The sequence below is a fragment of the Anser brachyrhynchus genome (genome assembly GCF_964034855.1).
Source record: "Anser brachyrhynchus genome assembly, chromosome: 5".
Lineage (NCBI taxonomy): Eukaryota > Metazoa > Chordata > Aves > Anseriformes > Anatidae > Anser > Anser brachyrhynchus.
This window is the reverse complement of record NC_137699.1, coordinates 17,529,488-17,644,223: the sequence shown is the minus strand read 5'-3', so window position 1 is coordinate 17,644,223 and position 114,736 is coordinate 17,529,488. Positions and strand designations below refer to the sequence as shown.

The window sequence follows — 114,736 nt, the reverse complement described above, 5'->3', positions numbered from 1 at the left end:
AAGTAATAACTGTGAAGTTCAGAAAAACCTTGCAAAATTTTAAAGCACACAGGAGACAGCTTCTTGAACAGACAGGTATTGAACCCTGAAACCAGTAGGGTTCTGAGAAGAGGAACTTCATATAAAGACACTCTATATCTCTAGTACCATAGCAGCCTGAAAAATACTCTTATTAGTATTTAAGAGCACCCTTACTCTTAAGAATTGTACTCAAACACAATGTTTCACACACCAAGACCTCTTTTATGCTATTACTTATTAAAGAAATGGAGCAGGAAAAAGAATTAGGCCACTTCAACAAAGTTAGAAAGCACAGAAAGGACAGCCTAGAAGTGAATAATAACTGATATACCTATGCTGCACAGCTGCCCAAGGCCAAAAATCTGATTACAAAAGGTGCTGTACAAAGACAAAACCAAAAACTGGCTCCTGCTCAAGAGAACTTTTGACCTAAGAAAAGGGACGATAGTACAGAAAGGGTGGGTGGCAAAAGGCAGGTCAACCTTTGATGGGAAATTGGCTGAGCTCCTAGTTCTTGTTGGGATTCAGAGGCATCAGGGCCTTATAAAGTTTTATAGAAGCGCCTAGAGGGACTGAAGTTGAAAATGTTTACAGGGAGTTGTTCCACAGAAATAAAAAGCAAAAGCATGCTTAATTTGAAACAGAAGCTGGTCAGAAATATAAAACTACAATTTGATAGGGGAAAAAGAACAAAGATCAGAGTAAAGCGATGAAGGGCCTTTAATATGAAGACATTAATTTCCTTGTGAAGGAAGAAGGTAATATAGTCAAGGTCACAGTGTAGGAAAACAATGTTTTAGGGAACATATTTTGAACAGATATGGCTACATTTGTAAAGGTCAAATAAAGGGATGTGGCATTAGCCAAAACATATGTTGGGACCAGAATAAGAATTTTACTTTGCAAAAGCACTGAAAAAAAATTATACCTTCATAAAACAAAAAGATATATCATCCACAGCTGAACATGGCTCATTGCTGAAGTTGAAGAAGCCTCTTCACCTGAACCATCCAAACATAACTGAGGATTCTCCTTTGGAACCCCCCTGCCCCTTACCTTGCTCTTCCCACCAGACAGCTTTGGGCAGCAGGAACAGGAGCACACAATGAAGAACTGGTTACAGCCTCACAACTAGAAAAACTGGGGAAGAATAGTCATTAGTGTTTCTGTTTCCAGACACTATTTCCAAGACAGCCACAAACTCTTCCAAATGCAAAACACTTCCTTTGCACCATATCAGCTTGCATATAGTGAGGAAATGGCATGCTCTTGGCCTGTATGGAGCTAGCTGCTGAGTTTCCTTACCTTGAGAGTCTATAACAATGACTTACTTTCTGATCTGAAGACAGAAGTATTTTAAAGATTGAAACTAAATTCAGTTAGATAATATTGATACACTTACCTTGAAACTATATAGTCACATAAATTCATTTAGCAATTTTTTTCCCATTCTTTAGAAAAATGTGAACACATCACAATTGTCAACGCAATGAAGCAGATCACTCTCAGCCATACGATGTGGTATTAAAAGCCCTTGATTTGTTTTCTTGTGTTTCGTGGAAGATAATGCTCTACCTCTGGAGCATCTGATTTGCAGGTTGATATTACTTGCAGGAACAACAGAATTTATTAAAAATACAAATAACTGTTACCTAAAAGTTTTGTTGTAGAAGATCTTTCTTCTTTCTCCATCAAGCTCATCTGTTCTTAAAGATAGCATTTAAAACGCTTGGACTACCTTTGCCCATGAGGTCTACTTAATATGATATTGCAAAGTCACGACTTGTCACAAACCTCAGGATACATAAGTTCAGGTGGGGAGGAGGCTATTTTCTGAGTCCCAGCTGCTAGAGTTGAGACAAATTTGGTTTGCTTGTTTTTTAAGAAGATATTTATTGCCTATATGGCTGTAGGAAAGTCTGAACATTAAAGACTCTTAAAACCACTGATTTAAAAGACCAAATTTCAAAGCCAGTTTCAGGAACCAGGTAAGTTCTGAATGTTTGGCACTGGTGACTATGTTGATATAACAGCAACTAAGATCCACAGAAACTCTTTCAAATTTAGGATATTTATCATCAGCCAAACTAGTTTTTCACACGAGATCACAGAGTGAGGTATGCATAGGTACGACTGAGCATAACAGCACCCCTGGGGGTTTAAAGGTAATCTTAAAGTGAAATGCTAGCCAAGAAGTAGTTGGCAACAGTAGGTGAGCATTTGGAGCAAACTGTGAACTATTTTCTTGGCTAAGGGTATTCCCTGCTCTCAGTAGGGCCACTTCAGTATTCTGTACAACTGCGTGTAGAAAAGCAGGATTTGCATGGTGGCTAAGGCAATTTCCTCTCAGAGAAGCAGAGGTTTGCCAAATCACACAAACAACTTAATAATTTTACTTATTTTTATCTGTATTTGCTCTTAGCACATAATTAATTCTATTTTCAAAATGCATTTTAATTTTGAATAATATTCCACATGCAGATTGTTAGGGTGGTATTCAAAGCATAATCAGGCTCTTCCACACTGAGAAAGAAGTCAGCTGCAGGATGAGAATTCATACTGGAACCATTGAGAGCTCACGTCTCAGCCCCAGCTGTGCCAGGAGCTACAGATGCCATCCAAGGACTGAAGAGAATTTTGTTTTGGAGAGTAAGAGAAGGAGACCTGTGGAAGGCAAGGAAGAAGAAAAGCCCAAAGAACCCTTCCAGTTGTATGCAAATGCCATGTTTACCTCCTTTGCTACTTAGTCTCTAAAAAATACATTTTTTAAAAAATATCCACACACACACACGTTACAGAGATACTACCTGGGCAGCCTATAGATTGAGAAGAGTTCCAAGTATCTGACATGCAAAGAACTTGCCCTTGTAACAAAACTTACAAATTCACAGGTAATTTTGGTTTTATACAAATGATGGTCACAGGACTACGTGGACTTTCAACACTACATGGAAAGGACAGGGAAGGTATAACAGCAGATGAGGACAAGGAGATCCAATGATTAGGAGAGCTGGGCTTCTCTTTTCCTTGCCTTTGTCCTTCTTCTAGAGATGTACTCTGGGACATGAGGTGATGTCATCGTTGCTTTATGCAAAGTCCCCGGCTGTTTGGAATGGCTTATTCTGAGCTACAGCAACATATTCTGGGATAGCATAACAGTTCGCTTACCTGGGTAAGAATTTAGCACTGACTTCACATTGCCTCACTTCAGCTGTTAACCTTCTCTTATGCAACAGTTGGATAAAAATAAAAATAAAAAAAAGTATCAGAGAGTTTTGATTAATTTCTTGCTATTTTTGAGTTGATTTCACCTTCAGATTCTAGATTAGACTAACATTAAAATCAGGTTATAACTACAGTAAAGAAATGCATAAAATTGATTTTGCTGTAATATTAGAAAAAGGAAATAATTCAGTTGGGTTTAATCTAATAACATGTACTTATAAGACAAAAATTTGGCCTATGCTACTTAGAAATCCCTTTTTCATTTTGTTAATGTTTCATTTCATCAGACACTTTTATAAAACTTCAATTTTTTTTGCTGTGAGGCCTGTACTGCATTGCGTTCTTTTTCCTTTGCTTTCACATACATCAAGAAACGTAGAAGAAAGTAACGCAATTTCATGTTGTGGGCTTATTTGTTTTTTGTTTGTTTTTAACATGTTTTGTTGTAAAACCACAATAATCCACAAAAATAAACCACAATATTTGACTACACTGTTACTATGGGGCTCTTGGAACATGTTCTGTAGAAAAGAGGTGATGAAACTGCCTAACCTAGTAGCTCTTAGGGCACTGATCGATGAATTGTGAGTAGATACTGAAAAGGGACATTAAGAAATGTAAACTGAAAATCTAAAGAAGATCCTTCATTTTTAATATTGAAACCAGGCCAAGTAGATTATAAGAAAACTGAATGGATTTTTGTTTTGATGTTACAGAGGACTGCAAAAGTAACTGAATTCCAGAGATCTGCGTACTTAAGTTTATGCTGTTGAACATCACACCTACAAAAGGTCTAGATGAAAATGCAAGTTATGTTGGTTAGACAGGTGACAGTCAACAGTGCTGATCCCATACATAGTTGATTTATTATCAACTTAAGTGGCAATCTTATGAGCTTAGACCAAGATAATAAACGTGGAAGTAGTACTCGTTTCAGAGGCTGACATTTGCAGTGATTTACAGTTGCTTGAGAGCACGTGGATACTGGCAATTTGAACTGCCTGCTGTTCAAAAGTAAGAAAGAACCAACCTCTTACCCTGCACCATGCTAGATACAGCAAACCTTTGAAGAATCTTTCCCTTCCAGGTCTTCCAGCTTTTAGCATTAAGAGCTCATTTAGATGAAGAAATGAGATTATCTGCAGCTGGAATTAACAGTAATTAGGTGCATTTTCAAAAGGCAGTGGATGTTTCACCTGTGATACAAAGCTGATGTGCTGCATTTCACTCATCTGTGAAGAACCCCACTAAACGACACGCAAGTCAGGCAGTGCCTTTGCAGAGCAGCACCGATGAACCCTTCCCTGCCTGGGAAACGTGTGCACATATCAGTTGCACATTGGCAAAGCACAACTGAAACAAAGGCAAAATGTCATCCAGTGTTTTGATGAAGAAAGAAGAATTACAAGTTTACAGTGCAACTCTGGAATGAAGGCAACCTTCACTTTGCATTCCTCCCCTTCCCATGCAGGAGTCTGTCCTGCAGAAACCTCTACACCAGAACACAACACAACAAGAGCAGGTTGTGCACCAGTCTAATGTTCCCTCTGATGCTGAGCAGGCAGCTAACTGGCCGTGTCAGAGCACTTGCCGAAGAGCAGATGGATACTGCTCACCAGAAAATTCGAGACTAGCTGTTCATTTACTGCCCTTAGCCACAGCACTTAGGCACTGTCCATTATGCTGTCTCCAAGGATAACAGAAACTATTTACAGCACACTAGGATTCCTCAACGCTTTTGGAATGCAGTGACTTTTTTTTAAAAAAAAGCATTGCATCAAAAGGAAATTAAATTTATTTCTGTGAAAGCTGACCATTTTTTGAAACATACACTTGAAAAATACACTTTTTCTGACAGTTTAGCCCAAGCAAACACACTACAAGTCTGTAAATCCAGTTCTTATTTTTTCCCCATCTTTGGAAAGAGAGGGAAATTGTCTTTACTTGCCACGTATCACAGCTTTAGGAGGCACAGATATAAAATACAGTGAAATCAGAGAAAGACGAGGGGAAGGAGGGAGGGAGGATGTGCACACATTGTCCAGCTGATGGAACAGTTGTCTGGGAGTCAGGAATTCTGTATTTGGTTCTACTCCCAGCCCCCAACACATTATAGTGTTTAATGCAAGTCACTACATCCTGAAACCTTGCTATTATTCATTTAGTAAAAGACAAACAAACAAAACAAAAAACATATACTGCTATTTCACGGTGCAAGTGCATCAAACTTAACAGGCTTGAGTTAAATCATGAAACACACATCAAACCTTACATCACTATCAATTCAAATTCCAAGGCATCCAGAATCACAAAGAACTTACTTGCCTGATATCTGAAGCAGTAAAATGTGATCTTTATAGCTGGCTTTAATACAGAACATTATGAAAATTTGTCATCCAGGAAGATATACATTTTTATGGAAACTGTGAAACAATTCTGTTTTCATTTAAAAATTGTTTATCTAGAAAACTCAGAGGGAATGAAACAATTTTCATAATAAAATTAAATTAGAACTTAGTAATTATTATTTTATCTTTAACAGATAAACTAGTCACTATGAAAATAATGTAAGCCACATCAGTCTTACATGGGTAATTACACTTTTATTGATCCATTAAACCCAGAAAATTTTAATAACATATTTAAAAGGTTATTATTTACTCAGAAATCATTAGCTTAGCATAGCACAGCAAAAGTAAAAAGAAATATCATTTCACTGCTTAGGAAGAGATGAAGAAAATAACATGCAAAGTAAATTAATCCGTTACATGTAAGTGCAATAGTCACTGTAACTTGCTGAAACTCATTACTGTTGGGGAGTGGTGGTCACAGGGAAAGAAAAGACTCCTGCCAAACATTTCCAGCATACAAAGGAAAGACATCCATACGAGCCCCACTGAAAGAGAATGTGCACGCTAGCACCCACATAAATCCACTCTATCTTCTGTAAAATAACCCTCCCCCCCCCCCCCGAAAACTTCTATCTACTACTTAGCTGCATAAAATAAGCCATATGTGGTACCTAAACCTTGCATTATGTCTGAGTTTGAAAGAATTACTTTCTATGTGGGTACCTCAGACTCACCACCAATTAGCAGAGATTAACATACAGATGTATTGTTTCTGCCTCCTGAATGGATGGCAGTTCAGTGCTTCCAAATTGAGAAGGGGAGGAAGTCTACAAAACCGTGTACTATAATTGTTATTTATCTTGAAAAACACCCATCACTGAAACATTAGCCTCATTTTCGCATTAAAAAATCAGAAGTAATATACTAATTTGTATGACACCCCTATAATGTGCTTTATTACAGGTAGAAAAAAGCCAAACCGTGTAATTCCCTCAGAGTAAATGAGAGCAGGTGACGTGAGAAACAGCAGTACTTATCACTGACAGTACATGATGGAAGTATTCAAAAGCACTTGCGATGGACAATAGAGGGGCCAGCTTCCTCATATTCATCTTTACTGATCCACATTTGCTGAAAAGTGGACAGCGATGCCAATATTGAACCCCCAATCCAGACAGAGTATTTACGTTCTGGTGGTGCAATCATCTAAAAGAGAAGTGCAATCTGTTGTAAATAAAGTGACAGGCAGGTAACACAGTAACATCTCTTTGGATGAAGTAACTAGGTAAAAGTGTTATCATCATACCAGTGCAATTCTAATGAAATAAAGCACCTAGGAGATAGAAAGCTTGCCACGTTCTCTGCCTTCCACCTCAAGTCAATAGAGATGTTGTTACGATGAGCAAATAAATAATTTCAGCCCATAAAATATGAGATGTCCTATAAAATATCTTCCAAAAATTTACAAACTTAAGAAAGAATTTAAAACTTTAAAAGATTAACCTAATTTGATTGCTAATAAAAACTGCACAATATGATCAAAGGATTTTATTTTATTTTTAAGGATAAAGTAGTCCTTTAAATGAAATAAACAACCCTCCATACAGACTGGCCTTGTATACCTAGCTAAGTACTAGACATAGGGCTAGAAGACCTGCTGCCTCTTCCCCCCTTTGCCACTGACTTCTTAAAATACATTAAGCATGCCACTGCTTCTGCATGTTCCTGTTTCCATCCCTGCCACTTGGAGTCATGCCCATTCAGCATGCAGCCTGTTGCAAGATAAAAACGGGCTCTAGATTTCACACAGATTTCACTTTGGGCACTAACATAGCATAAAGCCATAATACTGCTCAAAGTCTCAGGTGGCTATTTCAGCAGCGTCCACAGAGAAGTCTTCCCTCCAAGTCAGCCAGCACGGACCTGACTTGGTCCTGCTGCCCGTGCTCAGACCTGACAGGTCCAAAGTGCCACCAGCTGTGGAGTTGTTAACACCAGTTAACTATTTAACACAAGTACGTGTGCAGCTTGGTACAGAATGAGATGACTTTTATATAATGTTGGAAATCCAATCTTGTTAAGACCTTTCAATATCCTCTCTATTTTGCCCATTTTGAAGTAAGTCCATCAATGAAAATACACTACAAATCTAGCTATAATGAAAAATTTTGAGGCCACCAGCTGAATCACATTTTTGTGTACTCCATTCTGCCATACCTGCAATGGCCTCCATTGTACAGAGAGGTGATGATAAAGGACCGCTGAACTCTCATTTTCTCAATTTGCCATAACCTCTGTTTATTAATGAAGCAAAGCAATTGTGCAGTTGGAAAACAGCAGTATACACAGAGACTGCTTATAGCCTAACGTACAAGAGCACTATAACACTATACGTTGTCTTGAGTCAGGGCTGAGAGAGTCCTTTCAAATAGCTAACAAGCTGTATACTTTGCACACTGCTTATATTTTGAAATTATTAGTGAAGAGCCTGTAAATGAAATTTATTTCACTCTTTTCACTAATGGCTTTCACTGTTAGCCAAGCCTTGAAGTCTATAATATTCCCAGTAGCTTCTCACGTTGTTAATTCCCCCATTGGTATTCACAGCTCCATTTTCTCTAGGCTCATCCACACCTCTCTCAAAACCCTCTTTCAGTCCTTCTTTGGCTGGTAGAAGAAAAAGAGATGTAAGGCCACCTGTCCAAGACCCAGTTCTCTTAATGGGACTCCTGATGCAGGACCTGGATATTCTCTTAAGGACATTTCAGATTTCTTTATTTTTTCAACAAAAAACGGGTAAGAGTAAGTGTTAAAAATTACCTTAATCTTCATGGTACTTGGAGCCAAAGCTGTAATCTCTTTCTGCATACGATCACCAATACCAGGATACATTGTGGTTCCTCCAGAGAGTACGTTGTTGGCATACAGATCCTTACGGATGTCAATATCACATTTCATAATACTGTTGTATGTAGTTTCATGGATACCTGCAGACTCCATCCCTGGGTGGAAAGAAGTTTTCACCATGTTACTTCTCTTTGTCCCCTTCTTTTTATAGTTGTTGAAATGAAAGGATATCTCACTAGTCCAAGATCGTATCCCTCGCCTGTCTTCCTGAGGAAAACTCCAGAAAAAAAAAGCTAAGTGGTACTTACGAGACAAAGGAGAAAGGCAGTACACACTCCTCACATTCTTTGTCATCTCAGCATAGGGCCAGACTAATATACTAGCAGAATAGACACAAGGAAGAAAGATCCCTACTACAATTTCATATTGGATTTTTTACTTCCTCAAGTGAAATAATAAATAATAATAATAATATAGCAGTATTTCAGAAAAAGAGAGGTATTACTGCAATACTTTTCCATATTGATAACCTTTTACCATGCTGTTAGCAAGAAATAGAAGCCCACTTGGCTGATTTCACTGGACTACTTTGATTTTGAGGTGTCAGTTAAATTAAAATGCCACTACAGTAAAGTTAACTTATGGTAGCATTTCTTTTGCTAAAGAAGAGAAACAGGCATGATAAAGTACTGCAAGTAGAGCCTGAACTGTAAGTACTATACTTTTTTAACTAATAAACACATTTTGACAGAGATCGGTGATCTGGGAAATCCTAAGTTCCATAGCCGCATTTCCAATACTAACCATTGTTTAGCACCAACCTTGATCCCTGGAAATTTTAACACTACAGATAAAAACTACTGGAAAATTATATTTTATCTGATTTTTAATAAGATTAAATTACAGATTAATATAATAAAACAATAAACAGAAGCAGAATCTAGATTAAATAAAACACATGAGCAGCACTGTGCAGTTATACATCAGTCAAGATAAAAAAGCAGTGATCTTCTCACAGTTCTCTAAACATCATCTTAAAATCTCTATTGCATTTATAAAAGGTTGAAACTGTCTTAAAATTCTATTATATCCAAACTGACAAGTACCTTTTCGAAGCAGCTTCTAAAGAATTGATTAAGCAAATAGAAGCTGCATTTTTTTTTTACGGACATTTGAGAATAAATATCTAAGATCCTACAACTGCAGGTTTCCTATACTCTCTAAGAAATACTTCTTTTCACACACTGTTAAATCCCTAGAAAGAAAAGTCGTGTCTCACCTATGAAGGATGGCTGGAAGAGAGTTTCGGGGCATCGGAATCGTTCATTTCCAATGGTGATGACTTGCCCATCAGGAAGTTCATAGCTCTTTTCAAGAGAGGAGGAGGAAGCAGCAGTTGCCATTTCATTTTCAAAATCCAGAGCTACGTAACAAAGCTTCTCCTTTACATCTCTCACAATCTCCCGTTCCGCTGCAGAGAGCCAACAAGTTTTTCATCAATATACAGTATGACAGCTAGGACGCAGATATTCTTGTGCACATTTCCGTGGGTTCATGGTGATCATCAGTCCATTGGATTCAGATCTCTCTGCTATCTCAGCTATGTTACTTTCCATTTCCAGTACCAAAAGTCTCTCATCCACAGATAAAAGACATGTTGTACTACAGTATAAAATAAAGACTAATGTTAACATTTTATATCTCAAAACGTTGATCAAATCTTTAGAGGTTCATCCACTACCAACTAATAACTTCGTTCCTTTGTCTGTGGAACAGGTAAGATCAAATCCAGCAACCAGTTAAATTTGTCAGTGACACAGCATTTCCTAACAAGGTGGCTTCCTCATCCTTGAGCTCAATACATGTGCTGAAAGGCAAAGCCAGGAGAATCCCGTTAGCTAACCTAGAGATAAGGATTTTGATGCATCTTGCCAGGTACACGATTCCAGCATAATAAGACGACAACTACCAGAGCAAATGCATGCAAAGTGCACACAAAACACAGCTTATTACCAGTGGTGACAAAAGAGTAGCCTCTCTCTGTAAGGATCTTCATGAGATAGTCAGTCAGGTCTCTGCCTGCAAGATCCAGTCTCATAATGGCATGAGGCAAGGCATAGCCCTCATAGATAGGCACATTGTGTGTGACACCATCCCCAGAATCCAAAACTATCCCTGAAAAAAGAAAGAAAAGGAAAAGCTGGTTATTTTTCACTGAAACAGTCTCTACATTCTCCATATTCTAAATTGAAACGTGCAACAAGAAGATGCTCACATGATGATTGCTTCTTTTATTCTTATAAATCAAATGCTGTTCACGTGAGGTGAAGTTGTTAGCACAAACTAAGTAACTGTGTCTGGGAAAAGACTTGTAACATTCAGCAGTTTGACTGTATTGTTCTTACTGAACAGATGCTACCAATAACAATCATATACAGAGTCTTCCATTTCAGAAGACCCCTAGCACTTCACAGACATTAAATAATGTGTAAACTGTATACAAAAATCTGTCTGCCATTAAAATAAATCACTCCATAAGGGAAAAAATAAAACAATGGTTTATCTGTGCACAGACATCACTTACATTCTTGAATAGAAAATGAAGTATATGTTTTCCGCTTAAAATGAGTACAGCATTTCTGTTATCAAAGACACATATAAACAGTTGAGTTTTAAACCTAAAGCAAGTATTTTTGACAGGTCATAATTCCTGTAGGCTGGTGATCTTTTTATACAGAATTATACTGTGGCATCAGGCTACAAAGACAGACGGTATTTTAATTCTTTTTTTCAAAGTATATCAAGACTGAAGGGTTGCTAAGAAGTAATTTATCATCTTAATGCCTGATCAGATTCTAAATGGCAGTAAGAATAGATCTCTGTGCTAATTCTAATGATCACTTAACAGCGGATATCAAGTTAGGTTATTGAAATTCAACACTCAAATGAAATATTTTCATTAAACTAATGAACAGTATTTTTCTTCTACTGGGAATGGAGCTTAACAATAGAGAGGTTTGAAGTGAGTAAGAAGGAACTGCAGATTTGGAACAATCTGGTTAAGATACAGCCTCTTCTCTATGCTGTGTAATTAAGGGCAGTATCAAACTGTATCCTCTTTCATCTGCTCATGTCATTGAATTGACTTGATCTTTTGAAGCAGAAAGACTTAAGATCCACACCTGTACATTCAGTTTCCATACAGCTATTGACCTTTCTTAATACACAGCTGACATACCACAATCAAGATATCTGTGTACCTGCACATGCGTACGCAAGGGAAGGACAGGTGGACAATACAACTCCCAGAGAGACTCACCAGTAGTTCGTCCAGATGCATACAGAGACAGCACTGCCTGAATTGCTACATACATGGCTGGCACATTGAATGTCTCAAACATAATCTGTAATTAAGAATTTGCAAACCTTTAGGATCTGCACTAAGAGTATCTGAAGAGACAATAATATATTTTTTTTCCTTACATGAATACTGCCAGTTACTACTACCAAGTTGCCTCCTGACCCATGGCTCTTCTGTGAACAGCACACTACATTTTCTTTAGGATTTCATAAAGATCACTGAAGTCAGTGGATATATTTCCATTAACCTCAGGCCAGGTCATTTTGTTACTGGTAATTTTCACTGAAAGTGATGCTTTTTCACCTTGATGGCAAGAATGCAACAACACAGCAATCTGATATATGTGTATATATATATATATATATTTTTATATATATGTAAGATTTGTAGGAGACACAGCTGGAAGAAACCACAAGGAATAACCTGTCTATTCCCATCTCAAGGAAGAGTCAACCATTCCTGACATAGCTTTTGTTCTGTCTCTGAAATTCTGCTGCTGGAACATTCAGATTCCTCTGGCAAACAAATCTAGTGACACACTATCCCTAATATTGTAAGGCCTTTCTTGGCGTCTAGCTAAAACCTCACTTGGTCTGGTTTAAACCCATGACATCTCACTCTTCCCCCTGCAAACACAACAGTTTGTTTTCTCCTTATGGTGACCTTAACCATGGTCTCTCATCTTGTCCCCCATCTTCTCTACTCTAGAAAGCTTCAGTGCTTTCCACGTTCCATGTCAGATATACTGACATTTTATCTGACCAGAAGCAATATCATTCATTCCCAGCTGGCCTTCCACTGGAACTCTGCTAAGGAAAGCCATTAAGGGAGGACAGGGAGTGGCTTTATTCTTTCTAAAACCAATGCCACGTACCCTAGGCACTGTCACCCCATTGCTAGTGGCACTGCTACAACCACATCTCACCATCCTGTCTGTCAAAAGTGCAGTGCCTCTGGAATCGGGATTACATTTAGACTTTGCATTTCATAAACTAATACCTTTGCCAGTAAATCTATTTTAATGAAAAGTATGCTGTCAATTAAAGAGTACATCAATTACAATATTTCATAGTTAATTGATGTAATGAATTTAATGCAATAAGTAATAAAAAGTAAGCCTTTAAACAATCTTGAAAATAGGATTTATCATTACAGCATAATGACAAAGAAACAGTCCTAGACATGTCTACTGTAAAAACCACACGTCCTGGTTGCTATAAACCATTTTTTTTCTTATGTTTTGTTGTTATTTATTATCTCCCAGTTGTATTATCTCCCAGTAACGTGTGCTGTCATGCTCACTACTTAATTAGTTTATTTACACTGTTGCTAAATTAGTGCATAATCTTCCTATTCAATATACGCCAGAAATGTGCACAAAGGGAAGCTCAAGGCCATATTTGATTTTCCCAGATGACTTTACACCTATATCTGTATTTAAATAACATTTACCTCTGGTTACACTACTGGTTAAATCTACAACATGGACTTTTGGTCAGAAGGCTGCTCTAAAATACACAGGCTTCAGAGGTCTACATTTGGTTCTGAGATGAGTTTGCTAAATCAGACTGGGCATGTCTGACTGCAGAAATGCTTAGCAAAACATCCTTTCAGACTGAATGCTTCTAGATAATCTATTTTCCCAAGCCAGAACAAAGACTACTTTTTGTACACTTTTTCCCTGTCCCTGAAGATGTGTTTGTTAGGAGATCCACAAATCTATGTGCACGTGGCCTTTAAAACATCTTCAAGAAAACACAATTCTGATATGATGATAATGAGCACTATGAGGTAAAAGTGTTGAGAAAGTGACATTCTTCAGTGTAGGAAAGCAATAGTTTCTACAGCTTGAGCTGAGGTGTTGGGCTATTACAAACTCAGCAGTCTCTGTGGCCAGAGGTAGACATATAAGAAGTGTGACTGATCCAAAGCTCACACACAAGTGTGATGAGTGTACAAAGTGTACGTGATGAGCATACAGAACTCGCAAACCTCTGCATTGAAAGTCACTTAATGGAAGAGGAGCTGCTTTGGCCTCCTGTCCACACCTTCCCCACATACCAAGCCACACACACACAGCCTTGTAAACAAAGAAAATCACTTACAGCTTCTAAGGGGCTGGTTGTACATACAACACTACTACATGTAAGAACAAAACATTTTAGGGACATTCAGAGAACTGATATGGCATGAGTAGCAGCAACTTTTGCTCTCTCATCATGGTTCAACCAGTGTGCTCAGATACTAACCCTAAGGTCTGTATCTCCCAAATTAAGAAAGCTGAACATCCAGGACTACTTATACCATGGCTGCTTCTCTGCGGAAATGATCCGCAGAGCAGCATTCCCACCTGATATCTGATCATTACCTGAGTCATTTTTTCACGGTTCGCCTTCGGGTTCAAGGGGGCTTCAGTGAGCAGCACAGGGTGTTCTTCTGGTGCAATGCGGAGCTCGTTATAGAAAGAATGATGCCAAATCTAAAATGAAAATTGCTCAGAAAAATGGTCTGGAAACTATTTCTTCTGTCCATATAACAGAACTACATAAAAAGCTTTTCAGACACAGTCCATGTGATTTTTTTACAGACATATTAAAACAGAGAAAAAGCATGCAAGATTGAATGTGCTAAATTCCATTCTATTTTATTTCAGAACCAAAACCCCTGAGATTTTACCATATGTAACAGCAGAGCCTACACAAGGGAGTCCTGCCAGGTAGGATTCCCCACGCAGATGATAGATCACCCCACTAAAGAGGAGCACTGGTGAATTCCCAGCCCCAGTGCTCTGGCACTGGAGCACAGCCAAGCACTGAACTGCCAGATCTGGAGAGACGTCTCCACTTCAAGATGCTTGAAGGCGGAGATCCAGTTGCAAGTCATTGCCAATATGGTCTTTAGAAATCTAATTATTTCCACAAAAATCAAAAGCCCTTTTTGCCACAGATATTTCATCCAGTAAGCCCTGAATCAAACTGTCATTTATTATAGAGTAACCACATTTCTTATTTTCTGTAAAGCACCTTAGTATTTTTCATGTTGGAAGGCATTACCTGATCAAACAATAATGGCTTTGATTGTTCTTCTGATACATCAAGGCCTTTATTGTCTGAAGACTGGGGCTATGAGAAACTCAAGGGATTTCTTTTTCTTGATGCCAGCTCAAAGAGAGATCATTCAGTAACATGATGAAATATTTTTATCTTCTCGTTTAATTCTTTCCTGTACTTATTTTTTCCTCTTTTTAATCATATTCCAGCTTTGTTTGACCCAAGGAACTTATTTCTGAGAACAATACATCAGCTTTATGGGTAAGTTTACTTGATTAATATCCTAGAAACAAGTATTATCAGGCTCCAAAACGAATTTAAGCAGAAAAAAGATCTTATCTAAATGTGAAGCGTCTACAAAGTCAGCAGCTGTCCAGAGCTGGAATTACTCATTAAGAAAATTAAGAGCCCTAAGAAAAAATTCCATTCCCTCTCAGTTCCCTTAAAAAACAACCACAAAACAAAACAAAAAGATGTTTCCAGAACTGGGGCTTGGGGTGGGGAGGTAGGCCATCTTCCACTTGCAGGTTTAGAAAACAAAGACGGGTGGGGGGGGGGGGGGTTGAATAAAACAAAGTAATCATGTAAAAGGTATAAAAAGGACAATATGTGTCAGATATAAGGAGAAGAAAAAGCCTGCAATTCCAGACAGGAGAGACATAACTGAGAAAAGGGAAGGAAACCTCAGTCCATACATAATTAACAGAGTACTGAAGATTTCAACAGTGAGGAAGAAACCTGTATGAATAAACTAGGACCCTGACGAAATCTCTGGCATGTTGCAAGTTTCTGCTTAAAACCAGGCAGGATTAGACACTGTACAAATCATTAGATTTGATCTATTGATAGTCATAACTGTAATGGATAATGATATTCCATGAGAAACAAGAATAGCCCAGTGTTGATTTTAATAGGTCACAAGAATTAAATTTAAGCAGCAGGCACAACAGCAAAGAGAAATTACCAAGGAAGGATTATTCTAACACTTAAACATTTATGTAGTCGTCAGAGCCAGAAATCGCTCCATTCTAATGCTTCTCCTCCCATACATTGTCAGCTCAGTAGCTGTGAACAAATTAACAGCGATGTACAATGCCCTGTATTATTATCCAGTGGAAAACGGAGCAGTCCCAATTTAAATATTGTGAATTGAAGCACATGAGAAGAAGAATGCTTCATTTCATTGCCTACACGTTCTGCCCTTGATTCACACGAGTGTCTGTGCATCCTGCAGCATCCTCACTCTCTCCTTCTCTCACATGCATGCACACACACTCATGCTTACTCACTCGCTCAGCCTAATCTTTTGGTGACCCCCCTCTTTTTGTCATGTGTGGATGGCTAGGCACTGCACTGTTATGCCTTTGTCCCATTTTTTTTGGCATGTTCCCCAGTAATTTTCTTGTTTATTCTACAGTGTGATGTTTTTCAGTACTTCTATTGCCAAGTATGCAAAAGAAATTCAAGATTTGGATCAAAATCCTGCAACTGGTTTAAAAAACATGGGGATAAAATATATCCATACACAAAAGATATTCCTTCAGCATCAAAACTTTGGGAATTGCATTTCAGAACTTCTCTCGGCCAGAAAAGCATGCGCACGTGTGTTTTACTGAGCTTCAGTGGAAGCTGAGATTTCAATGGGATCATACGGCTGACTGAATCAAGAAGGACCATAAGGAAAAATATAAAATATATACATAATATACATATAATATATATAAAATGTTATATATTTTTTACATATGTATATTTCTTTATTTGCAACAATCACAAAAGTTAGCAACACTGTTCTCATCTCTCACTGCCTTTATCTCATGCTTCCTTCTTTTTCTATTTGTTGCTCATTTATTTGAAAACTGCCTTCACTTTCTGTCCCACTCCTAGTCTCAGAACAACTCAGTTTGGGGGCATCTTTCCCAGCTACTGCATTTTGCAAGCTGTATGTCTGAAGAAAATTTGAGCTAGGAATTCACTTTCACAATTAATTCCTTCACCCATTTATATGACAAAGAAAGAGAGGAAGAAAAAAATGTTCAAACCACAGGAACCCATGCAGTATCCTGCCATTACTCAAATTACAGCACTGTCTGAAGCCTCCACCACTGAACACCCTTGCAGGCCCTTCCCCTAAGAAGGGGGAGGTCTGGGCAATAGGCTACACTGCAGCACTGTACTACACTACAGTAAATAAAGCACATGCCACATTTTTACCTCCTTTAGTACCCTTTCCTGACTACATTTTAGATAGCCTACTCTAGTATCCAGCATTACCCAGAAAGGGAACAAATACCAGTATGCATAACACACAGGAGAAGTTTTAGATGCAGAGACCAAACATTGAGAGAAGAACATAAAAGAGTGACCTCCAATTTTATTTAGACATAAACTTTCCTACTTGATGCAGGAAGCAGAAAAAATATTAGGAAGAATGATGTAATGGGAATTACATTCCCATTCCTATATATCCTACTCTGCAGAAACAAGCAAGGTGTCCTCCCTCCCAGGAAGCAGTGCAATAATGAAATGCAAATACTATGCTTCCATCTAGAGGAATAGGTGGGCAATTTATCTCCAAATACGAACTCAGAAACTCCCATTGCTTCTGTGTCAACTTTGGTCTGTTCATCTGGAACACTCTGCACTTAGCAATTTGGATTTATGACCACAACCCAATGGTTGAATTATACGATGTTAGATATATATCTACACCTCATCTCAGCAAATGCAAGCACAGGGTACTACAGGCCCTGTGTCTTCCTTTCAGTGGTGTTTTCCACAGGAAGTCATGACTAGAAGCATTGGCTTGTGTTGTTTTCTTCTCAGAGCATTCCAGCTGGAGATGGCACAGGACTGAGTTGCAATCCTGCCCCTACAGCAGACGTACAGTATTTCCACAAACAGAGAGATGCTTCCTGCAAAGACCAGGACACCTGGGACCTGAGAGAGACGTTGCACAGTAAGAGTGCCTTCTCCGGTGCTTGTCATGAGCACACCTCACTGCCCATGCCAGGTCTGAGGCATCCTTAGATAGGCATTTCACAAAAAGCCATTATGCAGGCTGAATGCCAAGAAAGCTGTGCTTAACAGGGAATACAGCAGCCTTATCACCACACAGATGTTAAAAGCTAACTGGAATCAGCAACAGGAAAACATGCTTCAGAAACAAAAGCCCTCTACTCAGATAATTAGTATAGGGATAGGAAGCCCAAATCTGTACTCTCCTCTTTAACTGGCAGCAAGAACATCCTACACAACACAACATGTGGACATCACCCATGATCTTGTTCTTGTAGGAAAAAAATGAGGAGGAAAAATCATCCCTCTGCCTCAGTTTTGATGCCAAGCGAAGGACTATATCTTTAATGTTTCTCTGATTCACATCTGGTGAATTGCAACCTGTATGGTTTTTACTTTAGGTACTTCCTATCATTGTCATGTCAAGTTCTGCCTCAGTATGAACTTCAGGACTGAAAATGGTACGCATAAAGCATAAAATACTTTTATAACATACTGCCAAATCTGATGAATAATAAATGTTTACTTTTTAAAACAGTAACAATTCTAGAAGTGCTAAGACCTGATCAACAACTGGACTCCTGGACTAGCATATTGCACTAGACTGAGATTACAAATTCTTCACGGACTTTTCCTCTGATTTGCAAGAAGGATAATGGCAATTTTTTTTTGTCTTAACATGATAACATGATGCTTCATCAAAATGATATTAAAAATTAACACCCACCTTTTCCATGTCATCCCAGTTAGTGATGATTCCATGCTCAATGGGATACTTCAGTGTCAGGATCCCTCTTTTACTTTGTGCTTCATCCCCTACGTAGCTGTCCTTTTGACCCATTCCAACCATAACACCCTGCAAAGTATATTGTTCTAATATTAGCGCAGTATATCATGCACAGTAGAGAGAATATAATTTTTAAGTTAAAACTCCATGTGAAATACTTTACCTGCTACTGCTACCAATGCTCCAGCATGTACCTCCACAAAGCCAAAAATGGGCAGGAAACTAATTCACTAAAAATGTGAATTTATCGGTAAACACCTACTCCATATTAACCCCCTCAATAAACCCACCAGAAAGCACAAGGCAGCTTCAGAAATGAAGTCAGGTATCTCACACTGGGCACAATTAGTACCCGTGCAGGAGCCCACTCTAGACAGGTATCAGTAAATTCATGGTTTCTCTAGAAGAGGTGGATATTTCACAATTTCACAAAGAAATACATGAAAGGAACTATAGGTGAAAAAGGGAGAATTTTATTTTTTTTTTTGGCTCCCCAGATTGCCTTTACATATTTGCTTGCACTTTGTGCCTAGGCAGTTCCACTACTGCCTTTAAGCAGTGAGATTCTTCCTTGCTGGGGGACTGGTTTAGAACACAGGTAAAATGAAAAACACTTGGTTTTGAAAAATTTTGAAGATTAATGTTCTTTTGTAAAATGTTTAACATAGGCATTTTCTGAAAGAAAACTTATTAAACAATAGTTTTAGCAAGTTCATCATGTTTGCATTAGGAATTCTGCCATACTTGCCCCAAATAACACAACAACATACTATGTACAATGTTATTCAGCAACTAGCATAAAAATATTTAATTTTCTCCTGGATATGTTTTAATTCCATGTATTTAATAATGCAGTCACTGAACTGCTTCACTGTGCAAAATTACCTGCCAGCTCTAATCACTAATAAAAGCCAGTGAGCAATTCTAGAGGTTAAAGAATGGACATGTTTTCAACAACTGACATTTAAACTTTAATAAGTCATAGAGTTGATCAAAATGTGTTCCTTAAAATGCTAAACATTTTACACCCATCAAATCAAGCTTATTTAACTCAGCAAAAGAACACAGAGAACTTCAAGGGAAGGGTTTTTACACCTCAGAAATTTAAAATCTGACTCAGTTAAGAATAAAATGAATGAAAACCTGTAGCTTCTTTTTCTAAAGTAACTGTTAGAAAACTAATTAACCAGCAAGACCTTTTTCAAGTTCAAGAAAAGCTACATTTATCCATTCTAGTCCTGTTTGAGTTGATTAAGTGATGTGCAAGAGATCTTTTTTGGAAGTTTAATGGGCCCTGCCGTTGTTTAATGGAACAATAAAAGGAACTCCCCCCCTATTATTCATTTGGTTCCTCATGTTAGCATCGTTCTGCTTTTTTTCTTTGTATTGATACAGCAAGTATTAATTAATCCAGCAAGTCTTGTGTTCATTTTTTCCCCAAAAAGATACCTCCAAATCATTAAAACACTCATATTCTCCTATAGTCAACATTTTATAGTTGAAGAACACCTTTTCCAATGGACTGAGAAGTTCACCTCACAGTATTAAAGACATGCAGCTCAACCCACTGGTTCTTAACAAGCTAAATTCCCACAAATGTGGATGGGAGGTTTGTCTGAATAAAACTGATCTTTTGTCACTGCCACAAGCCTCAAAAACAAGAGCAGACAGCGCTTCCATTTTGGTACCAACAGACCTGATGTCGAGGACGTCCAACGATGGATGGAAATACAGCTCTTGGGGCATCGTCTCCTGCAAACCCAGCTTTGCAAAGCCCAGAACCATTGTCACAGACAAGGGCAGTGGTTTCATCATCATCACACATGGTGCCTCACAGCTGTGGCTGCAAAACAGTAATTTGAGAGAGGAGAGGGGAGGGAGTAGATGGAATGGAATAGGACAGAAGCAACTCTCCACATTTTAGACAGCAAATTGCTGAAAAAAAAAATAATCATAAAATCATAGAATATCCCGAGTTGGAAGGGACCCATAAGGACCATAAGTCCAACTCCTGGCACCACACAGGTCTACCAAAAGTTTAGACCATGTGACTAAGCGCACAGTCCAATCGCTTCTTAACTTCAGACAGGCTTGGTGCAGTGACTGCTTCCCTGGGGAGCCTGTTCCAGTGTGCAGCCTCCCTCTCGGTGAAGAACCTCTTCCTGATGTCCAGCCTAAACTTCCCCTGCCTCAGCTTAACACCATTCCCACGAGTCCTACCACTGGTGATAACAGAGAATAGGTCACCTGCCTCTCCACTCCCCCTTGTGGGGAAGTTGTAGACTGTGATGAGGTCCCCCCTCAGCCTCCTCTTCTCCAGGCTGAACAGGCCCAGTGACCTCAGACGCTCCTCATACGTCTTCCCCTCTAGGCCCTTCACCATCTTTGTCGCCCTCCTCTGGACACTCTCCAACAGTTTAATGTCCTTTTTGTAGTGTGGTGCCCAGAACTGCACACAGTACTCGAGGTGAGGCCGCACCAGCGCAGAGTAGAGCGGGACAATCACTTCCCTCGACCGACTGGCAATGCCGTGCTTGATGCACCCCAGGATACGGTTGGCCCTCCTGGCTGCCAGGGCACACTGCTGGCTCACGTTCAACTTGCTGTCAACCACAACCCCCAGATCCCTCTCTGCAGGGCTGCTCTCCAGCATCTCGTCGCCCAGTCTGTACGTATAGCCAGGGTTGCCCCGTCCCAGGTGCAGGACCCGGCACTTGCTTTTGTTAAACTTCATGTGGTTGGTGATTGCCCAGCTCTCCAATCTGACCAGATCTCTCTGCAAGGCCTTTCCACCCTCATCCGAGTCCACAACTCCTCCAAGTTTGGTGCCATCAGCAAATTTGCTCAAAACACCTTCTAGTCCTACATCCAAATCACTTATAAAAACATTGAGGAGGACTGGCCCTAAAATGGAGCCTTGAGGGACCCCACTAGAGACCATCCGCCAGCCAGATGTGGCCCCATTTACCACAACCCTTTGAGCCCTGTCTGTCAGCCAATTGCTCACCCATCGTATGATGTTTTTGTTAAAAGGAAAAAGAATGAACCTAAACAGCAAAGTCTATACAGCCTCAATATTACAAAGCATGTTAAGTATCCATATAAGTTTCTACTTGAATAGATTTACTGAACCAAATGAATGAGGACATTCAGTCTTGATTTCCAAAAAGAGAAATCTCCTCCAGTGTAGCTTCAGAGTCCTGTGATATTCTGTTCTTTGACTTGGTGATCATGGGGTAAGTTCAGCGAAAGGATGCACATTCAGCTCTTACATGGACTTCAGCAGGTATAACTCCCTGTCTTCTGGGGCTGAATTACCTTCTAGAAATTCCATTTGTTAAAAACAAATTAATCACATGCGCCTACCAGTTACAATGTCAGTACGCAAACAGTAAATGAGCTCCTGAACATTCATTCCTTCAAATGCTACATTTATTCCCTAGTGGCATTTTTAAATTTGCCTTTTTCTTAGAGGGCCATCATCAATCTGAAACAAGCAACTAAAAATAACCCCTACAAAAAGTTTCATGAAAGTGTTTGCCGTGTTTTTAAATGACAGCTACTCTGTAATGTTAAGTGCTCACTAAAGGATCCATTCCATATTTGTAAATGGTAAATACCTTATCAAAGTGGCTATTCTGGGAAACAGAACAAGACGTGGCTGGCACAACTGACCCAAACCAATGAAACTTTAGGGTTGGACAACATATCAGGTGAAGTCCTGAACTCATTGAAATCCATGGCAAAACTCCCACTAAGGGAGGGCCTGAATTTCACCAAGACTTCTGTTTCAGATTCCTTGTTTATTTTTAGGGCTGTAGGATTGCCTCTTTAGGCAGTCAAGAAGAGGGAAGTACTTTATTTTTCCTTCTCCAGCTACTTCACTCAGTAAGGAAGAGGTACGTTAGGAATGAGAAAGGAATGAACAGAAAAACAGAACTTACCCATAAAAGTCCTCTCCCTAACAATGCAAACAAGTATGTGACTTCTGATGGCATTTCAGTTCCACCTAAACAAGTGCCATGCACAGGGGCAGGCCATTAGCACTGGCAGAGCAGCCAGTAATATTCAGGTTTTTCCCTGGAACCAACTCATGCTGCCCCATTTGTGGGGTTTAAAATAGCCTCATGATCTTCAGAGGATCCCTGCAATAATACTGAAGTCCCTGGACATTCAAAACCCAGCTTTTGTCACAACAGACAATGACTGCACAGTGACAGTATGCTGTCCCCTTCTGCATCAAAGGAAGTTTGAGCTGCAGGAAGTTCCTGGTGTTCAATCCTTTCCCATGGGTTTTATGGAGCAAGGCCATAACATATAATTGATCAAAACATCGTTAGATGAAATAGAAGCATAATTTAAAAATATGACATTATTTTAAAATAACAAACACTTTAATTGTCGTTGATCTGCCTATGAGTAGAAGATTCCTTCTCTTTAAAAAAAAAAAAAAAAAGTATTTTTATCACATAAATTTGCTAACAGATTTGATTTAGGAACATCAGTTCCAGTAGCTGGTATTTCTGAACATTCATTCCTGTTGCCATGAACCTACTTTCTTCCAAAACCCTAAGGAAAAGGTTTTTAGAATGCAGTGAACTAACCATTTACCAGCTTTATCCAGCTTTACAGAACTGTATCCAGACTCTGATTTCATCAGTGTGAGTCTGAACTGAAGGAAATTCACTTCTTAAACACAGGAATTGCATCAGATGAGACACTACAATTTCAAAGCAGAGATATTAAAAGTAGAGAAATTCTACATAGCTCTGAGAGTTGAGCATTGTTCCTTGGTTCTAAAGACTGGATATGACAAAGATATTTAGCCCTCCATGGTGAGAAATAATAATCCTTCATTCATGAAAACAGCATTTTATATGTAACTGTGCATGTAAAACTAAGGTCAGTACAGCCATACTCAGGGAAATAAAATGCAGGGGTAAACCCCAGTTCATCCTTACAAGCTACATTTCGGGGTGCTAGCAGTAATGCAGTTTACACCCTTTATTCAGTATTGATTTGATTCCAGAGAAGACACTGAAACTTATTAATAAAATCAACAGCTGAATCTGTTCATTTCCTGCTTAAAAAAAAATAGCAACAACATTGCTTTGCTTGTTATTACTTGGTCGTAAGGTAAATGATAAAGAGCACTACTGAAATATAAAAACCTTCATTGTCATTATTGCTTTGCAGCTGCTCAATTTATAGGTTTAATAATCACTTCCACAAAGCAGTCATTTGGAAGTCTTTTCACTAGATGAAGTTCAAAAATGCAAAGACTTCCCTAAATTTGACTGATTTTTAATTTCAATTTCTTCTAATTCCTAGCCCAAAATTGAATAAAATTAACAGAAAGCTTTCCCTTGGTTTCTACTGGTTTCTGCATAATATCCAGAGAAAACTATTAAGACTTTTAAATTGTTTAGCTCATTCTGCATTTTGTATGCATATTTAGTGCTCACCAAATAAAACTCCTTATTGTCTATGCTGAAGACAGATACCTGAAGTATCTATTCAATCAAAACCTCAAGCCTCCATGCCTCACATAAGCCTGCCCCGCAACACTTGCCCATCCCTCCTTGGTCCCCAGTGAGTTCGGGCAACTGTAGATAGAATCGAAATTAATACAGAATTAATTAATTCTCAAGGCAGCACACATTTTACAATGTGTGTAGTCTTCCAGTACAAAAAGAGTAAACTAAATGTGACGGAACACATTCGCCTTGTGCTTCAACATGGTTTCTATCGTTGCTGCTCATAGTTAGCTGTTCAGTTTGCACTTAGTGGTTTTTCTAGCCTTCAGATAGACTAAGAAGGTTCCACTGTACACCACTTATCTTTCCAGTGTTGAGAGACATCTACATTTCCCTGCAATCATACAGTAAAATCTGAATTACCTTACACTAGGAGCCCCTCTGGAATTCCTTCAACGGCTGAAGCAAGCTGTATCCAAGTCCACAGTTTGGAAAGATGAAAGTGTACATATCCCCAAAAGTAAAGAGAAGCATTAAAATCATCAACTGTAACACCAAAAACTCTCAGGGCAGTACTTACCCAGGAAATGGTGATGATTTGTAAAAGCGTCTTTGTAAATGAAGTGATCTCACCTTCCATTACATTTATATCAGCTTCAGGAATGGTGTTCACAGAATATCTACATGTGTCAAGCCATTTTTGGAAACTTTTTTTTCCAGTTTGTGCTTATCACAGGGACAGCATAAAGGTCTGGATAAATTAGGGCAGAATTTCCACTATCTCTGGATCCTTTCCCACATGCTAACTTGCAGTGCCTCATGACATAGGGTTTTTTTGTCAGTTTTTTTTAATTTTTCAATCTCCCTTGAAGACAAAAATAAGATGAGCAAGTCTGGAAGGGTTTGTGATCCATTGTTGTTGTTGGAAAGGATTCTACTTCATTATAACACAAATAGCTAAGAATAGTTCATTATCATCCTGTTAGCAGCCATCTTCAAGCTGGAAAAGGAAAAGTCTTACCACGTACAGTACTCATGTTTCAACTGTACTTGCTGTTTGTTTGTGTGGTGCAAAGCCTGAAAATAGCTGACTTATCTCAGTATTTGGGTGACACTATGGCTGAAAACAGGGACTGAATCAGCAATAAGTCATTCAAAAGAGATGACCAGTAACTATTCGACAAAAAAATACATCAATTACATACGAATATATCTGACTTATATAGGAATCCAGACCATTAACAGACTAAGAAATGTTAAAGGATCATCAAGAGAAGTTTCCAGGCTTTACCTAGAATGGTAATTAAGGCCAGCAATATTTCCCATTCCACGTGATGAAAACAAATGATGCAGAACATTAGATACAATTTGGTAAATGTTAACTCTGCAAACATCTAGTGCCAACCAATCCTTTCTCACTTGTAACTGTGCAGGAGACCTCACATACAAGAATCTTTGCACCATAAGCAAATGTTTCACTTCATTAACATCTAAGTCAATCTTGTATCTGCCCATCAGTAAAACTGGTGGAATCCTTCCATTTTCATACTCACTAAATTTTTCTTTTCCCACAATACTTTCAGGATTTCAGTCTAGCAAATAGGAAATCAATCCTTTTTATGACTTAATGTCTGCTTCTTTAGATTTGGCTTGTTTTGAATGCATCTCCATTTTAAACAGACATGAACAAAAACACAAAACAAACACCAAATACCAGGAGAAAAACCAACATTCTAGCTTCAAGTGATCACAGTCTTCATAAATAAACTGGTTTGGGAATTGGAGAAATAGTTGTGTAGAGATTATAATAAAATACAGATGTATCGATATACAAGCCATATTACTCCTTTAGGCATCTACAGAAACTGAATCCAAATCCTCTGCTTCTTATAGCCTCTCATCAGTTGAAAATGTAACCTCTCTTCATTTGTATTATGAAATATATAAAATACATCAGGTTGTAGATTTATAAGCCTGAAGTTCATGTGTGGAGCAGCCGAATAACATTTTGCCACAAAGACACAGTAACTAAACCCACGAAGAATAGAAATAAACTAAAAAAAAAAAAGTTACAGAAATTGAACCTTTAAACAAAAATAAAGAATATAAGAAGTTTAAGACATTTCTTATACCAATTCTGAATCTTGACCGATGCTTATACTTTGGCTTATCATATTACCACATACATATCTGTGCTCCTTGACAACAGCCAATACAAACTATAAGGACTTAATAAAGAACACTGACTTAAGCCTTTTATTTTCATTCAAAAAAAAACACATCAAAAATCCAGTTCTTCTTCCTTTATTGCACTCTATAAAGCTTCTTGTTATAATCAAGAAGCCAATAAACAGTAATAGCTGAATATTCCTTTAAAATGTACAGTTTAACTCTTAAAATAAAATTTATTTAGAAAAGATATCATTTACAACCCATTCAGTAGTAATCAATCATTATGTACTCACAAACAATATTAAATAACTTGTATGCAGCAGTTTCTTTATAGGGCAAATGAGGGGAATATTTTCTCCTTAGCAAATATAATATCCCACTGTTAAAGAGCAATTCAAATCAACTTTGGAGCAACTGTGATATACACAAATTTCTTACAAGAAGCTCAAGATTCATGTAGTGTAACAAGAATATATACAACTGTGTCCAGTGCATAGCTTAACAGCAGCATGTGAAAAGTCTATTATCTTCAATTGGCACACCATTACCTATAGGAAAATAATTTACCCAGAAAATACAGTGCATTCAGAGAACACCAGTGAGGCACAGTAAAACAACAAGATGTAGTGTAACTAGATATGTAAGGAATAAATAGCGGGATTTTGCTCTGGACGTCAGCAGCTTAGAACAGTAAAGACTTCGTCCTCGAAGCCATCTTCTAAAGGAAAGGGCTCCTCCTTTCACCTGGTTAGGAAATAAAAAACTTCAGGTAAGGGTTCATGCATACAGATGAGAAGAATCTCCACTGTAACCTAGTTTTCCAAGGCACTCTAAGCCCTCAAACTCTGATATGCAGCAATGGATGCCACATCACAGGCCATAAGCATACATTATTTAAAGGTAAAAGAAAACAGCATTAATAAAGGGAGGAAGAATGGAATATATAAGGTATTTGTGCATTATGTAATTACATATACATTCTAGAGATGAAAATGTATGATTATATACACGCACATTTTATTTAATGGCCACATGTGTAACAGAATTACACTCAGACTATTTATTTTTTAATTTGAACATATGTAATGGGTTATGTGGCATAGTTTACACAGCTGCCTATATTTGACTCATCATCCACAATCCAAACACAAATAAATATTTTCATTATCTACTTTGCTATGTTGAATGGGCCTCGCCATAACCAACACATCCCCATGATATGTAGTACAGTAAAAAGAGTACTTCACAGTAGCTTTTCAGAGTCAAGGCAGATTAGACAAGTAGCTGCTTGACACTAGTGTTTACATACAAAGAAGACAACCCAAAATCAGTGATTCCCAGTGACTCAGAACGGAAATCTGCACTTCAAAAATTAATGAGTTGAAAGAGACAGAGGCATAGCAGAAGGAAGAGGAGAGAAACGAAATAGTACCATGGGAGGAAATAATGACCTGTGCTGCCTTCTGTCCTATCTGCAATTAGCAGTATACAATTAGCACACTATGTATGTAGATTGGAATTCGGGGTTTTTAAAAGGTTTTCATTCACTTACCTTTCGTACAATAACATGTTCACTAGGATTGATGATTAAGGCTTCCCTTTCCTCCTCAGTTTCCATCTGAACAGTGTATTCTCTAGGTACAGACCTGTAACTACTTACTTCAAATCTAGAGAAAAAGTAAAGGGAGACAAAGAAATACTGAATTATCTTTCATAATTCCAAATTGACATAAGAAATATTATTTAATATACTTACATTACTGGGGGAAGCTCCCCACAAAAAGCAGTAAAACTTGGTTTCTGTTGCCAAGTCATCTTCAGTCTCCATTTGCAATCTACTCTCAAGGTGTTTCATCTATTCAGAATAACCCTCACCATTGCTAGCTGATTAGTGGTTTTCAGATGTTGATAATGATGGAGACTTTATGCAGGCAGATGGATAATATTTTAAATCTAAACTGTGACTGTACTAAAGCTGTTATCTGTATATTTATTCTGACTTGTCAGAAAAAGAAATGCCATCAGAAGCAAAAGGCTAAAGAAAAGAAAAAAAAAATCAGAGGCCCTTAACACTTTCTTGATCCATTGAGTTAGAACCAGCTTTTTAACACAGTCACACATGAATTTTCATTGCTTCAGGTACCATAGACTTGTAGACTTACAAACTGATTCTATTCTATTATCAGAAACCTAATATGCACAGGTAAATTTATCACCAATCTCACTAACAATAAAGGGCAAACAAAGGAATCTGACACAGTTTTCCAGTTCTGTTGTACACTTTGCATTTATTCCAGACCTACTGTAAATGAAGACCTCTATATCAATTCATCCAAAGGGAAGTGGAACGAAAAGAGGAACCAGAGGGGGAAGATGGCTTAAGTTTTCTGAACATGCAGGTTATTTCATACTCACGTAAGCATAAACACTTACGTGATACAGCATTCTGTTGTATACCTTTAAAATTGAAAAATAATGTTTTACAGGATTATTTACCTGTTACTTAGCTCTTCTGAGAGTCCAAGAGCTTCTTCTGCAGCTTCTCTCCTTCTCTTCTCTTCTGACAGTGTTTCTGTCAGCTGTGAGAGAGCCTGCTGCACTGAATCATATTGTTGCTCAGTCTCTGCAAGCCTATAACAAAATGAAATATGAAATCAATATTTTATCTACTAAGAGAGTTCTTTTTTTTGTTGTTCTTTTTTTTATTAATGAACGTTCTGTTTGTGGTGAAGACTTAATTAGAATGAGACACTTTAGATTAGATATTTAAATAAAGTCACCAATAAGTATGTACCTTTACAAAACCAAACCACAAATACTACCAAATAATAATTCAAGAATAAGACTGATTCCTTTAATCCGCTGTAAATCCACATCTTTCTCTTTTCCCCCAAAATATTTTAGAGAGAGAAAAAGCATTACTTTTGCACTTACAACACAGCTGTCAGGAAACCAATATTGCTAATACACGCCCTCAGTCCTCACCTTTTTCTGAGTTCATTTAGCTCCATATTGTCTATTTCAACAATAACTGCAGATCTTTCCTGTGGTGCTCCAGGGGGAACTTCGGCCCTAGTTTCATCCTAGAAAATATTAAAGGGGAAAAAAAGCTACTCACCATTTTTCTACTTGTAAAAACCTTTATATCAATTAAAGAAGCTATAACCACCACAAAGCAGTGGAACAAAACACTGCCGTGTCATTTGATCATTTAATTTCCGCAGCTGCAATTTTCCAAACCTGTTTTCTAACAGAAAGTTGAAGACTATGACTGTCTGTGTGTACTGCCAGACTTGGAAGATACATGTATGCTGCATAACACAGCAATTCGAGCTGTGTTTGAAGTGCAATAAATACATCTCCAAATCCACATAGTAACATAGCACTGACCACAGTTTCATAAAGAATGCAGCTATTACACTAACAGAATCTGAAACAAAAGATCTGTGTGGTATCTCATCATGCCATGTAGACATGCCAGTTCGTGCTGAAGTAGCAGAAATATTCTGCAGCGTATTGAATTATTTTTCTCACATCTGTGAACTCCCCTCCAGGAACAGAAATCCCCCATTAATATAGTCACAGAATCATAGAATACCCTGAGTTGGAACGGACCCACAAGGATTACTGAGTCCAACTCCTGGCTCCACACAAAAACCAGACCATATGTCTGAGACCATTGTCCAAACACTTCTTGTACTTGGTAGGCTCAGTGCCATGACCACTGCCCTTGGCAGCCTGCCCCAGTGCCTGACCACCCTCTGGGTGCAGAACCTTTCCCTAACACCCAGCCTGACCCTCCCCTGTCCCAGCTCCACGCCATTCCCTCAGGTCCTGTCGCTGTCCCCAGAGAGCAGAGCTCAGCGCCTGCCCCTCCGCTCCCCTCATGAGGGAGCTGCAGGCCACCATGAGGCCTCCCCTCAGCCTGCTCTGCTCTGGGCTGAACAAACCAAGGGACCTCAGCCACTCTTCATACATCTTGCCCTCTACACCCTTCACCATCTTCACAGCCTTCCTTTAGATGCTCTCTAATATTTTGTCTTTCTTATATTATAGCACCCAAAACTGCACATAGTACTCTTTATGATATCCTCTGACTATCCTGACTAGTTACCGCAGCACTACCCTGCCCAGTTTGCTGCTATATGGTATAAAACAAATAGCACAACAGAAATACTCGGACATGCAGTGGGACTAGGACAAGTCATGAGCAAGCTGGGATTACCAGTTGGAGTGGCACTGATTAACTGCCTAGAAGTAGATGGCTATATCTATGTGAAGAACGGGTGGTACTATGAGTCTGAATAAGGTAAATCTCCCTTTTGTTCTCTCTCAGATAATCTATGCCTAACATAAAGCTTACAGCATCCTTATTAGTAATGTTTAAATTCAGAGCTAGTGAGCTTTATGCAGTGTGGAAGCACTCAGAACTGTGCTGAAGCAGCCTATTGCTTTGCAATCAACATGTGAAGGAAGTAGAATCTGAATGGTCCAGGAGATAACAAGTGGGGATTCATTTATTTTACAGTTGACAGTTCTCCCTGGATTATTTCCGTTTCTGGAAGAACAGGGATTGTTTTATATATAGATCAACATAATATTGTAAGGTCTTTCGTTAACCACTCATTATTGAACAAACAAGGCAGTATAGGAAAACATTTCAAAAATGTAGAGATCATAAAGGAATAAACTTGCATATGTATATGATGGTTTACAAAGGGTACTGAAATGCTGAACTGTTTACACAGATCTCACTTCTCAAAATATTACTCAAAGACCTTGCAAAATGATTCATGACTGCTGTGAAAGTATCACCAAACTTTGCTAATCCAACGATTAGTGATCATTCAATTACCTCTGCCAGTTGTAGACCAATTCAAAAAAGACAATGCCTCAAAATGAAAAGTGTCAGTACAGATCTTCCTTAAATTAAAAGTCAAATAAAAATAGCTTTATAGCAATAAAGACAGTTATCTTCAGCGCATCATAGACTAGCAGAAGTATTGAATCAGTAGAACAGGAAGCATTTACTGTATTTTTAATTTATTATTTATTAATAAAAGATTTTGTTTTTTTGTTTGTTTAGCACAAAAAACAGCAAAAGCACGAGCATAAAAGAAAGAACCCTAAAAACTTTTCCATATGTTCATTTACCTGAACAGTGCCTCGGAAAGACGTCACTTGCATTGTCTGATATTCTCTCTCCAGCCTTAAATAACGATTCTGCAAATCAGTGTAACGAAGCTGGTTATCCCTTAGAGTCTGAGACAGAGTCTTCAACTGGGCAGACAAGACAGCATTCTCTTCTGCTGACTGCACAACCTGAAAGAAATTAACATTTTAATTAAGAAAGAAAAAAAAATGAATTATCTCCTCCAGGAAATTACTACAGATTTGAGACCTGTTGTTGAATATAATTGTGTATTGTTTTCAAAATTCCATCAATTTTTGGCAAGGTCACTTTGGTAAGATTTAACTATCTATTTTACGAGCAGCAGAAATAATAAAACCTGCATATTGGTTTTCTCTGTAATCAATATGCCAAAAGAGTAACTCCAGCTTTTCCCCAATGCTTTCCTCCCCATGTTTGCTATGACATCCCTATGTGGCCAAGTACAGTATACATGGCTATATTCATTGTCCTGAAGTAGGAGCTAAGTAAATTGAATAGTATACACATGTTCATCAGGCAATCAAGGAATGTATAGCTGTTGAGTTTTCATCTTTTGAAAAACTGAACAGTAATTTGCGTCTCCACCCTTTACCCACATACTCATCTTGTGGGAGCTTGAGATTACTATGCCTGTTTCAAAATTTCGTTGAAATTGTTATTAGATTCATAAAATGTTTGGGTGAAGCAGTGAAAACAGACACAATCACAGATGAAAGGTAACATAAACCTAATTTGCTCTGCATACCAGACTACACGAAGCAAGATAACTGTTTAGGGAATTTCCAAGAACATTTACAAACTTCTGCTAACAAAACTGAACACACATGCACACACATGCACCCCCCACATCTTAACAGCCACATAAGGGTTCATAAAGACACTGTGACGAAACATTTTTGAGGTTTTTAACATTTGGTATGAGATAGCTAAAATCTTGTTCCAGCTAAGACAGACATCTGTTTCTGTCTAATGAAAAATACTTTACTTTGAGTTCAAGTTCAGCAATGTCTCTTTAAAATGCAGATTCAAATAAACATATCTCACACAAATAAGTAGTCAGGAAGGCCACAGCATAAATATAACACTGAGCTTAAGTTTGCAATTTGTAGTCTGAGCCAACTGGGATGTTATGACGAATCTAAGTTTTAAAGCACTCCAAGTTTCAATTACACGAGATACCACCAGTTTAGCAATATTTCTATGTTGGTAACGGCTCAAGTTCACATTAACTCTATAGGATGACAGTTGTTGTTTTAAGTTACCTTTGAATTAATCTGATGAAAATGCAGATCCTTCTGGTGCATCTCCTGAAGACAGCGCTGCAGCTCATTTTGAAGTTGATTCTTCTCAGCCAAGACATGTTTGATTTCCTCAGGGATGTCTGCACTTCCAGCAAGGGAGGCAGTTTCTAAAACCTTAAAAAGTATCAGCATATTCAAGGGTAAATAGCATAGGATTTTTTATAAATAGTATACAATTTCAACACTAAATACATATGGACTACACAATGATATCTTTTTCACAAGATTATTTCATTCTCACAAGTTAATCTTGCATTTGCAAGAGGCTTTATTGATATAAATATGTACTACTAAATATTTTCAACTTAACTTCAATACAAAAAAAAAATTACCTTGAAGAAACATGCCAACTAAATTGTAAATTTGCAAATAGCATGAAGCACAGAAGTGGAAAAAAAAGTAAAGCCAGATGAACAAAATACACCTTTTAAAATCTATTTTCTAATTAATAATGTAGGGTGTTCATAACAAGGTAAAAGACAGCTATCTTCTAAATATGAATTTAAAGTTCTAAGTCCATTTTGCAAAAATAATTCAACTCTATCACTAATTAAGAAGGACAAAGTTGTAAGTATCTAGCCGGCCAACATTATGATGTTGATCTGATATAATGAAGGAAAGCAGTCTGCCTCCAATGGTTTCTGGAATTTATTTTCTCATAAAATCATGAAATAAAGACTTATACCACATAAAATATTCCATAACCCAACAAACGTTATGGTTCAACAGCTTTTATATATTGTTTTAACCATTAAAAATGAACAGCATATGATAGGCATAATTTGACCAGCTAAAATGTTATTTCTAATAAAATACAAGGAAGATAGCTCATCTCTACTTCCTTTGGCACAGAAAACGCAAATAAAAATATTACTCTGATATAACACTTTCCTCAAATCTTTAATGGTAATCTGCAAAAGCAGACAGGAGACAGCTGATTAACAACATGCAAAGACTCAGTGGCCAATAAATACATTGTTGGCACCCTACAAATAATAGTACAACATCCTACTCTCTTTCAAACACCTGCCATAGGAACAACTAGTGACACTGTTGGTTTTTTTTTGCAAACAGCAAATGACACCCAATTGGCGAAAGAAAACAGAATCATAGACCCAGAATTTCCAGAGTTATATTCTCACATATGGGCATAACATATTTAACGTCAGCTACTACATAAGTAATCTTCTGTGAGCTGTCTGAAAGTTCCCTGCTCTCTTCTTGATTTTATAGAATTAACTGAGAAAGCTGTAAATTGCATTAGTTCTTTTTCTTTCCATTATCTATCTCTGTATTTATCAACACCAGGTCTACTGCTGAACCATATTCCTCCTCATTCATCTAGTTGGAACTTCTTCATATCGTATTCTGGATTTAACTAACCTAAAATAGTCACTTAGAAGATTACTTAAGTAATCTACTAACAGTAGCAACTCAGTAAGGTGCAAATACCATTACAATTCAACCATAGTAAATTGTTACTCCTTTCTGGCTAAGACTCACTAAGCATTACTGGTTTGCAGCAGTCCTTCGCCTTTCACTTTACAACTATATCATTTCTTTATGAAAGTTCTTTCAATGTTTTTTGACCATTACAATGTATTGCATCAGCAAGTTTTCTCTGTTATTTTGTAATTGTAAAAGAAACTTTTTTGTTGTTTACAAGAAGTTGATCAATATCAGACTCCATTAAAAACTGTTTTTAATTATTGCAACTCATTTGCTTGGAATCAAGACCTCTAAGATCATCAAGTCCAACCACTAACCAAGCACTGCCAAGTCTACCACTAAACCATGTCCCTAAGCACCACATCTACACATCTGTTAAATACCTCCTGGAATGCTAACTCAGCTGCTTCCCTGGGCAGCCTGTTCCATTCACAACCCTTTCAGTGAAGAAATTTTTCTGAATACCTAACTTAAACCTCTTGTCCTATCACTTGTTGATTGGGAGAAGAGATCAACCCCCCATGTCACTATAATTTTCTTTGAGCTAGTTGTAGAGAGCAATAAGGTCTCCCATAAGCCTCCTTTTCTCTAGGCTAAACAATCCCAGTTCCCTCAGCTTCTCCTCATAGGACTCGTTATCTAGACTCTTCACCAGGTTCATTGCCCTTCTTTGGACATGCACTACCACCTCAATGTCATTCTTGTAGTGAGATAGTTGTAGTTCACTGAATTGACTGACCCCAGAAGTACTGAAATACAGGTAATGCACTCATTACAATCCCACCCTTCACTATCATATACAATATAGTTTTCATTTTGGAAGTGGGCTGTACAATAAATCAATTGAAGCAGATTAGTGCTACCTACCACTTTTTATTTGTTTACCTTGACTGGGTAATTGCTGCTGGTGGAGACTGATTTCTTAACAATCATGTCTTCTTGCAGCTTCTGTAGTTCTGCAATCTGTCGGTCTTTCTCAGCAACTGTCATTTGACATTGATTTCGCAGTGCCTCGGACTCCAAGAGGAGGAGGTTTTTTTCTGTTCTGAACATAAAATAACAAACTAGCCTTTAAATAACAACATACTATATACAAGTCAATGAGAAGGATGAAGTTGTACTAATTGTTATTTCTAAAATAAATAATAGCAGTTTTTAAAAAATTATATGTAAATATGGTCCATTTTATGAACATTCTCAATACATATTTCAGTTTGAAGAGGTCTGCTTTAAAAGAAAAAACACAGAAAATAAAGCTTTGAAAGTGATATCATCATGTTTACTTCATTGGATTGGAGACGAGAGTCTACTGTCTTTAAAGATAATAATATTTCTTAATGCAATACGTACTTGAGCTATCTAAAGAACAATGCTGGGTAGCAGAGCAACCCTAGGTTTTAGTAGTATTGAGTGCTGCTCAAGATATACAGTCTATCCTATTTCAAAGAATGTAAATTTGAAGAGGAGTCCCTAGACAAAAAAATTAAATAAGCAAACATACCACATCTCCAGAAAGTGCTGTCATAATACAAATGAAATTACAAAGGGCATAACATCAGTTTAAAATATGCTTTTGAAGTTTAGAAAAATACTTGGAAAAAACTGTCCACCTGTCAAGTCTACAAATTAGAATGTGGTTTGAATATCTCATGCTAACTTGCTCACATTTGCAAAGATAAATGTGGGGCTGGCCTTCTGATCTACATCGCCCCCTACACACACCCCCTTTTCTAGTGTAAAACAGGTATTATCTGACAGAGGCTTTAATGGCGTAAATTGTACTACAGACTATAGTGCCTACTAGCCTGAAATCCAAACAAAATTATTTTCACTGAACTGATAACATGTTTTCACGCTTTGAATCACCAACTAGTTTAAAACTTGAACAACAGTCTAGGACAACCAAATCTTGATCTGTCTCTACTGAGTGCCACTTAAAAATGCCTACTACCTTCTTTGAACGCAGACCTCATATGGCATTCACAGAAAGGTGTCACATTATTCACTTCACACAGATAGTACAAGATGCGAATAATGTTGAAGTGGACCCTTCAATCTACAAAAATATTGCTCAAATGTGAAATGAAGTTAATTTTCAATATGTAGTTGACTCACACTTGCAATATTTCAGATGTCTATTTAAAAAAAAATGGAGAAAATGTTCAGCCATCCCAATGGTTACTTTTACTGAGAAGAGAATATGATACCAAGCATAGAAATATGATTCTTATTCTGTGATTTCATATACCCAAGTCACCAGCTGGAGAGAAAACATTCATTCAAGACTGACTGAAATTTTGCATAAACAAAGAGATCACTACATAAAGGTACAAAGATAAATGGGAAGAAAGAAAACTGAAGTTCACTGCGAATATTATGGAAATATTCTTCTGGTAGACCATACATAATATTCTATGTCAGTTTAATGTCAGGTTGTGAAGACATTGAGGAATTCTAAACAAAATCCACCTGTATTATTTGTTACCTCAATCCAGCAAGCTCACTCTGGTATGATGCAATCTCTCTCTCAGTTTCTGCTTGGAAGGCTTTTGTCTGATGCAATGCCTTCTCCAACTCATCAACCTTGGTCTTCAGTTTTGATATTTCAACAGCTGCAAGGCTGGCTCCTTCTTTAGCCTACATTTAATAAACACGATTAGTGAGCTGGAATGAAAAATATGTGCTTGAAGTTCTATTAGTGTTAGAATTCTAGAACAGAATTATGTTGTGTTTTTTTTTCCCCATTTGCTCTTCTTTAACAGGATAACTACCTAAACTATCAAAATTGTGAGCATGCCTTCTCCAGTCATACAATGTTTTCTTGGCGCTTGCATAAATCTTGACGTTAAACTTCAGAATCCACAATGTCTCTAAGTATTCTCTGCATTAAAAAAATACACATTGATGTAGCTATTTAAAACTTACCAATCTTTCCCAATTGATCTGAGGCCTATCCAAATTACTTTTAAAAGAATTTATCTCACTAATGCTGTTGCAAGCAATGGGAAACAAAGCTGTTCCCTGTTTAGTTTCAGAAACTACCTTCTGTTTGCTGAGTTCCTGCAGCAATTTGTCTCGGTCATCCTGAAGACTGGCCATAGCCTTGGAAAATGCTTCAATCTGGTGAACATAATTCCCACACTCAGATGAGAGTCTGCCAATCTCCAACTCATGGGTGACTAATGTCCTACAGAGATTTTCAATTTCATCAGCAATCTGATCAAGTGTAACCTTATTTGCAGCATCAAAATGCACCTTATTCAGAAGATCATTTTCTTTGAGCATACTGACAAGATTTGATTTAAAGGAATCCAATTCAGCTTCAAGTTCGTCTCCTTTCTTTTTTTCGGACTTGAGTTCTGATGTGTACTTGCTCTGAAGTATCTTTAAGTCCTCTATTATCCTGTCTCTGTCATTTTGCAGAGCAGTCATTGCTTTCCCAAAGGCCTCATTTTGGGATCTCAGCTCTCTATTCTGAGATTGAATTTCTAGTATCATCTCTGTAAAAGCATCAGGTTCATCTCCATGCTCAGGTGTCAAAAGAATCTTACTGTATTCCCCATCTGCATTTCTACCTACTGATTTCTGGACTTCTTGAATCCTCTTCTGAAGTTTTGCTCCATATAGTCCATCAGATACGCATTCTTTTTTCTGAATACTACCACTAGTTAACAATTTCTCTCCAGATTCAGAAACAAGTTTCTCCTTGTTTAATGATGCAATTAAAGATTCTAAATCATTTACTTTAGACGCTAATTTTTTATTTTCATGTTCCAAAGATACAGCAGTGTCTATTTGCAGTTGATTGGACTGTTGCATGTCTTTTATTTGCTTTTGAAGATCATATTTTTCTTTTTCAAGGCCTTTAATAAAATCCAATTTCTGTTTAAGTAAGTCTTTCAGTTGATGATCTTTCAGAGATAAAACTTGGTTAAGATCTTCCCTATACTTAATTAGCTGTGCACTTAACATTGCATTTTCAGAATGAAGATCATCTATCTGATTGAGAAGTATCCTTAATTCTTGTTTCAAAGCATTATTTTCACTTGCATTGCCAACTATAAGACTGTCCCGCTCATTTAAGACATTTTGGTGAAGATGTTCCAACTCTTTGTATTTAGAAAAAAGATCATCCCGATCATTCTGAAGAGATGACATTGATCTTTTAAAAGCATCTATTTCACTGACAATTGCAGCCTTATCTTGATCTGCTTTATCTGCTTTCATCTGGAGATTTCTTAGTTCATTTTCCATCCTCTGACAGGACTCCTCAGATTGTTGTCTCTCTCTCTGCAGAGACCTTAACTGAAGTTCATATTCTTTGATCTGTTCTCTATGTTGAGTCTGTACCTGAATCAGATAGTCAGAAATTTCATCACCTTTTGAAGAAATGAGTAAGGAAATTTCTTTATCTTTATTATTTAGCATGATTCTCATTTGCTCAGAAATGGTAATCTGCTTTTCCAATTCAGCATTAATTTTTTCCTTTTCAGCTAGAAGCTGTTGCAATTCTTGTTCTTGTCTTGTAAAATTGCTTTCCAGTGCTTTTATCTCTCTTCCTGCACTTTTACTATTCTCTATGAGATGATTAAGAGAATTATTTTCTTTAAGGAGTGCTTGCAAAGCTTCTTCTTTTGACTGAAGAGCACTTTCCAATTCTTGCTGCCTGTTAAAAAAAGAGGTATTCTCTTCTTTTATTCTGCAGAGCTCCTCATGCTGTTGTGTATCAGCAGATTTTTGCCTCAAGTACAGTTCATCCTTTGTTTCCTCTACCACAGAATATTTGATATTCAGTTCTTGAATCTGAGTCATTTTGTCTTTCAGTTCATCTTGTAAAGACATTATCCTTTTATTACTGTCTTCTATCTGTTTCTCTTTACTTTGGATGGCCTCTTTGAACTGCATTTCCCAGGCCTTCATTTCAGTGATTACCCTATCCCGGTCATTTTGAAGAGAGGACATACACTTTGCAAAAGCAGCTAATCGTGCCAAAGCTGCATTCAAATCTGCCTGAAGTTTCTTGTTTTGAGAATCCTTAAAGTTAACTTCCTCTTGCAATCCATGAATCTCACTAACCGCCCTATCTTTTTCTCTCTGAAGGGCACTATGTCTTTCCTCTAGGTTCAAAAACTCTCTTTTGTGAACCGATTTTGATTGTTGAAGATTAAGTTCCAATTCTGTCACATGTTCTCTCTTTTGGATTTGTAGTTCATCTTCTTTCTTCTTAAGTTCTTTTCTCCAATTTAGATTCTCGGCTGTAAGCCTGTCCACTTCATTCTTTGACTGATCCAACAAGCTCACCTGTGAAGAAAGCTTTTCATTGAGATGGTTTATTTCTTCATTTGATTTGGCAAGCTTTTCTGACATATTACTTAAGTCCTTTTCAAACTTCTCACTTTTTGACTGTGACAGTTTCACAGATCTTTCCAAATCCAGGATCAGCTCCTGGAGTTTTATGGAATCCTTTTGCAAATGGTTGATCTCTTGCTGTTTCTCCTTTAAGAGTTCTTGTAATTCTTTTGTTTTGTTTTTACTTCCACTATTATCTCTCTGGGCACATTTCACCTTCTCCTCAAACACTTTTACGAGGTGTAACTGCTGTTCTTCTTTTTCTCTAATCACGTTACATTTTTCTGCCTTTAAGTCTTCCAGTTGCTGTAACAGCAAGTTATTCTGCATCTGTACTGATTTCACTCTATCAGTAAGATGATCAATTTTTTTAATGTGATTAAGCAACTCTGTTTCAAGACACTCTCTCTCATTCTTTACTTTGTAAGAACCTTCTTGTACATTTTCTAATTCCTCTTGTAACAGACATTTATCATCCTCTAAAATCTTAACTTTTTCATTTAGACTAAGAATTTCTTGGTTAAGACTTTTACATTCCATGTCCAGCTTTGTGATACAATGATTTTTATAGTCCAAAGATTTTTCAGTTTCTTTCACTTTTTCTGACATTAATTTTCTTTCTTGTTCTAGGACAAGCACATCTTGTTCTTTTTCAGAGAGTTTATCCTTTAACATGTTGATGTCCTTTAACAATGATTCATTCTTATACAATGCATCAGTCATTTTAGATTGCATATCATTTTGGTATGTTTCCATTTGAACTTGAAGGTCTCCCAAAGCTGCTTTAGTTACAGTGATGTTATTATGAAGAATGTCTTTTTCACTCTGAATTTTCTCTAAAGTCTGCTTTAAACTTTCAGAAGTTTGCTTCAGCTGCTCGTTTTCCTCTGTTAGCTGATGATTCTGCTGAGTGAGCTCCTGAAGACGATCCTTGTGTTCTTCCATCCTTGCCTCTTGCTCACGTATCTGCCTTTTTGCTTTACTTTGTAATTCATCAACTTCCAATTTCTTGGATTCGCTCAGTTGTTTCAGTTGATCCTTAATAACTTTATTTTCATCAATGAGCTTTTGAAAACGCTTCTCAAGAGCCTCCTTCTCAGATTCTCCTTCCTTGAGTCTTTGAATAGCCTCTTGCTTCTCTTTTCTAGTGGCATCAATAACTTGCCTCATATCTGCTATTTTACTACTGATATTCTCATAAGCCTGAAGGAGCGATTCATACTCTTGCTTTAATTCACTATGTTTAGCCTTCCATCCTGTTAATTCAACTGTCTGAGAATCTTTTAAGGTATTTAGCTGGAAAGAGAAGGCCTCTTTTTCCTGAACTATAGTCTCCATGGTAGATTTAAGACTTTCACATGCAGCAGTGAGGTTTTCATTTTCAGTCAACAGTCTAGCATTTTCAGAAACAAGGCTCTCCTCTTCAGATACTGGAGAAATAGTATTTGAACTTTGCTTTTCTCTACCAAGCTCTAACAACAATTGTTCAAGTGTACCTGTCTTGTTCACCAGTTCCTCCCTTTCTAATATCAGCTTATCAATCTGGTCTTTTAGACATTTATTTTCTCTCAGGGCCTCTTTCCGTGATATTAAAGCTGCCTGTAATTTTCTCTGAAGGCGCTCTTCTCTGGGCTTCTCCTCTGCTGTAATTCTTTGCTCTTGTGGTTTAGAATAATTTACATTTACAGTTTTTACCAGTGCCTCTTGAACTATTTGCATTTCTTTCTGGATTTGATATTCCATTGTTTCTTTCAGTTTAGTTTTCCCAGAGTAATCAGTTTCTGATAGTTGAAAACAAGTGCTTTTACTTTGCAATTTTCCTTGAAGCGAATTACTTTCTAAACAGAACTCTCTCAGTTCCTTTTCAGTATCATTTTCTTCCTTAAACTCTTTGCATGACACCACAGGACTACTTATCTCAGCCTTCTCATGTAGTATACATAGCTCTCTCAGAAGCTTTTTGTTTTCTTCACTGAAATGGTTTACCTCACTTTTCATATTAATTAGCTCCAAATTGGACTTCTCTAAACAACTGAGAAGCTCCTCTTTTTCACTCTTCATTTCTTCCAATGCCGCTTTATAACTGTGGGCTTCTTCTTGGCCCTCCTTTATAGCTTCTTTCAATAATTCCTTTTCCAGATCAAGCTTCTCTCTGAAATCCTTAAGTGAAGAATGCAATGCTTCTATCTCCTCATTCTTTTCTGCAACCTCCTTCTTAGCTTTCATTCTCAATCTCTGCAGTTTCTCCTGGCTCATCTTGTAATCCTCTTCATTTTTTTTAATAAGTGTTTCTTTCTCATTATTGACATGTTTAAGCATTGCCTTAATGTCTACAACTTCAGCCACGTATGCTTTCAGCTTTTTCTTCAGCTGCTTTATGTCCTCCAACAAACTGTCCTTACATTGCTCTTGGTACTGTTCCTGATGTCTCACAGAATTCAAGTCAACTTTAAGAGTTTCTTCTCTTTCCCCACCGAATTCAACTAATATTTTTCTCAACTCTTCCTTTAGCATTTCTTTTTCCTCCTGAAGCTTTGCATAATTACTTCTTAGTTCTTCTAATTCAGTCTCTTTCCTTGTTACTGAAGTTACTAGGTTTTCGGACTCTTTCAAGAATGCAGTCTGAACCTTGCTTGTTGATTTGTCTGATTCCAAATTCTTCACATCAGTTTCTTCACATTTTCCCAAAAGCTCCCCCTGTAAGGTTTCTTTTTCCTTTTTAAATTGATTCATAATATTAATTTCACTGTTGGAGTCCAAACTTTTCTTATGGTCCCCAGCACTTAAATTAGTCTCTTCAGAAATGTAATTTTTCAATACTTCTTCCCTCTTAACTTCAGACTTCACCTTTTCAAGAGCTATAAAGAGCTGAGAACGTTCCTCTTCATATGCACTTACTTTTTCATCAAGCACAGATTGCATGTGAGCAAGCATGCAGTCCTTTTCTTCTAAAGATTTTAGGTTCTGTTCACATATATTTTGTTTTTCAGCAATAACATCAGTTAGTCCTGCAATACTGGTCTCAAGTTGCTCTAAATGAGAGGCCTTCACAGACAACATTTCATTTAAATCACTTATTTTGGCATCTTTTTCTAAAAGTTCTTGCTTCAAAGTTCCAAGATACGACTCAAAATCATTATTTTGTACTTCAACTAATTTCAGCTTGTCTGTTAACTCGTTAACTTTCTTCAACAACTCCTCTGATTTTTTTTGCTCTTTTTCTATTTCTTCCTGTCCACTCTTTTCTAGTTTTCCAACTTTTTGCATTAGATCTCTTCTTATTATCAGTGCTGCTTGAAGTTTCTTTTTCAGATTCTCTTTTTCCTTGCCAAGTTTCTCAAGATTAAACTGCATCTCCCCTTTTTCTTTCATTAAATCTTTAACAACAGCTTCTCTATCGCTTAACATAACCTGACTACATTCCAGTTCTCTCTTACAGTCCCCAAGTTCCTGCAGTACTCTATTTAGTTCTTCTACAGAACTATTATGAACAGCTTCCAGATCCTGCAGCTTGCTATTTAACGTATTCCTCTCTTCTGAAAAATTCAGCATTTCATTTGACAATGATTCCATGACCTGGGCAACAGAGCAGTCCTTTTCTTTCAGCTGCTGGCTTAGACCAGAAATTAAATTCTTTTGCTGATTTACCTGTGAAGTTAAGTTTTCTATGAGTTGATCTTTTTTTCCCATTTCTTCAAGAAAACTTGCTACTTTTTTACCTTCAACATGTAATTTTTCTTGACTGGTTCTTACTATTTCTTCTGATTTATTTATTTTGTCCTGAAGAAATTCAACCTGCTTATTCATTTCTGCAAATGATTCTTCCCTTTCTTGCAAAAGAGACTGTTGCTTACATAATGTTTCCTTGACAGTGACCATTTCTTGTGATAGGCATTCAATTTTAGATTCATAGGTGCCCTTCATCTTTTCAATATCACTCTGCAGCAACTCCTTCTCTTTCTCAAGTAACCGCATGCTTTTTAATTCATCTTTTATGATATCTATTTCCTTCTGTTTTTCTAAAAGAATCAGTTGCAATTGTTCTCCTTCTGCTTCTTTGCTCAAAATAGTAGTTATCAGAGTGGAGAATTTTTCCAACTGAATTTTACTATCAGGTAGCTGCAGCTGGGAATCTGAAGTCTGTGCATTCTCTTCTTTATACAAAAGCCTACTATTAAGTAATGGAGATAGGGTTTGAGTTAATTCCTCTTTAGAAAGATCCAGCTCTTGCTGTAAAGACTGGATTTTGTTATCCTTTGATTTCATTTCACTTTCTAAACTGCTCAATTGCTCAGTAAGATTTTTATTTTGTAAAGTTGCCCTATCAAGTTCTGTTACCCAATTGTTTTCTGACTCATATAGACTTTGTTCTAGAGTTTTAAATTTAAGTTCTAACTTGGAAAGTTCTTCACCCTTCGCACTAACCTGCATCTGTAACTTCTCTTTTTCAGTCTTCATCTGCAGTTTGACAGCATCTATCTGCATTCTTGAATAATTCTCACTGGTTTCTAGTTTTTCATTAATTTCTTGGAGCTCTTTCAATTTCTTTTGCAAATGATTTTGAGATGCAGTAAGCTGTGTGTTTTCAGCCATCAGTTTATCAGCATCTTCTTGTAACACATTTTTTTCTTTCTGTAAAGATTCTACCTGGCTTTGCAGATTACCTATTAAGAGCACATTGTCGTGGCTGTCTTGAGATGACTTGGAATTTACATTCATCAGCTCTAACTTTAAACATGCTATGTTATCTGCCTGTTCAGTGCACGTCACACGCAGGGACTCCACAGCCAATTCTTTTTGCTGTAAATCTTGTTTCCATGTACTTACTTGGTCTAGTGCTTTTTGGTATTCATTTTTTACAGTCTCAAGCTCAGCTGTCAAAGAATCGATTTTTTTCTGATTAATATTAAAGTCTTCATTTTTTTCCTGAAATTCCTTAGTAAGATTTTTCATGGCTGCATCACTTTTCTCTAATTCTTCTCTGAGAACTGCAATCTCACTAGAAAGAATATTAATGTTGCTATCTGCCAACTGTATACTTATATCTTTCTCCTTCACAGAATTAAGCAGTCCAGCAATAACTTCTTCTTTTTTATTAAGAGCTGCACTGAACTCAGTTTTAAGTTCATACTGTGCTTTAATTTTTTCCTGAAGAGAAAACAAAGCATTCTCTTTCTCATGGACTAGTTCTTTAGATTTTTGTAGTTCTTGTGTTAGGTTGTGTACCTGACTTTGGAGTTGAGAAATTAAATTTATATTCTCTTCATCTTTCTTTGCTTTCTCCTTCAGAGTTTTGAGGAGACTTTTATTTTCTACAAGAGACGATTCCTTTTCTGACAATGACCGGTCCATCTCAATTATTACATTCTTCTGGTGTTGTAATTCTTTTTGTAAATTCAATTTCACATCCTCCAGCTCCACCACCTGTTTCTTTAATACCTCACATTCATTCTCTTTTTCTTGAATTTGCATCTTTAAACTCTCACTAAACAATGACATACTATTGACAGTTGAATCTTTTTCTGAAACAAGTGCTTTTAACTGTTCTGCTTCTGAGGTTAAAAGCTCTAACTGCTTCTGCTGCAAAACAGATGATTCCTGTACATCAGAAAGATGTGCTTTTAAACTGACATACTCATCTGACTTTTGTTTTAGAGATTCATCCTTCTGTGTAATTGAATCATTTAACTGTGCTGTTTTTTCTGTCACATTTCTAAGCTGATATTGAAGGTCAGAAATAACCTCCATATTCTCAGACAGTTGAACCCTAAGTACATCAGACTCTTCAGATTTATCTTTTAATAACTTTAATTCTTGGGTTTGTCTCTTACATTCGTTTTCTTTTTCCTGCATTGCTTGTCTAAGCTGACTGGTTTCAAAACCTAGGGTTTGTATTTGGTTTTGCAGATCTGAAACAATTTGCAAATATTGCCCTTCTCCGGCCATTTTACTATCTTTCATTTGCTGTATCAAAACATCCTTTTCAGAAATTAGAGTTTCTTTTTCTTCTAAGACAGTTCTTAAGTTTTCTTTCTCAATCACTAGGCCATCAATTTGGTCCTTCAGAGCCAAAATATTATGACTTTGTTGGGACAAGTGTGAAGTTAAAGCAGCTACTTCATCTGACTTTTTCATTACCGTTGCATTTACTGTTTCAATGTCTACTTTCAATTTTTCATTTTCTAGAGCTGCTGTGTGTGCTTGTTGCCTTGCTGAAGTAACTTCAGACTGCTGCTGCACCAACTGTGACCGAAGAACTTCAAATTCACGTGACTTCTCGCTCAGTAAGTTTGAAAGGTCCTCCTTTTCATTCTTAAGCACTGCCACTTCTTTGCTTAATAGTTGTAGCTGATTATTTAACACTCTGCTTTCTTCAATTTTGTCTGAAACTTGCTTATGAAGTTTCTCAAGTTCTGAACCCTGACTTTTTACAGTCAGGTTTCTTTCCTCTACCCACTGAGATAACTTTGTTTTTTCTTCCTTAAGATTTTTAATCTCATCCTGCAACTCCACAACATAAAATTTACTGTCTTCCATTTCCTTACGTAATGAATCATTTTGAATGATTTTTTCTTCTAGACACCTGCTCTTAGCTTCAAAATCCAAAGTTAAGCTTTGAACTTGTTCCTGCAGTAGTAAATTATTTTCCTTACTATGGTTGAGCTCTTGGATTAGGGTACCACATTCAGATAACTTACTACTTATCATTTCTTCTTTCTTTATCTCATTGTCTTTGGCATCCTTCAGTTGAATGAGAAGTGATTGCATTTGTTCATGCAACTGTTGTGCCTGTTCCTTGCTTTCAAACAATTGATCAGCTAACACATTACATTCCTTTGTTTTCTTCTGCAGCTGTTCTGCAACTGAATTTTCTTTTTGCTCTGCAAGTATTGAAAGTTGTTCAATCTCTTTTGCCAGAGTGTTTTTATCACAATTTAGTACTGAAAGAGTTTTTTGGTACTCGGCAGTGCTAACAGATAATTTGTTCTCTATTTCTGCCACAGCCTGGATTTTCTTTAACAATTCACACTCTTTTACATCCAGAAGTTTGGACAAATTCTCATTTTCACTGTTTAACTGTTGCTTCTCTTTTTCCACTATACCTATACTTTTTTTCAGTTGTTCATTTGCTTTTATTTGCTCTGCCAGTTCTTCTTCTTTCCCCTCAAGATCTGCCTGCAATTGCTTATAAGCTGAAGCTTTCTCCTGTGTCTCTATTTCCATCTTGTTAATTTGTTTATGTATTTCACTTAATTGGTTATTAAGCTCTTTGCAACATGTCTCTTTGGCTTTCAGATCTCCAGTTAATTTAAGTTTAGTCTCTTCATTTTGTTGCTCCAAAAACCCAAGCTTCTTATCTAATGAAATAATGATCTCTTGTTTCTCTTGTAATTCTTTTTTAATTGTTTCCTGATGTTCAGTATGTTCTGTAAGCTTCCGACACAACTGAGCTAACTCTTCATCTTTTTTAGCATCTTCCAAAACTAGTTTGTTGTATAAATCTTTAATTGATTTTAACTCATTTTCAAGTGTCTGTTCTTTACTCTCTTTCTCTTTAAGCAAACTGTTCCATTTTTCTTTTAGTGTGTTGCTTTCCTCAATCTGAGATTTCAAATATTCAGTTTCTTTTCTTTGTTTATTCTCAGTTTCTTGTAACTTTTCAGATGATTTGCTAATTTGTTCTTTCAGTAAAGTAATTTGTGACTCACACTCCATAAGATTGTTATGGTATGCCACATGGCTGGCCTTGATCTCTGAACGAAGATCCTTAATTGTAATGCTGTTCTCACTGATTTGTCTTATTAATTCCTCATTTTCTTTGGTTTTAGCTTCATTCTCAACTCTAACTCGTTCTAGCTCTAGTCTCATTGTATTACTCTGCTCAGAAAGGACAGATATCTTCACACTTGCATCTCTGACATCAGCTGTTTGTACTTCTTTCAGTAAATGAGTTTCCCTTTCAGCCTTTGATAAAGCTTCTTCCATCCCTCTTATTTCTTCATCTTTGCATTGCACTTCATGCTTCAGGATAACAACCTGTTCAGAATATTCTGTCATATTCAAAGATAAGGCGGATATTTCCCTCTCTTTTTCTGCCAGTGCTTCTTTAAGATTATCAATTTCTCTTTCGCGTTTCTGGAGATCTTGAATAAGTTGAGATCTTTCCTCTAAATGGCTTGTATTCAGTTTGTCAAGCTCTTCATTTGTCTGGTCCAGATCTAGCTGCATCGATTCCACCATGCCATCTTGTTTCAAAGTCTAAATATTAAGAAAAGAACATTACAAGAATACTTCAAACATACGTTCAAAGGCAAATGGAAGACACTCCATATGCAGACCTACTGCTTAAACTAATCCATCTCTCACACTTGACCCTTAATCTAATTACCTATCCAACTGTACAGTCACAAGATCATGATGTTATATTTTAGATTGTTGAAGCATACAGAAAGGTCAGTGTATGAAATTTGAAGCAACTAGTGCTTTTTTTTTTGCTGACATCTAAATGGACAATGTCAAATTAACAGAAAATTTCTTTTCATCATTTTAGTGAGTTACCTTTTCCTTCAGTGCAGCAACTTTTTCAGTTAGATCACTGATGGTTGTTTTCTGCTCAGTGTTCTCCACTTCATACACGCTGCATTTCTTTAAGACTTCATTCAGCTTAGTATTAAAAATAGAAATCAACATCACAGAAGCATATAGAATTATGCTAATAACATGACACTAGAGTTATACTACTAAGCCTAAGTGGACTGTATACATTGAAACTAACACAGACAACATATGACCCCAATAAAACACCAACACTTTCATGTAAAGCTCTGGGCTGGGTCTAAGAAATCCTTATACCCAGCTTTACACAAAGTAATTACATGATGTGAACAAAACTGAAACAAGACAACCGAAGCCTTTGGGTAGGAAAACAGCAATATTGCTTCTGGGATGCAAATAGAAAGTTATGACTAACGCTCACCAGTTCTACTAAATTAAATAGTATTTAGTAACTTTAAATTACCTTTTGTTCAGTATGCACAAACTTTTCACCAAGCTCTTTGTTCAGCAGATCCTTTTCTTGAAGCAGTTTTGTCAAAGCTTCAATTTGTTCTAGTTTTTCTGTCATGTTTAGCAGCTTTTGTTCTTTTTCTCCAAGTGAAGTTTCAAGGAAGCTATTTCTGTCACTTAATCTAACAAGAAGATACATACACAGACCTTTGATAATCAAATTCCATTTTGAAAACAAAGTTTGCTTTAAGCTTTCTAAAGGTTTATTAACACCCAAAAACTATGTTCCTAAAATAATAATGATTTCTACACTTTCCATTTAAACTACCAAGTCCAAAAACATCATGACTGCAAAGAGAAGCAAGAATTAAGTAACTCAATTGCACATTTTAACAGAATATAATTCTTGCCTGTTAGAAGCTTAATCTTACAGCAAAGAAAGCTAATCCTGTATGGAGCTATAAAGAATTTTTATTTTACCCTTTTAGCTGCTCATTCAAGCCAGAAATCAGCATTTGATGCTTTTCAGCATCTCGAATTTGTTGGTTGCGTAATTGGGTGAGTTGAGCTTGCAAACGTTCATTTTCATTCTGCAACAAAACAATGATCAAGAGGATTATTGTGCACAAACGTCCAGAATAGTGCAAGAGAACTAGATTCCTGAAAATCTGACTCATTAGGAGATTTACATCCTACACAGTAAGAGAGACGGTTAGCACATGAGCGTATATCAGTGCAAAATACAACACCAATGACACAAGTTCAGGTAGATGCAACCCACCTTCCAGAAATACCTCCTTCAGTGATGCATGAACTCAAGGATCATTGCTCCATACCCAAAGCAAAAATCACACACACACACACACTGTGTTAAGGCAGCTTACTTATCTTAACAGGGGAAGCTACTGCTCTGAAAAAAATACTTTCCTCATTGGTTTGAGAAGAATACTAAACTTCCAATTTTTTGGCATATTTTTTCAGGCTGAAGGAATGCAAAAAATCTGCAAGATACAGATTAGCATACAAGGAATTGTGAAGAAAAGAAAGCAAGCTTCATTCACACAGTTGTTTTTTTTTTCGTTAAAACGGTATAAATCTCCTATTCTAGACAGATACACTGCACCAATTCAAAAACAAGACCACAAAAAAAATCTAAAAGCAACCAAAAACCAAAAGTAGAACACATATCCAGAACCAACAGCAAATAGGACAAACGTGGCAAACTTGTCACCTCTAATGAAAATAAGCTAGCATTCTGAAGGAGGCAGAACACACCTGTACCGCCCTCAATAGCTGCCCTTCTTCCTCTACACCAAACGTTACCTGTATTGAAAGGTTTTGTTACAAGATTCCCGTGTATGAATTAATATAAGGTTGTCTTGCACCTTAAAATACTAAACTCTTCTACATATATAGACGCAACTTAAAGAAGTATAAGTAATGCACCAAGCCTGAGTTTTAGTAAGAGATCATTTGTCTCATTTTGTGATAACTAGGTTTAGAAAGTATCAAGCATAGTAACTTATCAGGCAATATTAAAAAATAAATATCTGATAAAAATATTTGTTACTGTTCCTTTGTCGGCCTTCATTCATTATTTTTATAATATAAATAGTTAAAAATATTTTATATTTATTATAAATACTATATATATAATAATATATGTGAGATATAATCTGTGACTTATATGAAGCCTGAGGGATTTAAGGAGAGATTTATGCCAGTAGTAACAAAATTTAATTCTTGACCTTCTGACGCAGGCTCCCTACAGAGAACAATGAAAATAATAACGCCTTTTACTATGTTTCTACAACAAAAACCAAAGCTTTCTTCCAGACAAGTTTCTTTTTGTGGTGACTTCTACTTTTGCTGAATAGAAGTAACAGCCTTAAACTTCAGAGCATAATATAGCATGTAGAGACACTCTGTCAACATAAATATAAGCTAAAAAATAGGTTTTAGATATTTTTGCTAGCTGCAAATGGACGTTTTTGTCTTATTGCAGGCTATGATTATAACATAAACAGAACTAAATGATTCCCCTAACAACAACAGTTTTTACACAAATACAAAAGCTTACCTGAAGAGCCTCCATTCTACCTTGAAGCTGCAATCTATCTTCCAAATCCTGACAACGCTCTTCTAGAAACAGAATTTGTTCCTGTAGTTGATTTCTTTCCAGTTCCAACTCTTCAACTACACTCCGTAAACCTACTTAAGTCAAAGAGGAAAAATAATTTCAAGAAAGGTCAACAAAAAAATCCTGAAGTCTAGAAACGTTTTTCATCCTCGTATTCAGAATTCTCACCACTGTTGGGCACAATCAGATCTCAACCATTTCCAGTGGAAATGCCTGAGGCCTTGCACATCTGAAAACTAAATGACAAAAGTACTCTTAACTATTCAAAAAATAAAATCAAGTTGCATAGCTCAGAACTCATAGAGAACCTGGCAGAAATATTCTCATCAGTACTGTGGCTCAATTAATAATGTGACTGATGTTACTTTAATCATCAGTTAATGTACTTGCAGGATCAGAGCTTAAGCAATATTAATAAACAAGTAAATTGGTCTGTATCAAAATTTGCAAGTAAATCTATTCCATTTTATCAATAACACGTACTTGCAGCTTTTACAACAGATATAAGAATGCCTACACTAAAATAGCCATTTGATTTTTAAAGCAAAAGCACACAGCAGTGGAATACAATTCTGCTTTGCAAACATTAACAGCTATATAGATTGGAAACACATTCACAGGAACAAGACTCTTAACTTAAAAATACACAGTCTTGCCACATAGGATATTTCATGGGCACCAAGGCTCAACAAATTCCAGCGTTTAATCATATTCATATTCTACTTCTGAACCAAAACTAGGCAGTTCATCCAGCACGCACATGCTTTAAAATGAAACAGAAGAAAATGAAAGCCAAAAAAATTGAACAAAGATTAGAATACACCACAAATGGGTTGTTAGTTGAATTTGAAAACAAAAATAGACACAAAATACAGATGCTGTGCATGCTTTAATAAACTGTCTAGTCTCTATCACACCTGCATTAGGTGAAGTGTACTCTGGCCACCAACCTCCCATATTTTCTCCTTCAGCTGAATCAGTGCTATCCAAGGTGACATTCAACGCTTCTTGAAAGCACTGTTTTCTGTCAAAGTTGTACTCTTCCTATGCACAAAACATAAAAGTGAAGTTTAATTAAAAGAAGTAAAGTAGCAAGGGTAATACATGTATATACACTGTTATAAGAAGTGAAGTTTCAGTTAAAAGTCCTAAAACCCTGCAAGTGATTCAGGTGCATAAATCTAAGTGTATGTGATCACCACAGACACCTGTCCAGCTTCTAATCACTATTTCCAGAGAAGTAGAGTCTCCCACAGGTTTTGGACAGTATCTGCTAGGCCTCTGGAGCCACCCTCAGGCATCTGAAAGGCCAACAGATAATTATGTTTGGATACCTTAATTGGTCCCCTGTTTTCTACAGTTAATAGGGGCCTCTGAAACTCATGGTAAATTATTAAAATTAACTAAACATAAAATTACACTTCCAATGGCATGTTATTGCAACAATGGCATCCTAATTCTTCTTAGAAAAGATAAAGATTTCGTTCTTGCAAGAAACAGCACCAACTACCTAAAAGTATGCCTGAATGTACTGACACACAAACCATTCAATAAAGCTCCACTGACAAAGAAATTCGTAAAGGTCGTACCTAACACAAAGATGGCCTCAACATATTAAGCATATACCTAGCTTCAAGCACATGAATTACTCCGGAGAGATGCTCCTTATTTTTCAATGTAAAATTAAGTAGACTCAAGGAACAGAGAGGTGTGATGCCATTAGAATTGCTCCTCATCTTCTGGCTACGTACACAATCATTTAATTTACCACCAGATCTGTCTAGTCTTCAGTTACATAACTATTCTAAGTTCATAAGTCCTTAATGTATACAAGCATAAAGCATCATATAAGTAATAGTACTTTCCATATTTTTATTAATATACAGGTAAAAATAGACTCAAAGATTTTAACCCACCTGAACCTTCCTGCTGGTCTGATTGCTTTTTCTTCTTGCCTGCTCCAGCCTGCCCATTCCTTGAGCTGTGGTCAGTTCCTCCTCCAGCTCCTGTTGCCCTGAGACTATGGCTGGATCAGAGCAGCCAGGAAAGAACCAGTCATCCTCAATCAGTTTTGTGCCACAGGAAAGCAATTACATTTATATCAGACACTACTACATGAAAAGAGACCAGGGACAAGCTGAAGTCCCTATGAATGACTGACGGGAACAAGATTAAAGAAGCAATCCATAGCATTCACCTTGTGATTTCCCTCCAACTTTACTACGTAGAACACAAGAATAAAGTCTGCATATCTCACTAAGAAGAAGCAAACTGAAGCCTAACTTTACTTCTTTAGGAAGTCTTTGTACAGGAGACTGGAAAGGGTGAGGTTATGCTGATACCAAAAAAAAAAAAATTCCAACCAATTAAAATGCCAAATTACACGGCCTTTCAAATCACCAGGTTAAAGACACCTGATGTGTATGATAATGGCATCAGCTGAGACAGCTGTAGTTTTTGTAATGTGAACAATGACATTCATTCTTATGGAAATGACATGTGTCCATTTCAACTTTAATTTTAGTATGAGCTACAAAGCCAGATAATTTGAGGAAGTCACAAGCACGTGTTACACTGCAACTGGCATCAAACCATTTTATCATACATTAATATCATTCTTTTAAAGACAAATACAGAATCAGTTGTAAATAAACACACTGAGTGAACTCAGAATATGAAAGCTTAGGTATGCATCCTGTTCATTGTTAGAAATGCTTTTTCATTTTACATACATTCCCATCTGTTTTGTGATATGACAAAACACGTTTGTGGAGACAGATTAGGAAACAGGTGTTTCATGCAAAGCACGCAAAGCAGAACAGCCAGTGAAAAGAAATGAAAGTAAAGGTGGCTCCATATTTTAATTGAAAATTAGAAAATCACAAATTTGGCTTTTGATTTAGCCATATCAATCCAGTTGTCCTCACAACATGCAAAATTCAAACAACTTTTATCTATGCATCAGCAAAGTAAAACCCAAAAACTATTAGTAGATTCAGCCCTACTGGGAATGCTCAGCTTTCATCTGAGTTGTACAAGGACGACTCATACCACAAATTTCATTAAAGCACATTCCTGTAACACCTATTAGATGGGAGCAAAGTTCTTCCTGAAATATTTCAAAATGACATACTTAACTGTCAGAAAAGATTAAAGAAAAACAGTTGAAAACTTTAAGGACCCTTTTAAGTAGGACTGCTGAATTGGATTTTGCTTTTGGTTTTAATTACATTTTGGTTTCTTTCACTGCCACTTTATCAGCACTCACTTTGCAAACCTTTGTTTAACTTCAAGGATGGATTCTGTTTATTTTTTTTAATCATTATACATGTTTCTTCAAAACCATAAAAATAAATGCCAAATTCTGATCACCTTAAACCTTTGTTTACAAAAAGTATCATTGTAGCCAGTGAAGCAATTCAAAGAGCAAGTATTATTCCAGATAAGAATGACCCCCTTCTTTGAAAAAACAGATTTAAATTTCTTGAAGTTGAAATTGAGGTAACCTGTTTTTTAGCATAATCAGAACGAATAATACACTGTTCTTTAGGAACCCGACTATTTTGGGTTGTGATAATGAAAGAAAGAATGAAATTACCATTATCACATGAAAAATGACAGTATAGAAATCAGAGCTTTAGAATGATTTAGAACCCTCAGGCAAGTGTTAAATCACTTTCAGTTAAATTCAGCATTGCTTTAACAACGTTAGTAAATAAATATGTTTTCTAATGTTTTCCAGCAGTTTAGGGAACATTTCATTTCATTTTACATTATATCTAATGTAAAAACATTATACCTAATGTAAAAACTGAAAAACTTTCCAGAACGCACTTTTTCTGATACACAGTGCATTCAAATTAACTAATGACGTGCCTACATTTCCTTGTGTTACTATTCACATATTAAATGTCCCAATAATTAGTGGTTTGCAGAGGAAATAAGCCAGAATCTATACGCATCAGTCAACACTGTCATCCCCTAGGATTGTGTAGCTCTCCACACATTCATTCCAAAACAGACAATTGCTTTATTTGGCAAATTGCCATAGACTATGATGGAATGAGTAGTGGGTTTCTAGTTTGCTTAAAATATTCATAATTAATATTAACGCAAATAAAGTTTTGCAACTTATGGGAGGGAATATAATTGTTTTTTAAAAAATACTATTGAATTTCAAGTACTATTAAGATTGTCTAAATTAATTTGATTCTTACTTAGTAACAATCACTTGCAGCAAGCCAAGGAATTTTTCCTCTAGAAAAGGTTACAGAGTAAATATGGAGTCAGCTATTACTACAAAAAAAATAAAGAGATCTGGTTAATATAAATGAAGAAATAGGCTTTGCAAGAGGGGAAAAAATCAAGTTAAAAGACAGCATTTGTTACATGTACTGCTAAAAACCATATACCATCAATGGCAAATCTTATAAGGTACTGTTGGCAATTTCCTCAAAAGAAGCATCAACAGAAGAAATCAGCAACAGTATATTACAAGTTGCCATTGCTGCAGGAACCTGCATGCACAAAACTGATGGGAAACTATGTTCTCACTGGCTGACCAAATCGCAGTGTAGGGTGGTAGGAGTGGAGGGGGAAGGGACGCTGAGGGCTCATCAGGTGTAACGGCAGGAAAAAAAAAAGAAACAGAAAGGTCATGCTTATCCCAAGGGGAAAAATGCAAAATTAAACACGGACTGACGCAGATGAAATTTTACAACTGTTATTAATATTGCACATGGATCTGTAATAACCACAGATGAGGTAACAGGTAGTTTTAATGAAGGGAATATTATTCTCTTTCAGTTCCAAAGCATTACGTGGTAAACCCCTCAAAAAGATGAGACGTGATCCTTAAAACATTTCTCTGCTTATGTACTGAACTTTCAAATTAATCTTGGAAATGAAAAATAATTCAATGGCAGATTAAAAAGAGAAGATTCAAATTACCTAACTGGATTAATTACGACGGCAGGTTGTGCACATTAAAATGTGCCATTAATCTTCACACAGTTAACTAACAGGACAAAAATTGTAATGAAGTACTAAATGACTTGGAAAGCAATCAGCAAAAACTATCTGAAATTTACCCAGACTTTTATAATTTTTAAGAGAAGCTGCTTCACTTTCTCATCAACTGTTTTATTACTAATTTAGAAAATTACAAAACCTAAGATTACTTGAAATGTTATTTTCTGTAGGTAATTTAACATTTTTAACTAGCCCTAAACTACCAGTTACTGTTATTCAACTGATTTGCACAAGTGACACTAACAGATTACTAAATATTTTGAGAGGTTTCTGATCAATGATATTTAAAGAGAAAATTTGTCTCAGGTACATTTTACTAGAGCACCACCCTACATCATAAAATTCAAACCAATGCTACAGTGCCCCACACCTTCACTACCTGTTCATGGCAGGCAGCTTTAATATTTCAATGGTGAACTTATTTTAATCACTGGTCATTCTTGTGTGGACAGTAACCTTCTGAAGCAAGTTCAAGCAGTCTTACAGAGCAGCAACTCAGACGGCAAACAGAAAAAGTACATCTACTCATAAAAACAATACAAAAAATGAATTTATGAAAAAAGAATCAAGGAAATAAGAAAAAGCAAAAATGGCAAATTTAAGCAATTTTTCTAGCTAAATCTTATAAATCTTATGACTACAGAAATTTGTCATGGTAGAACACTCTCAATTCAGTCTGAAGTGCAGCAGACATACACGAGGTGTGTGTGTGCATCATATATATATATGATAATTTAATCGTAAGTAGAACAGCTTACCTTCTCTCTCCTCCTCAATCTGAGCCATTCTCAAGGCCATAGCAGATTTCTCTTCTCTGACTTGATCACGGGACTCCTCTGATTCTGCTACATTTTCTTGCCATTCCAAGAGCTGACTCTGCAGTTCATCCACACTACCTGATTCACTGGCCTAACAAGAGAAACTGGGCATGAAAATATATTTACCAGATCCCACTGGAAACGTAAATGACTTTTTAATTTGGCAAACCATTCACAGAGAAAGCAATTCACTGTAATTTACCACTTAACATACATAAAAAATATGAAAAGAAAGAATTATCACAGACTGTGTAAAAAGCAAGCCTCACCACCTAGCAAAATATTAAAAACGCCACTGTTGGTTGCACTTTCAAGCTAAAATATTTTTAAACAAAAAATGGCTTTTTAAATTATTTTTCTTGAATATTTTCATCTTAGAAATGTTTTAAAGTACAACAATAATCAAATTTTTTTCTTTAGGATAACAAATCTCTATCTTATCCATGAGTAGAATAAGAAAGAATGTTTTTGACTTCCCATCAAAATAAAAACTATTTTATAAATTTACAAATTTACCAAAAACAAATTCTCCACAAAAGTTCAAAAATACTTTTAGCAACACATATTAACCCCTTTCAAATTGTCTCTGCTGTTAGGTCTGTATAAAATTATTTAACATGTACTAAGATTAACGTATACTGTTAATCCACCTAGAAGTCTTTTAGTATAGCTTTATGGTTCTTCTCACTTTGTCATCTCGACCTGTATGTTTGTTAAGATTTCAGCTCTTATTTTCTTCTAAAAGCTCTTCAGACCTTACACAAAATAATAAAAAGTCACTTTGATAACCCATGTTAAATGTAACTAAGTAGACAGTAGACAGTTTGGAAATACATAAATTAGAGTATGTGAAAAAATAAGGAGAAACCAATCTTTAATTAATTCAAACCTGTCAGTTTGTTACCCATTTTAACAGCTACTGACATCTCAATTTCACATATTGCTAAATTAATTTTCAGCAAGAAGACCCAGCTAACACACTTTCTAAAGCACTGTTTGAGCTAATCAGTAACTCATACAAATCAATTTTAAAGTTAACCTGTGAAGCTGCCCTCTTTGTAACTTGGTCAAGATCAGCTTGCAACTTCCTTTGCTGCTCTTCATAGACTTCCAGCTTAGTCAGCAATTCTTCTACAAAAGTATAATGAATTAGGTTCATTAGGACACAAAACTGATAGAAGATCAACAAAAATTTACAAGATTCAAAATGAAAATTCAGATAATTCGTTTCAGTTAGAAGATCTGTACTTGTCTGTGTTCTCCACCAACCCACAAAACTGACTTCTTGGTTGTTGAATAGCGATGAGTGTTTTAAACCTAACATGCTAACAATTTAGACTAGTGAAGCGAAAACCATTTTCCATTTTCCATTTTCCATTTACAAAAAGGATGTCAGAAAAACTACAAGGTGAAACAGAAAAATCTCTCATAGAACTCTATTTTAAATGTAATTGCCTATCTGAGGTTTTACGCAAAAAAAAACCTCAAATCTTCACACAAGAAAAAAAATATTTAAGATAATTCTTATAATTCTCACTGCTCTCAGAAGTTCATTGTATATATACTCTATTAGATTTTTCCAAATATCTTGTTCTCATTTTTCATCTTAAGAAGATACCTTTTCCACTTGCTGGAAAAGTTTAGATATATTCTACCAAACCTAAACAGAACAAGGACTGAACTGTTATGCACAAGTACACAAGTAGATTTAGGGAAGGAAAAGATGACTTGTACCTCTGACTTAAGAACTGTATGCTATTGCTAAAAGTTGCATGAAGATACTTCCAAATCTGTTTTATTTAAAAAAAAAAATACACTGAAAATTTAAAACCAGAAAGACTATTTATCTTTGTCTCTTTAATTTGGAACCATCTGAAATAGAAAAATAAAAGAGATGTTTTTTTGTTTGGTTGTTTTTTTTGCAAGCAGGGTAGGTTTTTGTTTGTTTTTTACCATTTTGAGTTCTGATTTCATGTAACGATTGAAGTTTTGACTGCAGTTCTTCCTTTTCAGCTTCTAATTCTGACACACGATTGTTTAAGGCAGATACGTCATTATTCTTCAATGAAAACTAAAAGAAAAAGTAGCTGTAAGTTTTTCAAATGCACCAAAACACTAACAACACAGTAAAGTAAATGCCACTTTTTTCTGATTTTTGGTAAGATTTGGAGTAGCTGTTTCTCTACTATTTGAAAGTGCAGTACACCAGCTATTGAGGAGCAACTGCACTCCTGAATGCTAGTAACACTGATTTGTACTTTTTTTTGTTGGAACTTCCTCCTGTGCCAACATTTAATGTCTATTCAATTTTTATATATTGAAAGAATTTATTCAGTGTCTTTATACCCTATTTACCCCACACTTTACTTTTTTCAGTCAGATCTCTGAGCATAGTAGCTTTAAAAACAGGCTTGTAACATCAAACAATGTCATACACACATTTTTCAGTTCATCCTCCAGCTGCTTGATTCTTGATTTGGACCAAGCCTTCATTTTCAGAAACTTAGCTTCAGATTTGGTGGCCTCTTCTGTTTTCAATTTCAGTTGTACTAAGAAACATGACATAAATATTTTAAACCCCAGAAGGATTATCATTACAAGATCTATATTTAATCTCTTTAACAACTGAAAGTAACACTTATAGAAGACAACTGCATGCAAAGAAGAAAAACACTAAGAAACGTGGTGAGAAATTTACAGGATATGTCATCATCTTGATATTCCCATAACCCCCATTATTATAGTATTTGAGCACAGATACTTTTTAATTACTGTGGTGATAACTCTTCCATTGAATTTTATGAAGTTCTACTTGCAACAGGTATGAAACTGATATACAATATATAAAGGTATGGCCTAAAGTAACCCTTTATATGTGGCAACTGTTTAAATAGGATACCTTCCAATTCTTCCATCTTTTCTTTAGTTGTAGACTCCAGATCTCTAACATCTTTTGTCTGCCCACTAACAGTTAATTCTGCCACTTGTTTCTTAAGCTGAACCAGGGCCTGATCTTTTTCTTGCAGCTCAGTTTCATGCTTCTCTTGAATTTCATGCAGTTCAGCATCGTATTTCTCCCTCACTTTTGTCATTTCAAGCATGTGTTTCTCCATCATGTCTTTTATCTGGGCTCTCAAGACATGTCTCTCTGCATCCAGTTTAGACTGAAGGTTTTCTTTTTCAGACTGCAGACGTTTCAGGTTTTCGTTAATCTCCTATTAAAAAAATGAACTTTTTTATTTTAATAAAAAGTATTTTTAGTACGACTGTCAAACACTGCATTTGTATTCTTACATACTTTTCCATACATTATAACCAGAAATCAGAGCTACTGTTGGTCACCTGGCTCTAGTACAAAAAACTCAGCTCTGATTTTCCAAGGCTTACATAGGAACTTGAGCAAAATGGCATTGCTATTTGAGTGAAAACTACATGCATAGTTGAAAATGGAATAAAAATCAATGCTTGCTTCTACGGAATATTAAATACATATTTGTAAGATCTCTCTAACAGTGATATCAAAGATTGAGAATGCTCACGGCAATGCCATCCAGATGTTGTTACGTACATCCATTAAAACTGGCAAACTGTGACCTAGCTGTTCTTTCTGCTAACTAGTCTTCTGTTAGTGCTTATTCTACTGCCAGTGCTCTCACATTAGTTATAATAATACAAGAGCTAGATTACAGATCACTGTAACGGAGCGGTTCACTCACATTAGACCTGTTGTGCAAAGCCTATGTTAATGATACAGAAACCAAGGAAGAATGACTGTCCACGTGAAGAAGCTGTGCAGGACAGCAGAGGCAACATTTTCAAAATGCAATTAAACTGCTTATGTAAAGGAAGTCTTCCTGCTATTTTAATACTTAGGCTGAAGTTCCGTTACAATTAAACTGCTCTAAGTTCATGTTGTCGCAGTCCACCCTTTGCCCTACCCTCAAACTGTGCGTTTCTGTCCCCTCAGTGCACTAGTACTAGGTACTGACTGTTGTTGAAGCATACCTTCAAGCGTATTTCAAGGTGCATCTAACCCAAGGGAAAAACAAAACAAAACAAAAAAAAACAACCCTGCATAAGGCACAGTGTGTAACAAATGGTAAGGACAAATGAAGCACCAATTTAGCTAGGACAATAGCTTCTGGATCACACATTTTTGCTACAGATCTTAACTACCTTAGTAGGACAGTGTGTCTACCTGGTTACAGAGTTGAAACTATTTCCAATAGATTTGAATTCAGGAAACGTTCTTGGGTAAGTGGATTTTTTTCTATTTTTTTTTGTAAAGATGACTGAAATGTTGTACCTGACAATTCCCAAGCAGGTTGTTTCAGCAGAGTCCCAAAAGCCTATCTGAGAGACTGCAATGTCCTTTACCTACATTGTTGAACTGAAGTAGGAGCACTCAAAGGCTATAATCACAATTCACACTAGATGCTTAAACACAATGACCCTGCATTAACTATGCATTTTGCAATCAGTAAAAATACTTCAAAAGAAAGGGCACAGTGCTAGCTAAACATTCTCTTTGGGGAAAAAAAAAAAAAAAAACAACCTCAGTTTTGGAGCTCACTCCATTCTCTTAACTAGAGAAACTGAAGTCTTTTGATAGCAGAAAGTCTTCCCTACATAACAAGTTCTCAAAACAAACCAAGACAAACTATGGAGGAGAACTGACAGTTTTATATTTCACGGGCTTTACTTCTTTATTTCCTGAATTGAACTGGGATTAGTATCTGTTCACACAATTACAGTTGCATTACCAGCACATGTCAAAACCTCCCAGAGTGCTACCTAAGTATTTTATGCAGAATTATCTTTTGAACAACAACCAAACTGCTTTTGAAACTTGTTATTGACCTGATGAGTTGAGCAGTGTATATATGCTATTTCTTACTTTCAATTGCTGGTCCTTGGCATCCAGTTCTTTTTGCAGCACATCTATCACCTGAGTCCTTCCCAGCATGACTTCTTCCTTTTCATGGAGCTTCTGCTTCAAGGCCTTCAGTAGCTAGGAAAAAAAAATCAAGCTATCAATAAAGGGATTAAAATTTTCAGAAGGGGGAAAAAAATAAGTATTATGTTTAGTTTCCCACCCAGACTTCTGAACCGTGTCACAGAGGTTATTAATTACATGTTTCTAAACTCCCGTGACTATCTAAGTCAAAGCAAGCAACCAAGTTTCCAAAGCAACATACCTGTTCTAGGTCAGCACTTGCATCAGATTTAGCAACTAATTTAAAGAGCTCCTGTTCATGTTTTTTTCTCTGTGCTTCCAATTCCTTTTCCTTTTCCTGGATTATATTTTGAAATACACGTACCTGAAAACACATAGAAAGTAAATATGAAACCAGTCCACAAAGGTACATTAAAAGTACACTGGCTTGTCTAAATAAAGGTACAGCAAGATAATGTACTCTTCCTTCCACTTACCAGTAAACACAGTAATCACTTACTGATTACTGAAGTCAATGGTGCATAAACCTTCAACTTGCATGAAATTTGCCTCAATTCTACAGTAACAAACTTTAAATGAAAAGGACTGTAATGTTCATTTTTGTTTAACACCACAGATCTCCACCTTTTTAGATGCTATCATTCTGATACTTCTTTTTTCTAAAAGATTACACCAATCATAATAATTTCTATCAAGTTTTAATCAATTAAGCCGAAATAGCTTTGAAACCTAGCCACCACTTCCTACTCAAGAATTTGCATTCTTCTTCCAGCACCTTTGTTAGCTATCTTACTTTTATAAGAACTGGATGTAACTTTTGGAATCTTGCTAATGATATTTTGAATAAAAATTCAAGACTTTTTTTTTAAAGATAAGCAGTTTTTTTCACATGAAGTCCTACCCAGATTTGTATTTCAGTGACTGCATTGTGCTTACCACAATGGCTTTTAGTCTCAGCTGTTTGTCTTTTTCTTTGTTTCTTCTATCGAAACATGCAATGTTGTACTACTGAACAGGTATGCTACTATTCAGGATTGAAAGTACCAGATAAACTCAGATATCAAATAATACAGGAAATACTGAGATCAATAGTTTCATACACGGTGCAACAAACTCTGAGGGATCAAGCACATCGCATTAAAATCTAAATTCTTTGCAATTGTGTTGAAACTCCCTTAGAAGTTAAATCTCAGATTTAATGTGATGTGCTATCAACATCAAAGAATGGATAACATGCTCCCTAGGTTCTTTTTTCTTTTTAAGTGTTTCTTTTTCTTTTTTCCTTTTTAATTGTTTTTTTGTTTGTTTGTTTGTTTTTATAAAAAGGTTTGTCATGGCCTGTTAATCAGCCACGAACTTCTGGAATAGTTCCCCATTAAGTTCCCCGTTAAGTATACCAAACTTCACCAGCTATTTTTCAAAGTCAGGAGGAAAACAACGCTCTTCTGCTAAGAAGCGCATCAGTTACCTCATAGGACAAATAAAAGTGATCTGTCAAATAGCCACATTACACTGAGAATGGTTAAATAACCCAAACTACTAGCCACTGCACGCGTGCACTTTTGCACCTTCAGGTGTAGTGCCAAAAGGAAGACGGGCTTGGAGGTTCTTCAACTACAATGCTCCACAACTCACTTCACTCATTTACACACTACCTCCTCTGTGCACAAACATCAGCCACATCCTTAAAATCCTTTCTTGCACAATACTTTCATTTTCAATAATCACCTGTACTACTAGAACCATCTACTTACTGACTGCTTCATTATTCTTACTTCATCTGATCGCCATATAGACCTTAACTCAAGAATCATCGTAAATTAAGAATGGCATTTCTCAATTACTGAGATAGCAACACTACAGTCAAGATACCACATCTTCCACCAGCAAATGTAAATATTTCTAGAATGTTTACTTACATTTTCTATATATGCAGCTTCCATTTCTTGGAAACGTTCTCTTTCATTGCTCTGAACGGTTTTAAGACTCTCAATCTGTTCCTGGAACAAGCTACATTTTTCCTCACTGTCTCCAACCTTCTTGGTAAGGTTCTGAACAAGAATCTGCATGCTTTGTAGCGAAGATTCTTTAATGGACAGTTCATTCTTTAGAATGCAAACCGTTAAGACAATTAGAAGAATGGGCCCAGAAAAAACACCCACCATCCAGCCCTCCCTCAGGCAAGCAACATTAAACTAGAAGCTCAGGTTTGGTTTTAATTTGAGTGAAATTTCTCATCAGATTTAAAAATCAGTAAAAGTCGTATTATTTAGTCAGTATTATTACTGACTAAAGTAAATAATTATATATATATTAAAATAAATGAAAATAATCAATGAAGAAATTGTAGCCACATGAATAACTGATGGTGATTTGTGCTTCAGAGAAGGATCAACCATACAACATCAGAATTGTTTAATTCTTCGAAACCTCTATGGAGGTTTTATATCTGAGATGATAACATACCTTCAGTTCTTCATTGGGCAAGAGTATTTCATTTGCAACACCACCTGATCCACAGGCTATCTGTAAATCAATGATATACGCATCTCTTTCAGCTAACTTCTTTTCTTTCTCTGCCAGCATGACATCCATTTCAGCCCCCCGACAGCGCTGGGCCTCCAATTCAGCATTCTGAAAATGAAAAGACAACACTGCATGTAATCTATATTTCTAGCACAGTTTGCATCACCACCATAGTGCCTATTTTAGGGTACAGAAAAAATTACAATCACGTTTATAACCTGGTTCAATTTTAACTCTAACATTTAATTACTGAGCCTGTTTCTCTCTGAAATTCTGCAGCATTCACATTCCTGCCACCTTCCACAGTCAACAATAACGTCCACAAAATACATCACTGTTACAAACTGTAACACGAAATCATTCTTTGTATTTATTCCTGTCATTAACTATTTTTGCAACAAGAAAAACTGAAGCAAAACAACATTTTAATTCAAAAGAGAAGATTTAAAGATAACATTAACGCACAGAGCTCATATAGTGTTTCCTTTCCTATTTATTTTCAAACTACTATTAAAAGCATGCTTGAGGATTCAGTGTAAACTGAAAACACAATGAAAGAATTCTCACTGTATTTGTTCAGGCAGGTTGTAGCACATAACCTGTTTTCTCAACCCAAAACTTTCTCAGAATATCTTTTTAGTCTTTAAATATAATCCTACACCACATATGTGAAAAAACATACACTCAGCATCATATAAAACACCACCTTTTTTTGTAGCTCTTCATTTTTTTGTGTGATCTGGGATTCTAGTTCTTCAATTCTTCTTCTCAGCACTAATATTTTCCCACGATTTGCTGCAGCATTTTCCTGGTCACCATCTCTTGATGCCTGCAAAAACACGGAGTTTCACATTCCATAAGTAAGTAGCGACTGACTTCAGTACTTCTACCTGTTCAGACAATACTGGTGAAACAAAGTGGTCTTGTGGTTTGTATTTCCACTCTCTTATATATTAAGTATTCCAAGTAGAAGCTAAACAAAGCAGGCACGGTATTTTTATCAAACTAGTAAAAATGTTAATATTTAAATTATTAATGATAATTATTAATTATGCAAGGTGGACTGAAACATACAAAAAGGGTATTCATTTCCTCTGGCCACTGTAACCCACATAATCTGGCATGCGTAACCAATATAACTCAGGGAAAAGAAAAAAAAATATTGGGGGGCGAAGTTAAACTCCTAAACAGTGTTTCCGATCAGAATTCAGTAGGTACAAGTACTGGATTATAGAAACTGTCTGTCATTACAAAAGAAATCAAACCCAATTGCTAAAACTATGTCTTTCTAGAAAAATAGGTAAGACGTAAATAATTAGCCACCGCATGTTTTTGAGGACACACAGGAACTTCAACAGACTGATCTGCTTTTATTCCACTTTATCATATCTTCAAAAAATACTAAAGTCTCACTAAAGTTATGTTAGAAGTTGTATGTCATTAAAATACGTTATTTTAAAGAAAATCTCTACTAACATGACTGCATTACTAAAAACAAATTTAAAAAACTTTGTTAATGGTAAAACAATAGTAACTTAAATGAGAGATTACTACAGTTATTCTAAATTTTGCTACCAAGGCCATTCTTATATTTCCATTATTTTCTTAGATATTAAAGTTATAAGCTAGCTTTGTTTTTATTTCTTCTCAAAAAGCTTATCTTCATGTGTTAAGAGTTTGAGCCGCTAATAAGATGAAAAAAGATATTTTTTTTTACTAAAATAATTTGAAAGGAACATACAATTTTCTAAATTTCTATAGAAAGATACAAGAAGAATGAGATAGAAATACACAGATGGACAGACAGCAGCTACAAAGTGTACCTTGGTCCTAACCAGACTCAGCTCAAAATTTGGACTTGAGTTCCATATACAAGTCCAGCACGATAACCTGTCTACTTTCAAATGTAAAGACACTTACCTTTTTTTGTTCTGCTTTTTCCTCTAAGCCTCCTGCTGCTGATAATTGTTTCTTAAGTTCTTCCAGTTGTGAGGTTAATGATGCAACCTTGGCTTTGTTTTGCAGCTTCACTTTGGAAAGTTTGGCATCAGCAGATTCCCTCTCCTCCTACAAACATTAGAGTCATGAAGGGCTTAAATTAGCTACATGAACAACTGCATCCTTCAAGTCACCCATTTTTAAAAAAAAAAAAAAAAAGAGAAACAAAAACAGAAATCTAAAGTAATTACCAAAAAAAAAAATTCCCCTGAAGAGACTGTTGCCTGTGCAATATCCAAATTCAGTTACAATTTTGGAACACCGTCCCTGGAGGTATTTAAAAAATGTGTAGATATGGTGCTTAGGGATATGGTTTAGTGCCAGACTTGGCAGTGTTAGGTTAACAGTTGGACCTGATGATCTTAAGAGATTCTATAACAGAAGGAAGGTGCATTGGCAAAAAGCTGTAATGCCCAGGAAACATAACAGCTAATTGTAACCAATGCTTCCTAGGGTTCCTGAAGTTGTTATACCTGACTATTAAATTTGTCTACAAGAACAGCTTATGATAAACAGGACTGATGTGTTTTTTTTAATGGTCTCTTTGACAAGAATACATACACGGTACCTTTAACTGATTATCTTTATTTCGAAGCTCAGCATCCTTCTCTCGGACAAGCTCCTTTAGCTGAGTTACCAGCTGTTCAGTACTTGTCAGCTGTTCAGTCAAATCTGTCACCGACATGTTTCCTGCATCTTGTGACCCTGCAGCCTGCAGACATTAAGTATATTTTGAACGAGCAAGATAGTGCAGACAATGATCCTTGTGCCATCACCTTTTTTTAAACACACTCTGCAAATCTTATTAGAATGCAATATTAAAACATACATTTACTGTTTTTGTACTTACATTTTACATACCAGACTGTTTTAAACTAGTCTGATAGATACAGTAGCAGAAGGGTTTATATAAAACCATGTAAAAAAGAACACAATGTAACTGTAATAATCTGATTTCTTCTGTGTAGAAACACTCTTCATTGTACTATGGTTCAGTCAGACCACTACAATTACTTGATCATTTGAGCACGAACAAGTAATTCCTGTATTTTGCCATCTCAGAAATTCCTTGCAGTTTCTTTCTTTTCCTAATCCTAACATAGCTATTTCTGTATTATAAATTCTTTTGAACAGCAACTTTCCCCTCTGTCTCTAAAAGTCATCTAACATTTCTATGGAATAATAATGAGAAAAAAAAAAAGAAAAGCTTTAACGATTTCAAGCAGATCTACCTAACTCTACTCGAGACTTTAAAAGACAGCTTTATCTTTTTAAGGAAAGGGAAAAAAAATAATCCCTCACCTTTCCATCAATAAGACATTTCTCAAAATAAGCTTGAACATAACTACGGCAATAGTTCACTTAAAGGAAAAAAAGGGAGAAGGGGATGATGCTGCTTTTGAATGCATAAGAAAAGGTCATAAAAATAATTAATAGCTATACTGAATGTTGACATATTTAATGTACAAGGACTGAATTTCCTTATCTACTGGAATTTCATTATAATACCTAGCACTAGTGTCGCTGAACCTAGTGCCAACAAAATATTTTATTAACATGCTACGCACAAAAAACACACCTGGGATAAAGTCTATGTAATTCTTACAGATGCTTTCTTAAAGCAAGTTAAGCATAATGAAGACAAATAGAGCAGTCGTGTTACACAAGGATTAAATATCGAGCAAGAACCCAACTTGACTTTTAGAGTCCTAAAAGTGTATCATAGTGAAACCAGTTAAGCAACTTCTTTATGAAAGAGCAAACACATATGATTAGTAGATCATCAGTTAAAGGTTCTGTACATCAGAAGTTCTTAAGAAATTATTATCTTAAAAGAAATGCAGTACTTACAGCTTTGGAAGGAGAATCATCTCCACTACCCCATTTCCACATAGTTTCAAGATAGCTATGAAAAAACAAATGAAACAATACATCAGTAAATGTCAATGACTCAGGTAACTTTAATTAACTGGTTCTTCTCTGCGTATTTCAAAGTAAAATACACGATTCTAACTTTAAACGTTTGTTAACAGCTTACATCACATTACTAGCTGCTGAGAAATAGTGTAATTATGTATAAAATATGCATGTTATGCCTTTTCTAAAGACTCATCGTTAGTAAAACGTCAATACTATCAAAAAAATCTTTAAAATTTAAATGCCATAAGTATTATTCAGCATAGTTGCTATTTCCATGCATAAATAAACGATACAAGCCACTTAAAGTTCGCTAATATTTAACCTGACCTTAAACATTCTGCCTGCCACTGCAATATGACAGGGATTATATCAATGCGTATTTCTGTAAAACCCTACACAAAGACTAAAAGCGTTAAAGAACACCACACTGCATTAATTGCCATGACTGCTTTCATGAGAAAAATGACATGAGTATTGTAACCCTTGAGGTCACTGATCAGCATATTAAACGCATCTAAACCTCCAGGAACAGCAAGTGTTCCTTGCTTCTTCTGCTCTGAACCAAGCACCACATATTTCTAAATGGTACCGATGTACCAGACATACCTGTAATTACAGCCTCAGACCATGGAAAGCTGCAGTCTCACAATAAACACAAGTACGGGCTCTAACACAACTGTAAGAAGCAAAATCCTACAGACCAAGAAGGTAGAAGGCAGCTCTAAGGCTAAGAACAATACTGAACAACAGCAACAAGCTTGGCTGAGAAAAAAATGGACAAAGTCTTTAAAATAGCCAATGCAGTAAATATCAAACTGCGTCAAGGAGATGCACACTAAGAGCAGACTAATGTATATTGCTCTGCCTCCGTATAGTAATTCCCAAGAGCAGCATGAAGTAAGAAGCAAAGCTGTACTTCAGTAATTTTCAGTCTCAACAAGCAACGTCCAGAGGAAAATAATCCGTCCATTCTGATCTGTATTACATACTTTTGAAATATGCATGCACAGATCAGTCAGCGATACTGAATTTGGAAAAGAGTTTATTATAAACGTTAGCACATAGCTTTCCTTAAAAGGTATGCAGAATGATAGCAGAGACTGCTTTTAAAGATGGTTATCTTTTCAAAGCTAAAAGCAGGAATCACTGAGTGCACTCTATGGCCTATGTTATCTACAAGGTCCAAATGGATTACGCTAAGAATCTTTTCTAACATTAAAATCAACAAGCAAGCTGTGGGCTTGGGGACTGAAATTATACAACTTAGAAGTAAAAACCCCACCCATAACTCCTCCAGAGCTGTAACATCAAATCTGCTCTCTGCAAAAAACTCATTTTCAGACACATTAAAGGGTTACCCATGTACAAAGCGGAGTGAAATGACTCACTAGATTTAATCGTGGTGCATTTCCATTTTACTAATGGATATTTTAGCTCATTTACAGCTTTGACTGATGCAATCACTTTCGGTCTCACGTGCCAGCATTCCTACCTGAATACTTCAACTGCTACTTTCTGATATATTTTTGTTTATACAAGGGATAGTAAATATTGACAAGTTTTCCAAATCAAGCTGGGAAACAAAAATGAACAGACTTCCCTTAGCCAGCATGAAGTCAACCAATGATGATTTTTCATATTCTTATACAGACAGCAAACTAGAGCACTGAAGACGGCAAAGCTGCAATTGGAACGCTCAACACAGTCCCTTCTGCTTGCAGGATCATCTAAACAGAATTTAACCAAGTTGCCTACCATCATTTTCCTTCCTTTGGCAGCCTACTTCCTGAACATAGCATTATCAGTTATCAACTATAAGAGAAGCAAGAAATCCAAATCATCTGCGACTATATTCCCTGGGAAGTTTCCACAGTGACAGATCATTTGTCTTTCCCCAGTAAGTTCAGACTGCTTGTCCTCAATTTCAATGTTCCACACTGCTTCATCACAGCCGGTATCTCATCCCGCTCTTCATCTCACATATCCCGCTATGTTGATAACCATTCTTTGCCACGCACTATACGTTCATTTCCCTTGATCTCTTCTTCACTGAAGAACAACAGGCAGGATACTCGAACCTTACACAAATTCCCAAATTCCAGGAGATATAAAAAAGGACTGCTTAATTTTACAAAACCAGCTTCTCCTGACGCTTAAAGTACAACTGAGGTTTCAGCTCTCATCACAACAGGATGCAACCAAAGAGGAGAGTCCCACTGGCAGCTTTGGCTTCATACTCTTCCATTTTCTTTGTCCAGCTCTAGCTGCAGCCAAATCCAGCTATAAAAAAAAGCTAACCATGTATTCACCTGGATAGCTTCCAAGCCTGCTTGCTTCCCTGAGTCAGGCAAACACAGGGCCTAGCACAAGGGGCAATCAGGGGCACACAACAGCAGACGGGGACACATTTCAGCAGCAGCTCATACTTAGGTGGTCAGAGAACCCCCACAGCTTGAGGGTTAACAATCTACAGGGTAAAACATTGAAATGTGATGTTACAAACACCTACTCAGATGATTAGGAATGCTGACAGTCCACTGAATTCCACAGAACTACACATATTTGCCTAACCTTCCCCACGTCTGTTCAAAGTCATTCTGATATAATAGCTTCAAAGAGCACTCATTTGAGTTCTCACTACAAAGGTGCTACAGAAGGTCTTTTCCCCCTTCTCTTGCAAAAAGACTATATAAGAAAACAGAGGCAGAATCCTCTCTTTTTACTGCCAAGGGAAGTAATGGTAGCCCCCATTCTCTTCTCTCAACGGGGCAAGAGTAGAAAGACTCCCAATAGCAGTATGTGAAAACTTAGGCAAGTGTTTTATTATTTTAAATGTATTTCCTAGAATGACTATGTGCTTTAAACACGGACACTGAAAGAAAAGCATTTTTATGTATGTTTCCTCATTGCATCTGCAAATTTTGCATTTACCCATAGATCTGCCTGTGTGATGGCCTGCCAAGACATTAACCCTCCTGCTAAATAAAGAAAATCTAACAGTGCATTTATATAGCTATTACTTGCACCTATTTCTCAATAACATTACACTTTCCCCTAGAAACCAATCCCCCTGCTGGGCCTAATACCCTTGCTGCACACGCTTTCCACAGCGCATCAGCAAAGAAACAAAGCATGAGCGCAAGGCCTGCTGCAAAGGGCAGGTGCAATGGGGCAGGTGCAGGGGGGGAGCAGGGCGCAGGCAGCTCGGCCGGCCTGCCGGCGGCGGCCCAGCAGGACACACGGCCTCCTCCCAGCCCCCTTTTCAGCGGGGCCCCCGCCTGAGTCCCGCTTTGCTACGGGCCCTCCGGGAACGCGGTGCCGAGAGCAGGCAGCCGGGGCCCCCTCCCCGCCCCAGCCACCCCCGGAGGCTGCAGCCGGGGCGGGGGGGCCCCGGTTCGGGCCCAGCGCCGCCGCCCCGTAGAGCCGGGCGGGCCCCGCGTCCCCCCGCCGCCAGCGGGGAAAGGCTGCGGCGGGCCGGCTCCGTGCGGCCCCACTCACCTGCGGGGGGGCGGGGGGGCGGCCGGGCCGGGCCGGGCTCAGCCGCCGCCGCCTCCTCCTCCTCCTCCGCCGCCGCCTCGGCAGCTCCCCCGGGCTCGGCAGCACGGCCCAGCCCAGCGCCAGGCGGCCCCGCCAGCGCCACCGGGCGGCGCGGAGGAGCCCCGGGGCTGAGGGGAAGGGGGAGCGCGGCCTCGTCGCGCAAATAGGAAGGGAACGGCGCTCTCCGGGGGGGAAAATGGCCCCCGGGGCAGCCGGGCGTCGCTGGGGGGCAGTGAGGGTGGTGGTGAGGGAGAGCTGGGGGCGCTTCGGCGGCCCAACGAGGAATCGCTGGGGGGAAGAAGTGTGACTGGGAGCCGGAGCAGGGCGTCTGCTGCGTGGCTGTGAACGTAGGCAAGGGATGCGAAGTTGTACGTTGGGAAGAAGTGAAGCAGTGTGATGAATTTCATGTAGGGATAAGGCCCTCTGTCCCGTGGAGGCCTTGGAGGCCAGGAAGCGTACCACTGTTACACCAGTCATGCTTTCAGGGTGAGGGATGGATTTAAAGTCCTTTTTCTAAGTGGAAAACCACCAAAGCTTTGCACAGTATAGTACAAAAGGAAACTGTACCTTGTATGCCTGACCAGCAGCTGTCATATTTTTCCTTCTCCAATAGTTTAGCTGGACATTTTTCTGCATGCAAACTGTTGCTTCCTAGCTTTATCTTGCACTCTATGGCTTCCAGTGTGGCCCAGCTACAGACCTAGCATTTTTGAAATAAGCACCAGTTCATACCACAGTACACTGAACAGCCAATAAGCTTTAATTTACAGCAGACTACAAAATTAAAATGACTAGAAACAGGAAGGGAAAAAAACTGCTAGTGTTTAAATGGGATTAAATTTCAGGATCTGATTGTCAATTCAATAACTTTAATCCCTTTCTGGTGCAACATTGCACACTGTCTTCATTCATTTCTGATTACAAGCTAAATGAATATAATGTTGCCTGTGATCTCATTTATGCCTTAACCTCTTAGTAACATGACAGCTGATGATTAGCATCTGAAGTCCTCTGGAAAACATTAGCATCTCTGGGAACGTTAGCATGAGCATGAAGTGGACTATAGTTCTGCTGTAACTTGAGCTGCTCTGTCTGAATTTACTTGGAGATGAGGCAAAACAGCTTTGCCAGCATGACCAGCGTCTATGTCCATTTTTCCAATTCACAGCTAGCTTCTTATGATTAAACACTGTTTATTACAGGAGTGTCTGGTCATTTCTCCTGGAGATGGCTGCAGCCAAACAAAACAAAGCGAGAGCACTGTCACTGCAACTACTGGGCCAGTACGATGCGAAGCTGGGAGCTCCCACAGACACTTCCCACTGAAATTCTCAGTAACGTCATGACCACAGGCTTCCCAGCACTGCATGCGTGAACGCTCTCAAGAATAAAGGGTTCTTTGGCAATCGTACACATGGGAACAATAGCATTGTGTTACACCCTCAAAACAGAGTTGGGCTAGCTGGCATTCCAAAAATGCTGTGCTGAAACTCATTTCAGTGAAACACAAACAAAAACTGGATCCTTAAACAGCAACAGAAACATTTAAGCCAGTATCATCATTACTACACTCACAAATTAGTCCTTCTTATGCATCCACTAGCACAGAAGTTAAACAGTCATGTTTGCATTACGTCCTGCTTCAGTCAGTTTAGGTTTGCAGCCCTCTCCATAGCAAATAAGAGTGCATCTGACCACAACTTCCACCCACTGAACAAGCAACTTTTTAGTCCCATTCTGCAGTGTCTCCATAGCCTCATTGGTCTCAAAACCTGCCAAAAATTAGCATTTCTGAATAGCTGTCAGAAAGGAAAAACAGGAATGAACGTGCTTCATTATCCTTAGCCACCAAGTGTTTCATTATCATCCTTAGCCACCAAAGTGGTATAAATGACTCTCGTAACAAACATCAAACCAAACACATCCAGTGAGTAAGGGTGGAGTTACCCCTCTTCCTGAACAGCAGCAGTGTGCCACAAGCAACTTCACTAGACTCAGAGTAGTGCTGGGAATTGAATTCAGAGAGCATTTGAGTCAACACAAGATTCCTAACCTCTTAAATAAAACCAATAATTGATCATAGGTAGAGATTTTTGTGTGCAGGAGGGGAGCTTCAGGCATAATGGTCCAAAACATAAGTCCATCAATATTCAGGTAACTTTTCCCCCTCGTTCATTTCTGAACAGAGATTTTTCTACATTGTATATCAATACTGTAGCCCTGCTAACAACCCTTATTATAGCACACGACTGACCTTACAAATAAACATGTAGGGTTTTGAGGAAAAGTAAGTAAGATCAGCAGAAGAACATATATGGAAAAAGGTGTGGATATAACAGGTTTACATGTAAAGTAAGATAGGCTCCTGAGTACAGCCAGCCCTGTAGTCTCTGCAGTAGGCCAGAATCACAGAATTTTCCACTCTCATATATTGGGATGTGCATGTTAGTGTTGCCTGGGGAACAGTCTGTGTTTAGCGACCTGCTGCTTCACATTTACCCTTGTGTCATCATTTATTAATTGACTCTTCAAAATTAGTTCCTAAATTCAGTAAACTTCCTTATCTGCAACTTTGCTCCAAATATTTTTTTTCATTCCACTTAAGTGAAAGAAATCGAAAGCATTCTTAAACTTTCACTTTTCTAGGCTCCAGAACAGTTTTTCCTATGCTGTATGAGCTGTCCTACCTACTGTAGTAATCAACACAGCATATAAATTCATAATCTCATGTGCACATCTTATCTTTTAACCCCATGAAAGATAAACTGTTCTTGGAAAGATGGGAGTGGAAATGACCACCTGCTTCCTTCTGGGATCCCACAGTCAAATTAGCTGCTCTGTTCTCCTTCTCTAAAATGCAGGGTGCTGCATCAAGGTCCTGTTAGTGCAATCTTAAAATTATCAAGTCAGAAAGTACAATGTACTTTTTCTGCGGGAACAAACATTGACATTTTACAGATAACTGGCTTTAACGTTTACGTGTGTCTTATAGCCAGACTTCCTTGTTACGACTCCAGGCCTAAGGCCTATTGTATTTACCAGCAAGATACAAGTCCCTGAGAGACACGTGGAGATTCGCACACATTGAGCTCTCTCCCAACTGGAGAGATACTGCTGTTACTGGGTTCCTTTAATATTTATGTAACAACAGTATCCAGATGCCCCAGTTAGTGCAATACCAACTTACTTCATGTGCATGCTCTGCTGGAACTACTTTATTGCCTTAGCAATTCCCCCACATTTTGCAAAACAAAAGCTCATCACTTCTTAGTCTCCTCATTTCTCTCATCCCAACATGGGGTGGGAGGAAATTGCTTGCTCTGCCTCTCTGCTTTTTCCATACATCTTCTTTTCAGAATTTCCTGCACCCTGAAATAGCATGGAGACCTCCCTTCCACCTTATCATTTAGGAGTGGGAAAACCAGAGGATGACTTGAGACAAGATACAGCAAAATTCTTACCAACCAGGTATTTCGGCTCCACCTTCCCATCATCACCACAGGGCTTCCAAACTCTCCATGCCCAAGCTCCCATCAAAGGAAGACACAAAGTATAAGATGGAAAACAGGATGAGGGAGGAATTCAGGCAAAGACAGATCACAAGAATGAATTTCTCCATGACAGCTTCCATTAGCTATCTCCTTGTTCATATGCTTACAGGGAAAAATAACTCCTTTGTAAACTCTTGCCCAAGAAAAAAGGACTAACGGCTACAAAAACAATGAACACTGAGAAGGAGATGCATAGAATACTCTTTGATGATTAGATGGCTATTAGTGTATAAATTATGGGTAATAAATAGATAAATATATATATATATATAAAGTCTTCTCAAAGGTGAACAGTTAAGTACCAGGTTTTAGTTGTGCCACTAATTTAGAATAAAGCAAACCATTTAGATAATCAAAAACCCCACCAGGTAGCAGTGTCAAGTTACCCGGCACTCCAGACACCACTACGCATAACAGCTCTGTAAAACAAATAATCACTCTGCCAAAACTAATTTACCATTCACAGGTAGCAGCCATCCACAAGTAAAAGTGAGAGAAGTCTGGCTTGCACTTACCAAGAGTCTCTGGATGTGAAGCATGGATGTATCCCACACAGAAACAACTAGTATTATATTCAGCTGTAAGTAGCATGCTGTTAAATAACCACACTCTCCACATTTTCTTTTTTGGAATTTTTATTAATCAAAGACAGCATAGCTTTCATACTTTGAGTGATCAGAGAGATCCCAGGATGCTTTCATAGCTAAGATAAGCTTAACCAAAAGATGCACTGCAGAATACACAATGGTTTGGATTAATACAGTGCTGTCCCCTGCCTTTGTTATGACTGAGTGAACTGGTGTCACTGGTGCCCTGGACAGCACTAGCTAGGGTCCTCAGAAAGAGAATATGTCATTGGCAACGGACCATGACTCTTGCAGGAATATGCTAAGAGTTCCAAACGAGACAAAGGAAAATTTCACGTTGTACTCGACTGAGAGGCTCCCTAAGTCCAGGGGAAGGATCAAAGGTCTGTCTCCACCACTGGGTCAGAACAATGTGCAGAGTGCTCGATCTCTGGAAGTTGTACACATACAAACTGTTTTTTCTGCATGCTGTATAAATATACATATATTTTGATTGGCATTTATAGGGTTGCATAAAAGTCAAAATATAAAGTTCTCCAAATTTTTGTTTAATACTCTTATGTGGAAGCTTTAAGGATTAAGTTTACCTGCCCATGTTTTCAAAAAAGCAAAAGCTAATTATACGGGAAAGTAAACAAGTTGTGCCATTTTAATTCCTTAGCATTTTATAAACAATTTTCAGTATAGCGAGAAATATTCAGTGCAAAGCACATGCTTAGCTTAAATCCTAGACTTTGAAAAAAATATAAGCAAAACTAAAAAAAAAAAAAGCCTAGAAAGGAAGCTAGCATATGTTGTCTGCATGCTCACAGAAATATAAAAAGAGGAAGTGTGTTCCTCACTTATAGCATTAATTTTGTTTTGGTTTTAAGAAATGTAGATGCTTTCTTCCAAAGTAGTCATACTGACCATTATGTTAGTGGCTTGAAAAAAGGAAAAGAAAATGTTACAATGACAGGAACAAAGAGTCTACATCACTTGAAATCAAATACTTCAGCATTAGTTATGAACACCGCAGCAAGTTTATACTTATGATCCAACACTTTCTGTGTTGAGGGTAAACACACTGCTCAGTGTATGAAAAAGGTAGCATCCAAAAAAAAAACAACTAGAAATCCCAATGAAAAATAATTAAAATTCAAGGGACAATGAGACAGTTTTCCGGCCCAAGACATACCGCATTCCTCCCTCTCCACTTAACCCACTGAAGTTTGCTCAGGTTCTCCACAAGATGACACTATTTCAGAACAAGGTGTTTTCCCCGTGCAGATGGCATGCCAAAACTCCTGAATTCCCTAAAACATTAACAATACAGGTCCTCCTTCACATGAATGGAGACAGTAGTTTAACAGATGTAGCCTTAAAAAAAAAAAAAAAATTCAAAATTAAAAGGTCAAGCTTCAGTCCAGTTAGGAACTGAAAATGCAAGAAATACAATTCAGGAAAGAGTTAATGATTTTGTATAATTTCAGCTTGGAAGTAAAGCATAGATAATGGTTATTACAGAAGCATCCATAACATGGTCATTACAGAGACAATACTGAAAGCTGCTTTGTTAACTGCAGTAACTGTGCTCTCATTGCACAAGTCTTGTTGGCAGCAAAAGTATTCAAAATTATCCAACTGGTGGAATACAGCAATATCATTCACGTTGCACTGGGACATCTTCCAGCAGGAGAATGTTCTCAGTTTACCTGCAAAATAATTAAACAGATTAAGAGTAATGCAATTTTTGGTATGGAGAGAGAATCACTGCCTAGACAATCATGTACTTGCCTTTTTTTTTTTTAAAGCTTTTTTTTTTTCCCCTCTCCAGGTGTTTGGAAGTTTCTGAATGTGATTTCACTAGGACTTTGGTAGTGCAAATATTGATAGAAAGTTGTAGTCCTGCAACCACAGTACTCTCTTGTATACATACATATGGCTAAAATATATATATATATATTTAAAATTCAAATGTAAATACAAATTACTTATTTTTATTAATATATATATATATATCGCTCAGCTAACCAGTGCTCCACATTCAGACTAAACGACCCACTGGGAGATATGCGGTTAGAGCTTAAACGATTCTTCCTCTGGGGCTCCCGCTAGACAAAGATAACGCATGACCTTCTAGCTCAACTTGTCTGCTAATTCACCGTGCAGCTCTTGCATTGTCCAGCAGTCCAAGTGTTTGCCTCCACCAAGCTCAGAGCAAGTCCAGAAACTCAAGCTCATTTTTGTGCTGAAGGCAAGTCCCATCAGATGTGACTGGCTTCATTTCTACATACAATGTGGAAGACACAGCCTGAAGAGCAGAAGAGCCTTCCCCTCTTCTCACCTATTCCCCGGAACACCAGAATTGAACCCAATTAGAATTCCACCTAGCTTAACACCTCAGGTACCTGACTGCTGCCTCTGGCAAAGGACAACTGCTGTAGGCTGCACGCAGGAAAGCACACAGTTTGTGCTCATTACAGTCTAGGCTCAAGGGAAAAGAACAAAAAAAGAAACCAGGATGCTAGCAGCATGGAGAGGTGTCCTGCTCCAGCTGTGTTAGAAGCTTCTTTTCCCCATGACAAGTCACAAACTTTAGCAAGGACTGTCCCAGGAAGATGGCAGTCCCATCCCATACTTGCTCCTGCTGTCCAAAGACAGCACAAGTCTTTCAAGGGCAGAGGGAATCAGCTGGGAAAATGGGAGATTATTTCACTTTACTCAGTATTTCACTTTCAAGGGACCTGCACTACGATAACAGCTGCCGGAGCTGATCTAGTGCAGTGCTCTAGGCTGGCAGGTCCATTTCTGTATAGCTTGCACGTATGCAGCAGGCTCTCCAGCAGGAAAATACAGTTGCAAACATCTTCATTTACAAGGTGCAACATGCCAAGCTGTCATTTTGCCTGGACAGTGGGGGACTAGACAGTTATTAGCTTCAGAATCTCTTCGTTAAAAGAAACAATTACAAGGCTGTGCTGAGTAAATCACAATCCAAAGCAAGTCTGGGAGGATTGCCACATTTTCATTTCTGCCATTTAAATAGAATGCAAACTCCAGGACTATAGAGAGACGAATAAATACTTTGTTACAGAGCTAGAATGACCTTCAGCTGAGCTATTTATCTAGCATCATATTAACCCTATATTTACATTACAAATTATTAACCTTAGAATGACCACAATTAACTTCAAATTCAGTAAACAGTTTTCTCCCCTCTATGCTTTCATGAGCTTACCCACTGTGACACCTTAGAGGTAACAAGTCTAAAGTAAAATGTGTGCCAGCCACAAATTCAATAAATAGTGAGTTCCTTTTATGATATTCTGGTTTTCCAATGAATACCCTGTCACTCATAGCAAAAGAGTCAAACATTATTCAACAACTAGGAAAGTAACTCCATGCCCCTGAATATCCTAGACCATGTTCCTTAGATGCAGGTGAATTCACACTCAGAAAAAAATAATTGTTTAAATAATTTTAAAAAAGACTGAGTCTTCAGCTGCAAGTTTATTTTACAAGTTACGCATGCTTTATCTGTTTTTAAAGTGACAAATTCAAGACAAACATTTTGTATTTTAAAGTCAATGCTGTCTGCTTTTTCTTCTAGCCACTGTTGTGTTGTTTTTTTTTCTTTATCTGTATATACTGCTATCTATGTGCGTGCTAGTACACGTATAAATCAACTGTCTAAATCATCATCATCTTTATCAGTTGCTTTCAAGTCAAAATATATCAATTCACTACAAGCACGACCTTCGTGTTTGCATTCAAAGCCGTCTTCTGCATGAGGCTAAAAATGTGTGTTATGGCCAGATTAGAAGTGCACAGACACTGAAAATTGATACAACCATGTTTACTTTAAGTCTGTAGGACAGTATACATACCAAATCTCATCTGCAAGCAAGCATCTTCAGCTGATAAGCAAGTACTATTGGTCTTGCACAAGGAAGGGCTGTTCTCACAGTAGTAACACCTCAGGGCATAACCTAAGAAGACAAGGTTTTACCTTTACTGAATAATAAAGCGCTGAAACATTATCAGCATTAAAAAGCAAAAGGAAGAACACCAGCTGCATCTAACTGTCACAAAACATATCCCTGGTTATTAAACTAAAGACTCCAGATGAAATGTACAGGCGTTAGTGTTAGGTCAGAGGTTGGACTCAGTGATCTTGGAGGTCTCTTCTGACCTAGATGATTCTGTGATTCTGTGATATTGATACTGGCAATTTTGAAAGTAAGATTTTGAAGCACATACTTGCATCATTTTAAAATATACTCATCTTCATGTCACCTGCAGAATAATATATTAAATTTTTGCTTCTTTAACCTTAAAAATTACATTTTCCAAAATGACAGACAAAAGATACTTTTATCAGAATTTTATTCTATCCCCTTTTTATAAATTTCATTTCTCCCTCATTCTATACACCTAGTTTCCAATTTATACAAGAAGAATCCAATATTCCATCAGCAAAATCGAACATTTTGTTGCCACATTAAGCATCTCCATTCTGACCAAAGACAACCAGCAACAGGAACTATGCCCTGCTTATAAGGTTACTCTCATTCCCAAAAGTGGTATTAAATAATGCAGACCTTTCTTGTTTTTTTTTTTTTTCCTTCCCAGACATAGTTTCTATGATTTCTTCACACACTGTCATAACACTGCATCAGCAAAGAGCCTCCCTTGTACTCACCTGAACTACAAAAAGCAACCAGAACGATGCAGACGGTTAACAGGATACAATTCATCTTGACCATGCTTCTCCCCTAGTTTGGAGGCATAAACAGATTTTAGATGTTTATTATATTAAAAATCGACACAGAACTAGCAAAACATATGGTGAGGAATCAAGGTCTCAAAACTCGACTCCATTTTAATGAAGTCACTAGCCAGAGAAGTCACAGAAGGAGAAGAGAGAGGAGTGACTTTGCACCTTCTGAGAACAGGGTTTTTATTCAGAGCGCAGCCACCGGAGGCCCCTGGCAGGCTGCAGCTCAGCCCGCTCTCTTCCTGCTTATTGCACCACCCAATAGGCCTCACTAATTCCAACTGCAACCTTCTGCAAGTGCACCTAACAAAGAGAGGTCGCTTAGGTCTGAATGCCTTTGCTTTTACAGCAATTCAGCGATAACCCTGGAGCCAGACCGCACTCCCTTCCTCGGATCTAGCTGCCCTAAGGAGGCATTTGCTCCTCCTCTCCCCACACTCCTGCCAGCCCTGCCCAAATGCACACTGAGGTGCTGGCACAAGCAATTACACACCACGCGACCTCAGGCATCGCTCAAGTCTTCCACAACGGCTGCCATCTGCGAGCAGCAGCAAGATGGGAAGGTCAGGCTTCAGTAACTCCGACAGCAGCAGGAACTGCCAGACAGACTTCTGCATGCAGAGGCTGAGCTACAGACTGCAGCGTCTACCGCTAAAACATCTCTGCTATTGCAGAGAACAGGCTCTTCAGACTAAGTATCAAGCAGGCACAGGCGAGAGAAGGACCAGCACGTGCAGTAGAAGGACGTGGAACACGTTTATCTTCAAAGACCAAGTGGGATTTGGAAATCCCAAGAATTCAGATAACAAGTCTCACTTACGATAGGACCGCAATGAAGCACTCGCATCGCTGCTCTAGACTGTGTTCATATTGCTTGAAACTATTTCTATATGCAGTTAAGAGTCTAGTGTGGCAGGCCATAATCACATTGGGATGGATTTTTTCCTCCCAAAACATTGCCTGTGAACTTCAAAGGATGATTTTGTTGTAAAACATTATTTAAATCCTCCTGCATCAAAGTCTAGTCATTTTTTCAAAAGAAAAAGAAAAGAAAAGAAAAGAAAAGAAAAGAAAAGAAAAGAAAAGAAAAGAAAAGAAAAGAAAAGAAAAGAAAAGAAAAGAAAAGAAAAGAAAAGAAAAGAAAAGAAAAGAAAAGAAAAGAAAAGAAAAGAAAAGAAAAGAAAAGAAAAGAAAAGAGAAAAGAAAAGAACTCTTTTCCTCTGTTTATTGCTGAAGTTAAAAATAAAATCCTTCAGATGTGGGATGTGATTCTTTCCAGGGTAAACAACTTTGTGAGGAGCCTTCCAAAATCCTGTATCCGGAAGCTCTTCCCACAAGCGACATCAATCTGCAGGAGTGCCGTTAGCCCGGCTGTTACGGCAAGGCTGGTGGCTAAAGCGAGAGCCGTCCTGGACCGCAACAAGAACATCCCGGGGCACGTCGCCATCTCAGCGGAGCCCTCAGCCACACAGGGCTATCAGCAGAGCACAGCCGTTTTGCCTTTTGGCATTCACCAGACTCAGAGCGGTGCCAGGAACTGAATCCGGGGAGCATCTGAGTCAATGCAAGATTCCTAACCACTTCAATAAAACCAGTACTTGATCATGGCTAGAGACTTTTGCGTGCAGGAGCGGAGCTTCAGGCATAATGGTCCAAAACATAAGCCCGTCTGTATTCAGGTAACTTTTCCCCTCGTTCATTTCTGAACAGCGATTTTTCTGCATTGCATTTACAATACAGTAGCCCTACTAAGAGTCATTATTATAGCACGTGACTGACCTGACAAATAAAGAAACATGTAGGGTTTTGAGGGAAAAAACAAGAGCAGCACGAGCAGAAAATACAGTAGTCCTCGTAGTAGCAACCAAGCCATGACCAGAACAACGTAACGCAGGTTAATAAAAGTCATCGCAGCCAGCAGAAAGCTTTGTCAGCAGTAACCCTACTGACGTATCTATTTTTTGAGGAAAACCAGTCATTTTTTCTGTGCTCCTGTACTGCAGAGAGACGAGCCACCGGTAAAACTGCAGCTCTTTTTTATAAACAGAAATGCTGTAGCCCGCGATTCACGGCACGGCTCAAGAGACAGACAGGAGTCCCCCAGCCAAGCCCCCTGGATTGCTGCTCTCGCTGCAGCTCCGAGCCGCCCGGCCTGCGGCGGGATTTCTCCGCAGTCCCCGCGGGCAGAGCCGCGCCCGGGGGGCGGCTGCGGCTCGGCTCGGCGCCTGGGACCACCGCTCCCGGCCCCGGGTGAAGCAGCCCCCGAAAAGGAGCGGGGGGGGATTTCGGCTCCCCGCGTCCCCCTATAGCGCACTGCGGTCCCGGGGCTGTGAAGGCGAGCCCGGCTGACGCGTCGTGCCGCCCCAACAACGCTGCCCCCCGCCCCGCTCCTCGCTCCCGGGCCCCTCCGCACCCCGGTGCCGCCGGACCTCGCAAGGCGACCCCCGGCCCCCAGCTCCCAGCCCGGCTAGCGGTTCTCCCCGCGGCCCTCACCGGCTCCGCGCCCCCGCCGACGGCCAGCCCCGCACCGTCTGCAGGTGGGGCAGAGGGGCTGTGGTGCCACAGCGCCTGGCCCGCCCCTGGGGCGGAGCGGCGGAGCTGGCACGGCTCGGCACGGCCCTGGCAACGGCGCAGCCCGGGCAACGGCACGGCACGGCCCGGCCCCGGCACGGCAGGGGCAGCCCCGGCCCGAGCAGAGCCAGGGTTGTAGGGACTTAAGAGCTTGGCTCTAACGGGGCCCTAATTAACTGCGAAGGCGCGTAAGGCGCTTAGGGTGTTACTGGGCGCGATTTAGTAAGCAGCAGGATAGGCGAAATTAAGACTTGGTAAGTTTATGTTATATATATATATATAAACTTAATTTCTTAATTCACTTGTAAAACTTTGCACTGAGGAACTGGACCTTCAGCCATGGGTGCGTATGTGCCTGTTTTCCCTTCCAGTAACCCCTATTGTCCTGTAAATGGCATTTCCACCTGGGTCTGTCTCCATTTTACATTTCCTGCATGGACGATTAGTGACAGGAGTTAACCCGACGCTGGAGTAACTTCAGCAGCAACTCTTTTTTTTGCTAGTGGCTGGCTCCCCACTTGTTCTTCTACCCTATGCTGCAGTCCGAGCAGTGGCTGAAGGTTCTCCCCATTAACCACCGACCCAGTAAAAGCCCAGCGAAATGCTACAGCTATAGTAAACAGTCAGGGACAGCCTTTCCCACATACAAAACAAAAACAAGCAAAAAAAGAGGGGAGCTTTGGTACATATTCACATTTGAACATACGAAGTTGTCAGCTCTATGCTGAGTACATAGATGTTCAACGAGGCTTTACTAGGCCTTCTTCTGCCCAGTAAAGTAAGCATCAAACCCTCAGCATCTGAGTCAGCAGAAGCTGAAAGAACTTCAGGCTGGGTCAAAAGGACAGTCACCAAAGGGACAGACAGCACAGTATGTATGTTGTACAGCTTATAACAAACAGCAAGCATTTAGCAGTTAGAAGTATCATAACAGCATTTACAAATACACCTACCCAACAGCTGCTTGCTGAATCAGTCAGAGCACTGGTGAATTGCTGTCTTCTTATATAGGATCTTGACAACCAGTTCTCTTCCCCAGTGATGATTTCTACAGTTCAACAGTGCTGGCATACATAGCTAATGCCTTGTTTTCTTCAGTCGTCTTGGCCACTTTTCATACTGATTTGGCATAAACACCGCTTTTGGGTGGGGTGAGGAAAGTACTGGCATACACTTTGTTTCATCTGCAAGTAATGACGAGGTACAGTGCTTGCAGTAACACATGTGGTAACTGCAGGCAGTATGCCACTGTGCTAAAATAGCTGCCTGAAACCATTTTATATAACCTTTCTCAAGTTACACATACATGTACATTTGGTACAGTAACAGCAATAAGCTCTTTTCCTACCTGTGTAGGTTTTTACTTCATACATGCATCGTTAGCAGGCTGACTAGTTAGCTGACTAGCAGACATGCTTGGATCACAGCTCACAAAATCTCAACATCATTGCTCACAAGTTCGCAGAATAGTATGGTCCTGTATCTTGTCTTACTCAACAGCAGGCAATAATTACATTCTCCTCTTTAACAACTGAAGGGAAAAACCACTCCTTGAGTAAGTTTGTTAAGAGTTGGAAGTGTTTCTACAGATCCTAACGACCTTTGGCTGATACCCCTTTACTAGAACATAAGATCCCTGTTGCATACCACAGCAAGGCATGACAGTTAACAGTCATTAAACCACACACACAACAAACCTATTGCACTGGAATAAGTTCTAATTCTGCTAAATAATGGGTTTCTAAACCCATTTTCATTGATTTTTTTAACCAATTATGAGTTTTCAGTTAAGAAAAAGCATTTAAGCCACAGCCGTCACATTTTCCCCTCATAATTTTTACTGAGAAGTCTTCAAAATCATTTTAAAACTATTCTAGTACTTCACACTGTTACTCAGACTTCTGTGGGAGGTAATACGATTCTGTTTTACTTCTCCAGATGCTTCACCTGAACAACTGGTGCAGGGGTCACATTCAGTTTTTGTTTTTCTACCTTATACCGCTGTGGAAGATCCAGATGCTGTGTGGCACAAGAAAAAGATGTGCACATTGGGAATCCAATACTAGGGCTTGTAAAAATCTACAGTTTATGTAACAGTTGTAGATAGTAATGGAAAAAAATCACTCGGAACAACAATATGCTGGTATCCCATCATTGGAGCTACTAATTCTGTATGTCAGAAAGAAGAACTGACTACAGGAAAACGTCACAGTTTTTGCTCAAGTCTCGGCAGAATCAGTCCCACGTTGCACTTTAGAGCAAAGGAGGCAGTTAAGTTGTTTATTAATGACAGTGGAAACAAAATAAAAGTGATAAAGCAAACAGATACTTCTTTAAATATAAAGTTTCTAGTCATCTAGTGTTCTGTCAGGCTCTTTTTTTTTTTTTTGGATTCATGCATAGTTGCAAAAACCCATAGAGGATTTAGGGAGACATGATACTTCAACATAAGTTGTCACCTATGACAAAGTCTGAACAGCAAACATCATATAAAGAAGAACTCAGAACTTATTTACAAATTCATAATTTGTAGTCATTGAGAAATTTCTTTGTTATCGAGGGGCAGATTACGCATTTACACTACATTCCAAAAAGGCATTATTCAGAGTCACTTAGCATAAAATTAAGCTGAAAGACAGATTGTCCAAAAATAAGGCCAGTTTCATTCCAAATTTATGCATCTGATAACCAGAATTTTCTGGTACTTATATGTTAATAAAAAGAGCATAAGAGCACCTGATCTAACCCAAATGGGATACATTGACCAACCTGCAAATTTCATTCCTAGCAGAAATTATCAACAGTAGAAACTCATGAGAAAGGACGATAGTACACACCTTTTTTGCCATCTTGTCTATTGCTAATTTTAAATGTTTGTATAAAAACAAATCCCCACACCGCATTTGTAATATGATCATAAATAGGCAATAGTTTAAAACTGTAAGATATGATTACCTCAGACTATCAAGCTGTTTTGCACTTTGGAAAGAAGTGAACAAAACCTAAACATCTTTCTCTTCCTCTCCCTCCCTCCTTTCCCCCCCACTTCCAAGCCAGGGAAAAAAAAAATTATATTCTGATGAATATTAGAGCTGGCACCAACATTCATGCTAGTTGCCCTGATGTGCAACAGAAAGTTCATTTACAATAGTCAGAAATATTCTTATGCACTAGTCCCAAAGAGTTCAGCTTCTGAAAACAGTTTTGAAGCAAACAAAATCCCATCAGGTATGATGTGGGCAGCGTCCAGAAGGTGCGGGAATGTCCAACACTCTACGTCGATCTTCATATTCATCAGTATCTGTGGAATCTTCATCTTCATCCACTGCATATTCATTATGATTTGTTTCCTAATACAAAACATACACATACTTAATCAAAATTTTGTATTCCAGCTACTATAAAGAAGCACTAACAATTCTCTAGAAAAATTGAAAGTCTGTATCACTGCATCAGTTACCTGAGGTAGATACCGTACCCCGTGTCTCAAAACCAGTTCCCTAAGCTTACAATAATAATTAGCAATAAAGATAATTTTGCCAAAGTACTTGACCTTTAACTCAATAAATATCCACTAGCCTTAATTATTCCATGTATACAACTATGTATACAATGCCACAAGGTACCACAATTCAGCACCTTAGTTGTACCAATTTCCTTGGCAGCTTATCTAGACTTTTAATACAGGTAGTTTAAAAAAAAAAAAGAGGGTCATTACTACCTTTTAAAACTAGGAGGTAGAGTAAAAGATATAAAAACAAATGACTTTCACAGTCATCTGACTGGAAGGTTACAACTCACAAGTGTAAGCTTGAGTTAGAGGTGACATTTTCCATTACAAGCACGACCTCTGCTGGCATTTACTGTTAGAGCTACTACTGAGTTTCTCAAATCCCTTGGAAAAACAGGGAAAAGTGTGAAGGTAGATGCTTACTCCTAAGAAAGACTCAGTGCTTGCACAAAGTCTAAGTTCTATCTGAATTAGACACTAAATAAGGGCTATGCTAGTGATAAAATAAAGCAATCTTCTCTAAATGTGCCAAAACAAACAGAAAAGTTAAAGATCACCTCCTACAATCTCCAAACTATAATTATATTACAATTAACAGTAAGCTAAATATCTTATTGATTTCATTAAGTGACTTAATGAAATGCACTTCAGTGTGAACTAGTGACCATCAAAAGGACCAACACCTTTTTAAAATTGTCATTAACTTAAACTTCTGTTTTTGAAGAAAGTGGATAGACCGTTATGGCTAAAACATACCATAGTGTGGTGATACCAAGAAGGAATATTTAAAAGAACTAAGAAATCCAAACAGCTAACTCAATGCCATGTTTCTAGGTACAATTTAAGAAATAAGGCAACTCCTTAAAACAAAATGAACAAACAAACCTCAACATTTCTGCAGTCTGCATAATCAGATATACCTCTGAAATATGCCCTGAACAGACATAACCATACAAACATATATATTTCTGTGCATCCTGGGGAGCGCTGGAGCTCAGACACAGGACAACAGAATGGTCAAGTTCTACCTCTGTTAAGAACCTACAGGGTGACAGATCTCACCTGATAAGACACAGCTTGACCTTAATACCAGACAGAGTTGAGGACCCAAGAAGGAAGACCCATAGCCACTTAGGACTTCTTGTGAAAGCTAGGGCCTAGGATTTTGAATTAAATTGGTAGCATTACATGCCAAAGCAACAAGGATATATGGCTTTACTGACGTAGAAACTGCCTGAAAAGACTGCTACGGTTTCCAGACTGATGTAGGCTTAACTATGGTATGTTTTATACGGAATTAAAAATCCCAATACTGTTCAGTACTGTGAATTTTGCAACAGAAGTGTGTTTTTTTTAATCAATAAACATTCCAGAAGCTGAAAAGAATTTATATAATGGGAAGTTGCCAAAGTCTCAGACCAAGTGATTATTTTAGTTTTTGTTGAACTGAATCTGAAAGAGTCGATTCTCAAGAAAAGAACTGAAACTGGAGTTTAAACACACAGTTGCACTCTCCTATTAAAATTAATCCAAGTGTTCAATGAAAACAGAAGGTGAGACACAAAATCCAGGATAAGCACAAATGCATCTCTACTTACCATTCGTGCTGTAGACACCTTGAATGTTGGACACACCATATGAAATCTGGGAATTGTAACATTAAAGAATTTGTCCTTGTAGTAGAGGCAGTGGAAGGTGTAATACCCCTCCATATATCCAGATGTCGTGGAAAAAGTGGTGCAGCTAGTATATTCATAGACTCTCCCTGGACTGATTATTGGAAACTCCCCTGTTGGTAAAATACCAGATCACAATAAGTAAGGACTAAAGTATAACCACAATTTAGCAGTATGCTGAGCTCTATAACATTCAGGCAGATCATTTCAGATTCCTGTGGACACAAATGATTCTCAGTAACTAGTATTAAAAAAAACTGTTTGAAGAAAATTTAACTATCAGGCTGTTCAAACTTCCCTTGTAAAACAACTTTAAGACAAAACAGATGGATACATATTCCTTCCTTTCAAGCAATGAAATTATGTTTATACAAACCACACAACTGCCACACTCTCATCGTAAGGATTGACTGATAGTGTAACTTTCATAACATGTATGCTAAACACGTTCATAAAAGCAACCTTTTACTTACCAACTACTCCAGGACCCTGAACTTCTTCTACATCACCTTTGGCATTTGTTATTCTCCAGTATCGACTGTCCAGCTGACAAGCCTTCTCAGGAAGAGCATCTTTGGACATTTCAATTCTAGAAGCCAAATAGCATACTTAATGGTTATGTAACTACTTTCATACATTTTAAGAAATGCTTGGTAGTCTTGGGCTATCTCTCAAAATAGACTGGGGGAAAAAAAACACACCACAGTGAAGTATACTGAATCAATCGCCAAGATATACCTGCATGCCTCTATTCACTGTAGTTATTTATCCCTTTCTAAGTCACAGGAGTTACTTAGAACTTCTTCCCCCCACCCATTACTGTACTTCACCAATTACCAACTTGACAGGCACTTTATGTAGCTGGCCAGGTAATATTTTAATGATTTTTTTTTTATTAGAAAGTACTGCATGCTGTGCACATTCAGATACTTCCTATTCATTTTAGTAACTTTATGAATGCTGTGCATAAATTTGCAACAGTTGATGATCTGAACACTACATACCTCTTTCCTGTGTTTTAAGAGTCACGCAGTTATTCTCACCTGATTCTGTAAGTGAAGAAATAGTGCGGTGGATGTACAGAACTGAGTTCAGGTAGAAAAGACGTGGACACAGAAACAGTAATGTCTCCTGTGGTAGCAACACATTCTTTATCATGGACATACCTACAAAAAGGAAAACATTAAACCTAAAAATAGCTCTGAACATTCAGTACAGAAAACTGAAGATGTAAAGTGATTAGTTAATCACTAAGAAGAGCACTGTGAGGCTAGACTTAAAAATAATTCGTAATTTGGCAGTTAAACAAAGGATGTATGCAGAATCTTCAGTATATATTCTTCCCAAACTCATACAGCTACAGCTCTCTGTAACTGCATTAATGCTTGTATTAAGCTAGCTGTATAATTTGATCTGAAGTCAATGAAAACCCACTTGTTTAATAAAGATGCATCTTTATGCTATTTAAAAACCAAAAACCTAACAACTCCTACAGCAAAGAAATTTTCAGATCAGGAACTTGTGTTCTGTAACACCAGGGTTTGACTGAAATAAGGCTCCTATATTTAGAAGGAATTATACATGTGTGAATATTCAAACACCGGAACAAGTCCTGTTTATTTACTTATTCTGCACTGTGTTACTTTAGAGACCAGTTCACTGGAACAACTGATTTTTTAATAGCTAAGAACAGTCCTGCAGCTGCAGTGCGTGCATAGCAGACAGAATAAATGATATGGTACTAGCTATGCTTCAGATCAACTGTATCACAAGATTCCAGTTCTGATAACACAAAGTTACAACCTCTGAAGCTTCTGGTGTTAAAAAAAAAAAGTTTTTTTTAAGCATTCTGTTTTAAAGCTGTATCTGAAATACCTCATGCACTTCCTCTTCTCTCCACCATTAGCTTTTGTATGACAAACGCATAACTACTTCAAAAGAGGTCCGCATTCTAAACGAGCCATCAACATATTGCAATGAAGTTATAAATCCCAGACACAATACCTGAAAATCTGATCTCTGATGATAGGATAACCACCAGTTACAACCTTGTTTACGTAGGATGTAAACCATTCCAAGTAAGATGTACCTAGATGTCAAAGAAGAAAAGTGTTCATAAGGACAGGCAAATTTACCACTAGGTACATTACAATAAATATTCAAAGGAAACAGTTTAAAACTTTGAATACTTCTACAATAAATTCTCAGACTTTTAGATGATTCAGTCAATATTCCAGCTCATTCAACCAACAAAGATCATTTGTAGAAACCAACCTAGAATGAAGATTACATACTCCAGAAATGCCAGAGCAATCAAAGAAGCTCTTAGCTAAGTATATCACATTATAATCACAGCCTTCAAATGCTGGTGCCTGTCATCATGTTTTCCTTATCAAGACTGTTCTGCTATGATTTGGAAAGACGACTAGTACAGTGGCCTATTCTATTTGTGTAGCTATTTCCAGCTAGTCTACCTACAAGTAGCACACAAGCCTGCTGATGGACTTACTTAATTTTGAAATACAAGTTTCCATATGAATAATTTTTAAGAAACCTGCTAACAAGTTGCAGAATTTTCCTCTCCTTGAGAATGGGGATGAGGCATAGACAGAGATATGCTCTGCACTCCTCCTACAAACCCAGAAGAAATAAGGCTGTATGTCATTCAAAAGAAGGTAGAATTTTCTTAAACATACAGCCATTGTCTGAGGAAAGCTTTTCATACACCTACAGCCATTATTTAGGAACAGCTTGAATTCTAAGCAGACAGTCAAGCTGTCACATTTAACTCTTAAAGAGGGGAGTTTCATACACGTGATACTGGCTTTCTGGAAAACAATTTCTCAGCCACAGATCTTCTCAGCCTTGTAATAAAGAGTTCAACAGAAAAGTACACAGAGTTCTTCAAATATTTGTCAATATTACTCATAAAGAACATCTTGAAGCTAACTGAAATACTGTGAAACTATTATCCTAACCTTCACTGACATGTTATCAAGTACTATCACTCCTGTTAGATTACATGTACTTACCACTTCTTACTTTGTGCGAGAGCTACGTGTACTGTCCTTTGATCTTTTGGAAGTCTAAGCAATTCCAAGCTTATTATCCTCCTTTCTACCACTAATCCACAAAATGCAAACCTTGTATAAAGTAACTCCAAATGGAGAAAATGGACCAATTTACTCTGCAACGTTCAAAAAAACTAGATAAATGCTGTATGTAAAGCTTCCCCTCCACCCTGCAATATGCCAAGATTAACCCTTTCAACCAAGTGCAATACATTTAAGTACGATGTCAGACCAGCTCACCATTGAGGCAACGCCATAAAAGCAGCAAGCTCGAGGTAACAATATGAATACACCAGAGTAACTTTAAAGTATTACATCATCCTCAGGTGGAAAGAAGCAAGTAACCAGCTATTACTCTTGAGCTTTTGCTGTAACTTCCCTCTGATGATCCTAAAGCACATAGTGCATTCTAAAATATGACCTTCGTAAAACAGATGACAAACTTTTTACTTCACATTGAAATCAGTTCTTAAATTCAGTAAGTACATAGAAAGGGTTCCTATAATTAGAGTGGCTAAGAGTTTAACTACCTTCAACCTAAACCAGCAGTGGTATAGCATTGTCTAATGTAGTTTCCCACTGTTGCTATTAGTACATATATCCGAAGAAATATACAATGCTAACATGAATTTTGGCACCAGTTAGAACACATTTGTCTAAATTAATTCTTTTGACTCAGTGGGAAAGCATAGTCACTGTTACCAGGTTTCAGGGAATTCAAATGAAGAATCATTTCAGCCAATGTACTTATCAGACAAATGATCATAATGGACTACTACATAACCAAATGACACAGAGAAAATTAGCCAAATCAAAATTCAGAAAGGCTTTCTTCTGTAGCTATGGTTATAATTATTTAGATTTCATGAAGGGACACAAAATATTTTGAACTTCTAACATGGTAGCAAAAACTACTAGAAAAAAAAACTGCCTATCTGGATGTATAACTACTTACGTCATTCCCATGATGGCTAATTTAAAGCTTTTGCTCATCTTGTTAGACAGGTTAATACACTGAGTAATTCATATACAAGACACAAGGACGGACAAGCTTTAATAAAGAAAACTTGCGTCTCATTTCAAATAACCACTGATGTTTTAAATCAGGTTAGCGTCTTATAAGTATTACAGAAAATTTAGAACACTTGCTCTGTACAAGTCAGCTGCACTGTACAGTTTGATTTGATCTGTCAAACACTGACATGTATTTTCTAAACACAATTAAAACATTCTGCAAAATTCTTTATTTTGTAAAGTGTTACCTGTAATGAACATATCAATAGCAGACGGGTTGCGAGCCATTTGGTCCTAAAATGGAAAGTAAGTTATGGATGTAATAGAAGTAAAGCATTAGACTTCAAAGGTTAAAATTCAACATCTGAAATGTAACACAGGGAATGCTTTCCCTACATTCACTAAACCAATTATCTGGCTTCTTAATACACCACTATATTCCCAGCCAGATATTCAAATGTATAATATAAAACACAAATTCCTGTCCCTGTGAGTACTCATCTGATAATTAAATGTACAGCTTGAACATTCCATTAAGGTTAATCAGATTTAATGCATCGCTTAAGAAACACAGCAAATAAAAATATATTGACTTCAAACAGAAGCAGAGTAAAGTTAAGGTTGAAGGAGACCTCTGGAGATGATCAGTCCAAACCCTCTACTCAAGACGGGACCAGCTAGAGCAGGTTACCCAGGACCATGTCCAGCTGGGTTCTGTCTCCAAGAACAGAGACCATGCAACCTCTGTAAGGAACGTGTTCCAGTGTTCAGCCACACTCACAGCTCTTTCCCTATGTTCAGATCAGGTTTCTTCTGTTTCAATTTGTGCTTACTGGCTCTTCTTCTATAATTGGGCAGGCATTACTGAGAAAAGTCTAGCTTTGACTTCTTTATGCCCTGCTATCAAGTATTCATAAACATTGATGAGATTCCCCTGAGCCTTCTCTTCTCCAGACTCAACAATTCCATATCCTGTACTACCACATTCCCCCCTTGAAACAAGCAGGACCGTTCAGAGATGACCCAAAATTTAAGTAGCATTTCAAATTTGAGACCATTATCCAAAATGTTTAAATACTCAGCATAATACAACGGGAGAGCTCAACACCCTCCAAGTGATCCCTTATCACGACATTTCCTGGAAATCTCAGTGCTACATGCTTTAAAAATAAACAGCTAGAAAGTACATAGCAGGAAGAAGATATCCTCCCCACCCACCAACTTTTTTTTTTTTTTTTTATAAATAGAAGAAACACCCTTCACTTCCCCTTCTTTTTTGTTTGGAAGAGGCTTCAGGTGGTGGTTAAAGAGTGGAAGAAGGCTAAAATCTTTTTAGTCTCACTAGCAACAATACAACTATCTTAAAATTCTACAGCTATAAGAATTATGAAAAACCACACAGATAATTAAGTTCTACAAAAGAAAATTTGGTTTATGACCAATTTGTTCTGTCACTAGAAAGTAAGGTTTGCTTAAAACCCAGAGGATACCCTTCAGTAAGTTCACATTTATCATATCTGGGTGAAGAGATTCATATAGATGCTTATCTTCCAAAGAAAAGCTTTTCTTCCTTAAAGTAACAAGAAAAAGATTATATACCTGCCATAGCTCTCAACAAATTTAACTAGTATCTTCCAATAATGATGAAAAGATGAATGCCATCCACTGTCATGAACCTATGGAAATTGCTATAGCCATTAACTACTTCATGTAAATTTCTTTCATCTAATCAGCACTCCAGTTGTGGACTTCGGTGAAACCTGATGGCAACTCAAGGACAAAGAACTGAAACTAGCATGCTGTCTTAATACAATACTTATGCTATGTAAAGTATTTCAGGTGTCAGATAACATGCAATGGGGTACCATCAGTTATTAGAAAAGTACATTCACAAGTATAAACATATCCTCCTTACTGGACATTGATAGAAGATCTCGTATTTATTTCGTCCTTCCACACTCTCCAGGGCCATGTACTGACTCAGGCCAGTGTGAATGCAAAACGTAAGTGGAAGGCATTGTTTCAGACCTAGCCTCTGTTGAAAACCTCCAGCAGCTGTGTCAATATCCAACAGGTCTTCAGAGCGGTAGTGGTTTGACAGCGCCATACTTCCCATCAAACTTGAAACAAGAAAAAAAAAGATAAACAGAAGGTACTACTCAGAATGCAGCGACAGCTTCAGAAATCTTTTCTAAGTATTAACTCTATCAATGCTCTAGATGCATATTAGAGCTAGATGAAGTCCAACTGGAATATTTAGGAGCCAAGCCAAGTTTTAGTTCACAGCACCAGCCTTCATAAAGGAAGGCTTGGTAGCTCTCAAACACTTCCTTGTACATTCTGTGCATCCTAAAGCGCCCTTTTAAACTGTTGGAGATTCTCATTGTCTACAATTATTTCAAAAAAGGTGGAGGCTTTCTGTTAACAGCTGACACAGTTTTCTATAGTAGCATAATGTAACAATAGCCAATGCAGCCTGTATCTCAAGTTTTGATAGCACTGAAAATTAACTTCCACAAAGCATCCATGGTTTTTCTATTAGAGTAACAAGCTGCTATAGTAACAGTCATTGATCAAAACCACAATGATATAGGTGCTTTATACTTTGGAGAAAATGTTGAGAAGTAAAGAAGGAAAACATCTACTGCATCAGAGAGATTAAAATCTCAGTACAAAAACTTAGGCAGACAGATACAAGCAAAGTTGTACAAGGAAAGAATGAGACAATATTCATCAGCATGACATGACAAGACTATCAAGTGTCCTAATTCTTCCGTCTTGCTTTTTGTAAACATCTCTTCAAAAGATGGGATTTTTTGGTGGTTGTTTTTGACAATAAGAAAGCGACTCTGAAGACCATAGGAGCCTCTCTGCTTATGAAAAGAATACACACATTTGGGAAAAAAAGCTGTACTAATCTGAAAAGCGTAACGTATCAGGAATGAAGGTGAGCATCAGAAACTGAACTTAACACTGATACGAGTGACAGGTGAGATAAACGCTAGGGCAAAAATAAAAAAGCAACCTACATTCAACCTAACAGAGGGGCAGAAAACAGAAGAATGGGGTAACATGACTTAAGTATTCACTTACAAGGGCACACACTACAGCAGTGTGCTTAGCAAGAGGAGAAGACTACATTTGTCAAAGCCAAAGAAAAACACGCTGCAAAGAAGTTTTTGTGAATGACAGGAAAGATTCAGTAGACTTCAGATGTAGCCTGGGTTTTGGCAAGGTCTCAGCCTTCAGAGAAAACTTTGCAGAGTAAAAATCAAAGTGAACAATTTAAAACAGACCTTAAATAAGTAAAGGATTTATACAGAACTCCTGTCTAATTTCAGTCCATCTTACTAGCTTTTTGACTTCTGTATTTAAGAAGTCACATTTTCTAGTTTTTATTTTATTAAAACCAGACTTTTTGTTTGAAAAAAACATTTTATCTTCTTTGGAGGCCTTTCTAGAAGAGATGTCTAGCCAGGTCAACATAAAAATTTCTCAAGATTCAATCTCCCCTCATATACATATGCTAAGTATCAACAAACTATGAGATGAGTATCTGACAATACTTTGCTAAGAATTACACTTTAATACCTCCTTAATTCAGGTTACTTTACAGACTGAACTTAAAACTAAGCAAAATACAAGAATTTGACACATTTTAAACAGGCTAATGGCATGAGGTTAATGAAAGCAGTAGTTACAACAATAAATACATTACACATAAACATGTCTTTATATAACCGACATGGGACTTTGAAACATTTGGAAGGACATCAAAAGAAGCCCATGAAATATTCTTCTTATGAACCAGCAGGACACATGAAAAAGTTTACACACGAATGTGCTATATATACACTATGTATCTGGAAAAAGGCCTGAAGTAATAGAGTTCATAGCTTTTGCAATTGTAAGAATACAACAGATTTTGCAACAACAGCTTTCTCATCCTTTTTTTTGTTTTTTGGCAGAATTTGGCTGACATTCTCTCAAAGCTCTGAAAGATGACATATTTTGCCTATGGTACATTAATGCAAGATGTTTGTCAAAATCGTAAGAAAGTTTAAATTCTAACGCAATGTCAATGATAGCACAGGAATTGCATTGGAATTAGCACATGAAAGCTCCTAGAACCAGAAACAAACAGAACAGCCAGCATCCATCCCAAAATCCAGAGACTTTAGCTTCTCCTTAGGGTTGCTGCTAGATCCAAGTAACTAGAACTCAAAGAGATCTGACTGATTGTGCAATTCAAACTAGACTGGGCCACTGTTAACAGCACAGTATTCTTGACAGATCAATTAAGAAAATACTCCTAGGGTCAGAGTAAGACTGATCAGTCCTCCAATAAACTGTCTTTCAGTAACGTCACCCGATAGCATAGCGTGGACTAAAAAGTAATCTGTAAAGGTACATGCGAGAGTAGCTGAGCTTCCTGACTTTATAAACCATATATGAATTTATTTTTCTCCCTTCCCCCAAAGAGGCTGAGAGCCACAACCTTCTCTTCCCCAACCAAATACACAAACCTGTAGTTTACATCTCCCCACCCACACTCCCTTCTAAGTTGCCTTTAACTGATGTTTGCAGATGCAAACTCTTGCGGACGCTATACTTTTACTGGCGTTATGAAAGCAGTGACTCAAAGCACAAGCTGCCACACGTCAGCGTGATCTAATGCTTGGGCAACAGGTTCCATTCCTCTCATTTTTCCTTATGTATTCTTGCTAAAATCTAAGCACAGATACATGAAGTACCTAACAGTGACAACATGCAAGATGCATCCACGTCTAGTCCCAGTGTCCTCCTCCATTTTTGGCCTAACATGCCCATCCCATCAACTCTCTGCAGACTTCAACTACCTAGAGCTGAACTTTGCAGTATTCACCTCCCACAACAAAGTGAAGAGCTATGGGGCTGCCTAGTAAGCGTGTCCCAAAGGTAACACCAGGCCTTCCACTTGTAGCGTGGCAGCCTTTCTTGCTCTGGGTCTCAAGTGTCAGAACTAACTGCTCCACCAGGGAGGTTTGTCAACCTGGGTGTAGGCTCATGCTCTCCATTTGAGGGTACAGCAATAGATCACAGTGCACTGGCAGTTATTCAGAGCAAAAGGCATGCCCGAAGGTGCGTGTCCCCTGCAACAGCCCTTCCACAGGCACGTTACTCATCGCAGTATCACAGAATGATCTAGGTTGGAAGAGACCTCCAATATCACCAAGTCCAAGCAGTAGGAAGAGGTGCAGAGCTATACACAAGCTGCAGAGCTGCATGTTGATCACTTCCAAGCTGATTAAGTGCAATAACTGTACTTTGCATAAACCAACACTTTATGAATCATATTAGGGTTGGTAAAAATTATTAGAAAGTCATCCACTGATCAATGATAATATATTTGCTGTTAGTAACTACCACTTTTACCACTACCACTAGTAAGTACTCTACCAGGCAACAGAAGGAAGCACTTTGAAAATGGAAAGAGCTCTCTCATTTAAAGCCTACAGAACTAGGGCACCTACCTCTCCTCTTAAAAAAAAAAGTCTCTCCTAGAAAAAGAAAGAACTGGAAGTCATTCTTATGGTTGCATAAAGCTGTTTCCCATATTCCTTCCACACTTTTTAGAGGAATTAGAGGAAGCTGTGCCTGCTTTACCTGTGAAGGTTTTCGTAGAGCAACATGAAAGCACTGCCCACTACAGACTGCAATGATTTGCCCTAGTTTACCTTCTTTTGCTAACACTTGTGGCACTTTGTCAAATGCTGGGCTGGTAAAACTTTTTCTAGTTGGAAGATACAAATTCACATCTAGTCATTTGCCTTCTAAACTTGATGTAAAATGAGTTTTTAATTGCTGATACCACTTGAAATTATAAAATCTTCTGCTTAGAAAACTTAATATGCAAAACTGACATTGTGATTCTACTGATGACCACCTGATTTGAAAGTTATTCCCTAAGCATTTGGAAAAAAAAGTTATTAAATCATGAAGCCTTCAGTGTCAAGAGGCTAATTTACATAGGTAACATGAAGCAAAACTTACAGTGGTATGTTGTCTAACAGTTTGAAATTTTAGTTACTACAAAAAAAATTAAAGGCACTCAGTAGGAGAGAAGACTGAAGTGTAAGAATAATTAGATCAATTAAGAATCTACACCACATTTGCGGTTACTTCTGAGAGTAGAACATAACCAATTCTAGGAGTGTCACTAGAAGCAGTCACTCAGTTATAATATATTTAATGTTTCATCTGTCCTGATCAGCAGACTTTTTTTTTTGTTGTTTTTTAGTAAACAGACCAAGAAATACAGCAGGAATTAATGACTTGATATGTAGTTTTTGTTCCTTACCCGGGAACAACTAGCTTCTGTCCATTGTGAATACGAAATGAACATCGGTAGTCGTCAGGGAGTTTGCAGCCTATCTGTGCTTCCACAGCATCTAGATCTTCCTCCCGCACACTCTCTGTGTACAAAAAGAAACAGAGCATGAAGAGGCAGTTTTGGAGGGGGAAATAAAGAAGGGCTGTTCCTAAGAAACGCTCAAATTTAATGCTGCTTCACTACTCTGCCCACAGTATCTATATGCTGCTGCTGACAAAGATGAATACTAGGATTTGCGTTAAGATCTTTTTCTTTAAAATTTTATTTCATATCATTTTGTTAGAGCTGCGTAGCTAGCAATAAGGAGAAACTACGTACACTCTAGACATAACAGCATGTTTTCAGTTGCCAAAGAGAATTTGAAGTAGCCCCAGCATTACTAATTTTTTTTTTAATGTTATTACAAAAGCAAATACAGGAATATATTTCAAAGTATTTTGCCACTTGTAATTCAGAGGAAGCGAGCTGACAGAAATACAAAAGCAAGGAAAATTCAGTTTAACTTAGGGACACAGTTGTCAACGAGCATGATCTCAAGAATCTTCCACTGATTCAAGTCATGCAAATGGCCAGAATCACTAAAAATCAACTTGTTTCAAATACAAAGCGTGGAATTTATAAATGCCTTGATCAAATGAACATAGGCATCAATATTGGGTAATTACTGTATGCCAGGTGTTATACAATGAATACTACACACATTTGAAAGGAAGCTGATTACTTTAACTAATTACTTAATACAGCACACCGATCTCTGTCCAGTGAAATCTCAACAGGCCTGACTTAATCATAAAGTATTTATGAAGTGAAATGAACCTTTCCCCCACAATGTTGTAATTAGCTGACAGAGTCCCAGTTACAACTTTTAGGCAATATTGATGTGACTTTCATCATTCTGAGGGTTGTTTCTTTCAGTTTCCAATCGGACCACCAACAAAAAAAAATTGGCTACAGCCACCATCCATCTAAAATTTGAAGCAATAAATACATTGAGTAAATTGAGGGGATTTTCATATCAATTATCAACAGAAAGGGGTGGGGAGTAACTATTCTTATACCTCCACACACAATTCAGAGGGATTTCTATGTCCTCCTTTCTACCAAACATCAAGTGGATGCCCTGTGCGGTCTGGTCTAATCAAGGTTTTCTGGCTGATTTTTTTAAAAAATATTTTTCATATTTATTATCAGTTTAATTTATAAGGTATGAGTTAAATATCCAGTGAAACACGGTGTTGTTCTAATGGTATTATGAAGGTTTGAGTCTTACAAGAGCTCCTGCTAAAACTTTCCATCACAATACAAGCGTAGAAATGGAAAATTTCACTTTTTTTTTTGTCTTTTGGTAGACAAAGAGAAGCTTCACTGCACCAAATACCTTGGGAGGTATTTGAAAGTAAAACCATGGAAAGATATGCTCATTTCAACACCTCCAACACAGATAATTTCCATCTTATTAATATTTGACTGACAATTCACTGATTCCATATACCTGAGTGCTCTGTTTTCAATAGAGCAGAATGCAAGTTACAGAAATCAAGGCATGGATATCTTCATGAAATACTATGGCCTGTGTAACACAAGACTTTAGGCTACACATAACACTTATGTTTTTTTCCTAAAATGGTATTACTTCAGTAATACTCAGAAGTAACCCCAAAAAAATCAGAACAAAAACCAGCATGTATTAAATTCTAATCACACTGTTATTCACAAATAATTAGAAAAAAAGTAACAATCCAGCAAGCCAAAAAATGTGCAAGACTTACATAGGAAATAGAACATTGTCTATAGGTTTTTCTTAATTTCACAGACCACAGTATTAGGCGAAGACATTTGATTTAATTGCACGCAGATGACTGAAGATGAAAATGCAAGACCTATTTATCCTCATACCAGAAAAGCCCAAACTTGCTTTATGTCGTAATGTATATGATTTATGAATCTGAACACCAGAATTACTTCAAGTATTAAGACACAAACTTAATCTGGATATGTAATTTTAAAAATACAAATCCTTGTTCAGCCACTAATTTACCTTTGTAAGAGGAACACAGTAAGACCTACAGAAGAGGAAAAAAACTCTCCCTTTTTGTTTGGCTTTAGTTTAAAAGTGACTGTTTAAAAGTGTCAATGTGCTTTCGTTAGGTCTTCAGGAAATCTCATGCATAAAAATCACACCAACAAGCCCCAGGTCCTTGAAATACTGGGACTAGTAAAAATTAAAAATAAAAAAAAAAAAATCAGTCCCAGCAACCATAGACAAAAGCAGCAAAAGTATTTTCATTTGTTCACTAGAAAAAAAATAATTGTTTTCTTAAAAGAAATCTTTAGAGATTCTATGGATCACTAGTAACTGACCAAGTACTATTCATGTAGCCCAATTTATTTATTTACTGTAGGGGAAGGGAGAGCATGTCTCCTTGACTTCCAGGGCTCCAGTAACCAATGCACAGGCCTAAGATGAAAACAGTATAAAACCTAATAAGAGACAATGTAGCATTAGCCAATCAACTAAAGGAAGTAGGTCTTATACCATACCTTTCAAAGAACCAATCATCCGAGGACACCGCTGTCCCAAGTATTTCTCTAGGTCATCCCAGGCTTTTTTCAATGTAGCGTAATACTGGATATATCTTCCTAGATCAGAGTAGGTGCTGATGAAGATAGCTTTCCAGCTCTGATTTCGCTGACTTTTTTCTGCTCTAAATAGACATGAAGTAAGAAAGGTTAAACACCAGTCTAAAAATCTTGACTTCTAAACCCAATATGTTAATATTTGTTATTTGACAAAAAAGGTGTGCATAATACTATGCCAAGAACATTTCTCAGTCACAGGAAGCTCCACCAACTTAATTAATTCTGGCACCTTTGAACAGAAGTAGAAAAGATTCTGGATACATAGTATCTGGGGAAAATTTAGATAAAATATTTCCATTAAGGAAGAGTGCTGTCTGTTATTAAGTCTTAGGGAACTGGTAAAATAGCTATATCAGATCACATTTCACACATATACAGGGAAGGCCTTTAAAAATCTAATTTTTTAATGACCACATTAGTCATTAATTCCTTTATTTACCCAATAAGAAAGATCAAGGAGCAAAACGGTTAATGGAGAACCCGGTACACCAATCTGGAAAGTCAGTTTCTTAAAGAATCACTGCATATTCAATTCTCCTCACAGGCACAACAGCAGGATACTGGAAGGTAAGCTGCCAATACAGTGCTGATATCTGACAAACGATGCTTGCCTCCAAAAGCGTAGCGGCTTTTGCATTGTTGTGTAAGGACATATTCCAACTCTTCAGAGTCCAATAAGCATGTTCAATCTAAAATATGTAATACAGTTCAATACACCCGAATAATAATTACACACTTGAGAAGTCTTCACATCAGCTTTAACATTTCTTTAGCTCTAATAATAAAAGAAGAAACTTGTTTCTTGAGGATGAGTTGAGGAGAAAAAAAAAAAGACATCAAATGCAATCTGGAAAGTTATATAAACTAATGACAAAACCAAAGAGTTAAAAGAGGAAAAACCCAAAGTGAATCATGTCTCAGCAGATGAGAGAAGTTTCAGTATATATATACTCTCCAAAAGTTATTTGTAGAAATCTCCTTCAGCCTTGATTACTCACTTTTCTTGGTTGAAGGGAGGCCAGCACCTCAGAAACCAACACAAGAGTCTGTTCTGCTTAGTGGAGTCCTAACCCCCTGAACTCCCCCACATACGCAAACCATGTTCCTCTTCTCTAGCATCAGGTACTCAGCTTGAACTTTCCACTTCCTTATCTTGCTTCCCCTGCCCCCCTCACCAGATTTTCCTTTCTAGTTTGGATTCTGCTAAGAATATCACTTAGTATTTTTACGCAGAGATTTCAAGGCAGAACTTTTACATCTTCTTGCATTGTATCTTCACAAGCTGTATATAATTAGAACATTCACTGTATGTTTACATATGCTGATGTCTTGCATCTGGGGAGAAATAACCCCATATACCCAGTTCACAGTGGGTGCCAACAGGCTTAGAGGCAGTTTTGCCAAGAAGGACCTGGAGGTCTTGGTGGACAGCAAGCTAATGATGAGCCAGCAATGCATGCTCACAGCAAAAAAAGCCAACAGATCCTCAACTGCAATAGGAAAACATTGCCAGCAGGTCAAGGGAGGTGATTCTTCCTTTCTGAATGTCACTGGTGAGGCTGTATCTGGAGTACTGTGTTCAGTTCTGAGCTCTATAGTACAAGAGGGATATGGACATACTGCACAAGGCCTCAAAGACAATTATGAGATTGGATCAATCTTTCACTTTAGGAGAGTTTAAGAGAGCTGGAACTCTTCTGCCTGGAGAAGAGAAGGCTCAGGGGCACCTCACAAATGTGTACAAATACCTGACAGGAGGGAGTAAAGATGGAGCCAGGCTCTTCTCAGTAGTGTGCACTGACAGGAGGATAGGCAATCAGCACAAATTAAAACCCAGGAAATTCTAACTGTGTGCAAAGAAACACTCTTACTGTGACAGTGGTGTGAGACAGTGCCCACAGCCTCCATCTGTGGAGATCTTCAAGACCGTACTAGACACGATCCTGAGCTACCTGCCGCTGGTGACCCTTCCTGAGCACGGGAGTTGGGCTAGATGATCCCAAAAGGTACCTTCCAAACTCAACTGTTCCATGGTTCCAGTCATAGCAGCCATTGCCACAGACATCCAGCTGTACCCCCATAATTACAGTACTCAGAATATTACTTTCCTCCATGGAATATTTGGTGCCTGATAGTCAGACTGTAGCTTCTCCTTCAGCCTAGGGATTAACAGGGCACCTCTTTGCTAACAATCCATAAAACTTTCATAACACTCCTACATTCATGTAACTTTTATAGGAAATTAACTTTTTTGATACCTCAAACCTTTGATCATTTTGAAGCCAGTAAATGGCAAATACCAATTCTATCTGAGAGTTACTGGAAGTAATGTGGACATAGCACAATAACGTAAGTCTTATTTTTGTAGAGAGAAAAGGCTTAATACAATCACACTTACTCTGAAATAAGCCAGTATTTCTTGCAGTGTCTTTTCCACAATGGATCATGGCTTGAGAGCTGATTTAATCTCCGACTTAAATAGCAGCAACTATAAATATAAAATCATTAAATTTGATTGCAAAAGAGCAGTGAAATAAACAGAGAAATACTAATACATTGTAACTTATGTTCTCATGAAATTAACATCAAAGTTAGTCAACTGTCCTTTTCAGAGTTGTTCTTATAAAGGTTAAGAGTCTCCATTACAGCTGTGTAAGTTGTGAACTACTTTTCTAATTGAACTACATCCTTCAAGAACTTCAAGAATTGTCAACAATTAAGTCATTTTGTAAAGTGGGTCATCCTGCACGTCTCTTCCATCACAAACCTTATCTGAAAGATTTGGGCGTGACTCCATGCCACCAGACGTACGTATTCCAGTAGGCTAGTTATTATGATTTAAATTGCTTCCTTACCTGAATCTCCAGACTCTACCTGATCTTTTTCACTGTTGCCATACTACTGAAAGCTGAATCAATAAGCCTAAGAACTATACAGTTTAAGTATTACAAAGTTATTTTCCACTTTAAGTTATTTAAATAAACTTTATGACAGGAAACAAAAAAACTGCAAGTTCACTCTTATGAAGAGCATATATAAGTTCTTGCCACTGTTGCATTGCAGGTAACACTGCTGCTTCAGGAATTTCAAAGAATCATATACTGCACTATCCAGCATTATGGCAGAAGCAGTATTAAGAAAAACTGTAGGACGTGAGTTGGGAATTGGCTTCAGAATCATTTAAGTTGATCCTTGCTTGATGCAAGGAGATAGCAATAACTAACCCATATTCCCAATGCCTGGTAACTTGGTTTTTAAAAGCAGTAACAGAGCTGCCATCAAACACACAAGCCTGTTCCCATTTTTACTTCTTACAATTTAAAAGCCTTTCTGGAATGTAAAACTGACAATAACAGCAAGGCATTCCAGTATATTTGTGTTGTTAAGAATGTGTGGCAAAACATCAGCAACATGCAGAGCAGTAATACAGGGAATTACTGTTATTCAAAGATTCATAGAATTTAAAAGAAACAAGTGTCTCATTCAGTCTAACCTCAACACCAGACAATAAACCTTTTCCTCCTTCTGTATTTGACCTGAATTGTCAGTTATACTTCGAAGAAACTTGCAAAAAGATACCACAAATACAGATGCAGTACCACCACTTCCTCTGGTAGCTTGTTCTAACAATTAATATATGTGTTTTAATGGCTGTGATTAACATCTAAATACCCTAAATGAGGTTACCAAACTTCAGCTTTCAGTTACTGACCTTTTTTTTTTTCCCCAGTGTAGCTCAGATATTGGTAAATTAGAAAGACCAACAGTGTAAATGGACATAGTTACATACTGAAATACAGATACCTCCAAATCTTGTCTTTGATAAGCTAAGTAAGCCAGAGTCCAGGCCTAGAGAAAACATCTTGTGCTGAGACTACAGAATTTTTCATGCTTATCTGCCCGGTTCAGTGTTTTTTTCTTTTTTTTTTTTTCTTCCCTTAATATCCATTATAAGCTGTTTAAACTATAACTATATTAGTATTTCAAAACTAACCTGAACAATGCAAAGCGATTCTTCCTTTGGATGCCCTGCCATTACCTTTCCACTCTCAAGAACACAAAGACATCAGTGCATTCATTTCTACCATCATAATCGTTTTACTAATGAGACACGCTGAATTGATTGTTAACACCCTTGGATCTTTTTATTCATTGCCTTCCATCAGCACGGTCTTGCACTTTTTTTTCCCCTCAGAATTACAGCTCACTTACTTGACTGGTCAGCTTGACCAGAACACAGACCTCTTGAAAGATTGCTGTGTTACCTCACCTCTCTTTGCAGCATTTGTAAATTTTAATGGCTTTACCTTTAGATAAGATGATATTCAACACCTGTTAATGGTTTGTACTTCGAATTTAATAGCAATCCCAACATAATCCCACTAGAAACACCATGTTGTTTCATGGCTGCTCATTAACAGCAAAATGTTGACATTTGGCCATGTAAGAACTTCATTCACAACACAACGAATGTTTATTTGTAAATTAGAATATCCTGAAGTTAAATTCCTATCTGAAATCTACTATGTTGGTGCTTATCAACCAATCCTGTAATTGCTTGGAGAAAAGTCACTGTGGCATCAGAGAAACATGTCGTTTCAAACAGGCTTTAATTGCATCTTCAATCAATTCTCATTAATTACATACATATTTTGTCCCATGTCAGCTTTTCTGTTATTTAAGGACCACCACCAGGCTAACCAACCTGTGGAATACTAGAGAAACTGTAATGTTTGTGATAGAGCATGTACATGTCACTAAAGCAAACAGTAGCAAACTAAAGATTTCCTCAATTGCTGCTCTGAGTACCACGAAGAGCCAGTTATGCAAAAATACCATTGTCACCTTTAGAGCTAAGAAACCTAACCAATGGTCCTTGCACAATCAAATCCATCTCATTTCAAATACATAACAAAAATAGGTACTGAGCCTAACTGCCTTTACTACACCATCATCAACTACTACTAAATCATCTACATTGACTGTACGTTTTTACTTTCGTTACGCTTAGCCTTTTTTACTGTCATCCTAATAGAAGTCTCTCTGATGCCTTCATCTTTCTTATTAACATTTTGGAAAAGAGAAACTACTTTGATAATATTCTATGTGATTCATACACATTCCTCCCCCAACTAAATACTGTGATTCCAATCACTGCCATTGCTTGTACTCTATTGCTAAGGTTTTAGCTAAAAACGTTCTTATCTTCACTGTTTGACTCAATCCTTTAGCCACCTAGCAGACCATCCAAGAGCAGCTTGCAACTTTCATTCATGCTTTTTTCTGCCTGAAAAGTCCTCCTGTTTAATTTTGTTCAGTTTGCCTCAGATTCCAACAAGAGCTCATTCAGCTATCTGAAAACACTTACTGGCAACAAGACTGCCCTTTGTTCGCCCGCAGACACGCGGGACTTTCAGAGAAGTACTAATTTCATCAACTGTTACTGGTTCTAATGCGTAACTTAGAGACAAATAAAAGCGGCGTGGCATGCGGGTGAGAAGAGCGAACATCCCCTTTTGCTTAAAAACAAAACAAAAAGGGCACAACACTGCTCTTCTAAGCGTGCAATTCGTTAGGATGCCTTCCACCGAGCGGTTTCTCCAGAACAAGCCGAATCCTTTTCCTGCCCAGCAGCGACAAGTGCTTCAGGAGCGCTCTGCCCCAGCCTCGCTTTCCCCGTCTGTCACATCCTCCTGACCCCGTTTGCGAGCGGAGCCGTGCACGGACTGAAAAGTTGTGCAACCGCGGCTCACCGGGAGGCTGCCGCCCCGCACACCGCCTCCGCCCGCCCCCCCCCGGGCTGCCCCCCCCGGCTCCCCCCGGCGGGCCCCCAGCTCCCGGCCGCGGGGGGGCGCCGCGCACCTGCCGGCCCGGAGCTGCCAGCGGCGGCCCGGGGGCGCCGGGGCCGCGGAGGGGAGCGGGCCCCGCCGCCGCCACCCCTCCGCCGGCCCGGCCTCGGCTCGCCCCGCGGCCCAGCGCCGAGCCCCGCGGTCCGGGGAACGCCTCCCGCGCCTCCCCCAGCCCCCCGCCGAGGCCGGGCCCGGCCCTCTTTTCCTCCCCCCTTAGCCCCCGGCGGCTCGTCTCGGCGCATCCCGCGCAGCCCGGTGCCCGTGCCGCACCTCATCAGGTCGCGGTAGTCGAGGAAGCTGAGGATGAGCAGCAGCGGGTCGGTGGGCAGCAGCTCCAGGCTCAGGGCCGCCGGCTCCATGTCCAGGGGCGCCGCCATCTTGCGAGACGTCCCAGCGGCGCCGCCGGGGCCGCCCCCGCCCATCGCGCCGCGCCGCTCCGCTGTCGGGGGGGGGCGGCCCGCAGCGCCCCCTGCCGGCCGCTCCGCCGAGCTCCCCTCCTTCGGCCCTCCGAGGGGAGACGCGAGGGTTCTCTGCTCGGCTGGGCCACAGGAGTTGGCGTTAGGACAGCACTGACGAGACAAATACAAACCTGCTTATATACTTGGTCCCTATAGGTTGGTTCTGTAGAATCCACTGGGACTGAAATTAGAAACATAACACAGTTACACGTAACTGAGAAAGTAAACTTCCCGAGGTGAATCTCTTTCCACCAAAAAACATGTATTGCAGCTTAGAGGTGTACCAGCTACAAGGTTTAATCTTAATATTCAAGGGTGTTTGGGGCTGCACCCCAAACAGGATTATTGAAGTGACCCTTCACAAACCACTTTTAACGTGGACCACCTCAGATATCCAATTTGCAGCAAGGCCTCACAAATCTTTATTTAACAACTACAGTAACCTGTCCTTAACCTATATACGGTTGGCCAAGTTTGATAAACTTTGCTTCTTACCTCTGTATCCAAATCTTGTGTCTTAATCTTGAATCTGTATCACAAGTTTATTCTTAAGTTTCCTCCACATTTTATCAAAAATAAATATATTTTCAGAGAAAGTGTATTTTCATTTCATTCTAATCCCTTTGAGAGAAACGTATTTTCTGGAATGTGCCGTCTGTTCGTGCTGGGACCTCTGGAACCCAAGCCCGTGGCTATGTCCTCTCATGGGCCTGTCCCCAGAGCCACACACCACAGAGCCACCAGCTTCCAGCCCTCTGCTGGCCCACACCACGCTTCAACAGGACATTTGTCAAACATCTCATGTCAAAACAAGGATGTTGCAGGTGATACGTTTTGAGCTCAACAAGCAAAGTCTGTTTGCGCATCAAACGTAACTACTAGGTAGTAAAGCCACAAAAATAAATTTATGATGATATGGTCCTATGAAACTAAGAATACCACAGAATTTCACAAGCGACAAATTAAGCTTCACAAGCATCCTCTGAGGTAGATAAATATTAAATAGACCACAACTGATATGGAAAAAATCAAACAATATGTGATAGCCACAAAAAAAAAAGTAGAAACTGGTCTCACTACTCTCACTTTCCCTCACATGTAGTAAGTTAAATATGCTTATTGGAAAGAAGGAATTGTTTCTAATGGATGTTTTTACACTAATAATCCTTTTTTTCCCCTCTTCTTCTTCAGATAGCAGTATTGTGTTATTGAGACAGAGTGGACTGTCCTTGCAACATCACTCAAATAAGAACTAAAAAGGAAAAAGCTAATGGTTATATGACTGCATTTTTGCTAGTTGTTTGGGAGATTTTTGTCCTTTATAATTTGCACACTTGCAAATTTCCCCATAGAGAAGGAAACAAAATAGTAGAACTACACTTGAAATGTTACTGAAAAGCTATTACTTGTATTTCTGTTTGTTGGTCTTGGTTTTGTGGTCCAGCATGAAAATCTAACAATGCAGAGCTAAGAGATGCCACGTAATCCTTTATTTCTGTCAAGTTTTGCCAAAATGTAGATTCAAAGCTAGGTTAGTGGTGCTTCTAGCACTCCAAGACTTGCATAGTTCTAAGGCTTGCATTGTTTGTCAATTGCTACTTTTTTTTTTTTTTTTTTTTTGCAAATAATGAAAATCTGCTGTTTAATTTTCTAACATTGCCTCGAGGGGAAAGACTGCTTTTCCTTTGCAACACTTTCTAATTTAATTCTGAAAACCTACTTGAACTCTTTCATGTTCTTTTTTTTTTTTTTCCTAGTTTTCTTTCCACAGCTGAATCCATCTTCTTCTGCTCTTATTGTGCTTTATTTGATCTGATGTAATTCTGTACAAGTTGATGTGAGTTGATTTCAATGTAATTCATGCATTTTGGGGAGGATATAGTCCCTCAAACAGACATGATAGGTGTTTCATAAAACTGTAGAAGTACATTCTGTATTTCTTTTGTTCTCAGATTGTATCTTGAACTTTCTCATTTGCTGTTTGTTCCTATTTAAATCCCTCTGTTATTAGTATAATGCTATGTCATGGTCTGAATTTTCCTTAACATTTTGAATGTCAACACAGAACATTAAATAACATTTGCCTGTCAGAGCAATATAAAACATCATGCAGTATGAAAAAATCAGAAAGCCAAGAGGAAAGTGAGCCAGACCCAAAAGTATCCATATGTCATATTCTTACTGTATGTTATCCCTTATTCCTAACATAAAAATTGTTATCTCGAACAATTAAAACACCTATGGAATTTTTGAAATACAAATTAAAATGAATCAATGGGTAAAAAGGAAGCCAAGTTATCAAGAACTGCTAAGAATGTAGAAACTGCAGCAGAAGGAAGTAAAAAAATATAGAAATGTGTCCTCATGATTTTACTAAGGAAGCAGAAATGCATGAAAATTTACCAAGTTATCAGATTTGATAATTACATATTGCAGTAATTATTCAAAAAGGGAAAAAATCTAACATCACCATTCAAAAATTAATAATTTTTCTTAAATTTTCATTATACCTGCACAAGATGGCCATTGAGCATGAAAATCTCCAAATCTTAGCAGCACCACACAGTTGTTCAGAGTGGGAGAAATTATTGAGGAAATTAGGAGATTACAGAACGGGACAATCATCAAGCAAAGTATGTGCCAAGCTTGTAAGTTAGGGTCACAAAATCATCTGAATGATTTCTCAAGACGTGCAGCAGCAGTATATGCAAAGATGAGAAAATGCTGTGGAACTGCTGGTTTGGCAGAGAATATCTGTTTCTGAAGCTGAGCATAGAAATATTCACCCCAAAATTAGCACTTAAAATTTTAGCATTGAAATGTTTTACCCACAGCAAGCTTGGCATTGTCCATCAAATAGCTGACAGCTGCACAGGTAAGTTATCAAGGCATTTTTGCAGCTCAACCTAGACAGAAAGATTCTTTTTCACGTTATTAATGCAGCCTAGTTTTTCTTCCATTATCACCAGTCTTCTAGCCTAAATGGCTAAATGTATCAGAAGTATTCCTCAGGCTGAAAATTTCTCAGATTCCTTTGCACATCTCATATTTAATCTTTGGAAGATGATGAGGATTTTAGCATACTTCATTTATTTTTACTTATTGAAAATCTAATGAAATGACACACTAGGGATCTTTACCGCCAGGTGCTGAGCATCCCTTGAAATTTACCTAATACACTAAGATTTCCATCTGGGGATGGACTACATTTCACAAGCTCACTTTCTTAGTGCTCTAAATGGACAAATGGGCAAAATATGAAAGGGCAAAACTGACATTCTGGGGTAGCAAGCAGCTCAGGGAATTAGCAGTAAGAATCTGAGGTTTGATGATGCAGGATTGCTGGGGTGAACACAGAACGCTTTGGGGGGGGTGGATTTATTTTATTTTGTTTTATTTTATTTTATTTTATTTTATTTTATTTTATTTTATTTTATTTTATTTTATTTTATTTTATTTTATTTTATTTTATTTTATTTTTGATTTCATGATACAGTTTTGGATCTGATTTTACGAGATTCTGACCAAGAATGAAGCCACAGTCTGTCACTTACTTGTTTTTTTCTGGGATACCTATTTGTGAGGCCTTACTGTAAACTGGATCTCTGAGATAGTCCATGTTAAAAGTGGATTGGGAAGGGTCACTTCAATAATCCTATTTGGGGTGAAGCCCCAAACACCCTTGAATACGACACAAGAGAGGGAGCGGTGAATTGCAATGCAGGAGTTGTGTGCTCCATTTTATCTATTATAGTGAAATTAATAAACTCTGTTTTTAACCAAAACCATTTTATACATGCTACAACACAAAATATCTTTTAATTGTTGAAACTATAAATCTTTATTTAACAACTACAGTAACCTGACTTTAACCTATATACATTTGGCCAAGTTTGATAAACTTTGGTTCTTACCTCTATATCCAAATGAAAGGAATGTCAGAAGACGATAAGAAACCACAGGATGTAGGTGGGTCTATTATGCCATTAACACAGCACCCAGCTTCTGTATTGTTTATGACCTGATGTAGCACATGGTATGCCAGAACGGGGGCCTTGCAGCTAGGCTTACTCTGAGTACATTCAATGCAATTAGGAATCTGAAGTTATACTAATTTACTACACTGCCTCTTAAAACTTGCCACTGAGAATAAAAAGACCCATAGAAATTGGTACAGTTGTTATACTGTTATTATTGTTTTTGTTCTTTACTGTACAAAAGAGGGAATAAGGTCAGGGCTTCATAGGAACAATTAGGCAGTGACCTTTGCTTGGAAATCTGATAATCTAAAATTAGCCATGACCCAATGAGTGGCTGTAACAAACAGTATGGAAGGAATAAGGTAAGGGAAATTAAAAGTGGGAGCTGTGTGATCATGCAGTGACTCCAGTGAGTCACGCAAACATGAAGGTAGATCAGTAGTCCTGTGAAAGGTGGGGGATTTACATAGGAACTGATAAGCAAATCATTTTTTCAGGCTTTACAGGAGTCAATTTCAAATGAGATTTGAGAGAAGACAAGGTGGTAGCTAAAGGGATCAGAGCCGGAACTTCAGTGAAATGTGTACATGAATAAACTAAATATTACATATGAGCATGTTGGGCATTTTAATAACAAACGGGATTTCTGTCAGAATACAGCTTCAGGCTTTCTTCTGTCAGAATCACAGAATCACAGAATCGTCTAGGTTGGAAGAGACCTCCAAGATCATCTAGTCCAACCTCTGACCTAGCACTAACAAGTCCTCCACTAAACCATATCACTAAGGGCTACATCTAAACATCTCTTAAAGACCTCCAGGGATGGTGACTCAACCACCTCCCTGGGCAGCCCATTCCAATGCCTAACAACCCTTTCAGTAAAGAAGTTCTTCCTAACATCCAACCTAAACCTCCCCTGGCACAACTTTAGCCCATTCCCCCTTGTCCTGTCACCAGGCATGTGGGAGAATAGACCAACCCCTACCTCTCTACAGCCTCCCTTAAGGTATCTATAGAGAGTGATAAGATCGCCCCGAGCCTCCTCTTCTCCAGGCTGAACAACCCCAGCTCCCTCAGCCGCCCCTCGTAAGACTTGTTCTCCAGACCCCTCACCAGCTTCATCGCCCTTCTCTGGACTCTCTCAAGCACCTCCATGTCCTTCTTGTAGCAAGGGGCCCGCTCACTTTTGAAACAACAGTTTTAAAACAAATCCCTTCTTGTTACTGCCACGTATGTGCAAACAACAACACCCTTCTTGAATCTCTCTCATACAATGGCAAATTACCCTTGACAGCTGCAAGGTCAACTGAAGTCAGAGGTAGACTACAGACCAGCTCTGGTATCACCAAGATTTTAACCAATGGATTTCATCTTGTGGGTGCAGTGAAAGACTAGGAGCAGCCATAGCTAGAGTCTATGCTCAGCTTTGGTTCTTCTGAACCAAATAAGGTACTAACTTTGCAGGAATCCAGGCAAATCCCTTAGTGCAGAAGGTTGCCAGATGAATTAGACTCTCATGTCCTTGTGCCTCTGAACCCTGCAGGTCCTGAGGCAGAGACGAGCTAGGGAAGGTGCACTGTGCTAATAAAACTGTGGTCCATAGATCTGGAAACGTCAGGTGGTTCTATCTGGCTGCTCTTGTCTGCAGTGGTTGTCTAAGATTGTCACCAGGCCACCTCTGTTCCTTCCCTACCTTACACTGCACAGCTCTGCATGACTTGAGGCTCGTCTTTATTTATTAGCAAATAAATAAATAAATAAATTAATTAATTAATTAAATTGTCTCAGACTCTTAACTATGAAATGGCTCTAAATTATTGATATATGCTTGCAAAACTATGAATCCTAATTAGAGATTAATTTTAATAGACTGGGCCTTGTTCTGGAGAGGAAGGACCTCATGTTAATTCAAACTGACATAACCAAGTTTTGTTCTTTCCCGTGGTTTCTTAGCTCAGAGTTGGTTTTCCTTTCATGTGATGCCCTTTCACATAAATCAAATCTAAGATACTGGTAAAAATGTAAACATTGACCTGTGTAAGTATCAAAAAAAATATATTACTTACTTTAGAGAGAGTGAATAGCATAGAAAGGCATGATCCTTGCCTCCAAAAGCTAACTCATTAAATTAAGTATAGAATAATAATTCAGTGCAGCGGATAATCACTAGGTGCCAATGTCAGAGGCCAACAAGGCCTCATACCCACTCTCTGGTTCTGTATGTATACAGTTCATGCTGGACCAATACTGACAGAGAATAACACTGAGATGTTCACAGGAGACCACAGGTGCATGCTCCCAAGACAGCTGATTTTGAACTTTGTTAAAAAGGCAGTAATAAAGCCTTGGGAATACTTGTTATTTCATGTGCTTACAGCATTTTCACTGTGTGTGATTCATGATGCAAGACGACATGGCCTAAGCGATGTGTGAAAGACACCACTGAAAGCAAGGATTGGAGGAATATTTCATGATCTTGTGCAAAGTGTTGGGACCCTGGTTGTTTAGACACAGTTTTTGCATTTTCCTGGAAGTTCTGAAGGTCTTTCTTTACCCAAAGAACTTGGAAAACAACAAGGCACACCTAAAGAAAATTCTGCTGCTACCGATTCTTTCACACCTAAAGAACCCTGTCTGTATGAACCAGATAAAAGCTCACTTTTCAGCTCCCCATGTTCTTTCTTTGCATTGTTAGCTGAGATTCATAACAAGGAGACCAGTTAGCTGCGGTTCCAGCAGTGTGGGTTTTTGGCTATAAACACCTGTGTGGTAGGAGCAAGGCTGAGCCCACTGAACATTCATCAGATGATGGCAACAATAAATTACTGAAGTGTTGAGCCGGATTTGAAGAGGTAGCACAAAGATAAAAGACTCCAGAAACCCTTTGCAATTCCCTTAGTCATCCATTCCCACTGAAGGCTTCTCTTTTGAAATTTCCAGGAAGCCTCGCATGACCTTTGGTCGTCCTTTTGGTAGGAGCTCTTATCTGCCTAATGCAGACCCGGCCACTTTTTGCTGTACTACTCAAAAACAGTTATTACGGGATAAACAAACTGTGTTTGCTGATGCATGTTCTCAGTTTCCTTATCAGCCGAACAACACGCTTCTCATGCACGTTGGGTCAAACTCGCTGCTGGTCCAGCTCCAAGAATTCCAGGGGAATTCAGCGCTCACACCTACTC

The 114,736-nt window shown here is 38.0% G+C and overlaps 4 protein-coding genes and 1 long non-coding RNA gene across 11 annotated transcripts; all 5 read right to left on the bottom strand.

Moving 5' to 3' along the window:
• Positions 1–2,579: 2,579 nt before the first annotated feature.
• Positions 2,580–4,380, bottom strand: LOC308196064. Its single transcript, XR_013952049.1, has 3 exons — positions 4,277–4,380; positions 3,190–3,240; positions 2,580–2,685 (listed from the first exon to the last, which is right to left on the bottom strand). It is a non-coding gene; the product is annotated as an uncharacterized lncRNA (long non-coding RNA).
• Positions 4,381–5,829: 1,449 nt separating this feature from the next.
• On the bottom strand, positions 5,830–24,819 carry LOC308196060 (actin, alpha skeletal muscle B-like). Of its 2 annotated transcripts, none has more exons than XM_080594516.1 (9): positions 24,718–24,819; positions 20,357–20,503; positions 18,601–18,729; positions 14,174–14,284; positions 11,764–11,848; positions 10,458–10,619; positions 9,724–9,915; positions 8,418–8,599; positions 5,830–6,803 (listed from the first exon to the last, which is right to left on the bottom strand). In XM_080594516.1, exons 2-9 carry the CDS (start codon positions 20,483–20,485, stop codon positions 6,660–6,662), a joined length of 1,134 nt encoding a protein of 377 aa, XP_080450642.1. In that variant the 5' UTR covers positions 20,486–20,503; positions 24,718–24,819; the 3' UTR covers positions 5,830–6,659. The 2 variants fall into 2 exon arrangements, with proteins under 2 accessions (XP_080450642.1, XP_080450643.1); XM_080594517.1 differs by lacking the exon at positions 24,718–24,819 and adding an exon at positions 24,561–24,607.
• Positions 24,820–26,372: 1,553 nt separating this feature from the next.
• Positions 26,373–71,610, bottom strand: LOC308196059 (uncharacterized protein). 4 transcript variants are annotated; one of them, XM_080594512.1, is made up of 29 exons: positions 71,476–71,610; positions 67,909–67,963; positions 66,626–66,769; positions 65,980–66,126; positions 64,766–64,888; positions 64,000–64,167; positions 63,453–63,638; positions 61,775–61,897; positions 61,474–61,587; positions 59,476–59,791; positions 59,016–59,125; positions 58,530–58,647; positions 57,616–57,707; positions 56,517–56,667; positions 52,644–52,753; positions 51,645–51,771; positions 50,668–50,798; positions 49,068–49,177; positions 48,601–48,769; positions 48,141–48,245; positions 37,275–47,840; positions 36,718–36,869; positions 35,118–35,277; positions 32,745–32,897; positions 31,464–31,631; positions 29,295–29,392; positions 28,806–28,940; positions 27,862–27,976; positions 26,373–27,053 (listed from the first exon to the last, which is right to left on the bottom strand). In XM_080594512.1, the coding sequence occupies exons 2-29, from the start codon at positions 67,948–67,950 to the stop codon at positions 26,895–26,897; spliced, it is 14,292 nt and encodes a 4,763-aa protein (XP_080450638.1). In that variant the 5' UTR covers positions 67,951–67,963; positions 71,476–71,610; the 3' UTR covers positions 26,373–26,894. The 4 variants fall into 4 exon arrangements, with proteins under 4 accessions (XP_080450638.1, XP_080450640.1, XP_080450641.1 ...); XM_080594514.1 differs by having other exon boundaries at positions 50,668–50,801; positions 51,678–51,771; XM_080594515.1 differs by having other exon boundaries at positions 51,678–51,771.
• A 4,072-nt stretch (positions 71,611–75,682) lies between these two features.
• LOC308196062 (CD59 glycoprotein-like) lies at positions 75,683–84,061 on the bottom strand. Of its 3 annotated transcripts, none has more exons than XM_080594520.1 (4): positions 83,936–84,061; positions 80,337–80,409; positions 79,522–79,623; positions 75,683–77,346 (listed from the first exon to the last, which is right to left on the bottom strand). In XM_080594520.1, the coding sequence occupies exons 2-4, from the start codon at positions 80,398–80,400 to the stop codon at positions 77,153–77,155; spliced, it is 360 nt and encodes a 119-aa protein (XP_080450646.1). In that variant the 5' UTR covers positions 80,401–80,409; positions 83,936–84,061; the 3' UTR covers positions 75,683–77,152. The 3 variants fall into 3 exon arrangements, with proteins under 3 accessions (XP_080450646.1, XP_080450645.1, XP_080450647.1); XM_080594519.1 differs by lacking the exon at positions 83,936–84,061 and adding an exon at positions 82,905–83,150; XM_080594521.1 differs by lacking the exon at positions 83,936–84,061 and adding an exon at positions 80,577–80,818.
• Positions 84,062–85,248: 1,187 nt separating this feature from the next.
• Positions 85,249–107,679, bottom strand: FBXO3 (F-box protein 3). Its single transcript, XM_080594518.1, has 11 exons — positions 107,387–107,679; positions 103,666–103,755; positions 101,169–101,332; positions 98,595–98,709; positions 94,170–94,374; positions 92,503–92,548; positions 90,174–90,258; positions 89,213–89,335; positions 88,643–88,758; positions 88,092–88,282; positions 85,249–86,332 (listed from the first exon to the last, which is right to left on the bottom strand). The coding sequence occupies exons 1-11, from the start codon at positions 107,536–107,538 to the stop codon at positions 86,207–86,209; spliced, it is 1,413 nt and encodes a 470-aa protein (XP_080450644.1). The 5' UTR covers positions 107,539–107,679; the 3' UTR covers positions 85,249–86,206.
• Positions 107,680–114,736: the final 7,057 nt, after the last annotated feature.

Excerpts from the sequence above, each read along its gene's own strand:
- LOC308196060 (XM_080594516.1), bottom strand. The coding sequence starts at position 20,485 with ATGTGTGATGATGATGAAACCACTGCCCTTGTCTGTGACAATGGTTCT. Across the intron at positions 14,285-18,600 it reads ACTGGGATGACATGGAAAAG|ATTTGGCATCATTCTTTCTA; the intron begins GTGGGTGTTAAT and ends TTTTCATTTTAG. Across the intron at positions 10,620-11,763 it reads TGCATCTGGACGAACTACTG|GGATAGTTTTGGATTCTGGG; the intron begins GTGAGTCTCTCT and ends TTCTTTTTTCAG.
- LOC308196059 (XM_080594512.1), bottom strand. The coding sequence starts at position 67,950 with ATGTGGAAATGGGGTAGTGGAGATGATTCTCCTTCCAAAGCT. Across the intron at positions 61,588-61,774 it reads CAAGTGCTGACCTAGAACAG|CTACTGAAGGCCTTGAAGCA; the intron begins GTATGTTGCTTT and ends TTTTTTTCCTAG. Across the intron at positions 27,054-27,861 it reads AACATGTTATTGTACGAAAG|GTGAAAGGAGGAGCCCTTTC; the intron begins GTAAGTGAATGA and ends TTTCCTAACCAG.
- LOC308196062 (XM_080594520.1), bottom strand. The coding sequence starts at position 80,400 with ATGGTCAAGATGAATTGTATCCTGTTAACCGTCTGCATCGTTCTGGTT. Across the intron at positions 79,624-80,336 it reads GGTTGCTTTTTGTAGTTCAG|GTTATGCCCTGAGGTGTTAC; the intron begins GTGAGTACAAGG and ends TTGTCTTCTTAG. Across the intron at positions 77,347-79,521 it reads TTGCTTGCAGATGAGATTTG|GTAAACTGAGAACATTCTCC; the intron begins GTATGTATACTG and ends ATTATTTTGCAG.
- FBXO3 (XM_080594518.1), bottom strand. The coding sequence starts at position 107,538 with ATGGGCGGGGGCGGCCCCGGCGGCGCCGCTGGGACGTCTCGCAAGATG. Across the intron at positions 101,333-103,665 it reads AAATACTGGCTTATTTCAGA|AGCAGAAAAAAGTCAGCGAA; the intron begins GTAAGTGTGATT and ends ATGTCTATTTAG. Across the intron at positions 88,283-88,642 it reads TCAGGGTCCTGGAGTAGTTG|GGGAGTTTCCAATAATCAGT; the intron begins GTAAGTAAAAGG and ends TTTTACCAACAG.